General features: G+C 42.3%; 5 protein-coding genes across 17 annotated transcripts in view; 4 read left to right on the top strand and 1 right to left on the bottom strand.

The window, feature by feature from the left end:
• The first annotated feature begins 71,051 nt into the window (after positions 1-71,051).
• LOC125299367 (fos-related antigen 2-like) lies at positions 71,052-74,312 on the top strand. Of its 3 annotated transcripts, none has more exons than XM_048250615.1 (6): positions 71,052-71,207; positions 71,510-71,566; positions 71,915-72,033; positions 72,361-72,603; positions 73,018-73,125; positions 73,576-74,312. In XM_048250615.1, exons 3-6 carry the CDS (start codon positions 71,932-71,934, stop codon positions 74,059-74,061), a joined length of 939 nt encoding a protein of 312 aa, XP_048106572.1. In that variant the 5' UTR covers positions 71,052-71,207; positions 71,510-71,566; positions 71,915-71,931; the 3' UTR covers positions 74,062-74,312. The 3 variants fall into 3 exon arrangements, with proteins under 3 accessions (XP_048106572.1, XP_048106573.1, XP_048106570.1); XM_048250616.1 differs by having other exon boundaries at positions 71,053-71,207; positions 71,937-72,033; XM_048250613.1 differs by lacking the exons at positions 71,052-71,207; positions 71,510-71,566 and having other exon boundaries at positions 71,573-72,033.
• Positions 74,313-80,751: 6,439 nt separating this feature from the next.
• Positions 80,752-91,173, top strand: LOC125299765. Its single transcript, XM_048251202.1, has 5 exons — positions 80,752-80,776; positions 82,176-82,287; positions 82,506-82,672; positions 84,399-84,567; positions 86,182-91,173. The coding sequence occupies exons 4-5, from the start codon at positions 84,480-84,482 to the stop codon at positions 87,006-87,008; spliced, it is 915 nt and encodes a 304-aa protein (XP_048107159.1). The 5' UTR covers positions 80,752-80,776; positions 82,176-82,287; positions 82,506-82,672; positions 84,399-84,479; the 3' UTR covers positions 87,009-91,173.
• Positions 91,174-100,639: 9,466 nt separating this feature from the next.
• Positions 100,640-117,264, bottom strand: syt14b (synaptotagmin XIVb). 9 transcript variants are annotated; one of them, XM_048251060.1, is made up of 10 exons: positions 117,136-117,264; positions 115,349-115,396; positions 111,603-111,670; positions 109,151-109,309; positions 108,401-108,642; positions 106,519-106,689; positions 105,586-105,852; positions 104,680-104,860; positions 103,793-103,858; positions 101,040-102,513 (listed from the first exon to the last, which is right to left on the bottom strand). In XM_048251060.1, the coding sequence occupies exons 2-10, from the start codon at positions 115,360-115,362 to the stop codon at positions 102,197-102,199; spliced, it is 1,485 nt and encodes a 494-aa protein (XP_048107017.1). In that variant the 5' UTR covers positions 115,363-115,396; positions 117,136-117,264; the 3' UTR covers positions 101,040-102,196. The 9 variants fall into 9 exon arrangements, with proteins under 9 accessions (XP_048107022.1, XP_048107017.1, XP_048107013.1 ...); XM_048251056.1 differs by having other exon boundaries at positions 111,603-111,749; positions 117,136-117,258; XM_048251061.1 differs by having other exon boundaries at positions 101,040-102,397; positions 111,603-111,749; positions 117,136-117,258.
• A 1,023-nt stretch (positions 117,265-118,287) lies between these two features.
• Positions 118,288-123,804, top strand: LOC125299681 (cytosolic 5'-nucleotidase 1A-like). Its single transcript, XM_048251066.1, has 6 exons — positions 118,288-118,509; positions 118,615-118,782; positions 119,542-119,671; positions 121,232-121,354; positions 121,680-121,864; positions 122,186-123,804. Exons 1-6 carry the CDS (start codon positions 118,390-118,392, stop codon positions 122,549-122,551), a joined length of 1,092 nt encoding a protein of 363 aa, XP_048107023.1. The 5' UTR covers positions 118,288-118,389; the 3' UTR covers positions 122,552-123,804.
• A 13,518-nt stretch (positions 123,805-137,322) lies between these two features.
• The window catches only part of si:dkey-174m14.3 (uncharacterized protein LOC563117 homolog), a 30,525-nt gene continuing 23,668 nt past the window's right edge, over positions 137,323-144,179 (top strand). For 2 of the 3 annotated variants that reach the window (XM_048251055.1, XM_048251053.1), the window contains exons 1-2: positions 137,323-137,620; positions 137,962-138,099. The gene's annotated coding sequence lies outside the window, so the exon portion shown is untranslated. The remainder of the gene's footprint in view (positions 137,621-137,961; positions 138,100-144,179) is intronic. The other variant, XM_048251054.1, reaches the window with a different exon arrangement.

Raw genomic sequence — 144,179 nt, 5'->3', positions numbered from 1 at the left:
CGAGCGAGTTGTGAGCTCGACTCTGTGGACAGTTAGCATAGACCCTGGCAGTATCAACGTTGTTTGCTTCTGAGCGAGAAGAGTTAGTTAAATGACGATGGGGCGCACGGGCTGCAGGATATATAGGGGACCGCCCTTGTGCGCCTTGCGTCAGACGTGGCCAGCCAACCATGGCTGGCGTAGTGAGAAAGTGCTTCTGAGGGATATGCGGGGAGGCGTACCCCATATGTGAGATACCGAACGAATGCTTGAAAGAGAACAAATTGTTTGCAAGACACGCTGAACTTGAGTCAAACTTTCTCTGTCAACTGATCAACTGTCTGCTTTCAATTTTGAATGAAGTTCCAATGCAAGAAGTGACTAATTGCGGAGTGATATTAAAGATGTGAATTAGAAGCAAAAAACCCATTTTCCTTGACAGTGGTCTGTTATACTTAGCAACGATCTGTTATCAAGGAATAGGAGACCACGAACGTTAGTAAGGCCCATCTATCTATAAAGCAAGAAGCGTCTGTGTGTGTGTCTGTCTGTGTGTCTGTGGCACGCATATCTTGCTGACTGTTTGTCAGACTGATTTTACTTGGCAGGTGTCTTGCTACGGGCATGAGTAAGTGCAGTGCCAAATTTGATGTTGTTTGAATAATAAATGCAAAAGATATTGATAAATATATTGGTAAAAGAAGCACACATTGGCTTTCGCCGCTAGCCACTCCCCCTCCCACACAGCACTGTACTGTAAGCTACCAGTGAGGATAGAAGCAGGGCTTTGGCAGAACTGGATCAGTGTAGGTTACACAGGTAAAAAGTTAAGCGAGTGCAACATGTGTTAACATGTCTGACCTCAACAATAAAGACCCCATGTATGCGGTTTGCTTGCATAAAATGACTCCGCGGATTTTGCAACAACACACCAACACACACTAATATGCAGTGGCTCTTCAAAATGATGTAAAAAATGATGTGCAATAAACGGACACTTCGAATAGCCCAGGCTACTTTGCACAGTCTTTAGACTTTGAATAAGCAAACGACAATTCCAACTGCAAGGTCCTAAATTGAAACGAGTGATAATGGTCCTGAATTAAAGAACGTCTCAGAATGCCACACATGCAAAGCATAACCAGCTTATAGGCCACCACCTTATTTGAGTCCCACCGTTGCAAATTTCATATGATGATGCATCATTCCACAAAATGGTTTGTTTTCTCTATCATCAAGTTATTCAATAGGCTAAGCATATAGCCTTGACTCAAAACAGCTGTTAGGATTTTGTCATTTTGATTTGTAAAAAAATGTCACATGCAGCCATACTTAAATTCTGCTCACTTCACATTTATTATGACCGCCAAGCAGCTTGCCGCATATCATATAGGTTTAGTCAGATTTTTTTTTTTTTTTTCAGATGCCCAAATTTCCGTCAATGATTCCCGGGACACTGAAAAGACCGGGTACACGAAACTTGGTGGGCATGTAACCCATCACATGGATAGCATGGAACCATCGTTTTTCGTTTTGATCTGTAGCCCCCTGCTGGACTGGACCCCGAAAGGAGGGTAGGCAGACACAGTTTTCTGTGAATATCTCGAAAACCGTAGGGTTTAGGAGGACCATTTTTTTTTGTATGTTGATCTCAAGGGGCCATGTCAACCCATTCCATAACCACTCATTTCATGTATAGCGCCACCTAGTTAAACACAAAAAAGTAAAAATGAGGTGTTGTAATTGAAGGTATCTGTGACCTAACATAGTCAAAACTGCACGAAATTGGAATTGTAGGATCAATATGACACCCTCTGTATGCACGCCAAGTTTTGTGGAATTCCGTTCATGGGGGCCACACAATAAATTAATTTATGTTACTATACACCAACTGGCCTGTAGGTGGCCAGAGACAGTTTTCTGTGAATATCTCGATAACCGTAGGGCCTAGGAGGTCCACCTTTTATGTATGTTGGTCTTAAGGGGCATGTCAACCCATCCCATTACCACTTATTTTCATGTATAGCGCCACCTAGTTAAAAATTAAAAGCAAAAAATTAGGTGTTTTCATCACAATATCTCTGGCTGACAAGATCAAAACTGCACGAAATTAAAAGTGTAGGATCATTATGACACCCTCCGAATGCATGCCAAGTTTTGTGTACTTTCGTTCATGGGGGGCCTTACAATAAAATAATTTATGTGTACATTTAGTGACGTACACCAACAAGGATTCCTGACACTGAAAAGACCGGGTACACAAACTTGGTGGGCATGTACCCCCACATGGATAGCATGGAACCGTCATTCTTCGCTTTTGATCTGTAGCCCCCGCTGGACTGGACCCCGAAAGGAGGGTAGGGCAGACACAGTTCTCTGTGAAAATCTTGAGAACTGTAGGGCCTAGGATGACCAATTTTTTCTGTATGTTTGCCTCCAGGGGTCATGTTAACCCATTCCATGTGCACACATCTGCATAAACAGATACACACGCACACACATACATTTACAGTAATCATACGTATGACTCATACTCACACAGTAGACATATGTACGCATGCATGCACATGCACAAACACACATACGCAGGCAAACACACAAGCACGCACATACACACACACACACACACCCACACACATAAACATAAATTTGTACACACACACATGCACATAATTCAAGAATTTTTCCCCGCCATCTACCCCTGAATTTTTGGTCATTGATACCGGGACACCTAACCACCGGGTACATGAAATTTGGTGGGTATGTAGCCCCACTAGACTTTTACGGAAAAATTTAATTTCGTCCCCGGGACCACCACCAGTGCCAAGTTTCTCAGAGAATTTCATCCATGGGGGGTCTAAAAATTAGGTTATGTGTACATTTAGTGACTGTACACTCATTGGCCTGTAAATGGCGGTGCACACATATACACATGCACACACACAGGCACCCACATACTATCGGTATTAGAACGGCCGATACATAATTACAAATTCAGTAGGATTAAAAGAAAGCCAAAATAAATATTCATCATCATCATCATGGCTGCATTTTCAGTATTGGCGATAAGTAGTCGTTTGTCCACTAGATGGCGATCGTTGCAGTGAGACATAATTTTGTTGGAAGTTAAAAGTGGGTTGGAAAAAAACAATGGACGCTTCCTACAAGGACTGTAATTTACCGCAGCGGACATCTAATAAGGATAGGACGATGTTCACATGAAGTGTAATTCCCATTTCTACGGAGCCCGGGAGAGCTCACTTTAAGTGATATTTTTTCTGGTCGTGATAATTTGTGAGCACGTTTTCCTTTAATTAAGCCCTCGAATTAATAAAACGTGAGCACGCTTTTCCTTTAATTGAGCCCTCGAATTAATACAACGTGACCCGTTGTAGGCCTAAATTGAGCTCTCGAAATATGTATTTCGTGCTCACATTTAGTAATTCCCGACATTTTCTCACCGCTCGCTGTGCTGTGGTGGCAACTTCGTGTTACCTTGACATGGACTAGGCCTACAGCTGTCTGTAACAGTTCATATTTGGATGTGATGATAACCGTAGGCAGCTAATTAAAGACTTTAGGTGGTCATGTTTTATAGCGGACTTCTACTCTTTGTAGCAGGGGCACTGTGGTGTCAACCGCCAGCTATGGAGACCCATAATGGGGAAATTCTACTAGGCTACAAAGGCTACCGCCGCTCTGTTGTAGCCTAATGACCGGTTCCACTATCTCCTGATTGTTGACTTAACTGTGAGGTCTAGAAGTCAATCGAAGCACATCACAGCGACAAGCTCCCAAACAATTACAACACGTAGACCTACTGTTGGTACAAATAGGCTACCGCGATTATTAGTAGTATCGCCTAATACCCACCCAATACAATAAGGTTCCCTCTAGCGCCCGATGGGCCTCACCATATAACCCACGCCAAGACACCAATGATGCACACAACGAGGTAAGCTTTGATAATGGACTATGAAACGGAGACATAAACAGTGTCGTTCACGATGCGCAGCTTCTCAGGCTATGTAGCCCAGCTCACACCGTTCATGATAAACACCACAGCTCTGCATACACTTGACCTCAACAAACACTCAAAACTTCGCCAAACATTCAGCTGGACGATGTTGGCAAGGGGCCTTTACAAACACACACAATCATCTGCTCTCCCACCTACAGCCTACCTAACAGGGCTATTAACCAGGTGCACTGCAATCAATGAGATTCCCACGTCACTACAAGCGACACACCTCCCGACGCCATTCCCCGGGATATCCCTTGACACACTATGTTTTTTGTGCACACAATTTAATTTCTTCGAGCCCACGCTTTAATTATTCGTGGGTGCGTTTTAGTAGATCGAGATCTCGAATATACTATAACGTGCTCATGTTTACATGTGTCAAAACAATATTGAGTGCACGCTTTACAAATTGTGGCCACTTTTAAGTAGATCGTGCACACAATGTTCTATAACCACGTTCACAAATTGTGCTCTCGTTTTAATAAATCGTGCCCTCGTTTTAGTAAATCGTGCGCTTGTTTTAGTAAATAGTGCACTCGTTTAATAAATTGTGCCCTCGTTTTATGCTTAAAATGAGAGCTTCATTTAGTAAAATGAGGTCACACTATAGTAAAACGAGAGCACAATATAGTAAATTGTGCACCACGATTTAGTAAACCCGAAACAATTTAGTAAAACGAGCGCACGATTTAGTAAAAACGAGTGCACAATATAGTTAAACGAGGGCACAATTTAGTTAAACAAGAGCACAATTTAGTAAAACGAGCGCACATTCTCTCAACATGCAAAACATTTTGCGATGACCCCTCTAGGGCTCCGTACATTTCTTCTTGAAGCCGAAATAAATCTGAGGATGTTTATCGGACATGCTTGGTTTTTACTGCAGGTACGTTAATCTTGTAATATCAATAAGGACCTAGGTAATGTTACCGTTAGCGTTAGTTGAGTGATGGAGGCATTTGATTGATTGCATTTGTAGAAAACTATAAATGCGGTTATACCAAGCAAATTGATAGCAGCACTGTTTGTATCTTTCGACTGTCATTTATTGCACGTGCTACAAAATCATTCTGTGCAATGGAAGATTTACCAACGTTACACCGGTCTGATACAGTTTTGCCTATACATGCGTGAGACTGAGACGTAGTGTTAATTTCGTCAGACGAGACGAGAGGAAATATGTTCGTCAACAACCTTTTTTTTCATGACTAAGACGAGACGATGACGAGACGGCAGTAATGTCCTGAAACACTGACTAAGACTATCTTAAGATGCATTATTGTTGACGAAAAAAAGACGAGACTAAAATGTTTTGCATGAAATAAAAACTAAGATAAAATCTCTCTTCATTTTCGTCTACAAAATGAGAAGACAGAATATCTAGCTGTTAAATTTTCAAAATATTCCGAATGAGTTCATAAGCAGCTTTCCTGTAGGCTAGTCTACGTGCTGTTGCTGCAACCCTGTGGCTGCAACACGAAACTACATGGAACAAGAACACTGGAGATTTCTGCCAGAGTTAGCAAGCTAACTACCTAAGCTTTATGCCACAATGCTACATACCCAGAAGTTGAAGCTTCTCTCATACAAATTAACATCCCCCAGAATGTCCATACGAAAATGTTTATCATGTAATGTCAACTATTTAACTAGTTAGACTGATGATGCAAAGTTTGCTAGCAAGTAAGCTTTAATATGGAAAGTTCGCTAGCAAGTTAGCTATGGCTAAGATGGAGAGTCTGTTTGGGGAATGTGTTGTGTTTAGTTTTTATCGCCATCTAGCTTGGGCGGAGTAAAACATTAATACTTTGGCCTATGACAGTGTTTCTCAAACCTTTTCAGTTTCAGGACCACTTAACTAACCCTATCTAAAAAAAAGAAAAGATTAGACCTACTTCAACAGTAGCCTATAATTAGTCTACACAATAGGCCTACTGAACCATCTTGCATTGTCTTTGTACTTTGCTTATTGTGTGGATTCATACTGTATGATTTAAACTGGCATATCTTAGTTGCAGAACTGTTTTTACATACAAGTTGGTTCAATATTGCAAACAACTCATCTATATTATATTTTACCACGCCTGCTCGCTGGACTACTTGGGATACCTTGCGGACCACCAGAGATCCCCTCGACCACACTTTGAGAAACACTGGTCTACGAATATGACAGTGGTCCAGTCAAATCTTTACTGTCTATGGTCAAATCCCAGCCGAGCTATAACTGTAGCTCGACTTACCTGTGCATGTAAACATACTGACTGACAAAAAAATCAGAATGAGTAATTATAACAGACGAGTAGCCCTGTGGACACACAATATTGTTGGAAAATTGAGATGTGTGAAACATTATTTGACTGAAATGGTAATCAGAAATAATTTGTTATAAAAAAAAGACTAAAATGTGTTGACTAAAACAGACTAAGACTAAGCTACCTTTAGTTTTCTTTTGACTAAAACTAGACTAAAATGATGAGACTTTTAGTCAACTAAAACTTGACTAACAAAAATGATATTTGAATGACTAAATATGACAAAGACTAAAAAGGTCATTTCGTCACAAGACTAAGACTAAGACTAAATTAAAAATAGGTGACAAAATTAACACTACTGAGACGCCTGTTTATTTTGTTTTAAGTGCGTGCATGGTGTGAGAGGGGAATCGATGTGCTTTGATTACAGCTTGGTAGTTGTAGTCTTGTGAAATTAAAAAGCACGTGTGTGTGAAGTATCCAAACAATGACACCTTCATTTCATTATGGCTGCTTTAGCAACACACCTTAAGCTACTGTGTAGTGGGTCCCATCTAGAAGTGGCTACTTCATTCGCGCTTTCCTTAACTCATGGAGCTGCTTGAATGTTATTACAATTTTTCGCCACGATATGGCAGTTTAAGTCCGCTTGATACTGTAAGGCGTAAGCCATTGGTTTCCAAAGGAGATTTTATTTGTGTCGCCAGCATAGCCTATTGACAATTTATGTTGTAAATAGGCCTACCTTATAATCCTACCTGTAGCTTAGGAAGCTAACCGCTTTCTATTAGGATCTAGTTTGTTAGTTACCGCTTTGTCATAACTCCCTGATGCATTTTTGCATTTAGAATAGCCAGAGCGTGTATATCTCAATCGAAAAATTAAACAATATCGGGTGCCTATGGACTAGGCTGGGTGAACCCAGCCTGATCTGCCCGCTATTTATTTTTGATTTCTTAAAAGATTGAGCTTGGTCTGATGAAAGCCAGACTAGCCATGGACCTCAGTTACACAATGCAAGGGAACATGAATCAGCCTATATTTGCCCTAACAATAACGGACAAAAGCTCTTCAACTTTGGCCCGTTAAAATGTGTATGAACAGTCTAGCGACGCATTTCATCAAGGCCCATTTGGACATGTCAGTTATTTGCACCACTGGTTAGGTGTAAAACAGCATTTCGTTTCAGACTAGGCTACTGTTACTTAATTTGTGCATTAACAATAACGTTTCAGACTACTGTTACTTAATTTGTGCATTGACAATAAAGTATTACATGAACTAAAGATGACTAAAATCTTATGTAGAAGAAGAAACATTCACAAAAATCCATCCATCCAAAATGACCTTTGTTTTTGATAGCTGTTGAAAACGGCATGGAACTGACAGAGATGTTTTTGTTCATAAATACACAATAAATAAATAAATAAATAAATAAATAACATTATGCTGATACCTTTTGCTTTTCCCAAATACAATGTAGCCTACAGGTGTAAGTGACCTTTCATCAATCCAGTTGCAATGGATGAACTGTGATTAACTGCCCTACTTGTGATTGTTTAGAGATTTTAAAGGTTTTATAACAATGCTACATCTTCTTTGGCTATTCTACAATCTATTCACCTTTTCAGCACCAGTAGGCTACTTTCTGTGCAGCCGCACACACACACTCGGGCATGCCAAACAAGCATACACAAAAGTTTCAAGAGTGGGGGATGGAGTAAAATATGGAGACAAATTGAAGTGTGATTTATTTTCGCGGAACGGATGTACAGGACTGAGCGGCGGTCATATTTTGTACCGCTATGCGGTACATCTAGTTATAGTATTATATTATCCGTATTCATAATTGAATGCTTACCTGGAATTATGTTTTTCCCTATCATCCTATTTTTAAAGCAGGCCTACCTGCAGGCATTTAATTGGGCTACAGGAATAGCATGTTTGAACGGGCACTGCACTAGTTCAAGTGAATGGAGCATTCTGCAGCCTTATGAAGAGTTGTGTAATAAGTAAGGCATAATGCCCGCCAAGATGTCCAGATATACAGAATGAATCGACGAGGCGGAGGCAAAGAACTCCAAGATGTGCAGCAGAGTAAAGGTAATAAAGGTTGTGAAGTTACACTGAAAATAGCCTAGGCTACAAAGGGTTAAGCGGAGGTCCCCTCCTATTGACTTGTTTAGCAAATTAATTATTATGCCAAGGTGCTCAAACACACACACACACATACACAGAGAGAGAGAGAGAGACACACACACACACACACACACACACATGTGTGCGCGTACACACACACACACACACACACACATAGAGCAACCAAGAAAAAGAAAACCTTTGTCACAGGAACAACACAGTCAATTTGAAGTTGATTCCAGCCATCCGTCTGAGTTGACACCCACTGCCACAGTGCCCTGTGGGTAATCTGAAGCACTCTAGGCTGCCTTGCATATTCATAGACACTCCTGCAGAGACAGTGAAATACTGTAGCTGACAGACAAGTGAGAGAAAGAATCATAACTCTGTGGGAGTGAGAGAGAGAGAAAAAGAGAGAGAAAGAAAGTGGAGAATTTCTGAGCACTTTATTTGAAGTGTTTTTATGTAATTTTAATGTCAAGTTGACATTGCTTGGGATGTCTTTGTTATGGCAACTTGACATGACCTGCCAATGACAACATGATATAAACATTAACTGAATGACACTTAATGACAACAGTCATTTATAAGGGCTCCCTTATGATCTGGCAGAGAGACAGACAGACAGACAGAAAGAGGGCGAGAATGTGTGTGTGTGTATGTGTGTTTGTGTGTGCGCATGTGTATGTGTGTGTGTGTGTGTATAGGGGATTAAAGGGGAGACAGGGGAAGTTATTTGTGTGTGTGTGTGTGTGTGTGTGTGTGTGTGTGTGTGTGTGTATATGGGGGATTAAAGGGAAGACGGGAAGTTATTTGTGTATGTTTGTGTGTGTGTCACCTCTCCACCTCCTCTCCTCTCTCTCCTTTCCACTCCTCTCCACCTCCTCTCCTCTCCACCTCCTCTCCACCTCCACTCCTCTCCACCTCCTCTCCTTTCCACTCCTCTCCACCTCCTCTCCTTTCCTCTCCTCTCCACCTCCTCTCCTCTCCTCTCCTTTCCACTCCTCTCCACCTCCTCTCCTTTCCTCTCCTCTCCACCTCCTCTCCTCTCCACCTCCTCTCCTTTCCTCTCCTCTCCACCTCCTCTCCTCTCCACCTCCACTCCTCTCCACCTCCTCTCCTCTCCTTTCCACTCCTCTCCACCTCCTCTCCTTTCCTCTCCTCTCCTCCTCCTCTCCTCTCCCACCTCCTCCTCCCCTCCTCCTCTCCTCTCCTTTCCACTCCTCTCCACCTCCTCTCCTTTCCTCTCCTCTCCACCTCCTCTCCTCTCCACCTCCTCTCCTCTTCTCTTCTTCCGTTTCACCATGTCCTGGGGAGCCAGCGAGGTGACAAGCACCAGCACCTAAAAGATGTTTCCTCACCTCAGCGTGTGATTTCTCACTTTTCAAAATGTCAACCGTTTTTAAGTTAAATTTATCAGCAGTGTGAGTTCTGTAAAAATTACTTTGGCATGTTGAATTTCTTATCTCATTAGCAGCAGAAGAATTGAGTTACACGAAAGAAAATGTTTAATTGACTATACAAATGTCAAACACTGCTCAAGGCAATATTCAGATAGTAGAAACAGGTTTCTTTTCCAGGTTAGGAAATCTCTCAGTTTTGGATCTACTGTTGCATTTTTTTCCATTGCTTTTTACCTCCCAATTTCCCTCAATGATAACCCTCCTGTGTTAGCTGTGAGTGGAATCCCATTATTTCTCCAAATGGGTTCACCGAGAAGAAGTCAGTATGGTTCCCCCGTTAAGAACCAATATGGTTAGAACTAATAGGGGAGCTCCCACTGAGCCTAGCAGCTCTATATAACATGTATTTTACCCAAGAGCATCCTGCTGATGCCATATGGCTCAACCCACAGAGTGAAGGCTGCACTGTAAACCCCAACAGGTTCAATGAACTCAAAATATTTGATGAAACTGATTACCTCAAAATCGTAAGCTATGTTAAAGAATATTTTAAGTAATTTCTACTTAAAATGAGACTTTTGTTAGTGCTCAAAATCTCTGAGGAGAGGATACAATTAAAAAGAATAATGTGAGAAAAAGATGTTTTAAGTAATTACTACATTAGTCAGACAAGCTCTTTAGACTTAAAATCTTTGAGCAAATGAACATTAAGTTTGAACATTAAGAAAATGAACATTAAGAAGTTATTTACACTCATTTATTTTGAGGAAGTTGATGAACTGAAACATAATAATTTCACAAACAAACATTTTAAGTAATCACTACTTAAATTTTTGATAAGTTTAATGAACCTGATCATTTTGAAACTAATGTTAAAAATAACAAAATTGACACTGGAAACGGAGTTGATTTTTTTAAGTTATCACTCCTAATAATATATTCATGTTATCACCATGACTCATTCAGTTTCTCAGACCTAAACATTGTCAATTCAGCCTCTTATATTTTTAAGTTGACTTAACTGTATTGAAACACATTTTGTTGACTGTATATGTTTACTATTTTTCTCAAAATCAAATATATTTTATTTGTATGATTCAAATAAAAAACTATTCAAAAGACAATTTTACTGCAGATTCCATTTATTTATGAATTCCATTAGCATTCAGAACAATGTCCCCAGCAATGGGGTTAATACAGAAAAGAAAATAAATAACAACCACATTTTCAATAAAGGTAATAATACTCAAATAACAAATAATAGGCCGATCCAAAAATAATAGGCCAACATAAATAAAAAAGCGAAAACAAAAAACAAAAACAAAATGGTTGCTTGAGTATCACCATGCTGGTAGTAACAACGACATATATTAAGCAGACTGCTTACTCATCAATCATCAGATCATTTTTAAGGCTAAGCAGTCTCGGAGGTAACCGCTTCAGGTCATCCAAACCCATTACAACTTTTTGAATAAAATTGAATGTATATGACAATTTCTTTGGATACTGTAGATGTAGTGCATAAATCAAGCCAAAAAGCAAAATGAATGCCTCTGTCAACTGTGCTATATCACATACCACAATATCTCCCTCAAGAACTATAGAATGTATTGCAGGACCAAACTTTACAAGGGAGACTGTATAATTCGAGACAATGAGAACAGCTACAGTTGTATCCGAGAGGTCTGGCAGGTCAATGTCTTCTGCCTGAAGAACATGACAGTAATTAGTTAATGAGTAGAGCAGTCAATGAAAAACACTACATGTGTATTTAATATTAAATACCAGTGAATGAAAAGTTCAGGTAAAATTCCCAAATATGACATTCTTGGAGAATTACTGTAGTACAGTATGATTTAATAGCTTTTCTGGTGGCTAGGAATATGGTTGTGGTTGTTGTCTTTTGGCAGTATCAGAGAGGGTTAAATAGAAAAAGATATAGAGAACACAAAGTAAGAAAAAGAAAGAGTAAAAGACTACACACAGTTGAATCAAAAACTTACATTCCAGGTCTTAAAAAAATCCAGCAGCATCTTCACGCAGGAAGATGGGAAGTGCCTGCAGAGCAATTGTGCGTCTGCTGTTAACATCGACGTCTTCCTAGAAGACAGAGGGATTGTGGGTAATGGGAAGACAGAATTGCAGAATAAGCAGAATATTAATCATATGCATATATTAAATAATACTATAGTACAAATTGTCATGAGGTAGGAAATGTTACATACAAGGAGATCATGGGTCCTGAAGATGTTTCTTAGCAATTCAGAAGTTTTGCCAGTGCGGGCCGCTTTCTCACGGTACATCGTCATTAGCCGTGGCATGTACTTATCAAATGCAGAATAAAATGTACTCTTTAAATTTGTACTTGTTATTCGATGGAATTCTGCACAAATCTGAAAATGCAAAAAGAAAATTGGTCACAATGACATTAAGTTATATATTGCTGCAGCATGGCATCACTGCCCATAGGTCAAATTATGCTAAAATCGTTGCACTTCCTCACAACTGGGTGTGGGTGTTAGACCACTTCCTGAGGGGTGGCTACACTGCTAAATACTATTGGCTGTAGAGCATGTCCGATTTTGATGACGGAAACTGCTACAGGTATCTTTAGTGAGGATAAGTCTGTTTCTTTAAAGCAACATTAAAGCACTTTTATTTGTTTATCCAGCACCTGCTTTGCAAATAACAATGTCCACAGATAGGGTAGAGTATGTTACATGATTTTTTGAAAGTATGATGTATTGCGACATCGAAGCAAATAATCAAATTAGTAGTTTCTTACGTCTCATTCCATCGAACTACAGATCTGCTACCCGATCTGGTAAATTTACATAGTGCAGTTATACTTAGTCTTCGTCAGTTTTAGTCAACACATTTTAGTCTTTTTTTTTTATAACAAATTATTTCTGATTACCATTTGAGTCAAATAGTGTTTTTACACATCTCAATTTTCCAACAATATTGTGTGTCCACAGGGCTACTCGTCTGTTATAATTACTCATTCGGATTTTTTGTCAGTCAGTATGTTTACATGCACAGGTAAGTCTACAGTTTTGCTCGGCTGGGATTTGACCATAGACAGTAAAAGATTTGACTGGACCACTGTCATATTCATAGACCAGTGTTTTTCAAAGTGTGGTCCGGGGATCACTGGTGGTCCGCAAGCTATCCCAAGTAGTCCGCAAGGAGACGTGGTAAAATATAATATAGATGAGTTGTTTGCAATATTGAACCAACTTGTATGTAAAAACAGTTCTGCAACACTGTCTATGTAAGATATGCCAGTTTAAATCATACAGTATGAATCCACACAATAAGCAAAGTGCAAAGACAATAAGCAAGGTGGTTCAGTGAGTAGGCCTATTGTCTAGACTAATTATAGGCTACTGTTGAAGTAGGTCTAATCTTTTTTTTTTTTTTTAGCTAGGGTTAGTTAAGTGGTCCTGAAACTAAAAAAGTTTGAGAAACACTGTCATAGGCCAAAGTATTAATGTTTTACTCCGCCTCGCTAGATGGCGATATATGCTAAACACAACACATTCCCCAAACAGACTCTCCATCTTAGCCATAGCTAACTTGCTAGCTTAACTTTCCATATTAGCTTACTTGCTAGCAAACTTTGCATCATCAGTCTAACTAGTTAAATAGTTGACATTACATGATGAACATTTTCGTATAGACATTCTGGGGGATGTTAATTTGTATGAGAGAAGCTTCAACTTCTGGGTATGTAGCATTGTGGCATAAAGCTTAGGTAGTTAGCTTGCTAACTCTGGCAGAAATCTCCAATGTTCTTGTTCCATGTAGTTTCGTGTTGCAGCCACAGGGTTGCAGCAACAGCACGTAGACTAGCCTACAGGAAAGCTGTTGTGTATGAACTCATTCGGAATATTTTGAAAACATAACAGCTAGATATTCTGTCTTCTCATTTTGTAGACGAAAATGAAGAGAGATTTTATCTTAGTCTTAGTCAGTGTTTCAGGACATTACTGCCGTCTCGTCATCGTCTCGTCTTAGTCATGAAAAAAAAGGTCGTTGACGAACATATTTCCTCTCGTCTCGTCTGACGAAATTAACACTAAATCCCAACAGTGTCTCGTTTTTTAAAGGTTGTTATCAGCGATTGTGGGTGACGTCACTTCTGTTGGGCGTTTGAAGCGAGATCCCAAACAAACCAAGCTAGCTCGCCCCTCCCTTCCATGCATCATGAAAAAAACGCTGCCCTCCTTCAGTTCAGACTTCGCGTGCAGCCATGCATGAGCGCAAAACCACACAACACCCACTCCCTGTCGGTGATTGGTTGGAACACTATTTATTTTGGTTTTGAGCGGTTGGTAGCACCAATTGTTTTTGTGTACAGATCTGGGAGCCTAGGCTGCCTATAGAGAAGCGTTTTTTTGATGGCCTGCTTATGGGGCAGCTAGCGGATCGTGAGGAAGATTAGATACATGTGATTATTGTTTGGGCCTGCAATCGCTGATACAACCTTTAAGATTTGATACTCGGTTCAAAAAATTTTGGTGAAATTAATCATATGACTGACCCATCAGTGGGGTCAGTCATATGATTGGTGAAAATGTGATAGTTAAGGTAGCCCCCATTAGAGTGCAACTTACGGTTGTCTAACTATATACGGTCATATGAATTACCACAGACTTCAAGTGCAGTGAAGAGATGAATAATAATAAGAAGTAGAATACATAAAAACACAGTGAGTGCATTCCCAGCTTTGCTGCTAGGCCCCCAATTAAGCACACCAGATATAATACGTAAATAACTTCAAATTACTTGTGACTCCATTCGAAGAGCAGGCCAATTTTCCAGGACTTCACTCACAGGTTGTGACTGGTTGTCCACAATAATGTGCTTTCTGCGCTGTGCAAAGGTAGTGTTCATAAGCCTATCAATTAAAACTGGATCTGTCTCGGCCCTTGAAATTTCTTCAAGAAGCTGCAGTCTGAACTGTTCAGAACTAGTGGCATTTTCTCCTTTGGGGAAGTTTGGCAAGTAATTTAGCTCCGCTCTGCAAGCTTTTTTTTATGTTTGCATGGGATGCTGCTCCATCAGGGTTAGACTGGCTTCTTTTGCCTGAGTTAACTGCTACCTCTAGACACCCAGCTCTACTCAACTTGTGACGGTAGTTATCCATTTTAAAAAATAAGCTGGTCTGCCAAGCCAACCAACCACAATCACTCCCACGCTGTTTTAGGCAAGGGTGCTTGCGCACTAATGCCTCTGCAGCTTTTGCCAATTCATCTTCACCGGCATAGGCATTGAAACTAAAAATGACCTCAGCCATTTTTTCTAAAACATTATGTTTCTGCCCTTTTGTGAGTTTTATGGGTGTTTGTGTGGCAGTTTTACCTGCCTCCAGTATGTGTTCCACATCTTAGGAAAATGTTGGAACTGGGAACTCATTGGGCCGTCTCTGAGTGCGTTCCTGGGTCTGGGTAGTGAATTCTGTGGGAGGGGAGTCATTTGAATTGTCTGGTCTTATTATCCTGACCACGGCCTTTGAGGACAACTCTGACATCTCTGTCAAGATGCAGAGTTCTCCATCAAAGTCAGGGTCTTCATATTGAAGAGTAAAATGGCCTTCTAAGTTAAACCTCTCTTGCATAAATGATATCAATTCATCTAATGTGGATGGTCTGGTTGGTAAGATGACCTTGTGAGCTGTGTCTGCATTAATATAGACCCTTAGCAACAAACCAGGGGGTTGTGCCATCTAAAAAAATAAAATAAAAATAAAAAGTAAAATTAATTTGTAATTCTCAATTACCAAAACATGACTATTATGTTTATGTGCAAAATGCAGCACCTTTGCTCTTGCGTAGGTGTGCTTAGGCGTGTCTGTCAACGCGAGATATATCTCCTCGGTGTCAAGAACAATCTTCCTGAAATATTGTATACAGAAAGAGTATGTGAGTCATTGAAATCATTGACAGTGTGCACAGAGATGTTACTGGCCATAACTCATATGCCCTTAAGTGTTCAACATAATCTGACTTCTGCTGCCTGCAAATGAAGACAACATCACTGTGGATCAAAATAATTGTGTCAATCTTACAAAACTGAGGCAGTCCTGATTCAAAACCAACTGAAACAACATGACCCAGTGCAGAAAGCAGTACCATCAATTATGATCTGTTCTGTGCTATCAACTGTAGGCCTGTCAGTCCTTTCAGTCACAAACTGCTTGGCAACTTCAGGTAATTGAGAAACCAATACAGTGGAAAAGAGTGAAGTATGTTGATATGGTTTGAAAAAGAATGAAGAACTGAGGTGGTAGGCCATCATGTACTGATGTCTCCTTGCAAGTGTAAAGAGAACATTTTTAAAGTTTTGAGCACCATGAACAACCCGCTTAAAAAAGCGATTTTTCCCTCAAATCTCATTGTCCACAGGTTGACAAGTGGTCCGAAACGTCTGATGAGTTCAGGATAGTGTTCAATGTAATGGTGTTTGGGCTTGAGAGTAAACTGTGGAAAGACCTCTCTGAGAACCTGCCTGTGATCAGTGATTTTGCTCTGTAAGTAGCAAATAGTTCCTTCTGTGAATGTAGGGGACAGGGACAATTCCACAATGTCTTTCAAATCCATTAACACCTCCCAGGCATAATCACCCTCTGGTACTAGACTTCCAATCAAGAAGGGCAAAAGGGGAATCAAAGCAGCATTTTCATGTGCATTGCCACCGATAGTCTTTTTTGCCATGAAAGTCTTTGGTATCGGTTTTGGTTTGTCATACTTGTCAGTGCCTTTGTACGGGAATGTGCATATTTTTGTGTTTAAAAAGTCAAATGTAAAATACTTGAGGCGAATCATCTCCTGCAAGCATAATGGCAACTCCACTGGCACAATGCCCTCAAGGAGGTCATGAAGAATGTCTGGTGGGAAACCTGTGATGGGGTGAAAATGTCTAAGGCTTTGTCGAAAGACACAATCTGCCTTCACCCCACACTCAGGTGTGCCATCACCACACAACACATTTTGGGCATTCAAGTCATGGCTAGTCATGGTTCTCATATTGAAAGTCCCATCTGCCACTATACCACTATCTATAAACATAAACACGACAGTCAGGATGCACAACATTGGTAACTTGCATGGCTAACATTAACATTCAACATAACACATCAACCGAACAGCATCATGGGAGCACAGTCATCAACAGCTAGGCTCAGATCATTACACAGCCCCCCCGAGACTTAGTCCATGTCCCCTTGACTCAAGTCTTACCCTACGTCAGTCCATGAGCCTGGCTGGGACGCGACGCTGGCGTTGTGGGCGCCCCGCTGTCGCGGCGGTGACTTCCGGTGAAGGCTGCACGGTGATCGGTGTTAGAGCCACAGCTCCATTGTCACCAAGTTCCACAGAGTCAGTGTCAAAGTCTTTATGACAGGCGAACCGAACACCAAGTCCACCGGTGTGCGTAGCTCTCGCCCGAACATCAGAGCTGCCGGTGTGCATTTCGTTGACTCTTGCACCGGGCCAAAGCGATATGCCCAGAGCACCAGGGGCAAGTGTAAGTCCCAGTCCTTTTGTCGGCGGTCGGCCAATATGGCCAGCTGCACTGCTAGCGTCCGGTTAAACCGTTCCACCAGCCCGTCGCTTTGTGGATGCAGAGGTGTTGTTCTCGTTTTCCGGATGCCCATGCACTGGCAAACCTCAGCAAACACCTCTGCCTCGAAATTCCGCCCTTGGTCGCTGTGGAGCTCTTCCGGTGCCCCGAACCGGCAGAACATCTCAGTGACCAGTCTGTCCGCTGTCGTGTGGGCGCTCTGATCTGGCACCGCATACGCCTCCGGCCACTTAGTGAAATAGTCCATGGCCACGAGTACGTAGCGATTTCCCCGCTCTGTGACTGGCAGTGGGCCCATGACATCGACGGCTACCCGCTCCATGGGAGCCCCGACTGCGTGCTTGCAGCGAGCGTCTTGGCGTCGCCGTGGGGCCCTTCTTCGCTGTACAGGCGTCACAGCAGTGAACATGCAGTTCAACGTCCAGCCTGCATCCCGGCCAATAGAAGTGGCCTCTCAGCCGACGAAGAGTCTTTGCAATGCCGAAATGAGTCTTTGCAATGCCCCATGCTCTATTACTCCTGCCGCGGCCATCTCCTTTATCTTTTCTTCAGCTGTTTGTCGTTTGGCGAACGGCAAGCGATGAGGTTGAAGTCGGATGGGCCGGGCATTTTCGGTGTCGATATCGTGTTGGACCAGGCTCGTTCGGGTGCAGTCCTCATCTCTTGCAGCAAAGATGTCGGTGTACGCTGCTAGTAGCCTCTGCACCTGGCTACCCTGTGCTTCACTCAGCCCCTCACAGCTACGAGTGCAGAGTTCATTTACGGCTTGCTTTGTCTCTACAGAGGGCCGCGCTCTCTGAGCGGAGAGTGGTGATTGCTCAACCCGCTCTCCTGGCTCCTCTCTAGTGGGTGTGAGCTGAGCAGTGGCGGACTCAGCAAGCGGACCTGGATGAGGCCTGTTGTTTTCGCAGGTTTGAGTTTCGCGGGCTTGTGTGGGGAGGGGCGGAGACTCGGATGGCGAGCATTCTTTGCGAGTTTGCTTTCTGCGGGCTTGTGTGGAGCGAGTTGGAGAGTTCTTCGTCGCGCCAGCTCTCCGCACTTCGTTCTCTGTCTTCCCCGCCGTGTGCAACACTACGCTGCTCGTCCCTAAGTGTAGTGTGAACCGGGAAATGTCCACCACAGCCCCCCATTTCTCTAGCACGTCCAGGCCGAGAATGCAATCATCCTGAATGCTAGCCAATCAAAGCTGGTGGCTCGCCGTCTCACCGTTGATGCACACACACACCACTTTTTGTCCATACAGTTCCGCTCGCTCTCCGGTAACTGTGGTGATGCGTGTTTTTGTCTCTTCCCAGCCTCTGGGTCTGGCTACCAGCGTGCCGGGTAAGAGACCGGGGCGCACCAGCGAGATGGTGGAGCCAGTATCGATCAAGGCGCGACACCGAGTCCCGTCTAGCGTACAGTCCACATAGAGTCCTCTTGTTTGGCCGAGCCGGCCCAGTCGTATGCAGTCCATAGCCAGGGAGGTAGTGAAACTTGAAGGTGGCATCCCTCCCGCCGTGCCACCTCCCTCTAGTTTGACTGGGGCGCGCGCGTGAGGGGTGCTGGGGCGGGACAGTACCTCGCAATGTGCCCCGGCTCGCCACACCGGTAGCATCCGTCACGCTGGCCGGCCTCTTCCATTCGCGTGGGCGGCGTTGTGGTGGCTGTGCTGTGGTCTGTCGCGTCGTCTCCAACTCCCCGTCTTCCTCCATCGATGTCTGGCGTACGCAATGCCTCGACTCCGTTGTGTGGAAGATGTTTTCCACCCGTTCGGCCTTCGCCAGCGCCACGGCCAGCGAGCTGGGGGCGCTCAGGCGAAGGTGTTCTCTCAGCCGCTCCGGGTGGATGCCTCGCACAAACACTTCCAGTGCCATCTCTTCATGTAGACTCTGGCTGTACGTTGGGTAGCCCCGCCGGGCATACAGCTGCAGGTCAGCCGCGAACTTGCCCAGTCTCTCGCCCTTGTGGCGCCGTCTGGAAGCGAGTTGTTCGCGAGCATCGCTGGTGAAGATCCTCTGGCCGAATCGTCGTTGCAGAGCGGCCTCGATTGCAGTCCAGGTTGCTTGCTCTGCCGGAGGCAGGTCTTCTAATACTTGTAGCGCTTCCCCCTCCAGAGCCAACGCCACCTGTACGCCCGTTCTCTCCGCCGACCAGCCATTCAGCTCGGCTGCCAGCCGGACCTGCACCAGGTATGTCGCCAGCGGCCTCTCACCATTGTAGCGGGGCAATTTGGCGTTGGAGCGCCCTTCTGCCGCCGTCGCACCGGGGACCAGCCGATTTCCATCGCTCCTGTGTGGAGCGGGTTCCAGTGGCGGAATGCTGCCATTAGCCCGGTTCGTCTCCTCCTGTGGCCGGGGGCGGGTTTCTTCGTTACGGTCACGCTGCAGGCTGGCTCCGTCTGCTGGGCCCAGCAGGTGGCCATGGGCGAGCGCACTGTCGAAGAGCCGTCTTGGCAGGAAACTCATCATCGCCAGGGCATCAGTTGCAGCTTTCTCCTCCCGTCCAGTAGGGGTCGGCATCCCACTTCTGACACCAATGTAACAATCGTGCAAAGTTGTTTTAGAAAGGTCTTTATTGGTTACGCACCAAAACACACTAGTTAGACCCGGTTATGAACACTGTAATCAACTATAAACATAAACACGACAGTCAGGACGCACAACATTGGTAACTTGCATGGCTAACATTAACATTCAACATAACACATCAACCGAACAGCATCATGGGAGCACAGTCATCAACAGCTAGGCTCAGATCATTACACACATAATTAACTCCTTCACGCTCCTGATATGCAACCTCCTGCTCTGTCTTTCAATGAAATCGTGAAAGATGATTTTTTTGGATTGATAGACTGGAATGTGCAAATGCATGAGTGGTGTATGCATGGTAATTGGCTGACTCTTGAAAACTGACTGTGATGTAACCGATAATGGCAAAGTAACTGAGCCTGTGTCTCGGAAGAGGCGTCACGCAGGCGCGCCTGCAGGTGTACGTCCGTACGCACTGTGTGTACCATCAGGCTAGGCTACTCAACGAGAGAAAATGTCCCTTGTATGTGTGTGTGTAATGTGTATTCACACCAAATTGGCCCACCATACCTTCCCAACTATGCACAGTATCCCATTAGCTGCATGCCATCAGGCTATTTACATTTTTCTATTACGTGACTTAGTTAACACGTTATCAAAATTAACGCGCACACATTTTGTTTGAGCAGGAGAAAGAATATGCACGCAGGCACGCAATAGGCTACTTGTTTTCTTTTACTCGGCTATCTACATATGGTTATCAGCACACAATGTTGAGCTAATTCACTAACGCAATACTAATGCATATCACAAGTTTAAACAACGAAAACAGAAAGTATGGAGGCAGCAAAGCTAGAGGAGTTATTTCAGATGGGCAAGAACAAGGTAGGCAATTGGTGTGCTTGCCAGAACGTTAGACTGCATTACAGCTGTTTAAAGCCAGACGTCACGGTACACTAGAACAAAACAAGGTAACTTTCGCCTGTATTGTTGTTGTATTATTGCATGTGGATGTTGTTATGCTATGTAGGCTACTTTTTTTGCTGACCAGTGCACGGGGCTAAAACCGGGAAACGGACAAATATTGTCCACGCTTTTTTTTTTTTTTTTTTTTTTTTTGGGGGTGATGGGTGTGCGTACCATAGCATTAATTCCTGCAGGCGCCCCTGCGTCACATAATCTGCATAGCCAATCCATTTTGAAAATGCCACATAAACTAAGTCTAAAGTGTCATCCCTTATTTGAAATAAAAACATCACTCAACCCTAGCCTTGTATATCCCTGTGGAGAGATGCAAAGGGGTACGATTAGGCTACCTGACAGTTGAAATGGCTGAATAGTTAAATAGTTGAGTAGTTTAAATAGTTAAATCATTTAATAGTGAATTGTTGTAGTGAGGACATTTAGTTTGAAACAGTTGTGGGCAGAGGAAATAGTAGTCTTAAGAGAGCCAGATTGTATGCTTAAAGCCTGAGACAGAGTATATAGTTTAAAAGTTGAATGTAGATAGTGTAATGGATGTTGATAGACAGAAAGTTGAATGGATGTTGATAGGCAGATTGTTTAATGGATGTTGATGGATAGTTTAATGGGTGGATGAGTGAATGGTTTGAAGAGGATGAATGGATAGAAAGTTGGATGGAATGTGCCTTATATCCTTGTAGAATGGAGACACAGAGAGAGTTGGCCTAGTTAAGCAGAAAGCAGTTGATACATGTGCAATCAGTTTAACTGACCCTTTGATGGGTCCTAGTAGTGAGCAGCTGGAAGTTGATACAGGTGCAAATCAAGTTAATTAGCCCATTGTGATGTCATCAGCCCATGTTAAGTCTATGGGGAAAAATAAGCTTGTTTTTTATTAATATCTCAAAAAGTATAAAGTTTACAAAAGTGAAAAATACATTCCCCACGCGTCCTTTTCAAGACCTACGTTACAAAGTTTGAACGAAGTTTCTACGTTAAACAGTTAAAGCTGAATTAGATGCAGAAATTTGGTGGGAAGAATAACTAAAAAATGTAATTTCGAGGAAATTACCAGTGCATGAAAATATAAACATACTGTATATTAACATAAAATGCAAAACAAACTTTTATTTGATAACAGTTGGCAGAAGTCATAGTTGATAACAACTGACAGTTGAAATGGCTGAACAGTTAAATAGTTGAGTAGTTTAAATAGTTAAATTATTTAATAGTGAATTATTGTAGTGAGGACATTTATTTTGAAACAGTTGTGGGCAGAGGAAATAGTTGAACAGGATCTGTAGAGCCAGATTGTATGTTTAAAGCCTGAGACAGAGTGTATAGTTTAAAAGTTAAATGTAGATAGTGTAATGGATGTTGATAGACAGAAAGTTGAATGGATGTTGATAGGCAGATTGTTTAATGGATGTTGATGGGATAGAAAGTTGGATGGAATGTGCCTTATATCCTTGTAGAATGGAGATACACAGAGAGCGTTGGCCTAATTGAGCAGAAAGCAGTTGATACAGGTGCAATCAGTTTAACTAGCTTTTTGATGGGACCTAGTTGAGCAGCTGGAAGTTGATACAGGTGCAAATCAAGTTAATTAGCCCATTATGATGTCATAGTCCCCATACAAAGTCTATGGGGAAAAATAAGCTTGTTTTTTAATAATATCTCAAAAAGTATAAAGTTTTACAAAAGTCTCCTTTTCAAGACCTACGTTACAACGTTTGAACAAAGTTTCTACGTTAAACGGTTGAAGCTGAATTAGACGAAGAAATTTGGTGGGAAGAAGAAGAAGAAGAAGAAGAAGACTTCGGATAACAGAACAGTGCATTTTCATGCACTGTAATAAAAGTTCTCAAACTATTAGAGTTTTATGAAGTGGTGGCAGAAACATCTAAAATGACCACCATTCTAACTTTCACTCACCTGATGAGAACTTTGTGAACTCTGTGAACATTTAAACGAGTGAATAAAAAATATAAATAATTATACCAGGAAGTTCCAGAAATATGACTTGAATAGAAGTTAGTTAGTTATTAACAATTAATTGATAAACTTTTAGAATACTTTGAGCACTGATGCAGTCAGCATAGGCGTTTTACATTGTTTGCAGGTAGACCTACATTTCATTCCGTTTTCAATGGCAAACGCGAAACAGCGCCAAAACAACCACCAGTGGACAAAAAGAGTATTACATGTGTACTGTTAAGACTTAATGAATGGGGGAAATTACGGAGGTTATAGTTTGACGATGTCGTACTCCCGTGCGGGCCGGATGCTATATACCACAGATATGTTTTGGAGGGCCACCCAAAATGAGGTGGCGGGCCGTATTCGGCCCGTGGGCCGTAGTTTGGGGACCACTGTCCAAGAAAATGGCGGCTTGGCGGGCTTGCTTAACAAAAACAATAGGCTACATGATTGGTCAACAACACAACACTTGCTCAGTCGTATTGGCTACTCGCCAACGTGGCAGGTAGATTGACAGTTTCACCCGCCAATCACAAAAGTTACCCGCATTTGGCGTATGGGCCGGTGCCAATTTCATGCCCTGGTTATTAGGTTATTTGCCATGTTGATATGAACCTAACCAATGAACTGGCACATCATTATGACGTCAGACGTAAATTCAAACCACTCCTGAAAGGAATGAGTTTGGGGGTCAGTTCTACTCAACACCTTTCAACAATAAAAACAAAAACAATGCTTGAACATTCTATTTGGGTCCCAATCATATGGAATGTTAAAAAGGAAGTCTTGTGGGGCCAACTATGATGCTGATAATAGAACTCTCTTGAAAGGGTCCATAGAGTTAATCTTGTCAAAATAATCAATAACTGGGAAACCAGTTGAGTGAACTTAAAACTTTTGTGGTGCCTGAACAATATGGCAGCTTTGAGTACAGCTCTGCAATTGAATTAAGTTTATAGCACTGTTGGGGAATACAGTGTGTGAAGTGGGAACAGTGGAAAAGGGAACACTTCCCCGAAACTGTTATCTAGTGCAAATGCAAGTTTGGGGTAATCTTTCACATCATTTTTTTCTTTTTCCAGATGTCACCTGAAAGTGATGTGTATTTTTCATTTTTGTCAAATCCCCCTTCATATGAATTCAAATGGGTAATGTGCGCAATCGCATCAAATTCATGTCACATTATTATCTCTTCTGGAATAAGCGATGTCACAGGTGTATTTTGGAGAGTGGGGAATTGTGAAATAGATAACAATGAGACTGGGGCTTTTTGAGGAAGTATATGTGTGCTTTTGTGTGTGTGTGTGTGTGTGTGTGTGTGTGCGCGTGTGTGTGTGTGTGTGTCTTAGCGTGTGTGTGTGTGTGTGTGTGTGTGTGTGTCTGTCTATGTGAATGCGAAGCAGCCAGGTGTTGTGCTATATTTGTGCGGCAGGGATCCCAAGGGAGGTCAGACAAGAAAACCAGAACACCCGACTGCAGCTGCTGCTTGAGGCTACATTATTCCCAGCAATTCTGTACACTCACAGTTTGGTGTACACTCTGAAAGGCCACACATAAACAATGCACCAACTAATCTTTAGATAATCGCATACAGTACACCACACTAGTTTTCAATGAGTTTGACGAAGCAAGATGTCTGATATAAACACACAATAATGTGGAACCAACTGTATTAATGTAAACCATATGTGATGAGAACCGGAGACAGTGAAGTGGGACAGACTGTAGTGTTTTTGATGTCATTTGACATTTAAGGCCTTTAGAGAGCAGAGGTGGATGGGAACCCTTCAGCGAAAAGTACAAGGAATTGGAAGGAAACCCTTTAAGCAAAAGTGCAGCTAAAGGCATAAGTGATGGGTGGGTCTCAGAGGAGAAACTCATGGGTGTGGCCTTGTTCATGTTCATTTTCAGCACACTTCCAGTGCATAGCTTCAACGAGTCCCCGGACACTGTAGTACAGTAGAGCCTAAGGCTCTAAGGCTCTACTGTAACCAAGGCAAATCTGAGGCAAACCAAGGCAACCAAGGCAAATCTGATCCTTTTTTTCCCTTTGATGTGACACATATCTGATGTTGTCCAAACAGGGTGAACAGCGCAAGTCACATGAAATCTGACTTTTTCAATTCTGATTTGGGCCACTTCCATACGTGGTCTAAATCTGATACAGTTCTGAAGTTTTACAATGCAACATGCAGTCTGAACAGTTATATTGTAAACCGTGTGACTTCTATGTTCTTGGTCGACACTTGTCAGAATTTTGTTCTGGCGGAATTCCAGGTATTTCACCGGAGCACCAGAGAAGTTGGGAGAACGCTCTCTGATGTGTGCTATGCTATTGCATCTCTCGGTGGAAATGAAAGAGCTATGAAGGAAGTCAGTTGTTGTTTTGCACCAGTGGGTCAGTTCAGGATCTCACCGGTCCTCACTGAGGTAGGAATCTGATATTGGCCACATTTAATAAACTGAGCAAAAATCTGAATTGGGCATTAAAAATTTGCGGTGTGAACTTAGCCTCAGTCACTTCTGGTCCCATGAGGCAACTCTTCAGTTTTTGCTGGAGACAAGAGAATAGAAAAGTAGAATACAGAAGAGATGAGAAGAGATGATTGTTCCTCACACTTCTGAAAGAAGAATAACAATGAGTATCCCCACTGCTAAGCCCCTCTCATCAGCACGCCGCGCCTGTCTGTCTGTATCTCCTGTTTGTTTTGCTGGCTACAGCACATTGTGACTCAAGCAGAGGAAGATGAGGAAGAGGATGATACCAGGGCAGGGCAGGGCAGGGCCAGGTGGCATGGGGGGATGAAGGAGCAAATGTCATAAAGCTTGAGACGAACTGAGAAAAACAGAAAGCATCTGCTTAGCATGTGTGGAGGCACATCAGTCAGCAGAGTCCCATCTGTCATGTACTTTAATCCTGATTTACGGAATGTTTGTGTATTTTCCGGAACTTTCTACCAATGCGGTGAGATTCTTAACCGCTGTGTGTGTGTATTTTTTCCATCACCTGTGTGTGTAATTGTCCTGAGTGACAGAAGTGACACCAGATGTGGAAGCTTAAAGTTCTCTGAGCATTTGATCTAAAAAAAACCCTCCACAGACACACACACACACACTCCCCTGCAACCACCCTCCTCCCCCAATTAGTCGCTTAATTAAACTAATTAAGACATTGAGTGCTGGGTTGGGGGTGGCAGAAGTCATGCATCTGTTCAGCAGGGGGCCAGTCGTGGGGTTGCAGGGCGGGGGCTAGTTTGATTCAGTCCGCAGATGGGAAATCCATCTTGTTGTTATAACAGGTATTAGGTGCATTCAGACTAAGCATCTTTTTCTGACAAAAGAAGTTGTGCAGACCGCTTTTTCAGTTTGAAAAAAAAGCTGCCATCGTATTGTTCCAAAAAGCAGCCGGAAGAGTCTTTTTGCGATAGACAAAGTGACTAACGTTACGTGTGGGTTCAAAATGTTGCAGAAGAGAAAACTTACGTTGGCTATTGCTTTTGGTATGTTATGGTAAAGTTCTGTCACCTTATCCATTTTTTACTTGGTTGTCATGGGAAAGCACAGGTCTCGGTAATCTGCTTGTGATTGGTCATCTGTAAAAAAGACAGCATGACGTATGGCGTTTTTCCGCTAGAAGTTGAACATTTCTCAACTTCTGGGCTGCAGAAAAAGACGGTTGCAGTCGTGTTTTAAAAGAAGCCGACGACTTTTTTGAAAAAAACGGTCTACTCCATAGGGTTATAATGTAAAACAGACGCCGGCAGCTAAGAAAAAGACGCTTAGTCTGAACGTACCCGTACAAAGTGTTGCGTAAAGGCCTGAAATTGCATTTGAGGTTTGAATATTATTGTCTACAATGCATTTACTTATTTATTTATGTATTTACAGGTTCATGCAAGTTAATGTACCTGCATTAAGACAGGTCATTTATCCAGGTTTTAAAACTGCACATGCTTTATACAGTGTTACAAGATACAGTGTCAGCAGAAAGCAGAATTGATCGGCAAGGAGAAAAAAGAGACAATATCTACCAAAATTTAGGGCCACCAACATAGTTCTGTTAAAAAGTGCCTGGTGGCTTCAAGCATCTTGGGAAAGAGCGAGAGATGGAGATACGTTTGGTCAGTTTGGTGAGCAGAACAGGAGAGAGGCATGCGGTGAGCCTCTGTATTCTGTTTGATGTGTTTTCCACGGCTTTAGCGGGCGGCTAAAAACCTTTATCAAAGATTTATTTGAAGTCTTTAATCTCCCTTTCTACACTTTATGAACAGTAAAATTGCAAGGGCGCCCTGGAGAAGGTGTCCTTTTTGCTGAGTGTGTGGGTGTGGGTGTGTCCATGCATGTGTGTGTATATGTCTGTGTGTGTGTGTGTATACTATAGGTGTGTGTGTGTGTTTGTGTGAGGGCCCTCCCTCAAGAGATCACACCTCATTAATGCCTTAGCATTTCAACCCGTTACCTGGGCAACATGCTACAGTAAAGTAGAACTTTTCTTCCGTCACCTCGGGCGACTTCTTTATTAGCTCTTGTTTTTCATGTGGAGAATGCCTTGTCTGTAAAAATCCTCTCCTGTCTCCGAGCCCGTAATTCAAAGTGCTGTCCTTTGAATTGTCGAAGCCGCCGCCGCCGCCAATGTCTTTCATCAAGAGCCATCAGCCATGCGCCTCAACACTCTCTTTACTCTTTGTTTTTGCTTCCTTTCTGTCGCTATCTCAACATGTATCACTTGTCCAATTAACACCGTGTCACACACATACATTGTGGAGCGACTTTCATTTATTAAATTGTGGTTGAGTGAGAAGTGGAAAGGAAGCAATCTTCTGGAGAGAGAAACTATACCAGTCTCTTAGACAGACTTAAACAGAAACAGACTTAGAGAGGTTTAATCAGGCTATCACTATATTCTAATGGACATTTCAGCTGTCTCAGTGTAGGTGATTTCACATATGGATTTATTTTTGATGTGTTTGTTATGTCCTGATGTCTGTGTGTGGAGTGCTTTGTGTTGTTATTGTGTGCATACAAATGTGCTATATGAATAATAAAAGAGGGCTCTATTTTAATGGTCTAAAGTAGTTACATTAATCATGGGTGTGGTTTGGGCGTAACGTGCAATAAACCAATCAGAGCGTCATCTCACATTCCCTTTAACAACAGGCACGCTTGTGCCATAGCTGATTGCTATTATGTTGGCGTATTTGCCAGGCGCAGCCAGGAGCGTTCACAGCACTATAATCACTGTTCAGTTGGGTTCAGTTAGCTATTGATTTTTCCTCTTGACAAAATGTAATACAGAATTGTCACAAAGACATACTTTCCGATGTTTTGGGATCACTCTCACTGAATCAGGAGGTTATGAATGCATGGTGATATTTTTGCAATGTACAATGTAATCTAACATTACCTCTCTATAGACAACACATCCGTGATTCGTGAAAATGTGTACGCTAGATTTATGCCTATTTTTTTACATCTTAATGGACAGCACACTGATTTCCCTCGAGTGGTAATATTTTTCTTTGAAATTATGTATGTTTACAGAAATGGGAACTATGTTGTATAGATGAGAGGAGTGAAGTGTGCATTGTGCAGCACAGGCGGCCAAGCAAGGGCTCCTTACCATCAGGCAACTCAACAATGAGAAACAGTTTCCAAGTTGACCTAACTTTCAACTCTGCAGCAAGTATCCCATTAACTGCATGACAGTAGGCTACAATATTTTCTGTTAAGTAGAGTTTGTAAACACGTTATCATCAACTTAATGCACACACAACATTTGTTTGAGCAGGAGAGAGAATAACAATGAATGGATTCAGCAACTACAGAAATTGTAGCATACTTGCTGCTTTCCTGTACTATGTATGGTTGCTTGTTAACAGCACATAATAAGCTTATTTAAGCGAATTCACTAACTCACGACTTCAAGGCCATCATGGATATAAAACGTTTTTTGAAAATAACGAAAGGATGGAGGGAAAATAGCAAAGCTTGGAGTTATTTCAGATGAGCTACAACAAGGTAGGCAAAATTATGGTGCTTAAAACCTTAGCGCAGCTGGAATAATGCTTAGGCTGATGTTAAAGCGCCTGCGATGTTTAAAGCCATACACAACGGTAAATTGGAACAAAACCAAAGTTAACTTTAGCCTTTATAGGGCTATATAAAGTTGTCCAAATTAATAGGTCGTAATTAGGCGTTGTTGTTGTAAAGAGATTGCATGTAGATGTTGTACTATATAGGCAACTACATTTTTAGGTCACCAATGCACGAACAAAACTGGGAAATGGACAAATATTATCAAGGCTTTGAATGTTTCTGTCTGTAGGGGTGTCTGTAGATTGGTGTGCAACGCATTCATTCATGCAGGCCTGTGGTCATGCATGCGCCCTTAAAATAGCATCTGCATTTGCGCAACAGACTTTAGACCAGGGAATTCCTAGTCTGTGGTTTCTGAAACTGCAAAATATCAACAGTGAACGTTTGCACCGGAACACGCCCCGTCTTTTCGTTGAACCGCCCCCGTGGGCACAATCGAATTCCCTAATTTACAGGCAGGAGGGAAAATTCCAATATGCGCTGACTGCAAAATAGGAAAGACAAAAGCGCGAGTATACAAAGAATAGAGCCCTTACTTTACTTGTGACATGGGTAAAAAGAAATGACCTTATTACTGTAATTTCCTATGGTAGTTCATGCCTGAGTGTTTGTGTGCTGTATTTATTGATAGTCCACCATAGTCATGTTGCCACTAAATCCAATATCTAACTCTGCACTCAATTTGGATAGCTCCATGACAGGTGGTATGTGCAGGTGGGTCTGCTAAAAAATCTCATCTGTGATGACCCCATCCAAATCAAGAAAGATAAAAAGGCTCTTGTCCTCCTGACAACCACACTTGATGGAAAAGGTGTGGATCACAACTGTATGTAGAAGAAAACGGAAGGGATCCGGTTCTATAAGAAAACAAAAGGAGGAGCTGGCAAAATGGACCAGACGGCTCACTACTCCCCTGTACGTGCTGTATGCTCTTGTACGTATCATTAATGCACGCAATGGAGCAAGAGCAATGAAGAGCATAAAGGTGGCCAATGGGTCTCTGGTCCTACTGTAAGTGCTGAATGTTGTCACCCTCAACGCCAGCACAACATCCTGATCATATGGGTGGTGTGACAGCTGCTATTCAAACTGGATCAGAGCAAAGTATTGGCATGGTACACATAAACATTATGAGCCACTGGGCTCACACATATACACACACGCACAAACACACATCCAACTTGCGTTATTTGACTTAAAGGGACACCAGGCAACGTTTTCGTGTTGATTACTCATCTTCATAAGTCGGTATATGTTTAAATGACTCATTACAGGGCAAATGAAGACTCTCTCGCCCGCCCCTACTGCCTGTAGGAAGAAAATCCCGCTTGCAAGTTCAGTGTATCGTACCCGCCGACCGAAGCAAGATCTGTTTACATCCTGCATACAGCACAGAGGCAGGCTAACGAAACGCTAGCTAACGTGTGTATAATGGCAGAGCCAGCGAAGAAGCAGCGAAAACCCTTGACGGAAGATGCAAAGAAAAGGAAAAGAGCTTCAGACCGAGCGAGGGGGAGTTTCGTAGAGAAAAAGCATCAAGCTTGCCTGGTGTCCCTTTAAAGGGCCCATTCAGATATCATGATATATGATTGAGGGGCCCTATTAACACATATTACATCACATAACCATTGTTATTTGACTGAGGGGCCCCATTCAGGAATCAGGAGTGGAGAACATATTAATTTAGGTGAGTGTTGTGTTGGCTGCTTTATGGGATCACCCCAGATGTTTCACCCACATGACTTCACATTACAATTGATGCTCAGCCTTGTACTGTACCTCTGACGGAGAACCTGCATCTTGCACTGAGGGGAGCGTTCTGATTGAGAGAAAATTCCCACATGCACAGCTCCAGTAACAGGTAGATACAGTAAACAACATCAACGTCTACACATATATAAACTGATTGAAATGTTATTCTATTCAATATATTACTTTTGACAAATTATTAAATGAAAATGTTGTGCTGGTAAATGATTACATGTAAATGTAAATGTTGTGCTGGTAGGTACATTGGTAGGTAAACAGGGATGTCTGAATCGGTAGAGTTCAAAAGTAGTTCTTACAATGTTTCATCAGTGCTAGAGCATCAACCTCTAACCGTCCTCTGGAATTGCATCATGTCTTTAGCCTAGAGGGAGTCCAAGTGCACCTGCAAAGGTTCCGGAAAGTTCAAAAGGCCCCCTCCTCTGCCTGAGGCCTTAAAGCTAAGACACAACATACTGATGACACTCATGAGAAATAGCAAAGACATTTGAACTCTCTCTCTGTGTGTGTGTGTGTGTGTGTGCACATGTGTTTGGGTATGTGTGTGTGTACGTGTATGTGCTTGTGCATGTGTGTGTGTGTGCGTATATGTTTGTGTGTGTGTGTGTGTGTGTGTGTTTTTCCATATGCGTGAGGTTTTTTCATTTGTCAGTGGTTCCCTTTGCTTATGAAAGAATTCAATAAACATTGAATGCAGACAGTCGCAGAGGACCATTTTTGTTGTGATTAACTTTTTATTAAAAGTTTTGGAAGACTAACAGAACAAAAACACTCAAACATTGACCATCAGCACACTAAGAACAAAAGAACCAAGTGAAACAGTTGCACACCACATTAAATACAAGATAACAAGGAAAATGGAACTAAAAATACAGAGGCTTGCATTATTTAGCTCTAAAGAGTTCATTTCTACCACTACATTTGCCCATGCAGCCACAGCTTGGGGTTTTTGAGGTATTTAAAGGAAAATTCCGGTTTTTAGCACTTTAAGGCCCTTTTCTGGTTTGTTTTGGATGAACTAGAGTGGTGGACACCGAAATTTTGACGATTGGTCCTGTCTCGACTATTCTGACTTGTTTTGAATCGCCTTAGACTGCTCAGGGTGGCTGCCAACAGGCATACTGTAGTAGGCTACTCAAACATGTCCTAAAACAACCCTTAACGTTCATTTTCAAAACTGTGCAACTCACCGAGTGGTTCGTGGAGTTCGTTGACTATTAAAAGCAAATATATTGGCGCAATGTATTATTTCCAGCCGTCTTATTTGCTAGGCCTATTGTGGAACTATTTATTCAGACACCTCACAACCGTGTATAAACTTCCGCTCAATATTTGAACCTGAAGCATAGACGGTGGCACAGTAATATCAACGTGCAATGAGTCTTCCAACAGAAATCAATGGGATTTTTCAAAATGCCAAATAAAACACAACAGAAATTGTATTTCGCTACGCTACTTGTTTTGGAACATCAACGAACACCACTAACCAGTGGTGAGTTGCACAGTTTTGAAAATGAACGTTAAGGGTTGTTTTAGGACATGTTTGAGTAGCCTTCAGTATGCTTGTTGGCAGCCACCCTGAGCAGTCAAAGGCGATTCAAAACGAGTCAGAAAGGTCAAGACAGGACCAATCGTCAAAATGTCGGTGTCCACCACTCTAGTTCATCCAAAACAAACCAGAAAAGGGACTTAAAATGCTAAATACCGGAATTTAATGAATATTCCTTGTTAGCCATATTGTGCGTTCATCAACCACCCTTTTATTACATTTATTTCCTTATTACAGTTTTTCTCGATTGCTTTCACCTGCTTAGAGAAACTGGGATCCACTTGGTCTTCATTACTGTAACACCGGTTACTCTTCACTTGAAGGTATCTACAAGTCAAGGCAACAAGTCATAAATGCTTATGACATAACGCTCAAACCGTTTTCAGTAGCCTACCACTGTTGCAGAGATCACATAGGTATCCCTTACATACATGTTTGTACAATGTTGCATATTCCAACATAAGGAAGCAGTTAAGAAACCTCTAAGTCCCTGTCTTAAACCAACGTGATAGCAGCTTCAAACAAGCGGCAGTCATCGTTGATGTTTTTTTTAAAAAACCCCGGCTTCTTCAACAGGGTGCGCTATCGTCATCGTGTAAAGCCCGCCTCAATGGTTCTGATTGGTGCCTCGATCTAGGAAAATTGGAAATGGGCTAGAATGGGTTCTTGGCCAGACGGACTTTCAGAGTGAATCTCGAATTTGCCGGACATCTGGGTTTTTTCCCAGGCTAATACAGTACTATACACCCATATGAATACATTGGCTTGCATGCACAAGTAAGGTATACAGTACATATTTGTACACAAATACACGTGCATATACATATACAAATACACACAAATATACATATTTGTACACAGATACACACATATACAGTACAATAGACAAAAAGAAAGCAAGTATGAGTAGAATGAGTCCCAGAGGGAAAAGGTAAATGCGTAGTTAAAGATGATCTGAAGATATGAAAAGAAGTTATCGACCTAAGTGAGAAAGGAGGTTGTTCCAATGTGATGGAGCTTTAAATTTAAATGCATGACGACCAATTTCTTTGCTCAATGTGCCGTAGGCTGTATTGAGAACTAAAAGGGATTAAAAGTTCTTTCAAATATGAAGAGAAATTGAAATGAATGCATTTGAAAATAAGTGTTGACCAATGGAGTTGCCTTCTGGACTTGGGGGCAGGCCAGTTCAAGGACTCATACATTAGACAGTAATGGGTTCTATAAGGACACCTGAGCACAGATCTACAAAGACTATTATATAGGCTACTACATTAAGAGGATGGAGATTTGTTTCAAAGGTGTTAGCATAGATCACATCAGCATAGTCCAGTATGGGGAATATTAATTGAGTTATAATTATTTTCCGGACTTCTTGTGAGAAGCAGTCAACAGAACGATAAAGTGATTTCAGACAACCAAATATTTTCTTGGTGAGTGAATTAATATGAAATTTAAAAGATAGCTGGGAATCAAGCCAGAGGCCTAGATATTTAAATTCTTCAACTTCTTCTACTGTTGTTCCATCTAGAAGGCTAATGGACCAGTTATTTAACAGTGAAGGATCAGGTCGAGTGCAGAACAACATATGATTTCTTCTTATTCAAGAGAAGCTTGTTTGAAGAAAACCATCTTTGAACCAGATTGAAATCAGATTGTAAAGAGTGTTGAATTTGTGAGATATCAGATCTGGAAGAGTATAATACAGTGTCATCTGCATATATATGAAGTTGGCAGTCAGAACAGATTTGAGGGAGATCATTAATAAAGATTGAGAACAACAGAGGACCTAGGGAGGAGCCCTGTGGAACACCTCTATCAATGATCTTAAAATCTGATTGACTTCCCAGAAAGGAAACACACTGACTTCTATGATGAAGAAATTAATTAAAAAATAATAAAGAGTTAGTGGAAAGACCAATAGCATATAATTTGTCTAAAAGAAGATAATGATCAACCATATCAACCATATGAACATCCCCGCATACCTACATTTTACATGCTCCCTAAAGTGCACAAGTCCCTTGAATGTCCACCAGGAAGGCCCATTATATCCTCAAATGGGTCTCTCACAGAACCTGCCTCCCAATTCATAGACTTTCACATAAAACCTCTTGCCCAACAGCTCCCTTCTTATATACAGGACACTACACATGTCTTAAAGATCTTGAATGATATGACTGTTTCTGATGATTCTTATCTGGTCACTATGGATGTAGAATCTTTATACAGAAATATTGCTCATGACGATGGACTGAAAGCTTTAAACTACTTCTTAACCAACAGGTCTACAGACTGCTTACCTCCATCTGATTTCCTAATTAAACTCACTGAATGGACATTGAAAAATAACATCTTTTTGTTTCAAGACCAATTATATATTCAGGTATGTGGCACTGCCATGGGGGCATGTTTTGCCCCTAATTATGCCAATCTTTTCCTAGGCCTATAGGAGAAGGAATATGTTTACAATAATGTCTACAGTGATAAGATAAAATGGTATGGGAGGTACATTGATGATGTTTGCCTAATTTGGACTGGTTCTGAAGATGAGTTGTTTATGTTTCATGATATGTTGAATAAGAATGACAGAAATGTTAAACTGTCGATGGAACATTCAAAGACAACTATTAACTTTTTAGATCTAACTATCTCAAAAGGACTGGATGGCCGGCTCCATACTACGGTTTTTCGCAAAACCACTGATAGAAACACTATGTTGAGAGCAGATAGTTTCCACCCAGTCTGGTTAAAAAACAATATACCTTTTGGACAATTCCAACGTCTGAGACGTATATGCGATTCAGACCAAGAGTATGAGAAGCAGGCCAAAATCATGTCTCATCGCTTTATACAGAGGGGCTACCAAACTGATGTTGTACAGTCTGTGAATGAAAAAGCTCTCTCTAAACAGAGGACAGATTTGTTTAAAAAGAAGAAAAAAAAGTCATCTAGTCAAGAACAAGTTTACTTTGTCACAAAATAAAGCAGCCTTGCCAATCCGATAATTTTGTCTAATTGGAACTGTTGAAAAGTGACTATTTTGAGAGAAGTGTTTCCAGTCCCTCCCAAAATTACGTTTAGGAGGGCCCCCACCCTTCGAGACAAACTAGTACCTAGCCACCTTAGTGTGAATAAAAAGACTACCTGGCTTCATAGACAGATAACCGGTACATACAAATGTGGTTTTTGCAACCATTGTTCCAACATAAAAGAATACAAACAATTTGTTGATTTCAAATCTAACAAAACATACAACATGCAATCATTCATCAACTGCAATACCACCTTTGTGGTGTACCGTTTGTCATGTATATGTGGCTGTTTCTATATAGGCCGAACCAAGAGGCGTCTAAAAGATAGAGTCTCCGAACATAAAAATGCCATCAGAAAGGTAAATTTGGATTATCCAATGGCGAAAACATTTTCACACAGTACATAACAGAAATCCAGATGGTCTAATGGTTGAAGGTCTAGAAACAATAAAAAAGAATATTAGGGGTGGTGATAGGTTAAAATCATTATTGCAAAGAGAAACTTTCTACAAATATACTCTGCAGGCCAAGACATACCCTGGATTAAATGAGGAGATAGATTTTAGTCCTTATTTGTAATGACTTTTCACTTTCAAGTATTGATGTCTGTCCTAACCTAAATCTGCTGCCACCTAGTGGTTCTTTTTTCTTTTTCTTTACCTGGCTATTCACTGCCTTGTGACACCTGTGGGGCCACTTACTGGCCCTTGTATGTAGTGTTTACCTGAGAACTATGTGAATTCATTACCTGTGCTGTCCAGATGTATGTCATTAGTTAACCTCAAAAGAGGCAATTGTTTGTTCGTGCAGTATACCCTGAAGAAGGCTCGTAATTTAATTCGACCTGAAGTATAGCCTAAATCGCGGCCTGAGCTGGCTATTAACGTGCCTTTTTGGCTCACCAAAGTGTAGCCTACACATGGACACAAATTGCATGCTTAAATAGCCTAAGAACTATTTTTAAACTGTTTTGTTAAACTGATCAACCGTAACACTTGCCATCACGCATGCACCTCTTCCTCTCCCTCTCTCGTGCACTCACACACACGATGGCAAAGCATCCCCTTTGTGACAGGTCCCTTAACAAGCACATAGCCCATTGTGTAGGCCTAGTCTATGAAAATAATTGCTATCACTCAGTTCTTGGATTAGTATCATACACAGGATTTACATGTGATGCAAGTTGAGAGACAATTGTATATCAAAAGAAAAAAGAAAAGTTTGCATAATTAAATGCTTTTGAGTGAATTTTTTGCAGCATATCGTCTTTACTATCTACCCCCCTTTTTGACAACTGACATATCGGTCTTACATATCGGTTATCGGGCCTCCTGTTTTGGTAATAATTGATATCAGTATCGGCCCTGAAAAAAAACATATCGGTCGATCCCTAAACCAGACTATGATAAACTAGCAAATTAAGATAAACGTTTGTTTACAATATTTCCAGGCTTCAACCAGTGCTGCTTTTTATTCAGACTTATCTGCATATTTACTTATTTGAGTGTTTTTCATGATTGTGTTTTTCCTGTTTGCTTTGATTGATAACTGAGGTAATTAAAATCAGAAGAAGGTTAAGTTTAAAATAAAAGTGTTTATTATGTCTATGTGTGAGCTCACTAAGCGCGAACCAGATGCTAATGTCACCTACAGGAGCCCAGATGACCAATAATAGCTTTGCTAATGAGCTCTGAGCGATTTTACTTCACCAGGCGTGAAAAAAACCTCGGAATCTGAATTAAAAACAACGTTTACAACCAAATACATTTCTAGAAATTATCTCCACAGGCTACAGGTTCGAATATTAAGAGATCCCTAAAATTCGTTCAAATATCTTTAATTTTTAAAATAATCTAATTATATTCGAATAACGAAGTTCGGAGTCAAAGCCCTAATATTTAGTCATTTGAATACTTAATATTTATTTTTAAACTATTACACCTGTAATACGAGTTCGCGGACGTTCGATGGACTTACATAGTTGCTCTCCGTGGCGCTGACGTTTGTAAGACCCGCTGTTGGGCATTTGTAGCCTATGTTGTAAAATTATGTTATGATGTGTTTAATAAAGGGCCCGGTCATGTGCCCCGCCCCCGGCCCGGCTCTGACTTGTTCCGCCACTGGGTCACATCACATGGTTAGGCCTACTGTTTGCAAATGTGAACTTGAAAATATGTGCAATTAAAACAAATAAGCCAATGAAAATCATTTGAGAATTGTTGTACAACAGCCAGAGCTCTTATATAGATCAGACTAATTTATAAAACAAATAGGTCTGGATGAGCATTACATGAGTTCACTTAGAGAGCTCTCTGATGGATAAGCCTGAGTAAAATATGAGATATATAAATTGAGCAAGTCTGATTATTGTATAAGCCTTTGCTGAGATCTCTTTTGTAAATCAAAAAAGGACTAAACTGAGATAACTAGAATGAGAACGGTTCAAGCTTGTGAAGAGATATCTTTTACAGAACTGATGGAGCCTAATCTGAGATTTACCAAAAAGATCTAAAATGAGAATTGCATGAGAGAGAGCTCTCTGGTGGATCAGCCTGAGTAAAATATGAGATGTATAAATTAGACAACACTGAGCATTATTTAAAATATTGATGAGATCTCATTTGTAGATTAAAGGGAGTCTACACTGAGATAACTTAACTCTTTTGCTCCAGAGACAAACCTGAGAAGCGGGAGACAAAAGCAATAATCTCATATATCACTGTGATCTCATTATTGTCTAGGAGAAACAATTGAGAAAGAGAGGAGCTCTCATTTTAACATTTTCTTTCCTCTGGGAGGCGAAGCGCAAGTTCAATAGCAAACAGGACTTTTTCAGCACATATCAAACCATGTGGGCTAGCCCAATGAACGCCTGTGTAAATACACAAAACACTTGCATCAAAGCAGGGTGAGTTCTTCGGACTTGCGATTGCTGTCAAAATCGATCGTATGCGGTTTGCACATAGTCTAGTGGTGTGGTGGTGAAGTGCAGTCATACTGCGTTCACGAGCGTAGGGTAGGTCTACGTCCAGTAGTAGCCTATATTTTAATTTAACGTCTTTAATGGTAAGAGATCGCACAGGGATGGATAATTCAGATATGAGAGACCCCTCAGATTTTTGACTTTGTTGTTTTCATGGGAGCCAGTCCTCATTCTAAGGGAGCTCGGCTCCCTCTGGCTCCCACGTAATTCGAGCACTGGTTCACACATTCCTCTCACCGGTGTCTCACCGACGCCTTTCCCTGTGCTAAACAAAAGGAAAACAAAATGAAAACAGGAAAAGAGGTGGTATTCCTTGCTTAAGTCTGAATATCTGATACACCTGTGTGACACCTGATACACCAGGCTTTATGCATGCACTTCTATTATGTTTTTTTTTTTTTTTTTTTTTTAAACGGCGACGAAATTGTGAATTTCCAGAGCGTGTTACAACACACTCAGCAATCGACTCCTACGGACTTTCCCCTGAAGATGGCAGCAAAGATGGCAACATTTCCGGAAAGGTACTGGCTTGATGAAATTCATTCTGTACTCTCTATCCGACCACATAAAGACCTCGGGATACTTCGGTTTGGCTTTAGGGATCCTCTACTCACTACCACGTAAGTGTTATGTTGTTTGGAACTGTAGAAGAGGTATAAAAATAGCGTTTTGTAGCAGTGAAATTGATATGCCCTGCTCACTTCCAGGCTACGAGTTTTGACTGAAAACTGTACAATCGAACTTTCTCAAAACACATCCGAATGACATGATTTTGATGTCAACTCAATGTATGTACCCCCAATCATCCGTAAATCGATCTAAAGTGCATTTTACTCCGGATAATTCCTTTAAGACTCGCCATAGAGAATGAATGGCGGAAATTGCGAGGGTTTTAGTTTGACGATGTTGTACTCCCGTGCGGGCCGGATGATATATACTACGGACATGTTTTGTAGCTTTGCTTTGCTCTGCTTTAAATCCTACCTGTTGCATTTCACCATCCACTTATTTAAAGGAACCATATGTAAGATTGTGGCCAAAACTGGTACTGCAATCACTTTCAAATTACTGTAGAGTGGTGTATCCCCTCCCCCTCCAAGGTTGCCAACCCGGATGCCAAAACACTACTGACTATGTGATTAGTAGATAGGTAGAGGGTGGCGCATCAGGCCAAAACACAACATGACATGACAAAACACAACATCAACATCAGTTGAGGGCTGCAACTTCACTTTTTAAATGTCAATATCCTGGCTGGACTACTGTTGTCAGTGATATAATTATTTGAAATGAACATGATTTCTTAATGTCTTGTGACATATCGGGGCCATTTTATGATTAAATGAAATACATTTTTTTACATATGGTTCCTTTAACTACTGTCGCATCCCTTGAAATGCCATCTCATTTTCCCTTTCTATTTCTATTTTAGCCCCCGACAGCTTTTTTGCTTTATCCATCTTTTTCCATACACGAAAACTCACTACTCGTACCTGCTCACTCAGCGCTCACGGCGCTCCCACTCCCGGCGCCTACTCTAGCCTGTTAGTCCTCTAAAATGTTATTTAACATTGAGGAAATGCAGAAATTATTTAGAAATGTACAACAACATATAGAATACACCAAATATATTATTATTATTATTATTATTATTATTTTTACCATCGGCTTTGAAACCCCATGGTCTCTTATCTATGTATCGCATATAAGCGATACCCACTTTTTGCGCCACTGCTTGCGTTTTATTGTGAGACATACTGTAGGCCTACTTTTCGTTTGGAGCGGCATGGGTAGGCTATCAAAAGCAGATGTTCAATTTGAGATTTAATTTACGTTTGGACTGTTTGATTATATTGCTAAATATCGGGACTGATGACCACTGAAATCTGTGGGTATTTTTAATGGCTCACTATTAAGTTTCATATAGTGTCGGGATTTCGATTGCCATCCACTTATTGCGAGATAAGGTATCCGCGCTTTCATTCATTCATAGAACGTGTGCTGCAAGGGAAGCATTATTCCGTATAGCCAAAGAGGTCTAAGATAGCCTAAATATAGTTATTTTTTAAATTATGCATGATTTACTTTTTTTCATCAAATTCATAGGCTGATGCCTGGCAGCAACAATTGTGTTTAAATGTAGGTTACTACTTCAGCCTCTAGCTCAGAAGGGGGCGGCATGCAGCTTGAGCAATGAGAGCAACGTGTTGGAGACTCATGGTGTAGGACAATGACTTTTCATTGGCAACAATACCAACCAACAATATAAAATATTAAGAAGAGCTCTTTTATGAGTTAAATTGAATCAAAATTATACTAGTTTTTATTTGTCCACATCTGAGGCCTGGCTATAAATAGAATCCCGGCCATAATTTGACGATTTAGGTATGCACGTGTGTTTCAGGCATAGCCAAGCACTAATCTCTGACTGAAAGTGCACAGAACCATGGACGGATTATGAACTTTTGGCCCCCTGGGCCCAGATGCATTAAGGGCTCCCCACTAATTGTCGCATATGTGGGAGGTGGGTTTGGGGTTCCTCCCCCAGAACATTTTTAATTTGTTTGATGTAATTTCCTGTATTCTGGTAGCCTAGAAATCTAGACGCACCCTAGCGGCAGCAAATTACATTTACTTCCAGGGCTAGTCTAGCAACTCTCGGTTGGCTTGTGAGCTCGAAAATTTAAACTTCTATCAGGCCAATCAAATTGTGTATAGAGTCGTTAGGAGGGCTTAATATAATGATTGATGGCAGAGTTGCAACGATTTGGCTTGAATTCCCTGCTACTTGAAAACAAAGAAGATGGATGTTGCTGTTGGTCAACAGTGTGACACGAGTTAAGCTTTTTTTAAGTTGGCAAAAGTTTGAACTAGCCAACTAGCTCCGCTGGTGGGAAAACGCATGGGACTCATAGCGCTGTCCTATTGCGTGCAGAGGGAATTTGAAAGACAACCGATTATCCCACCCTCGGACTGAGCGGTGAGTGCCCAGACCCTATTTTAATGTGGGTCTGGCTCATCAGGCTAATATTCTGGTGCATTTTGGGGATGGCCAATACTAAATTCAATCAGATTCATAGCCTACATCCTCATTTGTTGATATTGAGGCAATGATTCCATGCAATGGCTTGGGCTTCAGGGCCCCCTGACCCCTTGGGCCCCTGGACCTGGGCCCAGTAGGCCCGTGCAGTAATCCATCCCTGCACAGGACTTGTGCATTTGAGAGCGCCCTCTTCGCGGCTGTAGACGTAATGTTTCACGTAGGGTTCATGTCAGTTAATATAAATTAACATTTAAAAACATGTTCAATTATATATTTTTTTCATATATAAGTCGCACCTGACTATAAGTCGCAGGACCAGCCAAACTATGAAAAAAGTGTGACTAATAGTCCGGAAAATACGGTAAACATGGGTCTGAAATTAGCATAGTATTTAGCATAGCAGAGTATTAGCATAGCAGAGTATTTTACCCATACTATTAATTATAAGAACATATACTCTTTTGATCCCGTGAGGGAAATTTGGTCTCTGCATTTATCCCAATCTGTGAATTAGTGAAACACACAAAGCACACAGTGTACACACAGTGAGGTAAAGCACACACTAATCACGGTGCAGTGAGGGGTTAGGTGCCTTGCTCAAGGGCAGTGTTTCTCAAACTTTTTCAGACCAAGGACCACTTAACTAATAAAAAGAAACTCACGGACCACTTAGCTAAAGATTAGACCTACTTCAACAGTATAAGCCTACACAATAGGCCTACTCACTGAACCACCTTGCTTATTGTCTTTGCACCTTGCTTATTGTGTCAGAGGATTCATATGATTTAAACGGGCATATCTTACATAGGCAGTGTTGCAGAACTGTTTAGATTTACATACAAGTTGGTTCAATATGGCAAACAACTCATCTATATTATATTTTACCACGTCTGCCCGCGGACCACTTGGGATAGCTTGCGGACCACACTTTGAGAAACACTGCTCAAGGGCACTTCAGCCGTGCCTACGGGTCGGGGTTCGAACCGGCAACCCTCCGGTTACAGGTCCGAAGTGCTAACCAGTAGGCTACGGCTGCCCCAATTTTATTTTATATCTATTACATGTGAGCCCATAAATTATTCACTGTAGCACATTCACATGAAATACCATGGGAATGTGTGTGTGTGTGCCTAAGTGCCACTAGGGGCGCTCCAGCAGGTGATAACTAAGTGCCACTAGGGGCGCTCCAGCAGGTGATAACTAAGTGCCACTAGGGGCGCTCCAGCAGGTGATAACTAAGTGCCACTAGGGGCGCTCCAGCAGGTGATAACTAAGTGCCACTAGGGGCGCTCCAGCAGGTGATAACTAAGTGCCACTAGGGGCGCTCCAGCAGGTGATAACTAAGTGCCACTAGGGGCGCTCCAGCAGGTGATAACTAAGTGCCACTAGGGGCGCTCCAGCAGGTGATGACTGAGTGCCACTAGGGGCGCTCCAGCAGGTGATAACTAAGTGCCACTAGGGGCGCTCCAGCAGGTGATAACTAAGTGCCACTAGGGGCGCTCCAGCAGGTGATGACTGAGTGCCACTAGGGGCGCTCCAGCAGGTGATAACTAAGTGCCACTAGGGGCGCTCCAGCAGGTGATAACTAAGTGCCACTAGGGGCGCTCCAGCAGGTGATAACTAAGTGCCACTAGGGGCGCTCCAGCAGGTGATAACTAAGTGCCACTAGGGGCGCTCCAGCAGGTGATAACTAAGTGCCACTAGGGGCGCTCCAGCAGGTGATAACTAAGTGCCACTAGGGGCGCTCCAGCAGGTGATAACTAAGTGCCACTAGGGGCGCTCCAGCAGGTGATGACTGAGTGCCACTAGGGGCGCTCCAGCAGGTGATGACTGAGTGCCACTAGGGGCGCTCCAGCAGGTGATGACTGAGTGCCACTAGGGGCGCTCCAGCAGGTGATAACTAAGTGCCACTAGGGGCGCTCCAGCAGGTGATAACTAAGTGCCACTAGGGGCGCTCCAGCAGGTGATAACTAAGTGCCACTAGGGGCGCTCCAGCAGGTGATGACTGAGTGCCACTAGGGGCGCTCCAGCAGGTGATGACTGAGTGCCACTAGGGGCGCTCCAGCAGGTGATAACTAAGTGCCACTAGGGGCGCTCCAGCAGGTGATAACTAAGTGCCACTAGGGGCGCTCCAGCAGGTGATAACTAAGTGCCACTAGGGGCGCTCCAGCAGGTGATAACTAAGTGCCACTAGGGGCGCTCCAGCAGGTGATAACTAAGTGCCACTAGGGGCGCTCCAGCAGGTGATGACTGAGTGCCACTAGGGGCGCTCCAGCAGGTGATAACTAAGTGCCACTAGGGGCGCTCCAGCAGGTGATGACTGAGTGCCACTAGGGGCGCTCCAGCAGGTGATAACTAAGTGCCACTAGGGGCGCTCCAGCAGGTGATAACTAAGTGCCACTAGGGGCGCTCCAGCAGGTGATAACTAAGTGCCACTAGGGGCGCTCCAGCAGGTGATAACTAAGTGCCACTAGGGGCGCTCCAGCAGGTGATAACTAAGTGCCACTAGGGGCGCTCCAGCAGGTGATAACTAAGTGCCACTAGGGGCGCTCCAGCAGGTGATAACTAAGTGCCACTAGGGGCGCTCCAGCAGGTGATAACTAAGTGCCACTAGGGGCGCTCCAGCAGGTGATAACTAAGTGCCACTAGGGGCGCTCCAGCAGGTGATAACTAAGTGCCACTAGGGGCGCTCCAGCAGGTGATAACTAAGTGCCACTAGGGGCGCTCCAGCAGGTGATAACTAAGTGCCACTAGGGGCGCTCCAGCAGGTGATAACTAAGTGCCACTAGGGGCGCTCCAGCAGGTGATAACTAAGTGCCACTAGGGGCGCTCCAGCAGGTGATAACTAAGTGCCACTAGGGGCGCTCCAGCAGGTGATAACTAAGTGCCACTAGGGGCGCTCCAGCAGGTGATAACTAAGTGCCACTAGGGGCGCTCCAGCAGGTGATAACTAAGTGCCACTAGGGGCGCTCCAGCAGGTGATAACTAAGTGCCACTAGGGGCGCTCCAGCAGGTGATAACTAAGTGCCACTAGGGGCGCTCCAGCAGGTGATAACTAAGTGCCACTAGGGGCGCTCCAGCAGGTGATAACTAAGTGCCACTAGGGGCGCTCCAGCAGGTGATAACTAAGGTTTGGGTATGTTTGTGTGTGTGTGAGTGTACGTGTATGTGCTTCTGTGTGTGTGTGTGTGTGTGTGTGTTTGGGATGGCATTATTATTAGTCACATAAGGCACTTTCCAGTGACATAAAACATTTTGTTGTTGTAGATGTTACAAATAAAACTGTTTGCAGAAAATAAAGATCCTCTGAGATGTTTTCTATATGCTTTTGAACTCTCATAAATTGCCCTCAATCCATCCATTTAATTCATATAGAAGCACAGACAACGATAGAGCCACAGAATTCACCCATTGATTCACAGTTCTGTTCCGCACTTCATTTTATTGTTAAAGTATTTGAAGCAAATAGGATTGAAACACTTATTTTGGATACCCATACAGCATCATTTTCCAATATGCAGTTGAAGTTGAAAATCAATGCTGAAATTTGATGCCATGGGATGATATACCAATTCTTACATAAGGCCCTGATTTAAATACTGAACAAAGTGCAAAGTCTAAAATCTAACTAAAGCTGGCTTGATAACTGCCAAATGTAAGGATTTTTTTTAGTTAATACAATGGGAAAGATCCTAAGCACAAACAGCGGTTGGTCCGTTAAAAGCTGTCTCCCACCACATGATGCCATTAGTTCATGCATGAGAACATTGCTCATAGACTGACTTTGCACTTTGCCCAGCATTAAATTAGGGCCCATAGTGCTGCTTTTAATGACCAGTTATGGTTACAGTGAAGTGAAGTGAAGGAGGATCTGAAGATCTGTATCATAGATAAATGGTGCCGGTGTCTTTGTTGACCTGAGGCGTTGGATGGCCAATAGGGTGGCTTTTAATGACTAGCTATGGCCACAGTGAAGTCCAGATGTGTGTGAAGGAGGATCTGAAGATGTGTATCATGGATAAATGGTGTCAGTGTCTTTGTTGACCTGAAGCATTGTATGGCGTGACGAGGGTGCAGTGACTAGAGTGCGGTGACTAGGGGGCGCTCCAGCAGGTGATGACTGAGTGCCACTAGGGGGCGCTCCAGCAGGTGATAACTAAGTGCCACTAGGGGCCGCTCCAGCAGGTGATAACTGAGTGCCACTGCTGTAATAGCCTCTCTGCCGATGCCCATCTGTTCGACGTCAGCCGCTTATGTGGAACACCTGCAAACATTTGGAGATGCCTTTCTGACATGTGCATTCACACAAGCACACACACACACACACACACACGCATACACACATGAAGTTTACATATGAATGCACACACACACACACACACACACACACACACACACAGAGAAAGATACAGTGCACTCACACCTGGATGCATTTGCTCAGTGTTTATAGCCATGCAACAATCACACTTGCACACACACAGACACACACACACACACACACAAAGAAAAACTTTTGTTTTTCTCCTGATCCCCCATGAACACCCCCGCCCCCCCCCCTCTCTCTTTCTTTATCTCTCTGTCCAAATACATGGTCTCTCCTGTTGTGAGGCCAACACAGGCTCTAATCTTGGCTGGGGCTCTGCAGTGGGGGCGTTGGCATCTGTCCACAAACCCTGACGCTCCATCAGCTGTGTCCTGCACCGGTGTCCAGGGATATCACTCCACTTCCGCACCACCTACCCCACCCCCCCACCCCCTCACCAGGCTGATCCTCGCTCTCCTCTCCCCTCCTCTCTCTCCTCTGCTTTCTCCTTCTCTCCTCTCCTTATCTCTTTCTGTCTCTCCTTTTATTTGCTCTCTTTTCTTCTCTCTTTCCTCCCTTCTTTTCTCTGGTCTCCCCCTCCTCTCATCCTCTCTCCTCTCCTCCCTTGTCTCTCTCTCCTCTCTTTCTCCTCCTCTCTCCCTCTCCTGCCTGTTTCTGTTGATCTGAAGCACATATGGAGCATGACACAACCGTGTCTCAGTTAACTCACTCACAGACCCTCTCTCTCTCTCCCTCCCTCTCCCTCTCTCTTTATCTCTCCCTCTGTCATCTCTCTCTGTCTTACACACATCTTTCTTTATCTAGCATTCATTCTCACATCTCCCTCTCTCTTCTAGCTCTCTCGCCTACAGTCTCTCCTTGTCTTCCTCTGCTCTCACTTCCCCCCTCCCTCTCTCTCTCTTTCTCCGACATGCTCCATCTTTTTTCTCTTTCATCCCTCCATTCCCCCTCCTCCCTCTCTCCTCCCTACCTTGCCACATCCCTGTACAACACCTCTGTTTTTCCCTCTCCAACTCCTCCCTCCCTCCCCTTCCCTCCGCCTCCCCCTCCATCCCCTGTAACCCCCTGTCTGGTGCTGACTGAAAGCTCCCCTGCGTTTGGACACTGCTGTCTGTGGGCGGCTGTGGCTCCGGCTGTGTTATTGTCTCTGTGTTGTAAGGGGAACGGGACACAGGACAGCCGTGGTGGTGGCTACTTGTGGCTGCTGTTTGTGAGGGAGGATGAGTATGACTGGCGTGGGGAGAAACACACTATGGTATCCCAGGCTCTCGTACATGAGTCACCCCAACAAGAGGTAAAATACAGGAGTGCAGGTGGATTTCTGCAGTTTCTCTCTCGCTCTTTCTCTCTCTTGTGTGTGAGTTTGTGTGTTTATATGTGTGTTTTCCTAGCCTGACGAGCCAGACCCACATTAAAATATAGGGTCTGGGCACTCACCATTCGCAGTGCTCAGTCCGAGGGGCGGGATAATCGGTTCAAATTCCCTCTGCACGCAATAGGACAGCGCTGAGTCCCATGCGTTTTCCCACCAGCGGAGCTAGTTGGCTAGTTCAAACTTTTGCCATTTTAAAACAAGCTTAACTCGTGTCACACTGTTGGCCAACAGCAACATCCATCTTCTTTGTTTTCAAGTAGCAGGAAATTCAAGCCAAACCGTTGCAACTCTGCCATCAATCATTATGTTAAGCCCACCTAACGACTCTATACATGATTTGATTGGCCTGATAGAAGTTTAATTTTTCGAGCTCACAAGCCAATGGAGAGTTGCTAGACTAGCCCTGGAAGCAAATGTAATTTGCTGCCGCTAGGGTGCGTCTAGATTTCTAGGCTATGTGTTTCCCTCAGACCAAAAAAAAAACAGAGGTACGGAAATAGAATGGGAAACTGTGCAGAAAAACTGGACAGTGACATGGAGAGAGAGAGAGAGAGAAAGAGATAGAAACAGAGAGAGCACAAATGAATGAAAGCGAAAGCAAGAGCCTTGTGCACCATACTGTCCTGGAAATGTATCCCTTTTAAGGTCACCATTTTCTTAATAGTTGCCGTGGAAACCTTGACAGTCGGTGGCATTTTTGGTAATCCGTTGTGACTCACTCCCTGTGTGATGCAGGTGTGAGCCTGACATTTTCCCCACTCCCTGTAATTAAAGCTGATTGCAGGTGTGATTTTAGCATGACCGGCAGTCACAGCTTGACTCATCCACCTCTGAAGTCAACATGCAGGAAGAATACTAATTGTCTGTGTCAAATCTAGTCACATCTTGGTGAGGAGCATCAGGTATTTTTTTGTTCAAATGGATTGTTTTTAGGATTATACTGCTCTAGAGCTTTAAACAGCTATGTTTAAATGTGATTTGTTTCCAATAGGTGGGGTTTTTTCCCAATAAAACGTGCCATGAGGTGATGTATATCTTTCCTGTCAGGAAGCTGTTCTGAGGAGGACATGAGGAAGATATGTGTGACAACATTTGATGATGTAGTTTTTGTGCCTGTGTAAATACTGCCATCTGCTGGTGAGTTGCTGCCTTTTTACTTCACGTGTGTCATACATAAAAATGGCTAATGACTGTAACAACAGATCACTGATCACCTTCAGGGGGCCTTCAAGAAGATGTAAAAGTACACTCACAACCAGTGGTGAAAATATCACATTCATCTTATCACCGCCATTTTTGTACTTGTCTCAACACCGTGTCCACCATGTCCATGTTTTCAAAACTGTTTATACTGTGTGCTTTAAAAACACACACCCGAGCACAAGATTAACCTTTGGTGCAAAATGCATCACAGCCACTAAAACCTTTAATACTTCGCCCAAAAGTGATTATGATGCTATAATTTTAACATTTGCTATCAACCTTAAACGGTGTTTTAAGCCCTCAAGGTCGTCTTCCAGGCAGCGCTGCATGGAAGGCATTAGGGTTAGGCGGGTTAGGGTTAGGTCAGGGTTAAGGTTAGGGTTAGATGCCTTGAAGTTGCTGGTCGCAGCACTGCCTTGAAGTTGACGGTGGGTTAGGGTTAGGGTTAATGAACTTAAAAACACAAAAAAGCTTTATAAAAATATTATGTTATTTTGCATGATTTATGGTTGCACTGCAACAGATAACAAAAAAGTGCATTATGTAGAACTGTATTTATCATCACATTATTGTGAATAAAATAAATAGAGCAGATATGAACAAATCTACTATTTGCAGCTGACTTGGGTTCAAATTCTGGTCAATGCCTTTCCAATGCACTAAAAGTTGCTTTGGACAAAATTGTGCACTGACTTTGTGACATTTACTGTCAATTGAATGCATTCCTGGGTCAGTTTGTTATGGGGTATAATATTACATGACACATGTTTCTCATTTAATGAAATGTGTTGTGTGCGCTGTATGGTTCCCTTCCTGTATTCTGAGTAGTACACGTGAGACACCTCCTTTGTCCCTGAGACCTCCCTCTGTGGTATTTCTAGTTAGTGAGCAGTATATTTGTTGTAGGGTGTCTGATGTTGCTGACCCCAGGGGGATAACATCACAAACATGACCTAGCTAGGGCAAAAGGGGAAGGCTATGGGGCTTTGTGATATACTGTACTTATTCCTGTTAATATTTACCAGTTGGATCATTGTTATGGCTGACATCTCCTGATTTCTGTGTGTGTGTGTGCGCGTGTGTTGTGGGTATAATAAAGGGACTTCAACCACAGAGAAATTGGGCTGGTTAATTGACACCGTGTGTGGGTAATATAGTCGACGGGGCCGTGAATAAAGATGCAGCCTCTCACCTGATTTGTCTTGGTTTTTTGTTTTTTTTTACCATTTTGTTTGAAAGCCCATACAGTGTGTAGCTGTAATTGTAGAAAAATATTTTCAATGACAACTAATTTACAGCAATAATTTGCCTAAAGACATGCACATTTCCATGAGAATTTTCAATGTATGGTAGCAATGTTCCATGAAAATTAGCATTAACTTTCTTATTTTCAGTGTGGTTTGGTTTCATTTGTTTGTCTAAGTACAGCCTAATTCTGTCTATAGAGGTCTAAAGTTTGGGTTTTGAACCGAAACTGTTTTGAACTGTAGTTGTATTTTGTATAAAAGCTCTGCAAAAGGATGCACACTTAGGTAGCTCACATAGTTTACAAATATGGTGAAAGTGTTAAGTGTTACATTTGCAAATCTGGACAAAGTATGGATGCTTACACAAGGCAGATCAAGACTACTGATATCAAAGCTCTTGAACTTGTGTTTGATCAAGATGGATGAGTCGGACTAGAATTAATTATTGATAGAGAGTGTGATAAAAATCTATTCCTTAACTATATATATATATATTTAAAATACTATATATATACTGTGTATATATATATATATATATATATATATATATATATATATATATATATATATATATATATACTTAAAATACTATATATATACTGTGTGTATATATATATATATATATATATATATATATATATATACTGATCAATAAAGTATCTATCTATCTATAGGCGGTATTTAAACATTTTTATTTAAAAATAAAAATGTTTAAAAAGAGAGGCCACAAGTCCACTTGAATAATCAAGGTATAGTTTATATTACAAAAAACCATCATGTTGCAATACCCAGCATACCCACATACCAAAAATGCAAATCTGAACAACGATTCTGTCTGTAGCCGAGTAGCTGTATTAGACGTGTAAATGCACCCATAGATGTCGCTCTTGTCACGAAAAGATGTCTTGACTAAAAAAAAGAATTGCAATTGAAAGTAATTGAGAATCACCCCTGTGTGTTCAGTGTCTCCATTTTAAGTATTTAACTGCATTTAATAACATTTCACTCGTCCTGAAGTATATTTGAAGACATTAGTAGCAATACTTGTGAAGTTCAGTTATTTTCTTGGTAAGACTATGCTTAAACCCATCCATAAATCATAATGAGCACATTCATAAAGAGATGTAAAGTATTTGTAATTATTTGGTATGCATATACTGATGCTGATACTCATTTCCAAACTTAAATGAAGATCTAAGTAGGAAAAAATAAGCCATAAACTATTTATGACCGCCGCTAGCGAAGCGGTCATTTAATGATTGTCAAAGTTTTTTTTTTTTTTTTTTTTTTTCCCCCGTCATCTACTTCCTGAATTTTTGGTCAACGATACCCGGGACACCGAAACACCGGTGCACATGAAATTTGGTGGGTATGTAGCCCCACTAGACTTTTACGAAAAAATTTTGTTTTGTCCCCGGGGGCCACTCCCCCCCGAACCGCAAAAAAAGCAGTTTTTCCTAAATAACTACCTGAACCGTGGCACTGAGGATGAAGAATCTTTTATGGTATGTTGGTCTCAAGGGCCCACATCAACCTGGCCCATAATCACTCATTTGTGATTTGCACCCCCCCCCCCGGTAAAAAATGAAAATGCAATTTTATTCTGCTTTAATCGCCCCTATCTTCAGTTAAGATGTTCAGAACTGCACCAAATTTTATGTGTATGATTGACCTGGCATTCTCTGGGGGTATGCCAAGTTTCGTAGAATTTCATCCATGGGGGGGTCTAAAAAAAATTAGGTTATGTGTACATTTAGTGACTGTACACTCATTGGCCTGTAGATGGCGGTGCACACACATACACATGCACACACACACACAGGCACCCACATACTTAGAACGGCTGATACATAATTACAAATTCAGTAGGATTAAAAGAAAGCCAAATATTCATCATCATCATCATGGCTGCATTTCCAGTATTGGCGATAAGTAGTCGTTTGTCCACTAGATGGCGCATCATTGCAGTGAGACGTAATTTTGTTGGAAGTTAAAAGTGGGTTGGAAAAACAATGGACGCTTCCTACAAGGACTGTAGTTTACCGCAGAGAACGTCTAATAAGGATAGGACGATGTTCACATGAAATGTAATTCCCATTTCTTCTTGAAGCCGAAATAAATCTGAGGATGTTTATCGGACATGCTTGGTTTTTACTGCAGGTACGTTAATCTTATAATATCAATAAGGACCTAGGTAATGTTACCGTTAGCGTTGGTTGAGTGATGGAGGCCAATTTGATTGATTGCATTTGTAGAAAACTATAAATGCGGTTATACCAAGCAAATTGATAGCAGCACTGTAATTGTATCTTTCGACTGTCATTTGTTGGACGTGCTACAAAAATCATTCTGTGCAATGGAAGATTTACCAACGTTACACCGGTCTGATACAGTTTCTATACATGTGTGAGACTGAGACGCCTATTTATTTGTTTTAAGTGCGTGCAGGGTGTGAGAGGGGAATCAATGTGCTTTGATTCCAGCTTGGTAGTTGTAGTCTGTGAAATTAAAAAGCACGTGTGTGTGAAGTATCCAAACAATGACACCTTCATTTCATTATGGCTGCTTTAGCAACACACCTTAAGCTACTGTGTAGTGGGTCCCATTTAGAAGTGGGTACTTCATTCGTGCTTTCCTTGACTCATGGAGCTGCGTGAATTTTATTACAACTTTTCGCCACGATACCCAGCCTGATCTGCCCGCTATTTATTTTTTGATTTCTTAAAAGATTGAGCTTGGTCTGGTGAAAGCCAGACTAGCCATGGACCTCAGTTACACAATGCAAGGGAACATGAATCAGCCTATATTTGCACGAACGATAACGGACAACAGCTCTTCAACTTTGGCCCGTTAAAATGTGTATGAACAGTCTAGCGACGCATTTCATCAAGGCCCATTTGGACATGTCAGTTATTTGCACCACTGGTTAGATGTAAAACAGCATTTCGTTTCAGACTACTGTTACTTAATTTGTGCATTGACAATAAAGTATCACATGAACTAAAGATGACTAAAATCTTATGTAGTAGAAGAAACATTCACAAAAAATCCATCCATCCAAAAATGACCTTTGTTTTTGATAGCTGTTGAAAATGGCATGGAACTGACAGAGATGTTTTTGTTTATTAATAAATAAATAAATAAATAACATTATGCTGATACCTTTTGCTTTTCCCAAATACAATGTAGCCTACAGGTGTAAGTGACCTTTCATCAATCCAGTTGCAATGGATGAACTGTGATGAACTGCCCTACTTGTGATTGTTTAGAGATTTTAAAGGTTTTATAACAATGCTACATCTTCTTTGGCTATTCTATCTATTCACCTTTTCAGCACCAGTAGGCTACTTTCTGTGCAGCCGCACACACACACTCAGGCATGCCAAACAAGCATACACAAACGTTTCAAGAGTGGGGGATGGAGTAAAAGATGGAGACAAATTGAAGTGTGATTTATTTTCGCGGAACGGATGTGCAGGACTGAGCGGCGGTCATATTTTGTACCGCTATGCGGTACATCTAGTTTAAGACAGAATACAAATTCAGTTCCTATTTTAGAGATGGGTTTTATAGACCTATAAGTCAATTCAAGTGGTGAACTGCTTTGTTTATTAATTAGCAAAGACTGTGTAACCGATTGGCCGAAGTAAGTTATTAATGTTTGGGAAAATATCCTTTGGGCAGACATCAAGAACCTCGATCAGTGAGGGACAGGAGTAACCAGCACTTACTTTCACTCTTAAATTGCTGAGCAAACAGTCAGATCAGACTCCAAAGGCGAGTCCATAATGCGCACAAGCTGCGTTTTGACGGGTGCAATGTGAGGCTACTGTGCAAGACGGCGGGCCAGTCTTTCCAGACTTTCTGCCAACTATCTTTCAAAATACAGTAAGCTATTTAACTGTCGTGGGTGCATTGAGGACCTAATGGGTGTCTTCACAGAGTGAACAAACTCAACCATGCATGTAGCCTAAAGAGCGTCCAAGGTAAGCTATTGTGTTTTTTATTGTGCAAAAATGTTTTGCTCGTTATGATATGCTATTATGGTTGGTTTTTGTTGACACTACAGCAGGTTAGAATGTCAAGAACAGACAAGCATAGCCGTGAAAGCAGAAAATATTTCAGGTGTGTCAGACCAACGATTGGATGTCACAGGCACACCCAATTCACTTTTAGTTGCAAATAGAAAATGTCTAGCTAGCATCATGTAATTATATGATTCCATTTCCAAAGCAATGGAGGCTGTTTATACCAACTTGATATTATGCATATCATTGTTAATATTGTGCTATAAATGTGGCACAAACAATGCTAGAGTTTGTGGATTAGCCACAGTCTATATGTGAATGGAGCTGGCAAAAGATTGTTATGTAGACTCAATGTGAGTCTAACCAGTAATAAAGTGACAGTGCACCATTTATAAATAAGGTAAAACACGGAAACGTATTGCTGCCACACTAAAATAAATAAAAAGGCTCAGTATTATGTAATTAAACAGCATCAAACTACTACTTTATTTGTTTCTGCTTAGGGCACCCAAATGGCCAGCAGCGGCCCTGATACCAGCCTAAAGTTTCTTGAGAACTTGAATCATCCAATATAAAATGGATTATATTGTAATGTCCCCATGATGGAATTTGTTTTAGCACAGCATAGCAGACATGGGGGACTTGAGTCACATTTTTTAAGACTTAAGACTTGCTTGATCAACATGTATAAAAGACTCGACTTGACTTTGACTTGCTATTCATGACTTGAGACTTGACTTAGACTTGAGACAAATGACTTGAAATGACTTGACTTTTTATTTTTTTCATAGATATTAAAGAGTTAACTTTACGATTTTAGAAAATCTGCTTAGGTGCTGTTGCATGCGTCGCGAGCGAACCTGTCATTGTACCAAGTGACGCCAGACCAACAGCAAGTGCCAGATCAAATGAGACAGCCTGAGGTAGGCTAACTTGCAAATATGGAAGGCTCTACGTTTATACCAAAACATAATAATGTTTGGCTTCACAGATGATGTATCTAACAAGTCAAAGGAGAAATGAACAGCAGTCTGCAAGTGTGCAAAATAGTGCAAAAAAAAAGTTAGTCGTGTTAGAAACCTCACATTTGAGGCATGTTAAGAATTGGCTTTGAATCTATTATGCTTTTTAGTTAACGCCATATTAGGTTAGAATGTGTGAAATGGCAAAGTGAAACATTTTCTTGTCTAAGTTTAATCTTGATATACAGTATAGCGAAAATGTTGCCAATGTAACCTAAAGTAAGCGCCTCTCTTTCTCCCTCCCTCTTAAACACGTCCCTGTTCCATATGTTACAGCCTAGTAGTAGGCTAACAACAGTAAGTAGGCCTAGGTAACTGCCAGCAATCAGCATAGTAAAGTAGCTTATTTCACATGTTAGGCTTATGTATAATATGATATAGCATTGACGGTCCTAAACCCTCCTAAAACCCATTGCGCTGTCGCGCTTATCAAAGTTTGGCAGTGACGTCCGGCGGCGTTTGATTGATTGATTAGTTCACTTTTTCAACATTATTGGTTCCCTGGAGATGGGACAGGTCAGGACAGGTGTAACTGTTTGAATATTTTCATGATTTGATGTAGCTAGGCTGCCTAATATTTGAGGCATATTGAAACAATAATAGGCTATTTTATAATAGGTCTACTTGAAATACATTTATCTTTATTCGTATACATTTCATCTTATTCTATAAACCGTTCAGATGTAGGCTATGTGGCTTGAATGAATGCAATGTCTACTTGTTTGTTAGAAATAAAACTCCAGCAGTTCATAACTAGCCTATTGTAGCTTATTTTAAAATGAAAACATGGGTAAATCATCATGAATTTCAATGATTTGGCTATGACTTGACTTGACTTGCTTGACCCAAGCTATGACTTGACTTGACTTGATTGACTGTCACAAAAAATGACTTGGACTTGCTTGGGACTTGCTTGAGACTTGCACATGTGTGACTTACTCCCACCTCTGCAGCATAGCCCAGTGACAGACAACTTTAATAATTAACTTTAATATGTTTGTGTTACATTTTATTCAAGTACAAATAATTTTTATGTGAGAGTAAGGTATTTGTGTTTTTTTTTGTCCTTCAATTTATGAGTATGGTGTTTGCATCTGGTTTCCCTAATGTATTTGTGCTAATTTCACATCTTGAGCCTGTTTCTGTTTATCTGGATGTTTTGCCTCATGCCACCCTTGAATTAATCAGTGCCTCACTAGTGCCACCCTTGTTAAAAATGTCTAGAATCGCCACTGCCAGCAGGCCACGGCTGCCCACACAAGCTCAAGCACGGATAACCAGATTCAAAATTGCATGATTTAACCTTTCACTGACTCCCCAAAACAGGCATTTTTTCTTACCAATATTGTTCAAACGTTCATTTCTTCAGTTCCACTAGTCCAATTTACATAGTTTATATCTTGATTTTGGGGAAAACAATGAATTTCCCTAAAAAGAAATAGGCTACATTGGGGCGACATAAAGAACACACATAAACACATCATAAATACAGAAATAGTAATTAAAACTCATACAAATGAGTACATACATAATAGAGGGAGAGCAGATATCTAAGAAACGTTCAGAAAAAAATCTGTTGGCAAATTTGAGGAAAAGTCGGTAAAGGGGCTATTTCACAGAATTTGAGGGTGCTGAATTCAAATATTTTGTTTATCAAGCTCAATTTTGAGTTTTAAGCTTGCTAATTAGCATAATTACCATAATTCACATACTTTTTGGTTTTGCCATCAGATATCATAGGAATTGCAAAAAATAAGGCATTAATATACTCTTTATGTATCAGATATGTTGTAGGACAGGACAGGAATTACCTCAATGACCCACATGTAGCAAATGAAAATAAGCTAAAATTAAAATATAAATTGAAATAATAGCTAAAATTCAGTATGGCGTTTAGAAACAAAATAGATTTCTTGATAATAAATTGATAGAATAATAGGTGACTGCTAATTTTTCTGTAGAAAGTATTTTGTCACTAACTATTATGAACAGTTGTCAGTCTTTACAGAGGATTTACACTTTTTTGCTGTAAAGGCGACTGTGCTTGCCTAGTTAAAACATCTCACTGGTGCTCTTTCCTATCATTCAAATTCCAGCCATGCCGAAAAATGGAAGAGTGTGCATGTTTGAGGAGTGTTGAAGAGTGCTATGGAGATTGCATTATTTGCAAAACATTTAGACAAGATATCCTTTATAGTGCAACAAAAAGAAACATTCTCCAGTGCATCATTACTGCATATGAAGCTGAAAGGGAAGTGGACCTAGGACAAATCCTCAGCTATGAACTGATTAATGTCCCTGTACTGTAGCTATTGAAGATAGCGATGGTTATTTGTGAAGTGGAAATAAGTCATCCTCACTCAAGTGCAGTCTAGCAATGTGGAATGTCCAGTAGTGATCACTGCAAAAACTGCTCATTCAACACTGGTAATAGATGCTCAAGATGTAGTTATGTCTTTAAGACACACATCACGACTGCAGCACATTTAAGAAGTATGCAGGAAAGTTTGTAAGGAACTTTTGTATTGTTATATGGTATTTGTTATGTGGTAGCAAATGATGTTGACTATCAAAGAAATAGACCTAATGTAGGCATGCACACAGATATTGCAACAGATACGCTCAGGCCAATCCAAACTTTTCTCATTTGTTGTTCCTCGTTGGTGGAACACACTGCCAGTTCCTACAAGGGCAGGGTCATCCCTCTCCATTTTCAAAAATCTCCTGAAGACCCAGCACTTTAGAGAACATCTCCTCTCATAGCACCACTTACAACGAATCTTGCTGATGCTAGCACTTACCACCCATCTTGAACTGACACTCAACTGTTTAAAAACAGCACTCACTGATGCACTTATTCTTACTGTACTCTACCGTTTTTAAATTGTCCTAAAATTGTTTTAAAACTTAACTGTTACCTAACTATGTTGTTAGTCGCTTTGGTTAAAAATGTGTCAGCCAAATGTAATGTAATAAATGTGTAGGCCTATCTGAAATGTAATGTAATAAAGGTGTAGGCCTATCTGATTAAGACCCAAAGAGTGGTTGAAACATACTTATTAAATTACACTGGGAGCAAAGAAGACTATCTTCACTTTTTTCCCTTTGCAACTGTCAAAGAGATCCCATAAACACAGGAAGGCCTTGGGTAGCCTACATCAGATGGCCTAAAGATTAGGCTCTTCTGCATAGCATTAAGGGATTTGCATGCAGTAATTTGAACACTTACCTTGATCTAGCCTACTTTGGCTATTTAAAGGTAATTTATTGCCAAAACATCACACAATATAAATGAGCTATAACAAACAATAAAGGACTTAATCACACACAATTATGTAGGAAGTTTAGAAGTTTGAAGAATTGACCAAAAGTGCACCAAATTCAACACAAATGATTTGGATATCGTTTCAGTATTGAGTATCAAGATATTTATGGCAGGTATTGTATCGAAGTCATAATTTTGGTATTGTGATAACACTATGCCAGAGCCACTCTGTTTTCTAGATGTCGTGGATCGGAGGCTCTACCACCAACAAGTGATGCTGCTCAATGGCATATTAGAAGAGCACATTATCAAGCTCTAGTATGGAGGCAAGCACACATACTGTACCAAATCCAGTTACTAGAAGTAAAATGTTTTTTACTTGACGGTTGTTGCTGACGGTAGATGCAGTTCTGCATTAGGCTTATTCCCGCTATCTAAGTTTGTACTGTAGGATATATTCTGAGTTGAAGGTTATCTGTGCAACTTGTTATTGTGATGAAATACATTAAACACCACATGAGTGACTCACTATGTTAGCAATAAAAATATGGTTGTGTTTTGATTAGAATTTCCGAGTTTATTACATGTTAACTGTAATCATGTTCCCATGAAATATGTTAATAAACTATAGTATGACTTCTTTAATGCTCAAATATGTATTTAGAGAACACTTTTATTTGGTTTTATTGATTACTTTTGAAATCAACCCAATTTAGGGAAAAATAAGCAAAGAAATTACTATTGTATGTTAAAATGCTAATTAGAACTCAGAATTGACCACCCTTAAATTAGGTAAGAAGGGTGGTTTACCAACTTTTCCTCAAATTTGCCGTCAGAAGTTCTCTTCTGTGAAGCTGCTCTCCCTCTATAAAGAACAAAATACAAAAAGAATAGCCTAGAAATCTAGACGCACCCTAGCGGCGGCAAATTAATTTGCTCAACCTGTACGTCTAGTATCAAACCATAGGGATTTCTATTGGCTGACGCCGTGGACTTCATCCAATCACAGCGCTCTATTTTGTTAGAGAGTCTTAAGGCGGGCTTAACAGGATAACGACAGTCCTGTGACGGTGAACAACAAGGAAGGTGGCTATGGCTAACGAAGAGCGGTTGTTTGAATCGGCGTTGGCGTCAACTTTGGAGGAGTTGGACTTGTGCTTTTCTTTGAAAGTTGAGCAACACAATGCACTTAAGTAATTCCTTTCGAAGAAGGATGTATTTGCCGTTTTGCCGACCGGATACGGATATGGTCGTAGCACTGGCCTATTGCATGCCTAGGCAGTTTGAAAGACAATTCTCTGCCCGCCCCTTGGATTAAGCGAGGTAAATGGTTCGATTCCAGACTATACATTTCAATGATATAGGATGGCCCGCCAGGCTACAAAAAGAACATAATTGCAGAAAAATCCCCTGAGTAAAAAGGGTATAAGAGGATACAAGTTTTCCTGGTCATGCTATAGAACCGTAGCCTAGAAATCTAGACACACCCTAGCAGCAGCAAACTACATTTGCTTCCAGGGCTAGTCTAGCAACTCTCTGTTGGCTTGTGAGCTCGAAAAATGTAACTTCTATCAGGCCAATCAAATCGTGTATAGAGTTGTTAGGTGGGCTTAACATAATGATTGATGGCAGAGTTGCAACGGTTTGGCTTGAATTCCCTGCTACTTGAAAACAAAGAATGGATGTTGCTGTTGGCGAACAGTGTGACACGAGTTAAGCTTGTTTTAAGTTGGCAAAAGTTTGAACTAGCCAACTAACTCCGCTGGTGGGAAAACGCATGGGACTCATAGCGCTGTCCTATTGCGTGCAGAGGGAATTTGAAAGACAACCTGTTATCCCGCCCCTCGGACTGAGCACTGCGAACGGTGAGTGCCCAGACCCTACATTTTAATGTGGGTCTGGCTCGTCAGGCTAATAGAACCGTGGAACCTGATTCTTTTCCAGCTTGATGGAACTCACTTTCAGTCGAGAACAGATGTTACTATTATGGGCGTGGTAAGGCAGTGGCTAACACATCACATCACCTCACAATAGGTTGGTGAACTGGGTTTGACTCACAAATCTGCTGTTGTGAATCTGTACAAGGATACAAGGATACAAGGAAGTTTATTGTCACATGCATATAGTTACTGGAAGTAAGAAATGCAGTGAAATTATGTCTGGTGTCAGCCTATTTGTGCATTAATGGGGGGGGGTAAAAAGTGCAGTAGAAGAGGGGTTTAGTAGATTAAGTGGCAAGGGCTGCATAAAAAGGTGGGGGAGGATTGGGATTGGGTGGGGGGCACCAACAAGGAGCACCAAAGAGCAACAGGGCAAGGGAAAAACTCCCTTACCAAGGAAGAAACCTTGGGCAGATCCACGGCTCAAGGGGCTAACCCAACTGCCAGGGGTCTTGGTGTGTGTGTTGGGGGGATGACAGGGGAGATGGGATAGTGTGCTGTGTATGTGGGGAGAGGGCAGTGTGCAATATGTGTGTTGGAGAAGCTTCCTCATGAGACAATGTGCTGTGTATTGGGGGGGCAGTGTGCTGTAAGTATGTTGGGGATGTGTGTTGGAGAAGCTTCCTGATGAAATAATGTGCTGTGTATGTAGGGGGGGGGGCAGGGACTTACTATTGCAAGCAGAGTACTGTATGTAATGTATGTGAGTGATGACAGTGAAGATGTGTGTGTGGGCGGGAGGGGAGTGGAGCAGTGACTGTGTGTGTGTGTGTGTGTAGTGTGTAGGTGGGTAGGTGGGGGCAGTGTGCTGTAAGTATGTAGAGGATGTGTGTTGGAGAAGATCATGAAGACAATGTGCTGTGTATGTGGGGGCAGTGTGCAGCAAGTATGTAAAAGTGATGACAGTGATGATGTAAGTGTGTGTGTTGGGGGTCAGGGACTTACTATTGCAAGCAGAGTACTGTATGTAATGTATGTGAGTGATGACAGTGAAGATGTGTGTGTGGGGGGGAGGGGAGCAGTGACTGTGTGTGTGTGTGTGTAGTGTGTGTGTGTGTGGGTAGGTGGGGGCAGTGTGCTGTAAGTATGTAGAGGATGTGTGTTGGAGAAGATCCTGAAGACAATGTGCTGTGTATGTGGGGGGGGCAGTGTGCAGCAAGTATGTAGAGGAGTGCTGTATGTATGTGAAGTGATGACAGTGACGATGTAAGTGTGTGTGTTGGGGATGGGGGTGGGGGTGGGGGGGTGGGGGGCAGAAAGGCTAGGCAATCAAGGCGTGGGTAGATGGAGGAGAAATCAAAATAATAAATAAAAAAGTGTGCAAAAAGTTGGAGAAAGTCAGATATGTGTGTGTGTGTGTGTGTGTGTGTGTGTGTTTTGACGTGTGATGAAATAAGAAAATAAATAAAAGGTCTGTAGCATAGGGAGAGGGATGTAAAAGTGCTAAAAGTCTTGTAGGTGTGTGTGGGTGTGTGTGTGTGTGTGGGGGGGGGGGGGGGCATGAGTGCTGAGGAGTGAATGAGTGCAAAGTCAGTATAGTGTGAGTTCAGAGTTGGGAAATGTTTGAGAGTGCTGAGGAGTGAATGTGTGCAAAGTCAGTATAGTGTGAGTTCAGAGTTCGGATGGCCTGGGGATAAAAACTTCTCCTGAGTCTCTCAGTTCTGGCTTTGTGACTACATAGGCGTCTTCTTGATTTCAGCGGTAGGAATAATCCATTGTTAGGATGAGAAGAGTCCTTCAGAATCTTTTGGGCTCTTAGGAGTACTCTTCTGGAATAGATATCTTGTAGAGCAGGGAGTTGAGTTCTTATAGTACGTTCAGCTGAGCGCACTACTCTCTGCAGAGTACTACAATCTCTAACTGTGGAGTTCCCATACCAGGTGATGATTGCTCTGGCTAAAAGTATAGAAGTCAAGTTTAACTTTAAAGGTATACTATGCAATTTCAGGTATTTTTTGGCAACTGTAGTCGCAATATAGGCCTATTTCTATTTTACTTTGCCGTTGTAGATAGCCTACTTCTCGTGGCTTGTTCCCCCTGTATACAATGAAAATGCCTTTGTTGTGGAACAAAGGCATTGTTGTGGAGGCGAAGGATTAACAACAAGCAAAAACTTTCTCCAAAGAGCTATAACTACTGACAAGATAATGTTTCACGATTCTCGCGAGTCTTCGGGTCAACTATTCTTCAAGTATGTAAAGAAACTCCAGAGAGAGTTCATACCTCATCAAACTAACAATCCTTCATCTCAACTCAGCTCAATTGATTTATTTTACATTATTATATATTTGATCAGTTGTGGCTGTTCTGTGGACATTAGGTCAAACAGGAAAAAAAGACTGACTGGCAGACTGGTCAAACCACACAACTAAAGATGATGTGTGACTAATGCGATGTGGCAAAGGATCACAGGGAGAATAGTAGAATAATTAACAGGAAATGTGTTTCGGGCCGATCTTATTTTTAGCAGAACAGTATGGTTCTATATAAATCCATTACAGAACAGACAAATGAGAGAAAAGGGCAGTGGTGACATCTATCACGCGTACGGTGACAAACAAGACTGCATATTTATGAGTGAGAGGAAGGAGAGGAGGTGGAGCCATGACGGGATCTCTCTTTTCATGTCACAAAATCAAATCTGGAGCCTCATTTCAGAAAGACGGACATGTTCCTTCTCTCTTGACAAAACACATCACTGTCACTTTTGCTCAGGTTGAAATAAACTGATTGGCTCACATTCTGATATGATGGATCCACTTGAGTGTCATTGCATCAGAACAAGCCTTAACAGTGTAAAAAAACTGTAAATACTTAACTATGTAAAAATGGTTTTGGACAGAGCCCTTGGAGCAATTCACAATTGAATGTGAGCCAGAAAAGCGGCAACTGAAATTGTCATTTAATTACAAGCGACCTTTTTTAAACTGTTGTTCATAATGAGCGCACATGGCAAGGGAGCCCTTTAAACTACTCCAGAAAAAACCCTTATTGGCCTGCTAGGACATTTTCCAGGGGCAATACACTCTTAATTTAATGTTTTGCAGTTGAAAAAAAGCTCAGGGGATATAGGATGGCAAAGCAGAGGGATAAGAGCAAGTATCATGGGTGTGAAGAATTGGAAGCCTGGTGCCATGATCCTGTTTCTTCCTCATCATGCATATTGTAGAAGGCAGTAATGTTTGGATTTGTGGGAGCACAGAGAACAAGCCAATGAATGTTGAGTAACCATGGTACTGCATGTCTAACCAGGGTTGCCGGGCGACAGCGAGCGTGTAGATCCTGTCTGGTGTTGCGTCACGGTTTGATATCTGAAATGATAAAGTCGTCAATGGCTCTTGGAAAACAGATGAGGGGACTAAAATGGCATGTCCTTTTTTTGCTGGCAGAGAACGGGGACAAGTGCAAGGGAAATCATACACAAACAAAAAAAGTACAAGAGGGGAGAGAAAGGAAAGGAACCAGAGAGAGAGAAAGGAAAGGAACTGAGCTATCGAGCGAGAGAGAGAGAGAGAGAATTCTCTGTCCAGATATCAGAAAGGAGAGGAACTGAGCTAGAGAGAGAGAGAGAGAGACACTCTGTCTACCTGACAGGAAGTGAAGGAAGGCAATTGCACTCTCTGCTTACATCCTGGGTTGAGGCACCTATTCAGAACTCTCCCTTATCAATCTTAAAGGTACACAGACCAAAAAAACAAAAAAAACAGCCCCAGGCTTGTTCTTTAAGGTTCCCCTTGAAAAAAACAAACACTTTGGACAGACTCAGAGTGGAAAAATAAATGCACTGTGAGGTGACGGCTGAAGTATATTGCGCCGCGAAGAATGGTAGACACTGATGCAGTCTTCAGAGAGCCCCGCTGATACTCTGCGTGACACTGTGGAGTGAAGAGAACACATTCTGTTTGTTGACATCTTAGTGAAGATGGAATTTTATTGAAGTGTGAAATGTTCTCTTTCTCCTACGGTGTGAGGTGACAGTATGCGGTACACATGTGATCTACCAGGGTGTTCGCTCACTCATGTACTGACCTTTTTGAAAGAGAATTGGACTTCAGGGCATGCACATGGTGTTTGTTGTGTTCAAGTGATCAGTTATAGTGGTCAGTTAACTCAAATTCATTTTACCAGCACAAACAACATTGAGCCATGCGATTATCTTAGGTGGTAGAACAAATGATATTGAGGTCATATTCAGGTGCATAGCAAACAAAAAAAGCTCACGTGTAGTATTTATAGGGCTTAATGAGTCCATTGTTAAGGTGAATACGCATACAGCTGATAGACAATTATAAAAGACTTATGAAAAATGTTTTAATTATAAGACTTATATGAAAAAATAAATAAATAAATACAAATTTTAAAAAGGCAGCCGTGGCCTACTGGTTAGCGCTTCGGACTTGTAACCGGAGGGTTGCCGGTTCGAACCCCGACCAGTAGGAACGGCAGTAGGAAGTGCCCTTGAGCAAGGCACCTAACCCCTCACTGCTCCCCGAGCGCCACTGTTGTTGCAGGCAGCTCACTGCGCCGGGATTAGTGTGTGCTTCACCTCAATGTGTGTTCACTGTGTGCTGAGTGTGTTTCACTAATTCACGGATTGGGATAAATGCAGAGAGCAAATTTCCCTCACAGGATCAAAAGAGTATATATACTTATACTTAGACAATAACCCCCTCGCGACTTACAGCAGTCACAGGCCCAGGACAGTACAGGCATTGCCCAGACGTACAGATGAGCCATAAGTTAGTCGTACAGACATACAGCTGTCCCTAACAGTTTGTCATTTGATCTGACAACTTTCTCCAGCTCTCACACCTGACTAATTCTTACATAGGCCTTACTTTTAAAAATCGCACTGCTAGCAGATCAGACAGACCAGATCCACACAAATAAACAAACTCCAGTTTGATGTCACTGCATAAACCAACATAGGTGGATTTACATACTGATCTGAGCAATGTTTACCACATAAAGACACTGTGTCTCACAGGGCTAGATCCTTTTTATCTTCCCCACTGACGTACCTGAATCATTGCTCTTATCCTGTTCATCTGGAACTAACCTCAGAGCCCCTGACAAAACAGCCACGTAAACACGTTCTATGTAAGATAAAGAGATTACAATACACCGCACTGAGCATCAGAGAGAACTGTCTGCATCATACAGACATACACATACGTACATAAATACATGAAGTTCATACATACATACATACATACATACATACATAAATACACATATGTACATAAAGTACATACAGTACATGCATGCATATATACATACATACATACACATATGTACAGTACATACATACATACATACATACACATACGTACATATATATGTAACAGAGGTCGTAATTCGTCCTCGAACCCACCACCTCAACACACACCGGCATGGGAGTCAAACGCTCTAACCGCTGAGCTAAAAGCCCAGGCTTCCAACTCAGCAGTTAGAAGCGTTCTTAAGGTTAGGGCTGTGAGGATTTACACGGGCAACTAGCATGCTAGCTCAGTTCGCCTCTGTTACATTCACCTCCCTAAATCCTCACTCCCATGATCCGGGTCACGGCACCACTGTAACAGAGGACATAATTTGTCCGCCACTCACGGCCCTCGAACCCGCCACCTCAACACACACCGGCATTGGAGTCGAACGCTCTAACCACTCAGCTAAAAGCCCAGGCTTCCAACTCAGCGGTTAGAAGCGTTCTTAAAGGGACACCAGGCAACGTGTTCGTGTTAATTACTCATCTTCGTAAGTCGGTATATGTTTAAATGACTCATTACAGGGCGAATGAAGACTCTCTCGCCCGCCCCTACTGCCTGTAGGAAGACTATCCCGCTTGCAAGTTCAGTGTATCGTACCCGCCGACCGAAGCAGGATCAGTTTACATCCTGCATCCACAGCAGAGAGGCAGGCTGACGAAACGCTAGCGATTGTTGCAAACGTGTGTATAATGGCAGAGCCGGCGAAGAAGCAGCGAAAACCCTTGGCGGAAGATGCAAAGAAAAGGAAAAGAGCTTCAGACCGAGTTTCGTAGAGAAAAAGCATCAGGCTTGCCTGGTGTCCCTTTAAGGCAGTGGTCACCAAACTACGGCCCGTGGGCCCGATACGGCCCGCCACCTCATTTTTGGTGGCCCCCCAAAACATGTCTGTGGTATATAGCATCTGGCCCGCACGGGAGTACGACATCGTCAAACTATAACCTCCGCAATTTCCCCCATTCATTCTCTATGGCGGGTCTTAACAGTACACATGTAATACTCTTTTTGTCTACTGATGGTTGTTTTGCCGCTGTTTCGCATTTGCCATCGAAAACGGAATGAAATGTACAGGCCTACCTGCAAACAATGTAAGAGGCCTATGCTGACTGCATCAGTGCTCAAAGTATTCTAAAAGTTTATCCATTAATTGTTACTAACTAACTAACGTCTATTCAAGTCATATTTCTGGGACTTTCTGTGATAATTATTTCTATTTTTTATTCACTCGTTCAAATGTTCATACAAAGAGTTCACAAAGTTCTCATAAGGTTAGTGAAAGTTAGAATGGTGGTAATTTCAGACCACTTCAACACTTCCTAAAATTCTCAGAGTTTGAGAACTTTAAATTATTTGTAGGATATTCACAACATGTGCTGTGTATTCAAAGACACAGAGTTCAGAGTTCACACATTTTTAATAAAATATACTTTTGGGACTCCCTGCTAATACTTTTGGGAATGCAAAAGTATTTTTATTAGTAGGCCTATTATTTAATTTGAGCTACATTTTACACTGATATGGCAATGATGGCAATATAAACACAGCTAACAATGGTATTAAATTGCAATAGCCTATGATTAAATGTAATGGAATATTCAACTAAGGTAGACTGCTGTTCACAGCACTAAGCTATTTATGGTTACTGATATACTCCGAGTTTCTGGCCCTCTCTTAGAGCCAGGCATAGTGAGCTGGCCCTCGGAAGAAAAAGTTTGGGGACCACTGCTTTAAGGTTAGGCTGTGAGGATTTACACGGGCAACTAGCATGCTAGCTCAGTTCGCCTCCGTTACATATACATATATACTGCACAGTATCAAGGCATACATTAAAGGAGAATTCCAGCTATTTTTTCACATACATCTCTGCAGCAACTCAAGCTAGGTAGGACCGGTTGTTTTTGGGGGGTTTTCGTGGGGATAAGATATTACTCCAATAAGTTTCCATCACATACTAAAAACAATATTATAATTGAAACATTCTGGAATTTGATATGGTTAAATACGCTGGAATTCCTGTGCTGATGAAGTACTGATGAAACACACTAGAATGTATCAAACACTGCTCTAAATACTGAAGAAACCATATTTAAAGTTAAACTATTACTAAATATACATGCTGACATTTACAATCAGCAACCAATGTATTTTGCTGGACTACATGCATATTGACTTGGTAGTTGGAGGAGCCCAGTCCATGGCACTGGGGAATTCTATGAGGTCATAAGGCAATGGAGGATGGTTGCTATTCTCTACAGCAAAGTGGAAGGCCTCAAATTGTGTTGAATGCCAATGCTGCGGGCTTTAACAAGCAGACATGATCTATTATTCATGGCAGCAACATACATCATGAACAGTGAGGATTGTTGAAGTAACTGTGTTGTTGAGGTGTACGCTACAACTCTGGAAGACCTTACAAGACGTGAACGAGCCCAGGTTGCCATATCATAATGGTGCGGACAAACACAATTCACCTCCCACACACATACTATATCCAGACATCCCAAGTCTCCCGGAAGTTCCGGGAGTCTCCCGCATATTGATAACGGTTCCCTGATGCCCGCAAATTAGATAAAATCTCCCGGAACCTAGAGCGAGCGAGCGAGCAAGAGCACGCACACGAGACCGAAACTTCAAATCGTGTGTGCATCTGAGTGTAGCGCGCACACGACGGGGATGGATAGAGAGAGAGAGAGAGAGAGGTAGTGCGTGGGTGCCTGTTCAAGACAGAGAGCATGATTGGCCTGTTTCATGTTCAGTTCAGTAGGAACAGGAGCGTCATGGCAGAGGCAGAGTGCCCGCAAAAAGGACCCATTTCACATCAGACTACACGAAAGTGTACCCTTGTCTCATAAGAGTTCAAAATAACGATAGTCTTGCATGCTGCACTGTTTGTAACAGTGACTTTAGCATTGCCCATGGCGGGTTAAATGATTGAAAAAAAGACATGCTGAGGTGAGTTTAACAAGTGTCATTTCATGTGCATATTATTCCAGACTAGCCTACTAGATGGCTATTTGCCAAGGGTACATAAAGACCAAACTACCAAAATCTACATATTTTATTATCACAATTTCTAACTATAGGCCTTCCTTATTTGGTGTGCTGAGTAGAGACAATTAATTAACAAACATAGGCTATTCATCACTATTTCAGTATAAGAAGGCTAAATAATTTTTGATATTTATTTTATTTTTTATTTATTTATTTATTTATTTGGGGGCATTTACCTCCCTGAAATGGCTTTTTGCAGGTTGGGATGTCTGCTATATCTCTCGCCGTTCAGCAGCTCTGTTTTCTTTCCCCCCCCCCCTCACTCTCTCTCGCACTTGTGTTCTTGCTCATACTATGCTTTCATTTCCTCTATTTTGTCTCCTTCATTTCTTCACAGTAGCCCACTCTTTTTCTCTCCGACACTCATTTCCTCCTTTCCTACTCTCATGTTTATTTATCCATGCATTCATTTACTTATTATTTATTTATTTTTGTATTTATTTTTTTGTATTTAGTTTTATTTAGTTTTGCTTTTTACACACCCCTGTGCTTAATCCCCATGCTGCTGGTCTTTCTCCCATTATCTGAATGCTTTTTATTTCTTGGCAGCTTCTCTCATCTTTTTTTTTCACTGTCGTTCTGTTGATCCCCATCTGCTCTCTCTCTCTCTCTCTCTCTCTCTCTCTCAATTCTTTACTTCTCCTCTGAGCATCCACTTACGAGCTGCACTCCTCAAAACTGCCTCTGTGTATTTTGATATTCTGCATAACAGTGTAGTAACTCCTTTCCAGTCTTTCTCACCGAGAAACAGGAAAGCCTGTGGACAAAAACGCCCACACATGCTTGTATTGCTCAAGCAAGCCCCGTCATAAGCGCACAGTATGCAACCGCACCTAAACAAGTGCATATCTGCAATACTGGGTCATCACTGTAGAGATTGGCTTTTAGTAGACCCTTCATCATTGGGCTACCCCAAGTTGAGTCACCTTGGGGTAACTCCTTTGTTTCAAAATGCTTAATAGCATATAGAGTATTATTGATGTTTGAAACGCAGCAGTGGTGAATGTCTCTATGTCATCATCCGTGTCACATTGTCTGCTGCTTGGCTATTTTAGGTGGTCTGTTTACCATCCCTGTTTTTATGCCCCTGCCAAAAAGCACAAATGCCCTACCCCCTTGCTGATTGCATATACATGAAATAGAATCAAATAAAAGCATCGCTATTAAAGAACAAGAGAGGGGAATGCTTCCCTGGGTCAACAATGTTTCTTGTAAAACTACAGGGTGCCCATCACAAAGGGACTCTAAGAAGAAGAATAACACTCCTGTGTGAAAAATAAAAAGCTATTTATTAAATACTGACTAAATGCTAAATGTCTTTTAGTCTTGCCGTTTAGTGTTCATCAGGGCCTAAAGCATTGCAATATTAGTGAACTGTCACTATTAACCTTCTGTATATATGAATACCATATGATAATTCCACCAAATACCCCACCCCTCCCCCCTTGGAGTACATGCAAAGCATGTTCCTCATTGTGGGATGACTGGTCCCACGTCACAGACAGCACATACTGTAATGCCACTGCAGTCAGACCTCCTCGGACTCGTATGACTAATCAATGAGCGTATGGAGAAAAGTAGCCGAGAATGAATTGCAATAAAATAGACTCCAGCATTCAGCAGAACACTTTCTCAGTATAGTGTCTCATTACCACTCTTCTGTAATCAATAATCTGAACTGTTTCTCTGCACTCTGCTGATATAAGCATTTGTTACACCAAGGTTCATATTTGCCACTGTAATCTTCTCCCTATAAAAAGTTACTTGTACTCATTAGTTTCCATAGTGGCCTTACCACTAGAGAAATAATCAATGAAGAAAAAAGACTGAGGAAAGTAATGAAGAAAGTTTTAGGGGTGATCTATGACAAATGAGAAAGCAATAAGAGATAATGAGGGGGAAAACACCCAAAACAAAATGCAGTTTAAGAACTGGCAGTTCCTAAACTTTACCCACTATCTGGTTTTAAAAGTGGATGAGTCCCTGGGTATACATATTGTTTAGCAAAGCATTTTCTTTCTCTTCTGTTCTGCTCTCAGGGCCAAATCTTTGAAAACAAAATACAGACTGTTATCAGATTATTTATTTATTTATTTTTTAATTTTTATAATCTCCCTGTTAGTTTTTTTTTCCGCACTGATTATATTGTATAAGCAACTGAAGATACACTTTTAGAACACAAATACAACATGTCTCTTTATCCATGTCGTAACAGACATCAGCTCTCAGAGACTGACCCTATATCGCCGTATCCACAGCACCCCATTTTAGGTTTTAGAAATTACTTTTTTTTAATTTATTCTTTCCACATCAATGATTATTTTGGTTGCAACAAAGCAAATAGCCAGGAAACTGATTACTAAAGGAAAGGCACTCTTACACACATCCAGAAAAAAATGTGTAACCCAATGCCGTCTGTTCAATGCTGTGCAAGGCCTGCAAAAGAAACTGTAATTGCAAAAGCAGTGAAGTATTTAGATTAAATATGGGCAAACTATAACCCTATAACACTATATCAGTACATCAGTACATAAGACATGGCACAAGTACTCTGAGGAATCATGTTTCTATCAGACGCAAAAGTGCATTCACATCCACATGTTTATCACAAACATGCTATGCTAATCAGAACAGTGTAGTGTGGATGTACTGGCTATAGGCACACACTGCCCAGCCACACAGAACAAACTGATTGTAATAACTTAAGGCTGACATGTTGGTGCTATCTGTCATCAACAAAACAATCAGCAACAACAAGTCGCATCCAAACCAATTCACAAATACTGAGATCAGGCTTCTTAATCGTTCCATTCTGTTTTCCTTCCTGCGGGCAGGTTGGAGACTGACCCTAGAGCATGCTGAAAAAGCACTGATACATCTGTTCAGGCGGGGTTGTGTTTGTGTGCAAGGAGATTTTTAAATGGACAGAGGTTGGGGTGGGTAGAACTAAGCTGGGTACACCCTGTACTTCTCTATTGTCCAACACTGGACGACTGAATCTAATGACCTGTGAGACAAGGCTTGAGAGAGGGGGAAACAGAGAGAGAGAGAGAGAGAGAGAGAGAGAGTGTGTGTGTGCGTGTGTTAAGCAGGCTACCATGACAGGAAGGAACAGGTGGATGTGCACAGAGACCTAATTCTAAAGAAAAAAGAACAATATCACAGAAAATCAGTTGTAAGTATGCTACATTTATGTCAGATATCTGAGGTTTGCTGTAAACAACTGTGTGTTTGTAATTTATCAGTGAAGGTGACTGATGATTTCAACCACTGGTGCAAAATGGGGGTGGAAAGGAAACATGGAGAATTGTAAAAGCTTCACAATGCTGCCAGAAACATGACTAACCATGGCTTTCCCTTCACATGCAGATGTCTTTCATCGTTCCAATCTGTGATGCGTTCTGATTCCAGCTTATAGTTGCTATTTCCTGTTGATTGATTTCTCAGTTGCATCTGATTCTAACATATTTGCTGTAGGGACCTCCGCAACCAACGGACGGAAATCCTGCTGTCTTTGACGTCATCCAAACCAAGGTAACCCACACTCCGGAGCTCTGACGCAATTGCCCATTTTTGGACGGATGCGTCAGCCGGCAATTTAGTCCAAATGCAAGCTTCATATCACATTATTTGAAACAGCCACATGATTCGTGAGATGAGAGGGACGTACGATAAATCATATCATCTGTCGGTTGTATGAACACTTTTACGTCAGATTGTATCGCTTAGCCAGGCAATACCGAAGCTAAAATATAAGCCTAATGTATTTTTATTCGAATCACATTTCTACGTATTCAAGTTAACCTATTTAGTTAAAACGAAGTTTAGTGTCATGCTACGCTGAGTTCAGTGTCATCGGAGCCGACCGCTGACATAGTTCAGTTTTTTTTTTGCCAAACATGAGCCAAGAGAACTTTGAGGATACTCCTTCAACCTCAACAGAGAGTGCCGAAAGAAAACTGCCGTGGGACCTCAGCGAGTTCAGCTCATCAGCACAACAGGTTGGCTTATAAGTAGGCTATACATGTAATATAATTTGATATCATTTAATTGTAAATAATTCATTTTGCAGCAATGATATTCTTTAGGCTACACATTTTTGCTCATAGTGCATAATATTATTTCCACTTCATTCATGTCCATGTGAGTCTAGTTCACCGCATGTAGCCCTACCTACCCATGGCATGACTCACTTGGGAACTGGGAAATTTAAATCAGATGTTGAAAGTTTATAATTGATGTAATTGGTGTAGTTCAGTTTTCAGTGAAAAGAGATCACTCTTCATCGCTTCGTTTTCTCTCTCTCTCTTTCTCTCTCTGTACTTTAGATAAATCACCTAAGAATGCCAATCCCCAGCAGTGCCTTCGTCCCCACCATAAATGCAATAGCCTCTAGCCAGGACCTACAGTGGATGGTCCAGCCAGCTGTCCTAGGGTCCGTGTCAGGCCACGGTGTTCCGTCACACCCATACAGCCGGCCCATCACCCACACCACCCACAGTGAACATGCTCGGCCAGGTGTCATACACGCCATAGGAAACACCAGTTGGCAGCGGAAGAGAACTCAACAGGTAAGTCACGGAGAGATCCAACCAGTAGTCTCATATCTAGTCTTTGATGTTCATACATATAAATGTAAATTGTTTATTAAATGACATTGACAGCCTTAAAAATCTGCTTTATGGTTATGGTTAGGGTATTTAGTAGACACCTTTATCCAAAGCATTACATCATATGTAAATACAAAAGCAGTCATTGATAGATAGAGAGAGAGAGAGAGAGAGAGTGTGTGTGAGAGAGAGAGAGAGAGAGAAAAGCCTTCAACTTCTACATTTTGTCAATGTGAAAATAAACATATGGTGTGCTTCACAACACAACATATAGCCTACTCTATATAGTTATATATATCCACCACCCACACATCCATCCATCTCCACACCCACCTGTTCCTGTGGGCTGAAGAGTGTGTTATGTGGCCCCTCCAGCTGAGCCCCGAGGAGGAGGAGAAGCAGAGGCTAAGGAGGGAGCGGAACAAGCTGGCCGCTGCCAAGTGCCGGAACCGGAGGAGGGAACTGACGGACCTCCTGCAAGGGGTGAGTCGTCCTCTCCTGGCGCTGGGAGTATGAACCTTTTGTAGAAGGAGCCCCTGGGCTAAATTGACTATTTCTGTTTATCCATTTTCATTTTATGACTTAAAAAAGGTTTATGTGCATGCATCCCTGAATTTCCCCTTGGGGATCAATAAAGTATCTATCTATCTATCTATCTATCTATGCATATGAAGTGCCTTAGGCTTTAGTAGTTTGATAGTGCTGACCTGTGATAAAATAGTTTTTGTGTAGGTGTATGTGTCTTATGTACGGTGTGTGTATGTGCCTGTGGTGTATATGACTGTGTGCGTGTGTATGTGTGTCTAATGTATGGTGTGTGTGTATGTGTCTGTGATGTATCTGTGCATATGTGTGTGTGTGTGTGTGTGTGTGTGTGTGTGTGTGTGTGTGTGTACACACATGTGTTAAATCGCACATGCCTCTGTCCCCCAGGAGACAGACCGTCTGGAACAGGAGCAGGCCAGCCTCCACCAGCAGGTGGACTCCCTTCGGGATGAGCGTGCCCGCCTGGAGCTCCTGCTCACCACCCACTCCTCCGTCTGCAGCCTCCCCCAGAAGGAGCCCCCCTGCTCGGGCATGTACCCCGCCGACATGCCCCTGAGCTCCAGCACAGCACCCCTGGAGGTGAAGCGAGAACCGGAGGAGGAGGCCAAAGAGGGGGCGCTATACCATTTAAAGCGGAAAGCTCTGCTTGAGACCGAGGACCAGTATGAACTCAAAGATGCATACAGCTCTCAGTCGGCCACAGGGTACAATTTTAGCTACAGGTTCGTCGACTGCCCATCCTCGGAGACAGACAGCTCTCTGTCGTACACTGACGAGCTGCTGAATAACTCTATCACAAAGGCTCAGTCTACTGATAACAGCAGAGGCTCACACTATAGCGATGTCAGGGTGTTAAGCTCACCCTCACTCTAAAAGGGAAAACCAAGGTCCACTTAAACACACTGGAGTAAGTTAAGCCATTATGGTCTTTATTATGGCCTTCAGAAAAGACATCATGGGCCCTACTTTGAATGACGGGTAAAGTCTTCATTAAGTCTACTTATTATACCGCTCCCCACAATGCTAGTAGAACGCTCCATTGACTTGAACCTATGGTAAAATGTATGTAATTACCGCTGCAAACATATAATTACCGCTGCAAACATATAATTACCGCTGTCAATGGCAACGGGTTTTGTGTGTTACATCTGATTTACATCTTTCATATCACTCCGCAAGTAGTCTGGTCACTTCTTGCAATGGAATTCATTAAAAAGTGGAAGCAGACGGTTGATCAGCTGTGTTTTAAACAATGTTTGATTCAAGTTCAGCGTGTGTTGCAAACTATTTGTCAGCTATTTGCCAGCGGAGGTGCGTCGGGGTCCGGTTCGCCTTGTCGGGACTTATTTTCCTGATAATGACCAGCGTTCCATACATTATCCCTTACATAAAGTCTACATTAAGTCTAATAATATTTTTTATTGTTGGCCTAACAACCATATGGCGTGTTACTTTGCCTGTCATTCAGATAAGAGCCCTATGAATCACTTAAGGAGGTATGTATTAATTAAGTTAAAGATGTGAATGTGAAATTCTTTATAATAGACAATGCAAAAGTGAAATTGTATAGATAGTGAAAAATCCATTCCTGTTTCATTGCAAAATTACCTAGTTGCATAGGTGTGCTCTTAGGATGTAGAGAATAGGTGTATGGGTAGGCTTTCAAAAACAAGAGCATCGGTACATGTGAAATGAGTAGCCATGTTTGAACACTAGGTGGTGGTATAACCCAGTGCAGATGTGTACTTCATCTGAGCCATGTAGTTTTAATTGTTTGTAAATTTACTTATATTTTTTTTTCTGTCAGTTGTGCATTGCTGCCCAAAACTGTAATCCATATCTATATATAAGGCGAATATACTTTATTTATACATATAGATGCATCTATATATAGATATGCTTTAATAGGTGAATACCTTTCAAGGTATACAAAATACCTTAAAAGGTAAATATACTTTGTTTGTATCTTGTACATACATGTAGTTCTTGAAATGAGTGTAAGAAAGGAAGTGAGGAGAACATGGAAATACACACTCTCAAATTTGATCTGGGAATTTCATATCATGTGTTGGTTTCACACCTGCAATACAGTTTAACTTTAGAGATTTAATTTAGGCCTACCACACCTTCCAAAGAGATACAGAAAATATGACTACAGGTTTCAGAGCCATTTATTTATGCACTTGACAGACTGCAGTGCCTGCATTAGATATATTATTACGTGCACAATAAATAATTGTTGTATGTAATTGCACTTGTCTCTGTGGGACTACTAGCACTGTTTTCCATATATTTTCCATTGTTTGAAAACAGAAAATATTGAGATGAAATGCTATGTGTTACTGAAAGGTCTTCATTCATGTTCTACTTGGTGTCCTACTGAGAATTAGCCATAGCTGCTATTCATGTTCAATCCCAAATCAGACGATATTGTTAAACTAAGCATGTGTATCCTAGTGTATCTTTAAAAATATCTAATTGGGATTTTCCTGATAGATATCGGGATTACGATATGATTTGTGTCATAATTTGTGAAAGTCAAGCAGCTTCAGTTCAATAATTAAATTAATTAATTTTGCTTTAAGTTGTGCAACTTCTGATTGGTAAGCATGCATAGCATGAGAAGCACAGAACTCATGTGAAATGAGCTTCACTGTTTGTCACACAAGGAGGATGACATGAATATAAAAATCATAGATGTAACCAGATTAACCATTGGCACAGAGTTGCGAGTTACACAATTAATTGCAGCCTTTGCCATTAGCTAATTGCATTAGTTGAAATTGTCATTTTGCTAACAAATCCAATTGAAATTGTGTAGACCTAGTGTATCCTAATTATCTGGTGTAATGAATACCCTGCATTTGGATAGTCGAGCCTTGGAAACCTGGAATATTCCATTCATGGAACATCAACTGGAAAATTATTAAAATGATCAGACACCCAGGAAATCATATATGTTTTTAAAAAATTCTCATTACATTGAAGTGCCTAAAGATCCGAGGAACATCATCATGACCGCATGCAGCAAAATAGCTTGAATATTGAATTATTATTATTTTTTCCATGGAAAGGGCCAAAAGAGTGATTGCCTCACTACCCCACTAGTTGGTTTGGTGTGCCTCCTTGACCCATCTTAGTCGGTGTAGGCTGTAAATAATTAAATACAACTGGGCAGGAATGGTAAAGAAACCCGATTAATCTTTGTGGAAAGCAGCAAAGCTGACCACCGCCAATGCTGTGATCATAATGGGCCATGTCCTATTAAGGAAGCTACTAACATGGGTCTTAGTAGTGCCAATCTTATCACCTTGGAATTCCATCCCAGTAATGATTTTGATTTAATCTATCTTGATTTATGTCCCAATGCTGTGTTGAGTTCTTGAATGTGAAGAAAAGCAATCCTGCGTGGGAACCTTGAGTACGGCTAATCTGGCAAAGTTGATGGTTGCCACTTTCTTTCATGTTATTTAAAACATGAAAATACTGTTCCCTCATGACAAAAAATTACTATCAGAAATATCTCAACCTTCTGACAAAAAATGTATCTGAGATTTCGCTCAGTTCCTAAATAAAAGCTGAAAACTACAACTACAAGCTTTTTCAAATACACTTTTTAGGCTAAGTAAAGGATAAAGGAAATATTTTAACAGAAGAGTGTCAGCATTACCTTTCAGAATGAAATGTCACATTAGTAAAAGTCTAATAGTCCATAATGAATTATTTCTCTCAGATCTGACTTACATAATCCACCTCTCAGTTTTCTGCGTTTCCTATTTGGTTCTTGAGCGTCCCACGCACAAGGTTTGAAGTTTTTTCCCCCCTAAGTACTGCATGCTGTCTTTTATACCTGGCAGTGGCTTTGCTAAGCAGTGATTTTGTATTAGTGGCCAGGAATATGATACAATTCCTCTTTGACAAAAGTATCAAGACAATTATACTGTACCAAAACCTATGCTTCACATGAAATACCACAGCTGAATTATGGAAGTCAGTAGGAAATACTTGCTATTAGTGTAGCAGCAGCCGATTTATGATTCTAGCCTGTAAGGACAATATGCAATATAATGTAGTTTTCTGTTTATAGCAGGTTGAATAAGGATTGAAAAACAGGGAGGAAGTTCCTTTGGTCACCTTATGGTACATGCATCTTAGGTCATCATTCATATTATTTGAGAGGTTCCTTAAGTACGTCATTGTGATTAAGTCATCGCATCTTTACAAATCGAAAAGCATTCCAGCTTGAATCCTCTGACTCATAAAATTAAACACAAACTTTATGACAAATATAGACACTTTGACCAAAGTGAAAACCTTTAACAGAACTATCCTATCTCTTTTAGATACTTTATAAAAAAAAACATATTTCCTATGTGTGTCACGCCATATTTCCTGCCTTTAATTCTGCAGAGCTGGTCAAACTAAGGTACTGCGCTCTTCTTTTTCCACCAACTGGAAAAATAAAATGTTGGCTCTACGATAGGGCTATGATGAAGATGCCCCAATGTGTTAAATAGATTACCTATTTAGTACATTTTTCCATTTGTGATATTACTGTAAGTAGACTATTTAAAAAGTCCATAAAGTTCATACGGGAAAAGTGTTAAATTCCTTCTGCTAGCCTATAGGTAGGGGATTTCCTACAGCAGCCAATGAACAACCAAACCTATTTACAGTTAGCCTGACGAGCCAGACGCACATCAAGATTTATTAGAATTACATAGAATTACATTTGCTGCCACTAGAGTGCGTCTAGGTTTCTAGGTTAATTTACAGTACCATTAAATACAAAATCACCAACAAGCAATCAAACTTTGTAGCCAAAAAAACACCACCAATACCGTCTACAACAGCATTTCACTTGACTTATCAAGCAGGCACTGTCCTTATCAGTGTTGTGAGGAAAATAATACAATACATGTATTTGTTCATTTTAATTACTTTAAGATTAAAGGTGATAAAATGGGAGGTAAAGCCCATGTGAGGAAATCATCACCTCACTGACATGTGAGTCCAGGTGGCTTGAAGGTTGTTTTTGGAATAGACTTAACCACAGATTGTGTGCAGATGTTACTTTCTTTCTGTCTATTTTGTCCACTTCTTCTTTCTGTTGAAACCTTCTGTTGATTTTTTTTACATACACTTTTCATAATAGGCTATCACTTTTCACTGTAATGCCATGGGCTACTGATTACCTACCACAACATCTATTAAACTATTTGAAAGAGTTCATATTTAGCTTTTATCATTGGCTATTAAAATATGTGTAAAACATAACATTTACCTCTGGTGAAGACACACACACGCACACACACACACACATTTGCGTCCAGAACTACAACTTCTTTTAAAGTTAACTGCACTAAAGCCAGCAAAAATGGCACAAGTTTAGCTCCCCCACCCTCAGAGGCAAATAGTACTAAAGCAATTAATCTGCAGATAAACATTCAACAGGAAACTGAACTTAAGCATTGCAATGTCACATATCAACTAATTCCAGCCTATCAGCTGACTGTGATTTAATAATCCACCAGGGTTTGCCAGGAGGGGTTGGTGGGGGTGGTTAATTTAACACTAATCTGATCCATGCTAGATTCAAATTTTAAGCAATTTGTTGTCACTGACATAGAGCGTGACTGACTCAGAGCCTTTATATGGCTCTGGACTGACTGATATGTGGTGGCCATTTATTTTAACTGTTAGTAGCAGATTGCAATGTGAAAACTACTTTTGGTCTGAGACTCAGATTACACACACACACACACACACACACACACACATGGTTCGAATTAGCGGGGGGTATTGGGGGGTCCGACCCCCCTAGATAAGACTTGGACCCTCCCAAAAGGGATGAAAATAATAGTTTGGGGGGTACTGAAAAAAATTAATAAAATGTAGTGTTATCCAATATTGCATGTAATTAAATGCAGTATTACCATCACATACCAAAAATTCAGGATATAATCTAATGAAATACGATTTTCAAACCCTCACCCCTTAAAAAAATACCATTTCTATGGTACGTTCAGACTGTGTTCTTTGCCATAATATAATACTGACGAATTAAAACAAATGCACAGTGTAGGCTGCTAAAGCCTGATATACGAATGGGTTAACAAGCGGTGGCCAACTGGCCATTTGTCTAATATTTCACTGCCTTTGTAACATAGTGATAGCCAACCTTAGAAAAACATTGAGTAGCAAGATCGCTATGGTTTAACAGGAGGTCTCCCTTCCACTCAGCGGCCACGACCATCGCTGCTGCTTAGCTTAAACATCTGGCTTACAATCACACGCCATAGGAGGAGTTCCATAGATAGACTGACAAAGAGAGATGTTTAATGAGGCAATTTATCATGTTGTGCATTAATGTCTTAAAAAGAGGGAATCTGCACTAATATTCAGGGAATTTTGCATGTAGATTAGTGGTTCTCAACCTTTTTTAAGCAAATGCCCATACACCCATAATCGCAACGTTAGCCTACCTGCAGTTTGTTTGAAACGCTACGTGAACATAATCAATTGGACCTGAAATGTCTTTCCTCGTTGTCATTATTAGAGTTCAGCCTTTCTAAAAAGCGTGTTGCTGCACAAACGTTTTGTGATATAACACCAGGCGCACATTAGCCTATATGAATTGCTAGGCTACATTATATGAATTGCCTAGGCTAAACAACGTGAAGATGTTTGTTTTCCAACCGTGAACAAGTCATTTTTTTATTTGCTTGATGTTTGGTAGGCTTAGGCTATCCAAGAAAAACGAATCAAATGATCCAAAGGCAGGCCTTGTTTTAGGCTATAGGTGTACTTGGCTATTAAACGGGAGACTTTCTGTGGCCCATCTGTAAACAATTCTGCGTCTTAAATTTAAGTTGTATGTTTGCCATTTCCGTGCTATCTGTATGCATTTCCATGTTTGCATTGCACTGCTATACCAAACATATGTTTTGACTGTGGCGCGCAATTTTTCACACGGGGAGTACCTTGAAACCCAAATTCAACCCTTCCCTGTATATTGTGCTTGCTAGTATGACTAGCTTCTTTTAACGTGTCGGCCAGCCAGCCACGGTCATATTCGAACAATGCACACACACACACACAGAAAAAGGCCTTCTCAAATTCAAACTCAAACTTTTGTACACATCAGTTCCTTAGTTCACATTTTTTTGCATATATTACATGCATGACATCTCTGATAAGAGAGAGCCGTTAGTAGGCTTGGCATCTAATCTAAATATAATAATTTCTTTTACGCCTAACTCGTCGTTTTACAGTATTCAGTTCTGGTTGTAGACTATATTTTTGAGCGTTGGGTATGCACCAGGTGTGCTAACAATCAATGGAGAACACTGAATGTGCTACAGTAATTCTCACTTCCCGAGGTTTGAGAAAACAGCAGTACTTGTGTGGTTATGTTAGGCCGCCACTACTGTGTAAGCTACGTCTGTGGGTGATGAAAAGGGATCTCACCTATATGTGGGTGGTTCAGTTTTTCATTTCCTCTTTTACGCATGGATAGGCTACACATAAAGTTGCAGCGGAGAGTACTGGAGGGAAAAAACCTTCGCGCGAGTTTTGTATAAAGCCTGTAAGTTCAGCTCATGGGTCGCTTATTACACCAACAATCTCGGAATACTTTCTTGAAGTTAAAACGGTGAATGTTGTTTGAATAAAACGCCTGTGAACTGACCACTGTAGTTCGTATGGCTGATAAAGGACCAATACTGACTTCAGGTATAATTTTTTACCTGTCAATTGGAGCAGCAATATTTCAAATACTAGAAGAGCCAAACTGGAAGTCAGCCGTAGCTGACTATGAAATTAAAAAGGACAAACTTCTCCAAAAATATCCTTGTTTGTCGAAGGAAAATCTGGAGGAGATTGTGAAGGTATGACCTGCTAATATTTCGAAGGAATTTAGTCTGAAGGTGTATCTTGAATAGGCTATTACAGTGTCGAAAGCAAACTTTTGGATAGGCTATTGCATTGTTAACAAAAAACTTTTGGATCACACACGTTGTTTCCTATGTTGCTAAAAAATCATATTCGTTTCGGAGAAATTTGAGCTGTTCTATTGTTTAACTCCCCTTTGCATTTGAACTAAACATACCGATTTCTTACAGAATAGAAAAAGAAGACTTTGAGTAAACCTCGAAGCAAGTAACAAACTGGCCATGACAGTAGCCGTAATAATAGTAGCCCAAACTGGTTCCTTTTTCAGGTTTCACACATTGTATATCCATGATTAAGAGTAAACAGCAACAAGGAATTGAATTCCAAATGTTAAAGTTGGTTTGTAATCTAGTAAGTTATTAACAGTTGGCTTCCCTAAGAATTACTATTAACTGACAATGTGAAGTGTGGGTTACTAATTTTAGAGTTAATCAGAGATCAACCCCCCTTGAGTTTCATGAGAAGGGTTGGGAATTGTAGTTGTTGACGAGTCTCAACTCTGCATTGACCTGCCCAAGTCAGCCATAGCAGGATTACTCTGTGACTGGGCGTGTTCTGTTTTCCTTTGAGCAAAACCAAGGAGGAGAAGACACGCCACAGAGGAATTTGCTTAGGGCGTGCGGGCTCCGTTTACGTCAGTAAGCATTGTGAAACGGTTTTTCCTTTAACAAGTGTCAATGGCGCTGTTGGCAGTGGTCTTCTAATGGCACGGACAGACGAGAGAGAACATGCTGGCAGGAACACCAGGAAGAACGGCGCTCCGAAAATAGGGACAGCAGTTAAATATCTAACTGAAACCCTTCCAAACATCCTTCCTGGGGCCTGTCTTTTCCCTGTCGCGTGATATACATAATATAATTAATAGAGGATGTCTAATATATAGTAAAGAATTCTTTGAGCCATGAGAGGGAAGCCCCATGGATTCTACACGCTACTGGTTATGTTGGCAACAGCTACTGTCACTGATGTGCACTTCCTGTCATCATTTCATGCAAGCCTGTTATGTCCTCACTGTTTACTTCCATGTTTCCCAGGCCGTGACAGAGTCTGCTGGAAAAGGCGTGTCCATCGCAAGCAAAAACTCTTTCAATAATTGGAACTGGCAGAATTCCGTGATATTCGCTGCCACTGTAATAACAACAATAGGTGAATACAACGCATGTGAATTCTAAGTGTACCACTTGAACATGTATAAAACTGACTGCACCATTTAGGCAGTGTGGTTTTTTTTTCATGTAAGGAAACAGAATCAGCTGATCTTCAGAATCTTTCCCATTCTGAATCCACTCTACAGTTGTCCTTGAAGTGATATCAACCTCTCCTATTCCTATCAAAACCCTCTTCTCTCGCCCTGGCCCCTATAGGTTATGGCAATGTGGCCCCTAAAACAGTGGGGGGTCGGGTGTTCTGTATCCTGTATGGACTGTGTGGCATTCCCCTCTGCCTCACATGGATCAGTGAGGTTGGCACGTTCTTCAGCGGTCGCACCAAACGCATCAGCCAGGTGCTGTTACGGAGAGGCCTTACACCAGTGAGTTATTAGCAGTATGAGTTTGTGTGTCTGTGTTAATTCATGTGTGATTCTGTAATTATGAGCGCCACACAGCGAAGCGGCGGTCATATAGGTTTAGTCAGATTTTTATTATTTTTTTATTTTTCGCATGTCCAAATTTCCGTCAAGGATTCCCGGGACACTGTAAGACCGGGGTACACGAAACTTGGTGGGCATATAGCCCCACATGGATTGCATGGAACCACCTTTTTTCGTTTTGATCTGTAGCCCCCCCGCTGGACTGGACCCCCCGAAAGGAGGGTAGGGCAGACACAGTTTTCTGTGAATATCTCGAGAACCGTAGGGTTTAGGAGGACCATTTTTTTGTATGTTGATCTCAAAGGGCCATGTCAACCCATTCCATAACCACTCATTTCATGTATAGCGCCACCTAGTTAAACACAAAAAAGTAAAAATGAGGTGTTGTAATCGCAGGTATCTGTGACCTAACATAGTCAAAACTGCATGAAATTGAAAGTGTAGGATCATTATGACACCCTCTGAATGCACGCCAAGTTTCGTGGAATTCCGTTCATGGGGGGCCACACAATAAATTAATTTATGTTACTATACACCAACTGGCCTGTAGGTGGCCGGAGAAAGTTTTCTGTGAATATCTCGAGAACCGTAGGGCCTAAGAGGTCCACCTTTTTTTGTATGTTGGTCTTAAGGGGGCATGTCAACCTATCCCATTACCACTTATTTCATGTATAGCGCCACCTAGTTAAAAATTAAAAAGCAAAACATTAGGTTTTTTCTAATCACAATATCTCTGGCTGACATGGTCAAAACTGCACGAAATTGAAAGTGTAGGATCATTAGGACACCCTCCGAATGCATGCCAAGTTTCGTGGACTTTCGTTCATGAGGGGCCTTACAATAAAATAATTTATGTGTACATTTAGTGACCGTACACCAACAAGGATTCCCGGGACACTGAAAGACCGGGGTACACGAAACTTGGTGGGCATGTAACCCCACATGGATAGCATGGACACACACAGACACATAAACAGGCAAACACACAAGCACATGCACGCACACACACCCACCCACACACACATAAACATAAACATGTACACGCACACATGCACACAATTCAAGAATTTCTCAGAACAGGCAAGATGGGGGTGGGGTTGGATAAAATGTATTTTACATGTGAAATCTATGAACTAATCATGTTTTGGTACTTGTTGTCTAGCAGATACCAGTGAGAATTGAGTGTGCATAATGCAATTCAGTGAGACAGAATCATATATGCCTTTCAGCGTGACTTATTTTTGTGGAAAACATGTGCTGGACTGGGTGGCGGTCATATTTCGTACCGCTCTGCGGTACATCTAGTTTTCCACATAGCTGTCTCGTTATGGGTGCAAATAACACACAGGTCATTTGATGTTTTGATGTTTTTGTGACTCACTCTACAACATAGTTTACTGTGGAAAGGCATTTATTGAAAAGAGTTGCATTGTGTGGCAGTTTTCATAATTATGCTAAAGATTATTTTTGTAAAGCGAACATCTGGACCTACAGTATGTTGACAGATTCTGTTGTCGAATTAATGTTAACTAAACAGTTTTCAACAGCATGTTAGACTGTGATTAATGCATGTTGTTGCATTGCCTTTTCATTGAAAAGTTCCTGATTTCATTGCATGTCCATCGAAGCACATGAATGTAATTATGTGCACTTTAAACATTTTCAGAGAAAAGTCCAATGTACCTGCATTGCCCTGTTCTTATTATGGGGTTTGATATTCCACCTGGTCATCCCTCCATTTGTGTTTATGGACATTGAGGGATGGTCTTATCTGGAGGGATTTCACTTCTGCTTCACCACTCTCACCACAGTGGGCTTCGGGGACTTTGTTGCAGGTACTGCAGATTAATTTTTTTTTTTTCTAAAAATGCTTAAATGTGTGAATCTTCAATGCATCCTAAGACCTGTTCAGACATGGATGCAATTGTTAACTGTGGGCAATGTGCCATCCTATTGGTAATTCTGTCAGGAATGTTGTTAGACTTGCAAACATTTACATATTCTGGCAAGCATTGGTATTGGATACAAAAGAAGCATGTCCTGTCCCCAGTCCTATTGAATATGTATGGACCATAGTTGAAAACAGTAGTGTGTTTTGAATTTAAAGTTACCAGGCTCAGACATGTAACTACAGTTTTACAAGGTTACAAGACTGGTCCTAGCACATGTAGGCTAAAGGGACCTACATTGTGTGCAAATCCTCTAGGGCTGTATATTTACAACTAAACAGACAGGACAAGCTCACCCACCATCACGCTCCTCTTCTGTGTGTATTGTTCGCATATGGTGACTCACTGTTATTTGGAAAGACTTCATTTCTTTCATTTAAGCAGCTAGAATAGCGTGTGTCAGTGTTATTAAAAGACCAGTGCACAATGCATCATGGCATCAGGTAGCTTACGCTATAAGGAGTTAATGGAAAGCCCTGCATTTTGTGCCTAGGTGCAACCTGAAACAGGCACAGACCTAAACCATTTTGCTGCAACAGTTAGCTTCCACTATAATCAATGGAACTGGCTACACCTGACGTGCAAACAAATTAGACCTGTCTTCCAAAACTATTTTCACGCTCGGCAAACAGACCCCTTTAGTTGCATGTCTGGTCTAGCCTGTCTGTAGTGTATGGCGCAGTGTCCAAGGACTTTGCTAATAGCACTGAAATTGGGCAGTGCAATGGAATGTGCACCAACCAAGTAATAGTGATCCCATCAAATTGGGGGAAAATACTTTACTGAGTGACAATTAAAAGCATAACAATGACAAAAACACTGTGTTTCAATGCAACTTGAATTTATAATGGCTGATTATTGCTGTGTTATTAGTAGCCAACATAGCCTACTTGCAGTGTTAGTCAGTTGTTTATTTGGAACAGGTTGCTAAGGAAACAAAATGTTATGCTGTCAACTCGCCATCCCAGATAGCAAGAGGCTGGCAGACCACTGTCGGCCCACTGGGGGCAGATCTGGCGGTCCGCTGGCGGGTTGCAGACAAACGGCCCAATATTTTGCCACTATTGGTCTAAAAATCTTTTTCTTCAAAGTCTTTTACTTCAGCAAGTCATTCTATGTGTATTCAGACCAGCATTATGACCAGGCTTAGCAAAGAAAGCAGGAGCACTCGATGTAAATTCAAATCACAAACTCAGAATGCAGGTAAATGGAGTTCAGATATGCTTTTCCATGCTCGACCAGTGTACTCTACTCCACATATCTATGCTGTTTCAAGTGTGTTTCAGGATGAAGTCGTCCGGCCACAGTGCCATGCCCATTTTCATGACGTCATCTCAGACATACGCTATTTCAACCAAATCTTGCCAAATGGTTGAACAAAGATGACAGCTTGAAACAGAAAATTGCAGATTCATAGTTCTCATAACAAGTGCTTCTGACAACTGCTGGAAAAAAGTTCTATTACACATTACTTAATGTTATTATATTTTCATGTGTCAGGTGTGGACCCAGACATCGAATACCCAACTCTGTACCGGTTTATTGTGGAGGTTTGGATCTTCATGGGACTGGCCTGGCTGTCCTTGTTCTTCAGCTGGAATGTCTACATGGTGGTGGAGGCCCACAAGGTGTTTAAGAAGCGCCGGTACCAGCGGCGGCACCGATTCTCCCTCGAGGAGCGCCGACAGCACGAGGAGACTCAGGTGTCGGTCCACTCGCATGGCGCGGCCGAGCCGAAGCCCAGTGTCATTGACATCTTCAACTACCTGACAGTGCGGGAGGAGGACTATGGTGCCATCATCAAGCAGATTGGCTCCGAGCCCAATACGGAGAGGAAGAAAAAGAAGAAGAAGGTGACCATCCAGGAGGTGACCATCCAGGACGTGCCACGCTCCAAGAGCTGCAACGACATCCTCAACGACATGGGCGTCATCATGACGCTCGAGCACTCGCCCCGTCTCAAGCGGCGCTTCAGCATCAGCGACAACATCTTCTCCATCGTCTCCATGGCCAAAGGGTCAATAGTGCCCGACACAGAGCACGACGAGAAGCAGGTTCTCCTGGAGGACTCAGGTGAAGACCAGAGCCCAGAGGGAAACTCCCCAGAGAGCAGCTCACCGCAGCAGGAGGACATTGTTAAACGCTGGTGCTCGTGGGACAGCACAGAACCCAACCCAACATCAACACAGAGCCAAAATGGCACGGCAGAACAGGAAGTGAAGACAAATAAAGAGGAAGTGGAGGATGGCAGTGAGAACAGGTTCACTGTGAGTAAAGTGGCAGAAGATGCTCTTAAAGAAGAGGAGGAGGAGGAGGGTGAAGGATGACATTGAAGTAGGCTGAACACCTCTGTGTTTAAAACTCTGGTATATTTCCAGCGGGTTGCTTTTGCTGTGCACATTCACATTAGCAGCTATAGAAGCTTTATACAGCAAATATTACAGCGCTCAGATTCTGAACATTTCTTGGAAGACTTTTGTTATGCGCTGGTCCAGATAACTAGATCGTGTAACTGTTATATCATCCCATAAATTTGTGGCCTGAAAAATACCAATAATGACATACTCCTGCCATTTGGTAGTGAAAGATCTGATTTGTGTGACAACAGATATTTAAGCCCCAACTTCATAACTGAATTAGAATCACAAGTTTTGAGTTTGATGGAGTTCTTGCTCTAGTGGTGCCAAGGACTGCATATGCTTAAGCTGCTATGTTTCAGTTTACAAGAGCGTCTTGGTTGTTCTTGTCTCACAAAATATTGTTTTTTCGGGTTTTCAGGTAGTGGGAGTGAATCAGGTATGAGCCCAGAAACACCATGAGCATTTTGAGCTAATGTTATTTTCAGACATAAGAATTGTTTCTTTCACACACATTCACAAGTTATCAGTTAATGAAGTGATCTGAAGTCACTGTCAACATACTTTTAGCAAGGGTGACCTTTGCAACCAAATATTCTTGGTTGAGAGCCTATGGTTAGCTTGGCAGATTCTTGTCTGAATGAAACTTCTTGTAAACATTGGAACTGTTGCCAAGTATAGTCAGGACCAGATTTCAGGATTCTGTAACCCTGTAGGCATTTTTGAGGAAAAGTTGTTATACAGCATTTTTAGATAGTTCAAATTGTCCTTAATACAAATCCACCATATAACATTTATTTAGGTCCCCAGTTTCTCGGAATTTTCATTCAAAAATAGATGCCTTGCACTCAGGTGAGAAAAATACTGGTAGATAGGGTAACATTTTAAACTTTTATGTATCACCACAAAACTTTCCCATTTTGTCACTTACATTAAGACAAGTATTTTTTGTATTACAAGTTTTCTGAAATGTAATGTTTAAATATGCAAATGAGGCTTAATCTACTGAAATATGCGCTAATATGCATACATTTCCAAATTTGACATGTACACATTGGATGAAGCCATTTGAGGGTAAAAGTTGTTATACATGATATTTTGAAGGTTCAATGTCTCCTGAATATAAATCCACTATATAACATATTCATTAGGGTACCGGTTCTTAATATTTTGTACTGAAACAATATGCGTCTCAGACACTTTCAAACACCACCGTATGGAGGTAGTGACATGAGTTGAGGAACAAGTGAACTTTTCTTCCATTTTCCATCCCATGATCTCAGGGGGTGGCAGAATTGGCTGCTGCATGTGGGCCTGCCGCCAAACCAAAGCCTGGGAGTGAGAACGCTGAATGTGGAAGTAGAGAGAATTTCTGGTTGGTGGCAGTCTTTCTATTGTCATGCCCTTCACAAACATGCTTACTTGAACGTCGTTGATGTTGTCAACATTCATTGCTCCATACAGTTTGCAGAAAAAACGTTCTACATTCTGAATGGTGAGTTCACTAAGATCAGGACCTTCACCAAGCCCCTTTAACAGATGATGATGCTGTACAAATACATCCCAACATGACTTTTTTGTGCGTCCAGCAATGTACGAAGTCACTAACAGTCAAGCGCATGAAAACCTGGAAGCAGATCGAGGACCTGTGGTTCCATCTGCAAATGTTCCATTATGGCATGAAGTGGAATGTACTTTCTGTCCTTTGCTGTACCTGTCTTCATCCAGATCATGTGGAAATGGGCAATCAGCAGTACCAAGATGTCGGTGTCTCTCGCTGAGACAACAATATTTGATGCGTTGCTTCTAATGCAGTGAAGAACAATTCTTGTGTGTGCTTCTTCATGCTTGGCTTCCAAGCAGTCAGTGTTAAAGGTTGAATTAGAGGCTTCAACTCTCTCTTCATCACTGAAGCCACCTGTAGCAACTATGATCTTATTTGCTGGAGCTCCAAGAAGCTGTCCATTTACATCTGCCAGAGACAAGTGCACAACAAATAGTTCATGCATCATAATGGTGTCAAGATTGACTGGGCCCTGCATCATATGCAGCAATGAGGTGTTGCAGAATGTTTCGGTCTGCCTTGACAGTTTTCACCTTTTCAGTTTTTAGATCTGACTTCTTAACTTCAAACAAAGACACAAATGTTAAATACTTGTTCTTTTTAAGTTTGTCCCTGAACGAGACTCTCGCCCCTCCCCAGATGGCAACAGCCTCTCAACAACAAATGTATCTAATTGACTTTGACCTTTCTGTGGTGCTGTCAACAGCTCGCTTTCAATATCCTGCGTGGCCAAGTCTTTGTTTGCAATGTGTTGCAGGGTCTGGGACAGGTTGGCAAAGAAAAGGCCAAACCTTTGCGTTTTTACTGGTTTAGGAAGTTGGTGCATTTCATTCAGGTAGATAGTGCCCCACCGTGCATAATTGATGTGGTTATACCGCATGAAAAAGGGCAACATTTTCTGGAATGCACAAAGGTGCAGATCCTAGATTCCATCCCTCTGTGCACGAATGAATAATGTTCGAGTTATGTAGGAAGCCTGATAATAGTACAAGCAAAGTGTCCAGTTGTGTCAAGCCGCCTTAGTATTTTAAAACTAGCCATTTTGATGCGATCATAGTAGTACCCCTAGCCTAAGTTTGGAAATGTGTGCATATTAGCGCATATTTCAGTAGATTAAGCCTCATTTGCATATTTAAACATTACATTTAAGAAAACTTGTAATACAAAAAATACTTGTCTTAATGTAAGACACCAACTGGGAAAGTTTTGTGGTGATACATAGAAGTTAATTTTTTTTCCCTATCTACCAGTATTTTCTCGCCTGAGAGCAAGGCATCCATTTTTAAATGAAAATTCTGAGAAACTGGGGACCTAAAAAAAAAAATGTTTACGGTGGATTTGTATTTAGGACCCTTTGAACTGTCTAAAAATGCTGTATATCAATTTTTCCTCAAAAATGCAATTGATGCTTCATCCAATGTGTACGTGTCAAGTTTGGAAATGTGTGCATATTAGCGCATATTTCAGTAGATTAAGCCTCATTTGCATATTTAGACATTACATTTCAGAAAACTTGTAATACAAAAAATACTTGTCCTAATGTACGTGACAAACTGGGAAAGTTTTGTGGTGATCCATAAAGGTTTACATTTTTACCCTATCTACCAGTATTTTCTCGCCTGAGAGCAAGGCATCCATTTTTGAAGGAAAATTCTGAGAAACTTGTGACCTAAAAAAAATGTTATATGGTGGATTTGTATTTAGGACCCTTTGAACTGTCTAAAAATGCTGTATAACAATTTTTCCTCAAAAATGCAATTGATGCTTCATCCAATGTGTACGTGTCAAGTTTGGAAATGTGTGCATATTAGCGCATATTTCAGTAGATTAAGCCTCATTTGCATATTTAGACATTACATTTCAGAAAACTTGTAATACAAAAAATACTTGTCCTAATGTACGTGACAAACTGGGAAAGTTTTGTGGTGATCCATAAAGGTTTACATTTTTACCCTATCTACCAGTATTTTCTCGACTGAGAGCAAGCCATCCATTTTTGAAGGAAAATTTGTATTTAGGACCCTTTGAACTATCTAAAAATGCTGTATAACAACTTTTCCTCAAAAATGCCTACTGCCTCTTTTCTGAGGCCTTTTTTCAATGTTTGGTCCAGACTAGTATGGACTTGTGCAAGGGAGGAGCTCCTGACATACTCAAGTGCTTGCAATCCGAAAAATGATTCTTCAAAGTTTAGGTTTGTACATTTGTTTTTTTAGGGAGCTGGGGTGTTTGACATGATTTTGCTTGTGCATTTGGTACTTTCACTGTTCCCTAATGCAGATATAGTTCAGTGCATTCATGTGGTTTACTGATTTTAAGTTGTGTCAAGAACAGCGGTACTGAGAACTAAGTTCTACATTGTTTCTTATGTTATTTACGCTTATTTTTATAAAACATGGTGTGAACTGGAAAAACTTACATGTATTTTAAAAAAGCACTCGAGTGAAAGCACTCGTTTCTACTGTGTGGCCTGTTAGCTTAGCAAAACGTATTGGAGAATTTAGTGAATTTCAAAATGTTCAGTCCTCACCAAATGTGTTTTTTTTTTTCACAGTAGAAAATAATAAATGAGTAAAAAAAAAACACTTCACACCTTATGTTTGTGTTTGTGCTAACATACAAAAAGAGAGTTTTCCCCAAATGGATTGGGAAGGTGCCATACCTCCTGCTTCATTTTACAGTGTGTAAGGATCTGGCTCTGAAGTTTCTCAATGGAGTCCTTCCACACCCATCCACCCACCCACTCTCTGAGTAAGAATAGCATTGCTACACCAGTAGGTAATATGAGACATTTTGCGTGAGTTGCTTTTGTAAACAGGGAACAATTGGCTACCTTTTGCTTGTCTGCATTGAGAAATCACAGACATCCTCCTCCTGCCTTGTCAACAGACCAGAATCTTAGAATCCTAATCCCAGCTGAAACATAGTTCTTCAAGCAGGTTCTAGAAATAATGGGCTCCTTGAAAGATCCCCACTCCTTTGTCTAAATCTCAAACATCTATTCTGCATGAGCTCCCTGACCAGCGCTGAGCCCAACGTTCACACCCCCAGAGTGGTAAAGCTGCAGAGCACATTACAGGACATTGGCAGATGAAGTCACAGGACATTGGACCCCGCCTTGTGTGACGATGTTGTATCCCTGTCGGAAAGGCTCCTTCCGGGTCCAGTAAACGTTCAAAAAAATGATGGCTCAACCACAATAGCACTTAAGTGCAAAGGTTTTTTTTTATTTTAGCCCACGCAAAACAGTGCCACCATTAAGGTGAGAATAGTCCTCAATATCCACGTGCAGAATAATATTCAAATTGACAAAAACAAAAAAACTATAATACAAAAAATAGCTGCAGTATTTTCCCTTCACAGTCACCAACTCAGTTGTACCTACTTCTCTTAGGTCTCAACGTCCACTCATCCATCAGGCCTACCCAGCCTGCTTTTAACCCTGTAACCCTGCCCCCATGGTCCCAACCAAAACATGCAGGGTTGTCACATAATTCATAACATTCAGTTACAGGATAAAATTAAACATATGATTTGAAATAGCAATCACACAACATGAAAAGTAGGTTCTTTAGCAAATGCATCATAAATAAATACAGTTCACATCTTCCTGTTTAACATATGCTTTGAGTCGGCTTATCAACCCTGTTATCTCCCCCTCCCCATGAGCTCACCCCACTTCCCTATTTCGCGGGACAAATTCTTTAAAACAGTCTCTGTGCCTCCAGTCTGGTTTGTCCCAGAGCAGCACCCATACCCGGAAGTGAAAACACGTAAGTACAAACAAACACAGAGGACAATACCAGTGCCTGCCAAGCTACGATACAACGCTAAGTACCGACATAACACCTGTATGTATTTCATGCATCTATGTATGCCAGAACGCAATACCGCTTGATTAAACTACTTATTGCCTTATTTCACGGATGGAGGAAGACATTAGGGGGTATTGTGTGGCATGGTTATGTGTGCGTGTTTGATGAGGGGGCACGGTTAGCTGCTAACGGTGCGTGCACTCACTGCCGCGGCTACCGTAAAACAGAGGGCAAGTGTATTGTTTTGTTATGAGGGAAGGCTGCCGTTTTCCGCGACAGAGCCCACTGTCACATTTCCCTCATCCTCTTCCAGATTGGCGAGGATCGGCAATCGGGAAAGGTAGTCTGCCGTAATGTTCTGCTTCCCGGCTTTATGTCTGATGTTGAACCTAAACGGTTGGAGTGCCAAGTACCATCGTGTCACCCTAGCATTCCGGTCCTTCATTGACTGGAACCAGGTCAAGGCCCGATGATCTGTGTCTAGATCAAACTCCCTTCCGAGCAGGTAATAGCGCAGGCTGTCCAGGGCCCATTTCATGGCCAAGCACTCCTTTTCTATTGTCGAATATCTGGTTTCCCGTGGCAGCATCTTTCGACTCAGGTACAGCACAGGTCTCTCCTCTCCAGGTTCTCCTTGTGCCAACACAGCTCCGAGGCCAACAGCAGAGGCATCTACCTGGACCAGGAAGCGTTTGAAATCCGGACTCTGCAAGACAGGTGAAGAGCACAAGCGAGTCTTCAGTGTGGCAAATGCTTGTTCACAGTCCTTAGTCCATTGCACTGGATTTTTGGCTGCCTTGGTCGTGAGATCTGTGAGGGGGGCTGCTATGGTTGCAAACTCCGGAATAAATCGTCTATAAAAGCCTACCAGGCCTAGGAAGGACCTGACCTGTTTCTTCGTGTGAGGCCAAGGACTGTTGCGGATGGCCTCCAGCTTGTCTACTTGTGGTCGGATCTGGCCTCCACCTAGATGGTATCCCAGGTACTGCGCCTCACTCCTAGCCCAGTCGCACTTCCGGTGGTTCAAACTCAACCCGGCATCATGGATTTGGCCTAGAACGCGTTGCAGATGTTGGTGATTGGCCCATGTGTCGCTATAGATCACCACATCGTCAAGATAAGCGGCACAGCAGTCCTCACATCCTTGAAGGACACGGTCCATTAGCCGCTGGAAGGTGGCAGGAGCTCCATGAAGTCCAAAGGGCATTACAGTAAACTGGTATAGGCCCACAGGAGTCTGAAAAGCGGTGTACTCACGGGACTTCTCCTCCAGCGGCACTTGCCAGTACCATTTACAGAGGTCTAGGGTGGTGATAAACCTGGCACGGCCAATCCTCTCAATCAGGTCATCTATCCTAGGCATGGGGTAGGCGTCAAACCTTGATACGGCGTTGAGTTAGCGGAAATCCATGCAGACCCGGAGCGTCCCGTCTTTTTTCGGGCACAATGACCACAGGGCTGCACCATTCACTGCTTGATGCCTCGATGACTCCAAGCTTTTTCATGGTCTCCACCTCCTCCCTCAGCGGCTCTAGCAGCCTCTCAGGAATGCGGTAGGGTCTTTGTCGGATGGGTGTTGACTCCTTCAAGTGTATAACATGCTGCAGCACCGTTGTCTTCCCTGACCTTTCCTGGAACAGGCCCGGGTACCTCAAGATCAATTGCTGCAGGTCGACTCGCTGGTCCTTGTTCAGGTGCCCTAGGTCCACAGGACACTGGTCTTGCCAGGCTCTCAGGTCGCAGGGGCCTTCATCTTCCTCCACATTCCTCACCATCAATGCCTTGGCTGGACTCTCTTGCCGCTCCTTCCATTCCTTGATCAGGTTGACGTGGTAAGTTTGCTTCTGCTTGCCACGGTCAGGATGGTGGATTTCATAAGTGACCGGTCCCATCTTCCGGGTGATGGTATATGGCCCCTGCCATTTCGCTAGAAGTTTACTTGCTGAGGAGGGCAGGAGTAACAGGACCTTTTGACCCGGCTGGTACTCTCGACGTCGAGCGTGTTCGTCATACCAGCGTTTCTGATTGTGCTGAGCCTTCTTCAGGTTATTCTGTGCCTCCTCACGGTACCGCTCTAGCCGATCCCGCATCTGCAAAACATATTGCACCACTCCCATGTTACCTGGACTGCTGCTGGTGGGCGTCTCCCAGCTTCTCTTCAAGAGGTCCAGTGGACCCTGTACCGACCACCCATACAGCAGCTCAAATGGGGAAAACCCAGTTGAAGCCTGTGGCACCTCCCGATATGCAAAGAGTAAAAATGGCAACCACTTATCCCAATCTTTCCCAGTATCACTGACAAATTTGCGCTGCATGTTTTTCAGGGTTTGATTAAATCGTTCTACCAAACCATCGGTTTGTGGGTGATATGGTGTTGTTCGGATAGCAGTGATGCCCAGCTGATGATGGAGCTGTTTCATTAGGCGCAATGTGAAATTTGTCCCCTGGTCGGTGAGGATTTCCTCTGGGAATCCCACCCGGGAGAAGAGCTGGACCAGTGTGCTAATGATCTTTGGTGTGGTAATGGAGCGCAAGGGGAAGGCCTCCGGATACCTGGTGGCATAGTCACAGATAACCAGTATATACTGGTACCCTGACTGACTCTTCTCCAAGGGGCCCACAATATCCATGCCAATGCGCTGGAATGGAGTTGTGATGACCGGCAGAGGATACAGTGGAGCTCTGTCAGATTTACGGACAACACTAGTCTGTTGGCATGTGGGGCAGGTGTTGCAGAATGTCAGGATGTCAGTGTACATGGAGGGCCAGTAAAAACGTGAGCTGATTCTCTGGTAAGTTTTCTGATGCGCTAAGTGCCCGGCCCAAGGAATGGTGTGTGCCAGCTCTAGCACCATAAGTCTACAACTCTTGGGTACTACCAGTCGCTTTTTCTCCCCATCTCTAACGTACAGCACCCCACCCTCTATACTCAGCTCCTCCCCACAATGGTTAACAGGACTAACCTCCCCTGCCCCTTTGATTTTAGCAAACAATGGTAATAATGTTTTGTCTTCTGCTTGGAGATTTGCTATGTCCTCCGGTATCTCCAGGTTTGATACCTTAAGGTCCGTTACCTCTGGCTCTACAAGGGGTCTCCCTAGGTATTTCTCCACTCGCCGTTGGCGGCGTGGTTTTCTTGGGCCTTTGGTTCCACCATCCAGCAGACTATCACAGAAGTCTGGGAGTGGCTGCAAACCAGCTTTCGCTTGGGCCCGTGTAAGCACAGCACCAGTCACATGGTTGGGAACAGGTTCAGTCAAATCAAATGGGAACGACAACAAATCATGTAATATAGGCATATCTCTTCCCAATATCATGTCTACTGGCAAATCAGCAACCACCCCAACATTCAACAGATACATTTGATCATTCACAGTCACAGTAACCTCTGCCATAGGATACCACTTTTGATCCCCATGTACACATTGTATTGGTGTGGTGTGGCTATATACAACACTGCCCTCTGGAACATAGCATGACTTCATAAGTGACATTACACTCCCAGTGTCCAACAGCGCATGGAAAATTTGACCATTCACGGTGACATTATAACAGACAGTAGCCTCATCGTCTTTCTGTTGTTTGTCCTCTTCCCTAGGTACATAACAATAGCCACTAAGCTTTGGCTTTCTTGCTGGACACACCGATGCTTTGTGGCCCGGCTGCTGGCAATAAAAACAGATTAGTCCCTTACCAGTTCCAGATGTATCTCGATCTCTGCCCGTCTCTCTCCTTCTACTCTCCCAGCCCCCATAGTTACCTCCAGTGCTGTGCTTGTCTGCCATCACGGGTACCTCGAGGCAAAGATGAGTAGTGGCGTGGTGGTGCCCCTTTACGTGCACTGAGGTACTGCTGCTTGGCTGCAGACTGGCCATCTTCTGGCTCGTGCTCTTTCACCCACATCCGAATGTCTCCAGGAAATACCTGCAACAGCTGCTCAAGAATGATGGCTTCTCCGATGTCCTCTTTGCTGTGCTGCTCTGGCCGTATCCACCGTCTGTAGAGTCCCTTTAGCCGATGGTAAGTCTCGGTAGGTGTCTCTCCCAGAGGTATGGCCGTCTCCCGGAACCGCTGACGGTAGGTCTCAGGAGAGATGTCGAACTTCTGCAACAGCGCCTCCTTCAGGTCATAGTAGCAATCTGCCTGATCTTCCTCCATCGCTGAGTAGGCTTCCTAGTCAGCAAGGGCACAAGTCGACAGGCCCACTCATCTGTTGGCCACCGCCAGGTGCGGGCTATGCGTTCAAAGCGGAGGAGGTAGTTCTCTATGTCCTCCCCCTGCTGGTAAACTGGCATCTTTGGGTCATGCATATACCCCCTCTCCATAGATGCTCGACGTGGATTACGGGGCCCCGACAAAACCTCTGGCTGATATGGCAGAAAGTCTTCGTCATCAGCTCGGCCGCCACCAGCAGAGGGCCCCGATGACTCATGCAACAGGTATGACCGGGTGGGTTGATCATCATATCCCTCCATGGCGCCACCTGATTGCCGTGGTGCTGCCATTGGTAACCCGAGCCCCTGGATGGCTGGTCCCCGCTGCCGCTGAGGTTCTGGTGCAACACCTGGTGCTCGGTCTGGTCGTAGAGTCTCCCGTAGCTCACTCAGGAACCCTTCCTCTCGCCTCTGCTGTTCCTCCATGAAGCTTCTCATCAGCCCAAGGAATTCAGCATTTTGGCCAGTTGTTGTAGGTTGAGCTGGTTGGGTCTTCAGTCGGCCCCTTTTCCCCTCATCTTCGTCCGTGGTATCCATTGATTTCTCTTCCTCTGGACCGGTCTGTGATCTGAGGCTTCTCTTGGCCTTGTTAGTGGCCTTTGTTCGGGCTAACCCTGCCCCCATGGTCCCAACCAAAACATGCAGGGTTGTCACATAATTCATAACATTCAGTTACAGGATAAAATTAAACATATGATTTGAAATAGCAATTACACAACATGAAAAGTAGGTTCTTTAGCAAATGCATCATAAATAAATACAGTTCACATCTTCCTGTTTAACATATGCTTTGAGTCGGCTTATCAACCCTGTTATCGCCCCCTCCCCATGAGCTCACCCCACTTCCCTATTTTGCGGGACAAATTCTTTAAAACAGTCTCTGTGCCTCCAGTCTGGTTTGTCCCAGAGCAGCACCTGAAAACACGTAAGTACAAACAAAGGTAGGCGCATAAGCAACTGGAGAGCTTTAGACTGGGTGGCTTTAAACCTGCAGCCGATGGATCATGATGATTGATGTTCTGCTATTGGTAAATGGCCAGCAGGAATGTGGCATCTGAATGAGAGAAAATGCATTTAAACACAAACTGTAACAGTGCAGAAATGAACAGGGACATAAGACGGTAAGTGTCAACCTAAACACACACACACACACACACACACAAACACCACCTGCAAAGTTAGTCTGCTACTTTTGTTTGTAGTCAATGTAGTCTACACCTACGCATGTATTTCAGCCTTTTCGCTTTAACAGTGAGCGGCATCCTTCTAACTACAGAGACATTCTATAGGACAGTGTTTCTCAGGCGCGCCTGCAGGTGTACGTCCATACGCACTGTGCGTACCATCAGGCTACTCAACAGCGAGAGAAAATTTCCCTTGTGTGTGTGTGTATTCACACCAAATTGGCCTACCATACCTTCCCAACTATGCACAGTATCCCATTAGCTGCATGCCATCAGGCTATTTACCATTTTCTATTACGGAAAGTTACTGAACATGTTATCAAAATTAACGTGCACACATTTTGTTTGAGCAGGAGAGAGAATATGCACGCAGGCACGCAATAGGCTACTTGTTGTTTTCTTTTACTCGGTTATCTATATATCAGGGATGTCAAAGTCAAATACATTAGAGGGCCAAAAAAACAAATTTGCTACAAGCCGAGGGCCGGACTGGTTCAATGTTTATTAAAACATATTAAAATGACTGCACGTAACCTATTGAACCAAGACGTGTAGGCCTACTGTATTTTATTTAATGATTAAATGAATAATGACTGTGACTGAAGTGCGGGCAAAATTTGCACAGAAATGTACGATTTTTCCCATCCTCACCGACCTTGTCATAAAACTTGTTTAAATGATCATACGATGCCTCCTTGCTGCTTTGTCGTCTACATCAGCCTTTCTCAAACTTCTTTGACCTGAGGCCCAGTCAATGTTTAAAGTGCTAAGATTGTTCACAAAAGTTTGTGAAAACATGCACATCAGAGTACTGCTTTACTAATGTAAAATATAATTAGGCCTACAATAGTTTCATTGTTTTTGCATTGTTGCATGATGCTTGCATGAGAAATACTTCTCAAAACAACAGCAGTTGTTGTGCTCATGCAAGCATCATACACTGATAGAATATTTATATGCTAATTACAGTTCATTTGAATGCCTGAATGTAAGGATTCAGGAAACACAATACCAGCTTTTGTGAATGGTAAATGGCGGATCAGATCATGTGTAAATCACTGATCTGGAGATCTTTAACTATCTTTAACTAAGACTAATTAATAGCTTTTGGCTGACTTTAATACTTAATGCCAAACAGTGTTTTATATAGTCTGTGCTCTGTTTTTTATGGAAGTTGCATAAATCCACGTCGTTCTATGTCGTTTCATAATTAAATAGCCTTCCAATAGGTTGAAGCTTAGCTATGCTACCAACGTGCACACGCATGCATTGAATAAACGCCCATACCACGACTTAATTCTATGCCTTTGATGACACAAATACCTGGCCGCAGATTCGTCTGTTTAACTGAAGTTCAAATAGAAATGTTTGTGATGCTCCACTTTGTTGTTTAATAAAGCTTTACAACACGATGTGTCGGCGTTGGAAGTGTCAGGTTGTCTGTAGTAGGCTACATGCGCTGGACCATGAACATGCTACCAAATAAATAAAAGTAAATAAACTCCACGTTACAACAACTTTAAATTTGATAAGATTGCTACTTTTTTTCCTGAAAAAAAAAAAACCACATTCCACTGGCAAGTTTCCAAGAGGTGCATATTTTCTAAAAAAAAAAAAAAGGTGGCTTTTACATATAATTTTAAAAAAGAAATCCTGTGGTAAAAATATTAATTGTAACACATCTTCTGATATACATTTGAAACAAAAAACATATTTAGTCATCATTTTAAGAGCAAAATCTTAAATTAACAGAGTTGACACTCTCATTAAATGCTATTGAAAACAGAGTTGACAGCACATTATTGTCAACTCTGTTATCATTAATCTATGCAGAATAACACAGAATCCCACAATAGCAGTGGTTCTTAACTGCATGTCAACATGTCAACAGAGTTGACATTTCCCATCATTTTGTGGTTTAGGTCCACAAACTAGTTTTCATGGATTTTATGGATTTTAATCTATATTATTGTTTTTTTTATAATTGAGCGAGAGTTTTACTCCAATAACGCAATAACTGTTGGTGTATCTTCAACATTTTGTTCAAATTAATGAGAGGACAAGCTTAACATATCTCACTGCCTTTCCAAAGTTTCCTGTCAGAGGAATTGACATCTCTCTGTAGGGCAGGCGTCATGCTTCATATTCAAAGTCTGTGTGGATTTTAAGGGGTTTTATAACAAGTCAAGTCAAGTCAAGTCAAGTTTATTTATATAGCACATTTCATACACAGAGGTCATTCAATGTGCTTTAACAGAGTTAACAGAGTTGACAAGAACTTTGAGACGGACCAAAAAATTATATATGTTTTAAACTTAATACAGAAATAATACAGAAAATAGACATATAACTGATGTTAGTAAATTAATCTCCAAAAAATAGATCATTAGCATCTAAATAGATCGAAAACATCATGTTTAGTCAAGTTGAATGCATAAATCTAGTTGGAGACAGTCAATAATATGGGGTGTAGAAGTAATTTAGTTAATATTTTGTGGATAAATTGGGTCTAAAATAAATATAAAGCATTGTTATTGGTGAAAGGGTGTTAGCATAATTGTTCAAAATTGATTCCATAAAGATTTACTTTTTTGATAGTAACTAAATCTTTATCATGGAGATGGGAAATGTACCCCGAATTATAGAATGACCCATCTGTTGTCTTGAACGCCAAAATAAAAATATATGGGTCGCGACTTGATGAACATGGAAAATTGTTGGTCCGAAAGGCAGACCTGTTAAGAACCACTGCTATAGGATGTAAAAATAGAAAAGATTACCACAACAGGTATGAGTCAACTTACAGAGAACAGTTGTCAAGGCACACGGCAGGAAAGTTGACTGGCATCCCTTATTGTTACAAGCAATGCAGTGGGCTTCCTGGTTGATCTTTTTTTAAAGTGGGGCATCCTGGAAATCAGAAGAAATAGGAAGAAGGAACTCAAGCACTAGCTTGTATTTTTCACCTATTTACTTCCTCTCGCTGCCTTTGCCGTCGCACAACAAAGCACAAAGAGATAAGTGTTCCCGCTCTGAAAACTGGTTTGGCCTGTGGGAAAATAACCACTGTGGCAGTTAGAAAGTATGAATGTCTGAATGAGAGGAGTAGTTCTAGATTAGGTTGTGCACTATAATGTACTTGTGGTCTTATTTCTAAGAGCATAAGACAAGATGTCATTTGAAGCAAAACAGACATGGATTCAATAAGGACATTCATATTCCCATTTGAATTTCTGTAAACATGATTTATTACATGATACAATGCATGACTTAAAAGAGAGCAATACCAATCTGTGGTCAAAAGAACAAAAGAACATATATGTATATATAGATATCAGTCAAATGATTTCAAATTATTTTCAGTTTGTGCATTTCATAACAAAAAAACATCAAACAGTGACCAGACCCAAACCATATCCTACATAGAAACACTGGTACTGCCTGTGACATCAGTCAGTTACAAAGCCATAGAAATATGCATAATTGTGTCCCATTTGAATGTAAACAGAATATAGTATAGTCTTAACCATACATATCTCAGAGTCGGCAGATATGAATATTTGCTGGTCTAGATTTCATTCCTCACCACCTCTGACCTGTTGGGCTGCATTGGCTGGTCTGACATGACATCTATGCAAAACCTATATCACGAATGTCTAGCTGTTCAGTGTGGTTTACATGCTCTTTGGTCCTACAGCATATGGCAAAATCTCTGAAACCAAGATTGATGCATGATATAGTCCTTTAAACCTCTATGAGTTGCATGCACTTTCATACTGGAGTGTGTAAGAGAGGAAATATTGCATAATTGTGACCTCAATGACCCAATCTGGTCTCAGGTTGCATTGAAGGGTTCGTAAAAATCCTCAAGTCCATGTCAAGAACAGGAAACAGAGCTTTAAAAAGGGTTTGTTGGTTCCAGGGGTGAGCTGGTTGGTTAAAAGGGCTGTGCAGCAGATACAGTAGCCGTTGCAGTCAGTGCAAACACGGAGAAGAGTTGAGGGCATGTGCTGCTGTTTCTTAACTCCCTCTCTCTCTCTCTCTCTCTCTCTCTCTTTTTCTCTCTCATCCCATCAGCATTTTCAGTCTGTGGATTTCAGAGGGAGTAGAACCTTAGAAGTAGTCTCCGGTTCCAGACAGGCATATGTTTCAACATTTGCACCCTGACCCATCCGGACACCTATTGCTCCCCTTCTCCATAGAGCCCGTAAAAACACGCCGTTGAGCCCACTGACGGACGCGTAAGATCAACAAATCTGCGATAACATTTCTCTGTCCCCATCCCAGCAGCCCTCATTTCCATGTGTCGTTTTGCGTCGTAAATGCATCGTAATGCGTTTCTGTTTTCTCGCTTTCCCCCCGGTTGGCCTGGCCTGCGCGCTCAGGTGTCCAGGAGAGTGTGCCACTGACACACCTGCTGACCCTCGGCCTCCCTCATGTGCGTCCAGTGGTCCTCCTGCTCGTCACTGGTGCTGTTAAGGCCCAGGGAGACCCAGCCCAGGCGCTCTCGCCGCTTCATGCTGCTGCGGCGGTTGTACACGGACACGTGCAGGGTCACCTCCGACAGCTGGAACAGCGCCACCTGAAACACAAACGTCTCCTTGTAGGTGGGGCTGGGCTGACCGCGGCACACCGACGTCTTGCACTTGGACATCTGCTTGCCCTTGGAGTCCAGCATGATCAGCTTGACGTAGGTATCTGTGGAGTGTTGGGGGTCGTTAATGTCCATGGGTGATTGTAAATATGCAGGGGAATTTAAAATGCTTCCATAGGGATTTTCAACCCAGCTTTGGGATATTACAAAACATGCAGTGAAGTCTTTAATAAAACTGTAATTTTATTAATTGTAAAAATTGCAACCTGTAAACAATTATAGCAATTTTTATTTACTCTATATAAGAAAGTCAGTAAAAAATGTAGGCTAACAAACTCCCCTCTTATTAAAGCAGCAACCATAACTCTGGGTGCTCTGATAAGGTTGTGTCAAATGTTTCCAGACTTTCATGAGCATTTTTTCATCCACATTCAATATCAGGGACATTTTATGTTACTTTTCAGAGCCTTTCATTTGTTGTCCACAAGTAATTATTTCCTGCAACATAGAGAACGGGAGGAGAAGGAACGGAAAGACGTGGAGAGAGAGCCATCTAGTGGTGTCTTTGGGTAACACAGTGGCAAACATAATGAATGAATGACACTTCACTTTTCTTTGAGACTGGCATGCATCACAAGATTGTATGGCCTATTTTGCCTCAACGCCTCAAACAAATGTTCCTGACATCCCGAGAGCCAATGACGAAAGCCCTCTGTAAGCACTCCCTGCAAAGTCAGGGATTGACAGACATGCCCTGCCTCTCGTCTGAGGCTCTCAAATTAATTTGGAACATGTCAGAAATATGGCAAGCATGAGGTATATTCAGCATCAGGAGTCTCTTTACATTAGGATTTTGACAGCTGGAGCGAATAAAAGTCTTTCACACACACACAACTCTCAGGATCCCTTGTGTCTGGGAAAGGGAACAGGGAGAGAGAGACCAAAGACTTCACTAAGCGGAGAGGGAGAAAAGGGAAGAGAACCCCCAGGCAAAAAGGATAGAGCAAAGTGGAGGTGAGGAGTTTGTGTTGCCGGTGAAGTGAGCAGTTTGCTCATTTTACACACTGAATTGATGCATTATAACAGGGGTTTCCAACTGATTATGGCCCAGGGACCATCATTCAGAGTCGGGCTGAAGACAACCACTGAATAACAGTAGTGATTTCCACATTTGAACTACATTATTACTGTAAATACATGGTCAGGGACCACCAGCAATGCCTTCACTGATCACCAATGGACCAATTTCAAAGTTGGGGCCTACTTGTTGTAGGAGGACATTTGTTGTTTGTGTGTGTGTGTGTGTGTGTGTGTGTGTGTGTTTACGGGGGGGGGTGTGATCGACAGCAGACAACAAAGAGAGGAAGGGGCACATAAACTCACCTCGCATGATATAGAGTTGGCCTCCTATGAACTGCTTTACGCAGCAGAACAGGCCAACTGGGACGCCGTGAGAGAGACGCACAGACAAAGGAGAAGCAGGAGGTGCGAAGAGGTAGAGGAAAAGAAAAGTTAAAGATTAGGAGGAAACGGCGCAAGCGACAAACAGGAGAGGAAAACAAACAGCGCGAGCAGAAATATAGATATAGAGTAATCCCACACTACTGAATTGTGCTTTTTAAATGGGGCATCAGCCATTTTGCGTCATCTGACGAGGTCATGTCAAATATTATATTATAAGGTCACAAAAAAAAGAACTTTTATGAGCTTTTTTGAAACACATTCGATATCAAGGAGCATTTGTATGTTACTTTTAAGAGCCTTTCAGCTTTTGCCTCAAGTAATTGAGTTTTTTTTTGTGTTTTTTCAATGAGGCATCAACCATCCATTTTCCCACCTGTATTTTAATGTTGGGGAGATGGAGCAGTATTGTTGTTGCTGTTGGAATTTGAAAGGATTGAGGGTACTGGGTTAAAATATCCTGGATTTAAATTACATTAGATGGTAGAAAGGTTTTGGCACAGTTATCCTTAACATTCTACTAAGAGTAATGGGCGGTAAATGAGCAATCCTAATTTGTGCTGTAAAAAATGATTTGTTGACTAAACGATGCCTAGTCAAGTCATCCTGTTGCTTTGAGTGGGTTAAGTTGTTGGTCAATATGTAGTGCCAAGTTTTGTAAAATGAACTGAACAATTAATGCATAGTCAACAATTTATCTCTGTCAAAGCAACACGATAAAAGTATCAGGTTAATTATCAAATCATCAAATTTAATCACATTTCATCAATGACAAAATATATAATCGTTTACAGTATGAAGTCTCTTACTAGGCAGTTTGTCAGAGGCATTGTTCTTGAAGTGGCTGCCCTTGATGACCTCGGCGGAGAGGCGTCCGGTGGTGGAGTTGTAGAGGAGGCCTAGGAGGATCTCGGGTGTGGCCGAGTCTCCGGTGGAGTGGTAGGACAGCGCCCCCATGCTGCGGGACACGCTTACCATAGAGCCACAGCCCTACAACACAGCACAGCACAACACAACATGCACACTCATATAGGGTAGTGTCACTCATATAGGGTAGTGTCACTCATATAGGGTATAGTCACTCAGATAGGGTAGTGTCACTCATATAGGGTATAGTCACTCATATAGGGTATAGTCACTCATATAGGGTATAGTCACTCAGATAGGGTAGTGTCACTCATATTGGGTATAGTCACTCATATAGGGTATAGTCACTCATAGTCACTCATATAGGGTATAGTCACTCATATAGGGTATAGTCACTCATATAGGGTAGTGTCACTCATATAGGGTAGTGTCACTCATATAGGGTATAGTCACTCATATAGGGTATAGTCACTCATATAGGGCAGTGTCACTCAGAGGAACTAACATGGCGATCTATTGTGGTGTAGCCAAATGTGAAGAGTTATGAGAGAATTAAGAAGAATTTGAGGAAAGTCTTAGTCATGAATGAATCACTGTTTTATTAGCAAGATGAAGCAGTAATCTGTGTGACATGAGCGTGGAAAAATGATCATCATTTTTTTTTCTTCCTTTTCTTTCATTCTTTCTTCCTTTCTTTCTCTACTTTCCTTCTTATCAATCCCCATCTTTGTACAAACTTTTAGTGTATACAATCCACTAACCATCTTTCCCACCAACTCTCTCTCTCTTTCCCTCTTTCTCTCTCTTTCTCTCTCTCTCTCTCACACACACACACACACAGTACTGACCGTGACAGAAGAGCCTGGCTCCAGAGTGACGGGCAGTGCCATCTTGCCCTCCAGGTTGAGCTTGGTCAAATAAAACACCTTCTCGCCCAGCACCTTCTCCTTCTTCATCCGCCGCACACTGTACAGGCGGAACCGCACCGCGTAGTTCCCCAGGGCCTCCTGTTCCACCCGTGAGAACCGGAAGGTCTCAGTAAACACAGGACACGGCCCCTTCTGGACCCCAGTCTTGGCCCGCTGTTTCTTTGTAGGCAGGAGAACCAGGTGGACCTGCAATGGAAGTCATAAACCAGTCGGTGCAATGCAAGGGCTGCATGTGGTGTTATAGGTGCTGACATATGCACCATCCCACAATAAAGAATGCCGGCTGCAATGCCAAAACAATTGCAGTACCAAAGCCGATGCCAAAGTACTGCATCATTGCATTATTGAAGGGAGGGTAGTATTCATTAGAAAGAAACAGGCACAGGCAGGCACAAGGCTTCCTTTAGACCAGAGGATAATTAGTCATGTGACATTGAACAAGTTCCTGTTTTGTCCTTTTTGCCCTTTGTTTTGCTAACAGTAGAGGGACTGAGGGACATTATTGGTTGGCAATGTATTTTATGTTAGGGAACTTTTATGTTGAATGTCATAAAAACATATTGGTGGTGTGTATCACCAGCACTTTAAAATTAGCAGTGTAAGCTATCACAGTTATGGCTCAAGGGTACATTTCCTGATGTTAAGCTTCTGGTTGAGGATGAACCACAATTTAATGAAGAACACACCCTAACAATCCCTTTTGCCTCATACTGTACTTTCATCTCAGTCATTTCTGGAATGTCTTTAATCTACTTGTTTTCTGGCATCTGTTTACATTTTTTCACTAAATGTTAATGCATTTCTTTTTTTCTTTTGCAGAACCCCACGGTCAGTTTGTCCTCTTCCACACACCTGCCAGGACACGTTGCCTGTGCTCTTGAGGGCCGGAATGTCAGTGGCGGCCGTGACCGTCACGGCCAGGCGCTGCTCGCCCGTTTCGTACTCGAACGCCACGTCCAGCGTTCCGTACTTCCCCAGCTCCTCCGGCTCGTACCCTGCAGGAAGAGGAGGCACTGAGGAGTCCTGAGAGAGAAAGAGAAAGAGAGAGAGAGAGAGAGAGAGAGACAGAGAGAGAGAAATAGACAGATAAGAAGGCATGGAATAGAAGGTTGAGAACGTGGGAGGATGGCGGTAGATGAAAAGACAGAACATTAAGTAATGCCAGAGATAGGGGCATGGAGTGAAAGAAAAAAAAAATGAAAGATAGAGTAAGAGAAAGAGAAAGAGCAGAGAACAGGATCGCAGGATTTAGAAAACCCAAAGCACAAAAGAGGTCATAGGAAGGCAGGAGCAAGCACAGAACCAGCACTGGAGAGGAGGTTCTGACACAATCAGGGCACAAACAGTCAGGTGCATTTATGTGCATGAAAACCATCTGCAGTCAGCATCCAAACCTTCTTAGAGTTGCCTAAGCTGGTGAAGTAGCATGACTGTGCCTCTCTTTTGACAATTTACAAATGGAGCAAGGTATCCTCAAATTTACACCCACCCCCTCCCACCAACTCCTCCAAATAAATCTTGAGAAAAACAATTATCTTCATTTAAATGACCTACCCAAGCCTGCACATGTCAACGCCTTTTGTCAACACCATCTATGAGGTGACATCTGTCTATGAGCACTTTGTGCTCTGTACTTGAAAAGTGATACATTTTATTATTATTATTATTATTATTATTATTATTATTATTATTATTATTATTATTATTACTATTATTTTATTATGAAGTGAATATGACATTCCCCTGCTCCAAATGCAAATAGCCAACATTGGCCTCTGGTACCTAGTCCACCAACAAGCGCTGATGCATTAGGTAGAGACTGTCACCATGCAGCCATAGGCAGACTCTGGGAGAGCAGCAGGACTTACCGAGCCCTGGACAGACTGATGTGTCTCTGGTGTTCCTGAGACAAGTGACGAGAAGACAGGGACAGACACCCCTGCTCCTCCGTCCACAATCTTAAATCAGTCCGTGCTTACTGGTAGCTCAGTAATGTCCATGGCTGCTGCTTGAAACAAGCTGACTCAAATGAGATGGAGACTGTTGATTGATGTCTAATTTGTACAGAGCATCATGATGAGAGGGGATATGGCGAGAGTATTTTGTTTTTTCTTGTGAAACATGTGTTGAGCAAAATGTCTCTGTAATTTATGATGAAATGGAATGAACGCTTTTTATTATATGCAAAAACAGTTACGTTTTTGTCAAACGTGATGCGAGAAAGAAAACAATCAACATGGGGGAATCGTTTTTTTTTTTTTTACTTTAAAGTCACATCTTTGCCTTCCTCTGCTTCTGATATCTAAAAAAGAAATAATCAACCAACAAAAGAGTTCTGAAAGAGTTAGGTTGCACTATTCTTTGCTTCTCTAACAAGATCCTTGGGGAACTCAAACACTAAGCAGGGATCAAACAGGGATCTAATTTTAGGCCTGATCCATAAACCTGTACAGAAAACAACACAGACTTCCCAGAATCCAAGTGAATCCAAGAGTGAAGCCAAATCCATTTTTAGCCATTCCCTTTTGCTTTTATGGGGCTAGGTGGATAGGTTACCGTATATGTGTCAACAAATGTTTTAATTGATTGGGGGAGGTGAGGGGGGTGGGCAGGAGTGATGGGAGGGGTGGAGGTGGAGGTGGTGGTGGTTGTGGTGGAGGTGGAGGTCTTTCGGGCAGCAGCGGGGTCCCTACAGCAGCACACACCGGGGAACGCGTTTGAGGGCCTCCTTTACCTCGGGACCGAGGACCGCCGTGCTGTCGCTGGGAGCGTCCTCTTTCTGGTAGTCCGGGTCATCGCTGTCCTCTTCCTCCTCGCTCTCCTCTTCTTCCTCATCATCATCCTCCTCTTCGCTGTCCTCTTCTTCCGAGTCTTGGGCGCGGGTCTGGCGGGACTGCGGCTGAGACGAGGCCTTGTACGGAGGCGGCTGGAGCTCGTTGAGCTGGGTGGAGTGCCTCATGCGATGGACACTGTTAGCTATGGGGAGAGGACAGAGAAGTAGAAGCTAAGTTTAGGCAGGCTGGTAAATCTTGTCACTACTGTACATTAGAGAAAAAATATAACCAAAATCAAATGGGCTGAAATAAGAGAAAGGAAACATAATAGAAGTACTCTGTTTACTGGAGCTTGGGAGTTGCCAGTGTTGTGATAGCAAGCAGCAGCATCGTAGCCTTAAAGGGGATGACTGATGTAATATATCTCTCCAAGTGAATAGTTTGGTGGTAACATTTCTTACAGGTGTCTGTTAGTGGATTTTAGTTTTGCTCCTGATGGATGGTTTCCTCTGCTACCTGTCTGAGTGCCTGTCTGAGTGCCTGTCTGAACTCATCAGTGCCTGTCTTGATTAGTTCTGTAGTACCTGATTTAGGTCATCCAGAGTAGGATAAGTACACTGACTTTAATCAGCAGAGCTTGTAGTTGGAAGAGATGAAAGATACACCGGGTATGGAACTGAGAACCTCTTATCTCCATAATAACGGCCTACCCTGAACTGTCGGGGCTTTGCTGTTGTAGGCCTCTTTCTCAGAGTGCTTGCTGCGGTTGCTGCCCCAGCCAGACGTCTTCTGGGGCTGGGAGGCCGGCTCGCCGCGTCTCCACGGCCTCTCCTCCTCACTCTCTGACGACCCCTGGTCAGTGCCTCTGTCTGAGGGGGGAGAGTGGATGGAAAAACACTGACTTAAAAGCCAAATAGCACACAAACAGAGAGCAGACATAATGAAGAGGGAGTGATTGAAAGAAAGGAATTCAGTTCAGTCAATTAAAGATCTGACGAGGCACTGCTTGTTTGAACGCTCCTCATCGCAAAAAAAGAGAAAATGTTGTTGCGTTAATTTAAAGGCACTTTTTCTCTCACAGAAAACCCCCAGTAACAGTAAGAATCCCATGCTGAGAGTTTGATGTTGAGCCTTGAGCCTCGTAGCATCACACATGGGCTATCGGAATTTATAGAAACGCAGGCAGCAGAATGCCGTCTGACTTGAAGGAAAAGCTCAATTCAGACGGACAGGAGGAAACTCAAAGGACTGCAGCCCTGAGGACGCAGTGGTAGCTGTGAAGGACAGAGGTAGCTGTGAAAGAGGAAGAACAGAGGAAAGACAGATCCAGAAGACACACAGCGGAGGTGGAGAGCCACACATTCACTCTCTCACCTCCTCCACCGGAACTCTTCTGTGACTTCTCCTTCTCCTTCATCATCTCTATCTCTCGTGAGGATCCTCTCTGACCAGCATCTTCCTTGCTGGCCACGGAGGTCTTCCTCTTATCTGTGGTGCCATTCTTCACCCCTTTCCCAGGTTTGTGATAGTCCTCCACCTCCTCAGCTTCTTCCTCACTTTCTTTAGCTTCTTCTTCTTCTTCCTCCTCCTCTTCCTTCTCCTCCTCCTCTTCTTCATAACCTCTGTTTGCTTTCTTCTGGCTCTTCTGAGTACCAGATCTGAGGGTGTTTGAGTTGTTCTTGATGTCAGCTGCCTTGGTGCCCTCATGACTATCCTTGTGGTCATTTCCCTCTGGTTCCTCTAGCTGCCCACATTTGTTCTTCTTGTTCTGGGAGGAGGAAGAACCTCTTCTGTCCTCCACGTCCTTATCGTCCTGGTTCCTGCTCTGACGTTTTTTTGAGTTTGAACCAGTACACTGATCCTCTTCTTCCTCTACCTGCTGTTTTTCATCCTCCTCTTCCTCATGTTTCTTCTTCCTGGTCTGCTCCTTGCTCTTCTGGGCCTTATTTTTGCGAGACCACTCGTCCTCTTCCTCAGCCTGTGCCTCCTCCACCTCCTTTTCTTCTGCCTCTTCTTGAGCTCTTCTCCTCGCATCCTCCTTCCTCCTCATCTCTTCTTCCTGTCTCCTCTCCTCTTGCTCCTCTCGTTTCCTCTCCTCCTCTTTCATCCTCTCCTCCTCCCTGAGTCTCTCCTCCTCTTTCCTCCTCTCTCGTTCTCTCCTCCTCTCCTCCTTCCTTGCCCTCCTTTCCCTCTCCTCCTCATCCTCCTGGTACCTCTCCTCCTCCTGGGCGGCCAACTCTGCCTCCTCGGCTTTCCTGGCCCTCTCCTCCTCCTCCGCCTGCACCTTGTTCATGATGTTGTTGACCTGCTCCGTCAGCTGGTCGCTGACAGTGTAGGTGGCGTCACTCACTGCGCTGGCTAGGTCGTCCACTTTGCTCGAGACCGAGTCCAAGAGGGAGGTGACAGACGGCAAGCTCTGCTGGAAACTCTTAAAGAATGCCATGGTGGTTGAAACCAGTGTTTGTGTTTATTCACAGCTAATGCAGAGCTTCAGAGTAGTTCTCAGGCTCTTTGATCATAAAGTTATGGACTGACTTTTCCTCTCTTCATCTTTCATTATGCTCTTAGCAGGTTCCCATCTTCAGGGATGAAGATAAGAATAACAAGATAATGATTGGAGTTATTCCGACTTCAAGTAATTACTGCTCTTCTGTAGATCCTCACTCTTGATTCCTCCTGGAGTCAGCCACATACATACACAGGGGTGGAACTGTGTCCTAAATAAACATGATAATGATCAAAAGTTTTGTCTTAATGAGATCAAAGAAAATCTGCTGACAGACAAAAAAAGCAATCTCAAAAACGAGCCCAGAGACACGCCTGGGTATGCAGAAGCTTTAGACTCTGAGAATATTAGTTATTCATCCCATAAAGCACTGAAGGGCAAAATGACTTGCAGTTAATCCACTTTCATCCACAAGAAACAGAAACCGAATATGTAATATAATATCAGTACAGACTACATAGTAATATGAGACTATGCACTGTACATTACCATATAACTATATGATTTTAATTGTTACTTTTGTAAGAATGACAATAAATATAATAGATATACACACATTTCAGAAGTTATTTAATAACTTTTTTAATAACGCTATTAAAATTCACTTAAAAGTGGGCTGCCCAGTCATCTTAATCAATCAGTCTGCATGTATTTACCTTTCAAGTCTTTCCTGTACTCATCAAAGCAGGAGAATTCACTGGTGTTCTCCACTGACAGCTTGTTACTGAGGTAGAGGAAAAAAAGAGCAATCACCGCCATGAAGACAGCTATGGAGGATAGGATGCCTAGCAACTCAGGAGACACTGAGGAGGAGATAAAGAAAGAAAGAAAAAAGATAGAAAGAAAGAAAGAGGAAGATAGAGAAGAAGCAGATGGAGAGAATATGTGAGAATCAAGAAAAAAACACAGAGAGCCAGACGAAAAAAACACACAAAAAAACGGACATAATGAGGACAGAAATATTTCTACTAGGAGCTTCTAGACGTTTCCAGGGATTCCTATAGGGAATGTCATGGGAGAATTGATATTAGAGGAGATAAATCCTCTAAAGACTCTCACAGGAGACTAGCAAATAAACTCAGCATTTGTGTTTATCCTGAGGTTTAAATAACACAACTGTGTAACTCATGGAGTTCACAGGTTAAAATAACACAACTGAGTAAAAAATATGACTGAGCTAACTCATGGAGTTTAGAAAATACTGCAAATAACATGCCAGCAGTCTTGGAACCCCACCTCTTATATAGATAGAACCTGAAAAGGCAGCAAATATTTTAGTGGAGATATATACATACAGTACATATATATATAAAAAAACACCCACCTCTTTCTTTTAGAATGAGCCTTTCAACTGCATGCACTGCTAATTTGATTCACAAGACATCAAAAGGCAGATATAACATCCCGATGTACTCAGAAAAGAATAGAGCTCAGTCTGCGCTTCGCCCCACTAAAATTCAAAATGTCACCAGCACAGGTCTCCTTTCTCTGCTTGAAAATGGCAGCATTGTTGCTGTTGTACTGTTTGACCTACTAAAGCTCACACTCAATTAGTCTACGTGGCTCCCACTCTGTCTACATCTCATTTCAGAGATTCAGCTTCAGCTCATCTCTTTTTTTTACTTGTTCCACAGTCACCTGACATCCTATATGGCAATCCCACGGCTAGTCAAAAGAAGCGACTAAATAATTCACAGCGCGGAAGAAACACGATGCCACTGTAATTCCCACGAAGAGGCAAGGGAAGGCCTTTAACCAGCGACGGTGTTGTAAAAGCACAAACCCTTGTGCAGACAGGCCAAACACTAAGGAAATGGGTCACTGTGGTGTTGTGTTTCATACGGTTGATATACATGAACAGAGGCTATGGTAGCGCATTGTAAAAGCTCAGAGGAGGTGTACATGTGAAAAATGAAATAGTTATTAAAGTAAATTAAAGTTGAGACTTTTATTTAGTGTTCATTTGATGGCCTGTATTAACTCTGGGACTTGTTCAACTCAATGGAAATTCAAAATTGAGTATTTATAAGACAAAGATACAGGATGGGTATCGAGTACATGCAGAGACTCTCATGAGATGGCAATGATATAAACACAAACACTCACACTGTGTATTCAAAACATGTCAATTATCAGTTTCTTTACTGACTGTATTGTTTCTGGTTATAACTAGTACACATTAGATAGGGCATTCACTATGGGATCCAAATTGTCCTTGAGCATTCATGATTCAGTTCTTCAAATTGTGCAATTTCTCACCCTAATGAAATTATCAATGCTCCCACTTCACTACTGCGTGATGCTCTCTGTCTGTTTACAGGCGACTGCCAGGTATCAATCATAGCTTGCAGCCATACTGCTCAAAAATGCCATAACTGATTAATGTCATACACACTGGACACAATTATTGGGTTGTTAAATGTTCTAGCCCATGGCAGTCATGCTCATGTCCAAGTCCAAAATCAATTGAAAAGCAACTAAAAATGTTGAGTTTCTGAAATGGCTCTGTGTTTCTAATAAAATGAAAAATGTGCTGTGCTATTGTGTGCAGATAATGCTTTACCAAGAAATCCAGCAAAGTTAGCTATCTCCAAGCATTAGAAAAATGCACAGGCTACGACCAAAATGCACAGGCTACGACCAAAATGCACAGGCTAACCACTATTGCCACACAAGCGTTATTGTATTATTTTTAAGTCTCCTTGTCCTCCCTGAGTGTATTACTTTAGGAATCCTAAACTTGTCCATTTTCATTTTCAATTTAATTTATTTCTCCAGCACCAATAAATTGTCTCAAGACACGTCACAGAGCCCAAACGCCTGAACCCCCTAGATCACAGACTTGAGCTAAGGTATCAGAAACGTCTAGCCTACCTTAGAGGCTCGATGGTATTTTAAGCCCCCACCGTCGACTTCAAGGCACCTAACCCTAACCTTAACTCTAACCCTTGCCTAACCCTAGTGCCTTCCACGCAGCGCTGCCTGGAAGACAACATTGGGGGCTTAAAACACCAAAAGTAACACAATAGAGAAGGGCTAAAACACCAGAAACATCTGAGATTTCACACTATTTAAATGACAAACATATCCATAGCACACACCTGTCCTTGAGCCTCGGCTACATTCTAAAGCGCTGAGGAAACAGCAGGAGATCCACTGCAGGCTATACTGGAGAGCCGTTACCTAACTCGAGCTGGATCTGTGGAGGCAGCTCTCTGTGTACAGGAAGAGCAGCTGCTGCTCTGTACAGGCAGTGTGCATGCATGGGCCTCCAGGCAGCTGACTGGGTTGTTTGTGTCCCAGAAGGATGCAGGATGCAGCACTGGAGCTATTCCATGCTTCTGGGCCGGTTATGTAATGCACGGCACAGCAAGATGCCTCTCCACATCTCACAGACACTCCAAGTCATAGGGCTGCTGTATGCATGTCAGCCTTATAGGCTGAGGCTACAGCTTATTTCATATGGCATGGCAGCTTGCTTTTAATGCAAGGGCATGCAATTTCCCATCTGCAGGGTTATGTTAGGAAATACATTACACAGAAGAATTGCAAGCAATTCTTTATGTTGAACTTCCTGAACATATGCTTATAGTTCACATGCTTCATAATATAAGGTTGAAATGTATAATACATTTTAATAACAAGCATTCCTTTCCATTTGTGGTAAAGTTCTAGATTCAGTAGTTCTACCTGTGCAAAGCTATTTTGATCCAGAGGTAACAGTTTATTTAAAGAAACCCAAATGTATTAAGGGACTCACCTGGCCCCTTAAATGTGAATGACATGTGAGCCAAGGAAATCTAGTCCATGTTTACTTAAACTACAATGGTTAACCTGCTGTTGTTTTAACACTGTTTTCTGTCACAAAGAGAGAAATAGAGCCGTTGGCGCTAAATTAAACATGGCAGCAGGTCCAAAAAACCTGATAGCTCATTTATAATTCACGCTAGATGTGATATAGGACCCTTCTGTAGACCCAGGCCCATAGCTGTTCCCCTACACTTAGCCAGGCTAGCCCACCACAAACTACCTGCATACTGCAGTCTCACCCTACAGCCATGCAGAGGAGCTCGCCAGAGTATTAAGTATCCGACTTCACTCTCACTGTAGATTTGACTCAAACCTTACTGTTGAACAGATTGTGCCTACAAACACTATGGCTTCCTTTGCTATTACTGACCTGACTGTCACTATGAGCCGCAAAATCAGTCTGACTCTGACACGATACAGTGTTAGCTTAGGCAGGCTGACAGCAACTGCATCACCTGCACATAATAAATTATAGAAGCACAGAAGAGTGTGAAGGACAGAAGGACAGAAGTGGGCAAGCTTTGACGAAAACACCGTGCAGGTTTAGGTGGGGGTGGAGGTGGGGGTGTGGAAGGGTGCGGGGTAAACGTACCTCTTCTGGCACATATGAGTTCATGGATGCCACAATTCCGCCCCCCTCCTGAGGAGAAACCAGTTGTTGTTAGGGCATATATAAAACACTAACTCTAGGCTACATATGCCATGCCATGATTATTGTCTACACTGATCTGTTAGTGAGACACATCAGCTGTTTAACATCAATTACTTGCATCAATCTTTAGCAAAGTAATTCGATTAAATAAAGTCTTCGCTATGAAAAGTGTATGAATTCCTTTGTCAGCTGTAAAAGAATTTAATTCTGCCTACAAACCACTCTATTAAGAGCACACGCTGTAATGCTGACACTTCAGGAATCGTAAACACACCTTAGGTCATCACAATATCATATGAAGAGGCTATGTAATACTACACTTACAAACTGCATCACCACGTATAGATATTCTCTTATATCTACTGTTTGATAGGGTTCCAGTTGTTGAGTTTTCAAATACTTTTGTTGGCTACATATTTTAAAATTCCTTTTATATTGTTTATAAAACATTCATGAACTACAGTGCATTTGTTATGATCATGGAATAGGCCTTCCGGCCTTCAGTACTGACTCTAGCTGTTTCATATCTGCGTTGATAGAGGCACCTGTAGGGTTATTACCTAAGTAGATGAATATAGTATTTGCCGGAATGATGTTACGGTAGATATAACCTTCTACTAATTAAGGCACTAGAGAACACTTCAGAAAGCATTACACTTACTTTAATAAGTTTGTTGTCTACGTTTACGTTCAACTTGAATTTGTTATAAATTATGTGTTAAGCCTTTGCATTAATTTCCTTATCATTGTATAAAATATCAACTAAATAAACTTTACCTAGATTCTTTATTACCAGTGGAGTCTATACTTTGACGATTTCTTTTGGCATTGGTGACAGTGGACATACACACCAGGGTAACATAAACTTAATCCATATCAGACATTTCAGACAAAATCAGAGATGGGTGATTATATCGTCAGAATGACTTTATGTATTAACATTTCCCTGAATGTGTATAAAAACTAATTTCAAGCGTTTAAGCATAAGTCACTCAGTTCAACCTCCTGCAATGAATTAACTCTCACTCTCTTTGGAGGCCTACGTGAGACTGGACACCTGAGAGTCACTGCTATGCTGTGCAACACTTAGGGTATTTGAAATATTTACTTAGGCAAGAGAAAGAGAGTAGTGAAGGCTTGTTTCCATAGGGTGTCGAACAGCAAAGGAAACAGCTTCATATCCAAACTGCCCCCATAAACGCTCAGAGTCACTCGTACAGCAACTAAGCAAAATTGTCTGTTGTATCTTTTGCTCCACATAGAAATGTGTCAGTCATGCAGATTGCCGTCTCCTTATCGAAAACATAAATTTGACAGCCCATCTTAAAATGGCATCTTCCATATCGACATATTGTAGATTGTATGTGATGTAAAACAAAACATCTTATCGTACGCTATTATCTGACATTTCCGACGCCTGTCCTTTTTTAGCTGAGCTGAAGTTCTCTCCTAGCAACCTATGGTGCTGTTCATTCAGGACTAGGCTACTCGCAATACACCGTCACAGGACAAGGTCTGCATCAATGCAGTTGCAGCTTGTACCTCCCCGTTTCGCAGCAACAGGAACAGATCGATTTCCACCCGAAGGTAAACTTCACCCTATTCAGTTTTAATCTGTCAGCAACCACGTTGGCGCAGTTCCTGAAACAACCTGAGTCAACACAGGTCTGTCCCACACGAAGAACGGTAATAACATGTATCATAGTAAGCTAAACTTTGCCACTCACCCTCAATCGCCATGATGTGCTGTTTCTGATAAGACCAACGCTGGGTGTAAGCAGTGGAGTAGGTATATTTCCATGTTTGAGGAAACATGAGTCTTGTCCGATGACAGGACGAGGTAGCCTACAATAGGCTGCGACGAAGGATACGCAGGCGCTGGCGCGCGCGCAAGCCCACACTTCCCCTCCCTCCTACCCCCATGTGCATCCCTGTTATGTAATTTCGCTGTCCTCCCGTAAGACCCTGCTCTCTACCATGCCTAGTGAAGGTTGTGTAGAGCACATCGTTGTCGGACATTAATGGAATAAATTATGACATGTATGACTTGAATAGATTGTAACATTTCACAATCAACAAAAATAAATATCTCTGCAGGATGTCTATCTGATATGTGTGTATGTGTGTGTGTGTGTGTGTGTGTGGTGGGGGGGAGGGGAGTACCTTACTGGAATCTGTTTAAACATCATCTGACGCGCCCCTATCCATTAAGTTATTGAAGTGTGCACACCACGCATTACTAATAGGATATAGCCTTGAAGGTTGGGCACAAGTCCTCAAACCTCCAAGAATCTATTATCTAATAGAAGATGGTGGATGAATGACCTTATATGATCACTCATACTAACCAGTGAGATGATATTACACAATGACAAGAGAAATTTGAACATAAAGTGTGAAAAATAAATGGAAAATGAAAAATAATGTGCTAGATGAGATTAGAAAGAGTTATAAACATATTATACATATTTAGATCACTCTTTTAATTGAATTACTTTAACGCGTCCTGTAGGTTTATAGTAGCCTATGCCCTTATTTGGCAATTTCTTAGCATTAAATTAATCTGGGTACCCAGAAGCTTTCAATAGATAGCCTGAAATATTAGGCCCATGCATATTGTGAAACAGACACTGGGTATCTAGACCAGACTAGATGATACAAAAAAAAACATATGACTATTTTGTATAAGCAGGGGGAGGAATTGGACACGAGGTGTTTTACTGAACAAATAGGCCTCCAAACAGCCTAGACGCACTAAGCCGGGGTCTAGACTCAAGTGCGCGAGGTGACTTTACTTGGAAGGATGGGACAAACAGCGAAGCGAGCATCATGGGTAAAACGTCACGCCCCTTTCAAACATCCATTCCCATTTCCGTGATTGTAGAAGTTCGTAGAAAGATACAGCAGAATTGTTGTGTCGGATTAGAACGTGGCCTACACATTTTTAATAAATTACAGCTCTCGCAGAACGATCTGACAACATGAGTGAAATAAAACCCAATGACGTGGTGGCCGACAGTGCAGCCGATGCTGGAGAGGAGAAAGACTGGGCAGCTGCCAAGGCATTTTTTGACAACTTGAAAACGAAGAAACCAAGACCTGTGAGTATAGTTTCATTTGCTGAGGGAGACGCGCTTAACACTGCTTTATGATTAGTTTATAGCACGTCAATAGCTTTTCTTTGCTCGCATTTTCTCCATTGATAGCCCAAGCCAAGATATGCCGTGACCATCGCAGTATCTTCACGGACTTTATTCAACATGACTGAAGAAAGGAAAATTTACGAGGAGGAAGGGCTAGAGACATACGTCGCCCATCATATAGCGCATGAAAACGAACCGCTGAGACCCGGTGCGGCGTTTCCATTTGTAAAGGTGAGTTCAGGTTGAGATTTGACTTATTGTTGTGTCTCAGCCTATTAACGTTTTATTGTCGTTGTGAATCATCTATTTCTTTTAGTTAGAAGTTATGACTGTATTATCTTATCAGACAGGGATTGATTGCACTGCAAGCTAGAGTTTACGGCATACGTTTGATTTGCCTCGAAGTTGCTCAAAATATTGCTTGGGAGGAATGTTTGTTAAGGTGCACTTAACTTAGTGTCACCACATGTTAGCACATTCAACTCTTAGGCCTAAATGATGCAATAAAGGAACAGTCAAAAGGCGAAAAATGTCAAGCGTTTTTCTGTTTTTTTAAGTTGCTATTTAAGGATATTGTTGTTTTTGATTTGATTGGCAATAGCCTATACTTTTTGAAAGTCAGGCTTTAATTCAGTATTACAAATGTTGTAGTTGGGCCACCTCTGAGTGGTGAGCATGGCTAGTGCTAGATGTGACAAGATTAACCAAGTTGTGAGCCGCACAATTAATTGCAGCCTTTGCGATTAACTAATTGCATTAGTTCAAATTGTGATTCCAATTAAAAAATCAAGTAATTATGCAGCCCTCCCCTACTGTCAGTAGCATATGCAGATCTAAGCTTTTCACTGTCGTTGTGTTAGTAATTCACTGATCAAAATCCACTTTCATTAAAGCAAAGTGCAGTGTTTTTTCATTGTGTGTGTGCGTGTGCAATGCTTTTCAATTTTCGAGTTTGTTTATTATACCTGTGTAAATGCTGGATCTCCACAGGCCCTCATGACGGTGAATGACAAACTGCGGGAACTCTACCCAGACAGCGAGGAGCTTTTCGACATCGTTCTGATGACTAACAACCATGCCCAGGTCGGGGTGCGGCTGATCAACAGCATCAATCATTACGGTAGGTGTGGCATGCTCTGCTACACGTTCCACTTACCGGTAATCCTGTTGTAAATTCACTTTTGGTGAGTGTCCACGCTGATCCTATGCAAATTTTTTGCTATTGACATAACTCACCACAGCAATTTTAAAAAGAGTAATATCACTCAGAGCTTTAATAAACACATTAGCATATGTAATCCCATATCCTACAATCCATGACAAGAGTAGGCTGCATGTAAAGCAATGCTGTGTGGGAATTTGCTATTTCTTGATATAATCTGTCATGATGTGTTTTTATGAGCAACTAGTTAGCAACTAGAACTATCATATTCAACTCCATGCACAGTCTAATTGTCAATGGCAGTACGGTGTCCTGTAATACTATAAACACACAATAGTGTTTACCTTACTTGCAGGTAATGTGAGGTTGTGAATTATAATTTTCTTCTTTTTTAAAACTGCATTATCATAATGTCTTTCAGTTTTGTTTGCTCTTTCAGCATTTCTTGTTTGTTCTTTGGCCTATCTGGTGTTAAGCCCATGCAAGGCCTCTTCATATAGCAGGCAATTTGCCAATAAACTCCAGATGAGGAAGAGAAAGCTAGAATAACTCACTATTTGGGTTGCACTGAAGCCCACACTGTGCAAGACATCAATAGAGCCATATCTGCTTGCTCACTGTTGCTTCTGGGCTTTATGCTACACTTAAACACATCAAAATGAAACATTGCATATTAATGATGGTCCCACAGGCTATGCCCCCCTATATGTTAACCCTTAAGGTGGGGATCACATTAGCCAGTGGCAAGCGGCAGCGGCAAGCGTAACACAACGCTCAGACCATAATAAGTTCTATCTCCTTCCTATGGTAACACAAACGGTTTGCCTTGAATACGCTTGCGTTGCGCGTTGAAAGTTGCTCAGCTTCTTCAATGCGTTAAGCCAGAGTTGCCACCATTCCGCTGCCGAACCATAGAGAAATATAGGAAACCTGCCGCTGGCTAATGTGATCCCCGCCTAAAGGTTTTTTGAACATTCTAACATAACATTCCGTTCCGCAACAATTGAAGGTTCTAAAATTCACAGATTTTCACAGATATTCTTTAGAACGTTAATTTTCCAACACTGACGGTACACCTTTTAAACATCAAAGCAAACCCCCATCTACCCCTAACCATCGCCAAAGCTAGGCAGACAAATCAGGCCCTGACTGGCTACCTTACATCTCTGAGGATGTTCAGAGAGAGTGAGTATCTAGAGAAGCGATGTACTGCAAGATGGAATCTCATAGAGGAAGAATGGGTAGTAGTTTAAATGAACACACCAACTTTTTGGGGAATAAACTCATTTGCCATTTATCCCAGAGTTAAATAAGAGAATACATTCTCTGGTCTGGATATATACTCTGTGACACTGTTAGCCTAGCTTAGCATAAGTCACTGGAAGTGGGTTAGACCAGTTAGCCTCCCTCTTATCTAACTTTGGGCTAGACGGCAAATAAGCTATTTTCTCAAAAGGTTCAGTTAAAGAAGAAGAGGAAAGCAGTGAATGAGCCACTCTGGTGCTGTTATATCCACAGATCTGACCATTGAGAGGTTCTGCATGACCGGCGGGCAGAGTCCCATTGGCTACCTGAAGGCCTACATGACCAACCTCTACCTCTCCAAGAACTCGGAGACAGTCACAGAAGCCATAGAAGAAGGTATGAGACAGACAGGACGAGGGGAATCTCAGGAAGTGACACAGTTAGAGTTGAATATCTGCATATACTGTGATTCAGTGAGACAAGTGTGGTGCTAGCATTGCCACTCAGGTTGGTTCAATATTTATATGTTACAAGCAATGTCCACCATCATACCTTTACAGTTTTCGCATTCTGTTTTCCACACATTCATTTCAAATACAGTGTTTTGTGTACAGCTGCTAAATATCAGTACTACAACGGACGGACCAGAGAATTAACACATAGTTAGACAGGCTTAGACATGTCCATAACAAGAAGTGTAACCTCGACTTCTTCCATGTAGGCATTGCGGCTGCCACCATGTTCAACTCCGACACGCAAAACCAGTTGTGTGAAGATCAGCTGAGAGTGGCATTTGATGGCGATGCTGTCCTCTTCTCCGACGAATCTGAGATCATCGTAAAGAAACATGGCCTGGACACATTCTTTGAGCACGAGAAGGAGTATGAGAACAAACCTCTTGCACAGGTAATATGTAGCCATGTGCTGGTATCAATGATGTGAACCAGTAAAATATATCCATGATATATTCACATCCCAGATATCTTAACTGGAACAAAATATGATTACTGATATAATAAATTACCAATAATAGTAATGCTATTAAGAAGTTATTGGGTTTTTGTTTTTCATTGTTTTAATATGCAGATTAAAATAGCAATAAAGCAGTAAGGCTTTTTACTGCAAATTCATATTCTTCATCCATTACATTATTTCACACTCTTGGTCAGATTTGGCAGTTTAGCAGTGAAGTGCAGCTGTGATCTAATTATCACCTGGCCACCTCAGGGTCCTCTGAAGTGCTTCCTGGAGGCTCTGGGCAAGCTGCAGAGGAAGTTCTACGCCAAGAACGAGCGCATGAACTGCCCCATCCGCACCTTCCTGGTGACGGCCCGCAGTGCAGCCAGCTCCGGGGCGCGCGTGCTCAAGACCCTGCGGAGCTGGGGCCTGGAGATCGACGAGGCTCTGTTCCTCGCTGGGGCCCCCAAGGGGCCGCTGCTGCAGAAGATCCGGCCGCACATCTTCTTCGACGACCAGATGTTCCACATCGAGGGGGCACAGGAGCTGGGGACCATCTCCGCCCATGTGCCTTATGGGATTGGCCAGAAGTACCACAAAGGGAAGCTGATTGAGAAGCCTGGTAGTAAGAATTGAGGATGCACTTAAAGGCACTGATTCATTAGTAGGTTGATGGCTACACACAAAGATGCATCTTTTGTCACTGTTAGTTATTATTCAAAGATGCATCTTTTGTCACTGTTAGTTATTATTCATAGAATATCTTTTCTACAGGTATAGTGAGACTTATATATTTTTTGTGATATTTATCTTTGATATAACAAATTATTGAATATTACAGCATAATTGTCTTTTTCTATCAAACTGGGGTATAGTAATATGCATGTATTGTGCAAGTTTTAGATTTTAAAGTACCAATGCTCTTTACGCACAAAGTTTTCACTCCAAACTACCAGATGTGTCACTGATAATGTCAGTGGCATTATTTTATATAGGTATTTTTTTTTATTAAATGTAGCCCATTTTGTTTCTGCAGGTTAATTATGTTTGCACAGATGTGGGACTTGGGAATTAGGATCTGTGGATAGTCAAAAAGAAAGAAAAGTTGGCTCTTCAACAATTATAATTCTAAATTAGTTCAAAATAATTTTACAAGCTAATATTATACACTATTTAAGACCACAACATGCAATATCATATCAGTCATACACTGTTGCCGAAACAAAGTGAAAGATAATGCTGTTTCTATGTCAGTTAGTAAACACTGCACAGAGATGCATCATCTCTAGGGTTCTCTTGAGTCAAGGATCTTTTACATATGGGAATTCCAGGGTGTTACTGTAATGTATCTCTGTAATATATTCTATTTTATTATATTCTAGCTTTATTTTACTGTTTGCATATTGTTATTAGAAATTGTACCTTAATACGCCATATGCGCTAAATTAGGTCAAGAAGTACATCATTTTATGGCGTGAAGCTGAAGCTGTTGATGGAACCATGTAGATAGAAATAGCTTTTGCTATGGCCCTTTTCCAATATAGCTAGTTTTGACAGATGCATTTGAACACAAGCTGAAGAGGTGAAAAAAGTTCCCCAACCTGTCTTTCTGCTACAGAAGAGGTAGACACCCCCCCCCCCATCATAAAAATGCCTCTTGTCTCTTGTGTAACAACATTTGGCATAAGTAAGGGATAATGGACGACACGGTGGTCTGTTCACAGAAATGAATGCATGGTTGTAAGTTCGTTAGTTCTATCGCTTCCGTTGTCAAGTGGGCGTATCCCAAGATTCTGATGAACTTTAGCTTTGAAACATCGCTATTTTACCTAGCCTGCTGTCATCCATCTACCTAAAAGCCACCTCCGTCATATGCTACAATGTTGCTATGTTCTGAACGTCTGCATTTTACAGCTGGGATGCAACTTCATTTAAACTTCAGAACAAGTTCGGCGAATTAATATACAAGTGTGATACGCCCAACAAAATGGATCTACTTCATAGGTGTGCAAATAACATACAGTTAATGGTCGTTCTAAATTACGTAGGACAATGGGAAATTCAAACAAGCAGTGGAATAAATAGATATAATAGTGTGACTTCATGGTTTTACACCTGTGTGCATATGGAACCAGAGTGTGCCCTCAACACTTGACATATTGTAATGGCTTCTGCCTATATCTAATGCTCCAGAAGTTTATGTTTGTGTGTTACAATGTTTCAGCTACACATCATTTGAAATCGATCATGTCAGTTGGCTTTTGTATGTCAGTGGCAGTTGTCATAACATTCAAACACAAATGTCATATCACAGTGAGCACTGTCATGGGGCTGTTGTTTTGCTGCTGTTTTTGTTGTTTTGCTGTAGCTTCTGCCATCACTGTGCAGTATGTGTGTTGAGTTGTTATGACTTTTTAATATCCTGTTATGGGATGAACTCTCCAACCTGTAGATTTTAGACAGCGGCAGTGTCCTTTCATGTTACTGTGTGTTGATATACTGTCTATCAAAAACATTTTCCAGATCTTTGGAAACTTTTCTGTAATCAGAAATGAGTTTACATGTATGCCTCCAGGTATTTTTCATCAGGGTGGTATGAAATAGAAAATTAGCATGGAGGAAGTCCCTAATGCTAGACACTATCTGGAAAGCATTCATTTTTTTCACTTGGTCTTGCTTTCCTATTTATTTTCATGTAGGGAAATGCAGGTGTGTCAGTACCCTAATGGCAAATGTGTCTTTCTGTCTCATGTTCAGTGCACTCAGTTCTGAATATCAGCCTTGTTCTCCTCACAGGCATGCAGCTGAAGTGTTCCATTCACAGAGCGTAAAAATAATTCTATGAGACTGGTGTACAGGCGTCGCAAGCACATCTGGTGTATTCAGTTCCATCGACTACAGTGGAAGCAATTGTCAACACTCCCCAAATTAAATGCTTCAGTTGTTTGCCAGATATTGCCTGCCTGTCACAGCTCAGTACTTTGCAATATATGGGGCTTGGGTCACTGCATGTTATAACAAGTATACACATATTTTTTTTTTTTTTTCATTTTTAAAACTAAATGCTGTACCTGCACACCACTGCACCTGATCCTTAATGCTGTTTGTAAACAATCTTAACTGTGTGTTTGGGCACAATACTGTAACATGTGTCAGGGATTACCAGATATCTTACCAGGCTACTGCTTGGAGCGGTAAATAAATGCATGCATGCATCACTATCAAAACAGCATCTGTGTTTTCAGTACATTTCACTTGTGAGTTGGCATTATGTATTAATATTATCAATATATATATATATATATATATATATATGAATATATAACTTTTTGTTTGTTTTTTGGTGCGCACCAGAAAGCTTTGCATGTGCATCAAAAACGTTGTCATGGAACTTCCTTGTGCGCACCAGATACTCCAAGTCTCTTAGGGGACATGGATCACAATATGATTCTGATCCATTGGGCTTTTGGTTCACCACGTGTGCGCAGTCAATACAAGTTTTTTTCAATGGGCATAAGACACTGTCGTTTATACACTGCGGTTTATACACGATGTGGCTAATATACAGGAAATTGCTTTAGTTATTTCTTCAACATGTCCGCTGAACAGTATTTCCAATGTGTAAGCCTGTTTCCTTATTACAATATGCAGTATTTAAAATGTTTTGCAAATCAACCACACGATGGAGCCATTGCTCAGGGTATATTACTTCCATCCTGAAAAAGTGATTGGTTGTTGTGTGTGTGTGTGTGTGTGTGGTGGGGAGGGTGGAGTAAACTGAGGCATCCAACTGCCATCCTCTTGATCCCTCCACCCGTCAGCTTGTTGCCATGGTTACCCTTGTGCCGACACAAGAGACTGAGTAGACTTTGCTTGTTTACGACTTAATGTGTGTCAAAACAATCACAGCCGAGAAAAGCTTTGGTGAACCTTTTGTATGCAACAATGCAAACAAGACAAAAACTTACACAAGGTGTGGGTTGAGGAGGGGGTTAGATGAAATCACATAACAACAGAGACTAATTAGCTTTGTATTAAGCAACCCATATATCATACCAATATGTGCGCTGAGTTGCCATTTCTCTCAGGGGTAAAGAGTTATTGCTAAGTGGATCGACTTTGTGTGTCTGTGTGCTGTGGCAATCTTCAGTAGTTCTTCCCAACTCCCATAGCTGAACACGGTGTCTGAATTTAATTAAGATGAGTGTGTGTGTGTGTGTGTGTGTCTACTGAGAGCCTGTGCGCTTAGATGTTTCGGGCAATTGGAGTGAGCCCTGTTTGTCATGATTGCTGTTGTGGAGGCATGTGACCCTGGCTATCTGAGTGGGCACGTACGTTTGGGACGGGGGGCTCTCTTATAGCCACTCAGATAGGGCATTAGGGCAGTTACACTCCAGCTTCTCTCCACTCAGAGTGGCGGTGGGGGGAGAAGGGATATAATGACATGTATTCAGGTCAGATGGTCCCTTGCATTGCCAGTGGAGTTATCTCGGCAGCTATGTTTTCTCTTTCCAGGTCGCCAAGACACAAGAAACGGAATCTTTAAACTGACTAACTAGAATCTACTCTAATCTTTCAAATACTGTATTTCTTTAGTATCTTCAAGCTGCCATCGAAAAGTCAGGCTCTATTCACTGATTGTTCTATTACGCCAGACAGTTGTGTGAATAGGCCTTTGATGGGATATGCTGCACAAGAAATCCCACAGATTTATTCAGCTCTTTGGGGGTGGGTTTTATTTCAGTGTTTTGAAGTATTTTGATGACAAAGAAGTCATTGACGGACACAATTTGTGGAAGCACAAGCCATTCCAAACTGAATCCTCATGAATGAGGTTGCCATGCAGAAAACTGATGAGTGTGTCCAGCAAAGAGTTTGTCCATTTCAGTTCCAGCGCTTGTATGTTATGCCTGTGTGCATAAAAATGCATTTTAACTGTATAGGGACAAGGACAGATCTATCATGATTTGGTCGTTGTTTTTATCAGTACTACTCGGTTAGAAGAGATGCAAGTTTTTTGCAAAGCAAAGAGACTTTCCGGCACGGCACTGACCAAGCAGCATCCACTTCAAATGACTACAATATTTCCCCAATCACTACAAAGATGTTAAAGGAGAATTCCGGTGTGATATTGACCTAAAGTGTGTTGAAACATGATACCGAGTGTGAACGTATGCCTCATAGCTCATCTCGGCTTGTCCCCTGCACTCAGAAATCTGGCGCTAGATAGCCGATGCTACCAACAGTTTTTCGATGGGGGTGCCTCGGGCATCGGCCTAGCGATGCAAATAAATCACTGTTTTACACCATTTATGAGGCTCAAAGTAGCTCCACACTTCATTGGTAGACTTCTGAGGGCCTTGACATTTAAAACCAGACATTGAGAACTTTGAAAAAGCACTGGTAGTTTATTTACAAGACGATTTATACAGACAATACCTTGAGGGAGTTTACCGTTCGCCGCCATCTTGGATTTAGTCACGATAAGTTCTAAACTTTCCAAAAATTCAGATTCCAAAAATAATTCTGTGGAAATGCATGGATTCCAGTTGCTGGACTGAGTGCAGGGGACAAGCCGAGATGAGCTATGAGACATACGTTCACACTCGGTATCATGTTTCAACACACTTTAGGTCACACCGGAATTCTCCTTTAAAGTAAGAAACCCAAGACATATATACACATGTAAAAGCCTTACGGACAAAAGTAAAACACTCAAATGCACGATGTGTGCTTGAGAGTAAACTTGTATACTGTAAGTATGACTTTCTCTTCCGACCTCAAGTTCAGGATCAGCCTAATGTTACATTTACATTCCATGTGATCAATGATTTTAGTTGTGGTCGTCATCTTCTAAAGCAGGTGTCTTACTAGTCATTTTCCACCAGGGGGAGCATAGCCTGTATCAGACAGCAGAGAGGTATTCTTATGGAAGCGCACTGACCACTAGATGTCCGACACTACAAGGGCAATGAATGGCACAATGGAAGTGGACACGTTGTGTCATGCCTCCGGTGGCTGTGGGAGTGGAGGAGGAGGTGGAGGAGGAGGAGGAGGAGGCGGCGCTCAGGGCCAGTCCCAGAGACGTAGCAGGGCCATGCTGTGCCACAGGGGCTTCTGGCTTAATGAGCTACGAGGAGCGGAGCTGAGCTGCAACACCTCTACAGAGCACACACACACACACACACACACAGACAGAGAGAGAGACAGAGAGACACACAGACACACAGACAGAGAGAGAGACAGAGAGACACAGACAGAGAGAGAGAGTGAGAGAGACACACACACAGAGAGAGAGAGAGACACGCACAGACACAAGCAGAGAGAGAGACAGAGAGACGCACACAGAGAGAGAGAGAGAGAGACACATACACTGGGGCATTACTTAAGTCTGGACCGCAGATCCAAAGACATATAGAGAGGGGTGAAGAGAGGGAGAGAAAGAGAAGTGAGAGAGAGAGGGTGAGGAGAGAAAGAGAAGCAAAAGAGAGAGGGTGAGGAGATTAAGAGAAGAGAGAGAGGTCTGAAAGTGCACCCAAGGGAGAGAAAAGGAGGTGTGGGAGAGCAATTGGACAAGAGTGAGCGAGATAGATAGATACAGAGGGAGAGAGAGAAGAGGAGGTGGAGGATGGCAGAGCACAACCTTTCGTCAGCCCTCACCAATTATCCTCTCTGGCACTGGTGTAGTGCGAATCAATTTCATGGCTGTGGCTGTCTCCTGAGTAGCCCCCTCACACAACACACACATACACACCACCTCCCTCATTGAGTGGTGCCATCAGGGCAAGAGTTTCTAAATTTGCCTCCACCTCCTCAATACCCTCCAGCCACCGCCCCCCCCCCCCTTACTCATTTTCATATTGAGGACAAATGATCAAAGTCATTTCTTACGGCGCACACTTACACACTTAAACAGACCGTTTCCCATCAAAAACAACAGAAGGATGATTAAAAGAGGTTAGGATGGAGAAGACTGCACTGTGTTCAACGCATGCAACACAGCTCCGCGAGGCAGCTCAGCGGCTTGTTGGCACAAGGCGCTACCGGCAGCCTGGAAATGCCCCCAGGGAGCCTGTATGCCAGCGGGTTGGGCAGGGGGGGGTGCACACAGCCCAACACCAGGGGGCACGCATGCGCAAAAACACCCCACTCCACACGCACACACACACACAGACACACACACACCATCTGATTCCCCTCTCACAGGAATCAGGCAGTTCACCACTTATTATGCAGCACTAATTGGGGAGGATGAGTCTTCCTGGAGTGAAACAGGCCTCTGTCTTTTCCCAAGTCTGTCCAGGTATGTGGCTCTGACTATCAGAGAGACACACAAAGAGAGAGAGAGAAAGAGAGGAGAGAAAGAGGAAATCAGATAAAGTGGGGGAGTATTTTGCATCTGAAAAACAGAGAGTACAGAACACCAGGGCTCATACATATACTGCATAGAGAACCCATATCTCCCTTCCACTATGTACAGGCAGAAACACGACAAGAGGAATCCTGACAAGACAGCATTGAAGTGCTTGAAAGGGGAGCGATACTGTGTTTTACACAAGCGCAAACATGCGAACTCACACACACACACACTAGAAAGGGAGGGAGCTGAAACTAAAGTTTAAAAAACATGCATTTAATTTAATCATGACCTGTGCAAGGTGGTATGTCATATACCCAGACAAGAGGAATCCTGACAAGACAGCATTGAAGTGCTTTAAAGGGGAGCGATATTGTGTTTTACACAAGCGCAAACATGCGAACACACACACACACACACACACACTCACACACTAGAAAGGGAGGGAGCTGAGACTAAAGTTTTTGGCACACTTGGCTCAGTTAGACGCTGTATGGAAAGCTAAAGCTTTAAAGGAATACACCAACTTTTTGGGAAATTTCTTTATTTGCCGTCTACACCAGGATGTACAGTATGCTCTTCTCTTCTCTGTGTGTGTAATCGCCTAACCCAGTCTGACACTGTTTAGCTAGCTTAGCATATTTTACTGGAAGTGGGTTACACCAGATAGTCTATAGTACCCTTTTAGCTATTATCTAACTCTGGGGTAGACTAAGATGGCAAATAAGCTCATTTACAAACAAACAAACAAACAAACAAAAAAACAGTGTGTTCCTTTCAGGGACAAGTACAAGAAGACACTTGATACAAAAAAAATAAAAATTTGAAAATCCAGATCTGTCAGAGATTGCGCTTTAACTTTTCTATCTCTTCAACCACAAACAGATTGCTTTAAACTGTCTCTGGGATGTTGACAGTTTGGTCTGATGCTGCCTAAATATGTGAGAGTTTTGAACACTGTGAGAATAGCATGTGTAGCAATTTCAGTTAACAATGCCTGGAATTGTCACAAGCCTTGCTTGATATGAAGAAGGTGTCTGAAAAGAAGATGTTTCGCCATGAAACAAAATATGATCATTAGCCTAATCCAATGGTTGGAAATAGTGGTGATTTGGAGTTGTGCTACAGCCTTCTGTGATTTTACACCATGCTGGAAGGTGTTGGATGTGACACGTTTGGAACTGTTGAAGGAAAGATTGGATTCCAAAACATTTGCAATATATTGTATTAAGTATTGTAACATGCACTTCTTATTACACATGTACTAATGATCTGTAGGTACACAAAAACACATTATGTATGGACACCATAATCACGTGATATAACAGTACATATTGTTACATAGGTTGTTACACTCTACTCCATTATGTGGGACAAGGGCCCCAATAAAGTGAAATAAAGTGTTACCATTTTTTGTCTTTTCTTCTTTGTCACTACTGGCCTACTTCCAATTAAGGTGACCAACATTCTTGCACTATCACTCGCTATGCATTTGCGTTAGCGTTAGCATCTGTGTGCTACTCCTGTGATCAATGCACAGCAGGAATCACTGACCTGAAAAAAAGTTTGGACAGCTTGACTGCCGGCTCAACTATCAATAGTTGCCCTAATTAAACTGGGAGCTTTTATAGCCGCATTCACCATGATGGTCTGGGAGTACTATACACTCCTCTCTCTCTCTCTCTCTCTCTCTCTCTCTCTCTCTCTCTCCTCTCTCTGACTTAGCCTCATTTTTTTCCTACCTGCAGGTGCTGAAATGATTCTGATTGAACTTTATGAGTTGTGTGTGAGGATGTTTTCTCACTCTTCCCTTCCCACTTCCTCATCTCTGGAGTGGGCAAGATAAGAGTGCTGCAATAAGGTTTTGGGAAGGGGTCAGATGAGGCTGTTTTATATCAAAGTCTCAAAGATGTCAGCAGTGCAGAATGTTGTTGACAAGTCGTGGAGAAACTGTGTATGAATCATCACAAACATTTGAACTCAGATTGCTTGTTTAGAAGCTGTAAAATTGTAGCTTTTGATGGAAAAAAATGCTTGATGACAATGACATCATTGCAAAAATCAAAATCTAACTTTTTTGTTTGTACCTGTTAATATATTCCTGGGACTGACACATGTAGTGTAATCCATAACCTACAAGTTGAGTCTAATATCAATATGTACAGATTGCTTACTTAAGGTTCAGTAAAAATGTAATGCTTTCTTCAGGGTGATACTATAATAGTTGGTCTGGCCTATAAAGCCTTCATGTTACACCTTTAAAACAGAGTCTACCAGTATGTTAGGTCTGAGTAGGCTGACTAGGTCAGGACAAAAGGGCAGGCGTCCAGACAGACAACGTATTGGGGCTAAATGCTTTAAAATCAGGGTCAGCCTCTTAGCCATGGTCCATTTGTCAAATTGGCCAGTACGACACACAGAATCCTCTCGTACTCTCTCTCTCTTTCTTTCTCTCAAGCCCCTGGCAGACTCGCGAGCTCAGTGCCAGCCGACAGCATGGCATCCACCACTGTCCTCTCTCAGGAGGCCCAGCCTGAAAAGAGGGCCGTCTTCGCCGTATCTTCCTCATCCTCGTCAACGTCCTCCTTCTCCTCCTACTCCTCATCCTCGTTCACGTCTTTGTCTCAGAGGGGTAGCGAAGATTGCCAGTCTCCTCTGAAGGGGGCTCGAGGAGCTCTGGCCCTCCACTCCAGTGCGACTTCCAGCTCTGGTGTCCAGAACTCAAATAGCCTCGACACCAGTGGCGGCGGCAGCAGCAGCAGTAGCAGCAGCAGTGAGGCTTTCCTCTCGGACAGCAGCAGTTCCTCCGTGTCCACCCTGAGAAGAGCCAACAACATCCAGCTCTGCCTGCAAGAAGAACCTCCTTCTGAAGACAACACCGGTGTCCTCCATCAAACCTCTATCAGCGCTGCCTCCACCACCGTCACCACACCCTCCACTACTACGACCACCACTTCCTACAAGGGCAGTAGTAACAAAATTAGCAGTGCCAGCAGCAGTAGCACTGACTCTTTCTCTGACAGTACTACCTGCTCTTTGGCCACCCTGACAAGAGCCAGAAAAATCCAGCTTTGCCAGCAAAAGACACCTGATTATGACACCAGGACCCAAAGATCCCTCAAATCCTCCACCGGCAACATCACCACCATCCTCAATGGCAGCAGTAGCTGCACTAGCAGCAGTAGCAAGAACAGCAGCAGCAGCAGCAGCAGTGAATTTTCCTCCGATAGCACCACTTCCTCAGTAGCCACCCTGAGGAGCATCCAGCCATGTCAGCATCTGACTCTTGACAACAAAAGTGCCAGTGCTCAGGCCTCTACCACCTCCATCAGCTCCACCACCACTACCACCAGTAGCAGCAGCGGTAGCAACAGCAGCACCAGTGGCAGAAGCAGCTGCAGCATCAGCTACAGCAGCAGCGGCCAAAGCTATGTTAGCAGAAGCACCAGTGATTTCCCATCAGACAGAAGCAGCATTTCTCTCGCAGCCCTCGGAGGGGCCAGCAAAACGAATCTCCGCCAGGAGGACCTTCTCACTCGCACTGGCAAGCCTCTCGCCACTAGGGGTCAGTGCGTGCACAACTGGCCGGCTGCACCGCCCCTGGGGGTTGGAGTGGGGCAGAGCAGGAGGGAGGGCTTGGCAGCGGTTGGTGGGAGGGGTTCCACCGCCCGGACAGATAGGTCACCGTCCACCCGTGGCCAGGACGTAACGCTGTCGGTGGGGGTTGTCAGCACTCTGTCACTGGCTGAGCGTCGCCTGGAACTCATCATAGAGACCAAGCTGAAGTTCTCGCAGTTCCTGGACGAGGTGACCCAGAGAGTGCTGCCCCCCGCCAGCCTGCAGGCGTTCAGCCGAGAGAAGCTCCCTACATCGCCCACCTCTCCCAGGTCACCCACATCTCCCAGGTCGCCCACATCTCCAAGGTCGTCCACATCTCCAAGGTCACCCATATCCCCAAGGTCGTCCATTCCCATCACCCGTTCCACACCTTCGCTGATACAGGTTGGGACCGAACACTCTGCCCAGAAGGGCCGGGAGAGGAGCACGTCTTTTGGCCAAGCCCAGCAGCAAGCCACCAACCCTGGGGAGAGGATGCAGGGTGAGCTCCCGGGCTCCCAGGACTCCACCACCACCCCCAATGCCATCGCCACGATGGCGGCGGTGGCAGCTGCAGCAGCAGCGGCAGCGGCGAAGGGGAAGGCCTACCTGGAGACAGACATCGACTGCGTCCGCAGACAGGACGAGATGAAGGACAGGAAGGTGAAGATGGAGAACGCTGCTGCTCCACCGCCGCAGATGGAGGAGAGGAGGAGAGTCATGACGGCGATCCCACCAGAGTGCCCCCTGAACTCCCCCCTGGAGCGGATGGAGGAGAGGAGAGTCATGACGGCGATCCCACCAGAGTGCCCCCTGAACTCCCCTCTGGAGCGGATGAGTAGCCCTGGCTCCATGTTCAACTGGGACGAGGGCTTCTTCAAATACCCCTGCAGGTCCGTCTCCCTGCCCAGAGGAATCAACATGGTACGCAAGCCATTTTCATATAATACGTCTTATTTAAACTCTTAATATGAACTCTAATTCATTTTCTTTCTTTGTTGTTTTGTTCAATAGTCAATACAACTCATAAATAGCTAAATGCCATATATATAGTGCTGAAACTGAGGAAGTAGACATATGTGGGGGTTTTGTTTTTGCTTTTTTTGGCAGTCAAGTAAAAGAGATTAACTGAGGCGTGTGGGTGAGCTATGAATTTTAATGTTCTGATGGTGTAGTGCATCACATTTTTGTCTTGCACATGGCCCGATGCGATTGATTCGTTTTTACATAACTGTCAGAAATATTGATCAGTATGCATTATCCTCGTGTCATCCTGGTTCAGCGATGAGAAGAGCGTGTCTGAAAAATCTATATTTAAGACTAGAAATGTAATGCCAGAGGAATTACAATAGTGGATGGAAAGCTGCTGGCTTAATGTTGGTGGGGAGATTCCTGGAAAAAAAAACATTGAATCACTTAATCTTTGAGTTCATACAAACCCTCGTATCAAAAAACCTTGTGTGTCAAGGCGTTCTTGAGATATAACACTCAAGGTGTTTTGACCTTGACATTTTACCTTTGACCTCCAACATCAATTCACTTCATCTTTGAGTCCATACAAACACTCATACCAAATTTCAGGCATGTATGTCAAGCCGTTCTGGAGATATAATGCACAAAGCATGAGATATGGCTGTGACTTTTATTTTGACACACAGGAAACACTTAAACAGGATGTGTAGTTTTGGGGAGCGCCACATTGTATGCATTAGAAGCTGAGACAGTTTGATTCACAGGTGACACCTGTGCCAGGGTTTCTGATTAGCCCAGGAACTACTCTGGGAGCTTAACGAGCGCAGCTGCCTTTAGGCCATTATGACATCACAGCCATTCAAGTCTATGGGGGGAAAATTAGCTTTTTAACATTTTAAATCCCCTATTTCTCAAAAAGTATAAACTTTTTAAAAAATCTGAATGACAACTCTCTTGCCCCACTCCAGACCTTTAGAACGGTTATTTCAACATGTCTGTACGTTAAGCGGTTAGAGTCACATTCATTCTTGAAAAGGTAAAAAGAAAAGGTTATAAGAAGAAGAAGAAGAAGCCAGGAGTTTTTAAGATAGTGGATTCCATCCACTATAATAACATTCAGCACAACAATTCCTATATGGTCACACAGACAGACTCCAAAAAGACACCTTCAAGAACATTGCAGGCATTTATGAGGTTGTATCAAGGCATTGAAATAGACCCAAAGGTGTGTTTTGTTTTTTCGTTGTGGTTTCCTCTCCCCCACAACATAATCAGACTCTACATGATTGTAAATGAGTCTTGTGAATTATTACGCTTGCAAAAGACAAAACACTTCCACTTTAATTTATTGTCTGATTAAAATGTTCACTCTTGCTGCCGTCACCTTAGCAACTGCTTGGGGAAGAGAAAAAAAACATGTGGGCGGTGAGGGGGCTGAAATGTTTATGTGTGTGTGTGTGTGTGTTTTGTGTGTGTGTGTGTGTGTGTGTGTGTGTGTGTGTGTGTGTGTGTGTGTGTGCGTGTGTTTGTGTGTGTGTGTGTGTGTGTGTGTGTGTGTGTGTGTGTGTGTGTGTGTTCGTGAGAGATAGAGAGAGTGTGTGTGTGAGTGTGTGATGTGTGTGAATTCATATCAGTGGTCGTGCATGTTCCTTTGTGCATATGTGTGTGGTTTTGTCAGTCAGTTTAGCTGTCTGTTTATCTGCCTGTCTGTCTGTCGGTCTCTCTTTCTCTCTCTGTGGATGTGGGTATGGGGTGTGTGTGTGTGTGTGTGTGTGTGTGTGTGTGTGTGTGTGTGTGTGTGTGTGTGTGTGTGTGTGTGTGTGTGTGTGTGTGTGTGCTTGAGTGTGTCACACACAATTGTTAACTCTTCACTACTTGCACCTGTATGAGGCCCAGGGCAGGGACACTGATGGTGATTCATGACTTCTAGTTGCCTAATACAAGCTTTGAATTTAAACAGCTTTTGTTGTTGCGAAACTAACCTCCAGAATAGTCATGTTTTGATTCTCTGTTCGCTCTACCCTTTCAATACATTTATTGCTGGTGCTACTTGTTATTCATGTTACAGACTATTAATAATTGATTGTGGTATTACAAAATTATTGTGTTATCAAGATTAATACACAAAAAAATACAATGCAATTGTTTCCTCTAGTACGATGCATATATTTATTATATATCAACAAACACAAGTATCCATAAGTTAATATCAATTATGTATGATGACCTTAAGTATCTTCTGGTGATGAATGAGATGGATATTCTATCTGCATGATTTCAATGATGTTTAATGCAATTTTCCATGTTAGAATATTGTAGTCTATGTTCACAACAGTGAAAAGTGGATCTGCATTTTATACTCCATTTATGGCAAGAATCTATAAAATATAAATATTACGTACATATCAACCCTTATATTTCTTTTGACATTCAAACCTGATGTTCCACCATTGCTAAAATGCTGCTGCACTTAATCTATCCAACCCATTGATGAATTCCTGTTGTTCCATTCATAACTAATGAATGTGCTTATGATAAATGGAAGATGCTCATAAAAGTATATGAAAAGAATAACAAATGTCCTCGAGCAGGAAAGCTGTAGCATCAGGACAAATAAATGACTAGATACATGGTGAGGGTGTAAATGGGGGGAGTAATCATGGAGCATATGGCTTTCCTTTTCAGTCTACAGCGGGTCAATATGCACACAAGGACTGAATGAGAATGGAGAATCCTCAGGCATAATCTCAGCACTCAGTTGCATTATTCATTAGGAGAGGGAGAATAAGGAAGAAGAGAGAGAGAGAGAGAGAGAGAGACATTGTAAACATGCTCCCTCAAACACAAACAGTGCTGTGTAGGTGAGAACTCCCTTTCCCCTGCACTTATCACCCGTGCACACACACACACACACACACACACACACACACACACACACACACACAAACACACACACACACACACACACACACACACACACACACACACACACACACACACACACACACACACACACACATACCTCCACCACCCCTGCATCAACAGATGAGGCCACCTGTTCCCTTTTTGCTACCCATCTTCAGCCTCCTTCGTTCCATCTCTCCCTCTCCCTCTCTCTCTCTCTCTCTCACATGCACACGTGCACACACACACACACACACACACACACACACACACACACACACACACACAACACACACACAAATGCATTCTATCTTTGCCTCACCCTCCACACCCTCCTGTGTCTGGATTCATTCTGATGCAGGTTAAAGTCCTCTCCCTCCTCTGTTGGCACTTCTCTCTTTCTATCTCTTTTCTCTCTCCCTTTCTCTTTCTTTCTTTCCTGCCTCTCTCTCTCGTGGGAACAAGGGGCTGCCAAGAATTTATTTGCAGTCAGAGTGTGAGGCAAGACCCCCCCGCCCCACCTCCAGTAATCTTACAGGCTTCTCTTCTCGTCTCCTCACACATAAGCTCAACACAAGCTAGGACTACAGGGAGAGACCCACTGTGTGCAAAAGACAGAGAGAACAAGAGAGAGAGAGAGAGAGAGAGAGAGAGGGAGAGATGAGGAGAGCGAGGGGGAGAAAGACAGAAGGCAGAGAGAAAGGGACTGTTGGTGTGTGTTTGTGCATGCACTGCTTTGGACTGCAGTGCTGCTAGTGCAGCTCCTGCTCTCTCGCTCTCTGACTCATCCATTCCAATAACACTCTCTCTCTCTCTTCTCTCTCTCTTCTCTCTCTCTCACTTTAGCTTTCCGATGAGGAGCTGCTCACCATAAGGTAAGCAAATCTCCTTCTCCCCTGTTCTATACATCTCTTTTACACTCTATCTCTCTTACTCTGTCATTCTTTCTCTCTCTCACTCTGTCACTCTCACTCTTTCACACTCCCACTTCCCCTGTTTCTCCTTATTTCACTCTTGTCGTTTTCCCCTGCTTCTCTCTTCTCTATATCACGTTCCCTGCTTTCTCTCTTGTTGCATAGATCTAATTCCCCCACCTCTCTCTTCCTCTCTCTCTCTCTCTCTCTCTCTCTCTCTCTTCCTCTCTCTCTATCTGTCTCCCTCCCCTTCCCTTTCTCTTCCTCCTGCCCACCCCCTCCCTCTCTCTCAATTACTGGAGGGGGTTCTCAATGCTTATCAAAGCTGTTTAAGCCAGCGAGCATCGCAAAGGGCTTCCTCCACTGTGAGAAGAGGGATCAGGATTACTGTGACTGCCGGGTCTCCATCCGCTGAAAATGAGGTTTTTGAGGAGAGAAAGGTAGAACCTGAAAGGCATTCATTCATGTTATGGAACTTAGCTTGATGCTGTTTGTTGTGACTGTATGTTGTGTAGTGTTTATTTTGTATATTAGTGTGTTTGTGTGTGTGTGTGTGTGTGTGTGTGTGTGTGTGTATGTTTGTTTCTTCTTTTTTATTCGTACATGTGTTTTCAATGGCTTTGTAGTGTGTGTGTGTGTGTGTGTGTGTGTGTGTGTGTGTGTGTGTGTGTGTGTGTGTGTGTGTGTGTGTGTGTGCGTGTGCGCGATGGACATGTGCTGATTTGTGCATGTTTCAGTGCTTTGGTGTGTGGCATGCTGAAATGTATTGCAGTGGTGTTTGTGATGGATGAGAACGGAGAGAGACGCGAAACTGTAATGTGATGTTTCCGAGCAAGTCTTTTTTCTCTCTTCCTCCTCAGTCCCCGTGAGTGGATCATTTCTTCCTGTCTGACTCACCCTGGAAAGCCAGAGAATAAAATATGAAGTTGCGCATATATAACCACAAGCCATTTTCTTGGAGACAGAGAGAGAGGGCGAGAGGCAAAAAAGAGAGAAACAGAGCGAGAGAAAGAACAATAGTGTTATTTATTTTTTCTGTCGGGGTAGGGTAGTTTTGCGTCTATATTTACTATTTACCTCTTCTGAAGATTATTATCCAAGAGCTCTAGTGTTTTGGGGGGAGCTGAGCCTCAGAACATTAGCCCTTCTCTGACTCTGGTGTTTGGGGGTCAAGCTGAGCTGATGCGCTTCACTGTGGATGATTATTTTCCCTTTTCTCTCTCCAGTGGGGGATTTCCCCCTTGTGTCACGCTTTTAGCGCGGCTCATTCAGAGCCTGGCAATGGGGCTGTTACTTCAAAGCAGGTAATGCCTCTCATTGCTGCCCCTTTCAACATGCTAGAGAGAGAAAGAGAGAGGAAGGGGTATGATGTTTCCATAATGGCTCACCTACCTGCTGTTTGAAAGCCCCTGGGTGTCATCGTCATGGCGATATGTCGGTTTGTCAGCAACCACACAAGCTATTAGCCTCGAGCGGGCCACAGGGGCAGGTAAACACTGGCTAGGTAATTTGAAAATTATGTACACTGTTTAGGTGGTTTCACTGCTTAGTGTCAAAAGGAGAAGAGACATTAAAAGGTTGATGGTGGTGTGGGGTTGGGTTGGGGGTTGAGGGAATGACAAAAGTGATGAAATATGCTCTGTGGAATAACATAGATATCTTAGTTTCATTATCGCTCATTTGTTCAATTATCATGTCTGTGCTGAGGTGGCGATTTCTGTTTTAGAGTTTTTGGGTTGTTGCCTGGTTCAACACATCGAAGCATTCTGAAAACTGAAGGGTAAATTATATATGTGTGGTATTTAATTGAGTCATAATTGTATCTTAATAACAAAGGCTGACTCTCTTTTTATGAGGTGTCACTAAAGCCAAATGTTTTGTGCCCTTTGGCGTTAGTAAAAGTGCACAAACTTTAAGTAACACAGTACTTATTTCTTCCCTGACCCCCCTCTCTGAACTCAATAAATCTTCAGGGGAATTTTGTAATTGTAAAATCAAAGCACAACCACTTCAGATTGGTGGTCAGCAAAAAACTAGTAATAAATAAATAAATATGTATGCAGAGAGTGTTTCAATCTCCTCAGTGTCAGTGAGAGATTAGTTGGTTCCCTCAGGACATAGTTCTAAACATTCTCAGTACCAGTCCACACCTTCATTCTGCAGTACTGTTATTATTCTTGATGGATCTCAGCATAGATTCACTGCAAAAGCTATTCTGGATTGAATATGCTGCATTTTAGTTCGAAAGATAACATCATATTCCTCTGGCTCAGCCCGGGATGTATAGATTGAAATGTAGGTGCTTCACAAACACCATACCTGTCAACCCTCCCATTTTTTTCTGGGTTTCTCACATATGTTAACCTTTTTCCCTCCCTTTTTTAATACTTTCCTGTAAAATATCCCATATTTTAATACTCTCATAACATTAGCCCTACCATCGGACCTGTCAGTCTCTGTACTATTGTCCTGTTGCTACCCCCTTGCTCTTCCAGCGAAACAGATGTTTTCAAAGTATCGTTTTGTTGCTCGAGGGCGACCTATACAGAGTCATTGCAGGATATTTTTGTGTATCGAGAGAATGTGCGCTCATTATAGTCAATTGTGCACTCATTTTACTAAATATTTTACTATATTGTGTGCACAATTTAGTATATTGTGTGCTCATTTTACTAAATTGTGCGCACATTTTACTATATTGTGCTCACATTTTACTAAATTAACAATTAAACAATTAAAATGAGAGCAGAATTTTGTAAAATGAGCGCACTATTTAGTAAAACATGCACACAATTTACTAAATTGAGAACACAATTTAATTAAATGAGTGCACTATTTAGTAAAACGTGTGCACGATTTAGTAAAATGAGTACACAAGTAAAACTAGTGCACGTTTTCTGGATATATACCAAAAAATATCTTGACCCCAGGGTTCCGTAGACCTAAGAGTGATGTTAGCCTATTTAAGATAGCAGCGTGGTTGTTGTGAGAACACGATTTGACACCAATCTGTAAGCAAAGTCATGTTAGACTTAGCTTCACACCTCGTTTAGTTAGCGCAGTTTTGTAATACAAATTATTGCTGTCAGCAGAGGGATAGCTGCAGAGGGATGGCTGCAGAGGGATGGCTGCAGATACCCATAAGCCACTACAGAGAAGTCATGGGAATAGTTTACTTAGCCAGCTAATGGCTGGCATCCATGATGTCAGTGTTATAGGTTTTCCTGAAAAAACCCATGTGTTTCTATATACTGTACCAGACAGTGACCAGACATCATAATAATAATAACAATAATAATAGTAGTACTTTAAAGACGACCATTGTCATTTAGACATTTCACATGTGGTGTCTGCTAGTGAGGGTGTATATTGACTAGGAGTAGGAAGGTAGAGTCCTCTCATCTCCTCTCTGCTCTCACTACTGAGTTCATCCACGCAGCAGGGGGGGATCAGGCGGATCAATCCCTCCCAACACTCTCCTTGTTCCCCGTACGGGCCGCCGGATCTAATCTGCAGCTGGTGGCAGCTCTAGGAGAGGACGATTCGGATCCGGAGAGCTCAGCTCTATCCGGTGGGTGCAGCTGAGTCTCTATCGCACAGACACAGATTGACCTAAGGCTCTATGCGCAAGCTCGAAGGTCTCCTCGGTGCCAAAAGGACCTGCAGGGGCTATTGTGCTGGAAGAGTGTAGGTGATGGCTGGAGGCTTCATGAAGAAGCCCAATCCCATAGTACATAATAAACGCAGGTTTCGATAAGTATATTGCATTTCTGTCTGAATGTGGACCTGCTGTTTCAGTGATATCCATGCTTCAAAGTCCCCCAGCAATAAAGAGCATCAGAACATCTGTGTTTCTATCTATCTCTCAGACAATATGCTAAGTAATTCAACATGACCACAGTGTGATTATGCAGTATCCTTGCAGACCTGAAGTCGGAATATAAGTTTTATTTTGCATGTTAATGATCAGCCTTTGGGTCTTTTGCTTTGGCTCTGGCTGCTCGCATGAGTGTGTTTGAATGCTATGTTGTCGATTGCACATATGCGCTATAAGCGCTCTTTGACAAAGTAGCCTACGCATGTTTGGCCTCTTGGGAATAAAGGTATGCCAGTCTTGGTATTTCTCACTGAACTCTGATATGAAATTGAATTTGAAATGCCATGACTTACAAATCAGGCAAACAACTCGACAAAAAGGAGCCCCCACAATTGATTGAATTGATTTAGATTAAGTTTTATTTAGTATAATTCGTATTTTAGTATATTTAGTATATTCTTTATCTTCTACAGTACTTATTGCTTAGTTGTGTTTTTTATATTATATACTTTTAATTACTTTTTCTGCTGTTAGTGAATGTGTGTGTGTATGTTGTCTATATGCTACTGTGACCTTGAATTTCCCCTAGGGATCAATAAAGTATCTATCTATCTATCTATCTATCTATCTATGCATTTCAGCTTCCACTCTGTGTAGAGCTTAAAAAAGGAAGCAAAGAAAACTTTTATGGACTAGAGTGAGAGTTTTATGTAGGATCTGGATAATAAGTAATATGTGGTATTTGTGCTGTAGTTACATACAGTAGCTGGCTAAGGCTCAGCAAGTGGTGCTGTTTAAATATAAACTCTGTAGGGAAGAGAAAACGAGCTGGAGAAAAGGAGAGAAGAGTGTTGTGTTGTGGCTGAATCATAACGACGGCTCCCTGACCTCCAAGACATGGGTGGCGCGTCTGATGTAACCCCCTGCAACCTTCCCTGCTGCTTTGTGTCCCTGCCTGTCTCTCTCTCTCTCTCTCCCCTCCGCCTCGGCTAAGCTCCCTTGCCCTCCCTGGATGTGCAGGGCTGAACCGAACCGCCGCGAGGGAAAGAGTCGGACTCAAAGGACAAAATTAGCGTACTTGCAATACCGTACAGAAAGTCTGGACATAAGCCAGATTGGTTTGAGTGGTGTGTGTGTGTGTGTGTGTGTGTGTGTGTGTGTGTGTGTGTGTGTGAGAGAGGGTGAAAGAGAGGGAGGGAGAGGGGTTAGGTGTATGGAAATGAAGAGAGCCGATGTGAGTCTGGGCCCTTTTGGCTTTTTGCAGCCTTCTCACTTCGCACGTGTGAGATCACCAATGCCCACTCCGGCTCCCGCTCTCTCCCCTCCTGCGGCGTTCGGTCACAGCACGGCTGTTAGCATCCACCTGACTCAGCCGATGAAGCTCTTCAGGAGCCGCCGCAAATGTTTACAGCTGCTGGTGTCAGATTAGGGATGCTGCCCTCAGTGCCACAGCCGCCGGGTAGAGGGGGACTCAGTAAGGACACATGGTGGTGTAGGACAGTGGAGAACTCAGTGAGGACTAGGAAGGGCAAAGGTCTGTAAACATGGGGTTGAAAAGAACTCTATGATGATGATAGGGGAGAAAATAACGCTGTGGGTCCTGAGGATAGAGATACTCTACAGGCACAGGGGAGAGAAGAAAACAAAATATCATTTACAGTGGAGGACACAACAGGACTGTGTTTGCATGCACCAGTATTCCAGATATGAGGCTTATCTTAGTTTTGATCATATTTGTACACAGAGTGCGAATTACCCCACTATAATTGGGGGGTACTGCTCCTTCACTTCTTCTATAACCATCATGGTCCACTATCATATCAATCCCCACCGTGATCACCAAGTGCAACATGTGTTGTGCAACACACACAAGGTCTAAACATGCGACAAACTGATAATCAGTAGGCTACAGAATATCTCATCGTTCTTATATATCCTGTTTTATCCCTGCGGCCTGCTTACGGCATTCATCCTTTGCCTCTCCTGTCTGCTGAGCACCCCTTTCCGTAACACATATGAACAGTGTATAAAACCTAACTGCACCTACACTTTTAATGTAATTGTTTGTAGATCTTAGTGTTTCCTGCTTACTCTTTTAGCACTAAAATGTCTGTGTGCCATTTCCTTCTCCTCATAGTGTCTCTTTGAATAAAATAAAATCCTAGTTTCATTAAGATAGTATCAGGGTTCTCAGATGAAACTACATTTATCAAGCTAAAAATATGAAATAATAGAATCTAAAAACAATACCAACCAATTTAAAACATTCAAATACTAGCATACTATTTAGCCTAGGCTACTTGGGCCTTTTTATGTTTCCACAGATTTCACTGATGTTATGTAGCCTAGGCTTAGCTACATCAGACCCTCTTGTGCATACCGGTTATATAAAAACACAGGATCTGTGCCAAACTAATTTCAAAAGGGCACAATAATTTATTCAAAATAAAATGAGAATAATCACATAGGCTATGGAGTTAATCTCCTTGGAAATGACAATTGATTTTACCTAACCACAATGAAAAGCTTGATTTAAATAGAGATTTAGCCTATCTTGCTAACCAACCTTGGTCTAACCAAGGTCCACTTTACTAGCCTCAGTGGGTAAGTAGCTAGTAATTCAATGTATGAAGACGTGACATGAGCTATGAAAGAACAAAACACGTTTATAAATGAAGGTTGTAAAATAACACATTTTCAACA

Source organism: Alosa alosa, chromosome 8 (genome assembly GCF_017589495.1).
Source record: "Alosa alosa isolate M-15738 ecotype Scorff River chromosome 8, AALO_Geno_1.1, whole genome shotgun sequence".
NCBI classification, from domain to species: domain Eukaryota; kingdom Metazoa; phylum Chordata; class Actinopteri; order Clupeiformes; family Clupeidae; genus Alosa; species Alosa alosa.
Note: the sequence above shows the minus strand (reverse complement) of the source record. Positions and strands in the feature narration are given on the sequence as shown.

Excerpts from the sequence above, each read along its gene's own strand:
- LOC125299367 (XM_048250615.1), top strand. The coding sequence starts at position 71,932 with ATGAGCCAAGAGAACTTTGAGGATACTCCTTCAACCTCAACAGAGAGT. Across the intron at positions 72,034-72,360 it reads TCAGCTCATCAGCACAACAG|ATAAATCACCTAAGAATGCC; the intron begins GTTGGCTTATAA and ends TCTGTACTTTAG. Across the intron at positions 72,604-73,017 it reads AGCGGAAGAGAACTCAACAG|CTGAGCCCCGAGGAGGAGGA; the intron begins GTAAGTCACGGA and ends TGGCCCCTCCAG.
- LOC125299681 (XM_048251066.1), top strand. The coding sequence starts at position 118,390 with ATGAGTGAAATAAAACCCAATGACGTGGTGGCCGACAGTGCAGCCGAT. Across the intron at positions 118,510-118,614 it reads AAACGAAGAAACCAAGACCT|CCCAAGCCAAGATATGCCGT; the intron begins GTGAGTATAGTT and ends CTCCATTGATAG. Across the intron at positions 118,783-119,541 it reads CGGCGTTTCCATTTGTAAAG|GCCCTCATGACGGTGAATGA; the intron begins GTGAGTTCAGGT and ends GGATCTCCACAG.
- LOC125299765 (XM_048251202.1), top strand. The coding sequence starts at position 84,480 with ATGGACATTGAGGGATGGTCTTATCTGGAGGGATTTCACTTCTGCTTC. Across the intron at positions 84,568-86,181 it reads CTTCGGGGACTTTGTTGCAG|GTGTGGACCCAGACATCGAA; the intron begins GTACTGCAGATT and ends TTCATGTGTCAG.
- syt14b (XM_048251056.1), bottom strand. The coding sequence starts at position 117,223 with ATGTTTCCTCAAACATGGAAATATACCTACTCCACTGCTTACACCCAG. Across the intron at positions 104,861-105,585 it reads AGCCAGGCTCTTCTGTCACG|GGCTGTGGCTCTATGGTAAG; the intron begins GTCAGTACTGTG and ends GCTGTGTTGTAG. Across the intron at positions 103,859-104,679 it reads TGCCTCTGACAAACTGCCTA|GCGTCCCAGTTGGCCTGTTC; the intron begins GTAAGAGACTTC and ends GTCTCTCTCACG.